Here is a 144,179-nt window from a genome sequence, read left to right on the forward strand (position 1 = left end):
ATATCACTCACAACTTGATTCTCCTCACAAGCACTTGAAGCAGCCTTTCAGTACAGCTCCTCCGAGTTTCAAAATGGGGTCCATAGTGCTGAGTACTGCCGAGTAGTGCTGACTTAAGGTCAGGTGAGTGCAGCTTTTTTTCAACGACTTTTTCAGCCAGCGATCATTTTGGCAAAGTGTGGGCGAAATGCCGAAAGTTGCGGTCGGTGATAATCTGGCCGATAATCGGGCACAAGTTTCCATTTTCAGCATTATTCTCGGCCTTGCACATGGATGACGTCATATGTTTTTTTAAATTAGGCTGGGCAATGCAGCTCATTCAGCAGTGCCGAAAATTGGGCCGGCGATAAATGGGCGATAATCGGGTGCTAGTTTCTACTTTTTAGCAAATATGGCCGATAGACTGCATCTCATCTCTTATATGGGCGCTAAATGGACGTTAAATGGGCGATGATGTGCTGAAAGTCTAGCTCCAAGTTTCCGCTCAAATTAACGTGCATAATCCCCAAAGGTAAAATCGTCCACGAACCAACGCAATTGGACAGCGTAACAGAAGGTTCCTCTTTTTCTCTCTCTGTTAAAAAGTATTCTTTGATGTATTTAAGAATGGTAATCTGGTGCAGTTTTATTAATACAGCTAAAAATGGGTTTATCAGCAAAAATAAGCAATTTTAATAAGGCTGTTCAGTCTTCTACCTGTGAATAACCTGATTAATAATCACTAAAAATGGCTTCAAGAAAACTATACTGAACCATTTAATAGATTCCTTGGTAAACATTAGTCAGTTTTTTCATAAATTAAATATTTTTTGATATGAAAAAACTTTTTAAATGTGCCTATAGAAAATGAACGCAATTTGAAGAGCCTTCCTAAACCAGCACAATCGGTGGAATTTTGAGTGGGGGCATGGCCAATTTTGTGGGCAGGGCCTTATATGGGTGAATTGAACCTTGAACCAGTGTAAAAGATTGCAGAAAACACAAATAAAAGTGACTTTGCGCGTAACTCACATTTGAAATTCCCCAATCTTTTGCATTGGTTCGTACAATTCTACCTAGATTGTGCTGTTTTAACTAATGGAAACTCACCCCAATACTTTAGGAGAGAAGAGAGAGAAAATGAAGAAAATTGAGAAAATACAACCCACACACCTGTAGAAATGTTATTGAGGGCTTAGGGGAAATTATGACGGGGAATTTACAACCTCATGAACTTGATACTTCTGATTTTTATTGTTAATTCAAAACCCATTAGATCACCACATTTGCTAAATTGGTGCACATCTAGTTCCATATTATTGATGGTGTGTAACTTTTATATTAGAAGGATGGAGGCTATGTCAAACATGTTCTATCTCTGACTGCACTTATTCTGAGACAACAACAACTTGTATATAGTGCCTTTAATGTAGTGAAACATCCTAAGGCGCTTCACAGGAGTATTATGAGATCATCTTGAAGGAGGAAAGAGAGGTAGATAGGCGGAGAGGCTTAGGTAGGGAGTTCCATAGCTTGGGGCCTTGGCAACAGAAGGCATGGCTACCAATGGTTGAGAGATTATAATCAGGGATGATCAAGAGGACAGAATTAGAGGAGTGCAGACATCTTGGGGGGTTGTGGGGCTGGAGGAGAGTACAGAGATAGGAAGGGGCGAGGCCATGGAGGAATTTGAAAATAAGGAGGAAAATTTTGAAATCGAGGCGTTGCTTAACCGGGATCCAATGTAGGCCAGCGAGCACAGGGGTGATGGGTGAGCGGACGTGAGCAGCTGAGTTTTGGATCACCTCTAGTTTACGTAGGGTAGATAGAATGTGGGAGGCCAGCCAGCAGTGCATTGGAATAGTCAAGTCTAGAGGTAACAAAGGCATGGATGACAGCTTCAGCAGCGGATGAGCTGAGATAAGGGCGGAGACGGGCGAAGTTACGGAGGTGGAAATAGGCGGTCTTAGTTGTGCAGCGGATTTGTGTTCGACAGCTTCTTTCAGGGTCAAATATGACACCAAGGTTGCGAACAGTCTGGTTCAGCCTCAGACAGAAGTTGGGGAGAGGGAACAGAGTTTGTGGCGCTGCAGATTTTGATTCTGTTTGAAAATGAACACGTGACTTTGGGTTCTCTCACTTTTAGCAACGAGCGTAATGAGTCTCAGGCTCCCAACAAAAACAATGACACTAGTTAAAATAAACAAGGCACATGGCAGTCTCAGGTCTCTATTTAAGCCCTATTGCTGATTCCCTTTACCAAATAGAACAGTGCCTGACATGTTGGGGTGTGTAATCACATTTGTTTATAGCATCAGAGAATCATACAGTATAGAAGGAGGCCATTTGGCCCATCACATCTGTGCCGGCTCTTTGAATTAATCCCATTCCTCAGCACTCTCCCAATAGCCCTGCATTTTTTTCCGCTTCAAGTATTTATCTAATTCTGTTTTGAAAGTTACTATTGAATCTGCTTCCACAGTCCATCAGGCAGTGCATTCCAGATCATAATAACTCTCTGCGTAAAAATAAATTCTCCTCACCTTCCCTCTGGTTCTTTTGTGAATTACCTTAAATCTGTGTCCTCTGGTTATCAACTCTCCTGCCATTGGAAACAATTTCTCCCTACTTACTCTATCAAAACCCCTTAGAATATACTTTTTTTTAACTCGCTAATTATTTACAGGCAAAAACACCTTCTCTGAACTATAGGGAACGAAGGTGCAAGATCTGTCCCACAATCTGTGATAAGTTAGTCAATTTCAGCTACAATTGGCCCAAGCAGCAGAAAACGGTGATGCCACCGGGTCCAATGCCACTCATGGTCGAAGTCGAATAATACTGATGGGTGAGTCATACTAGAGCAAGGAGTAAATGCATTCAGGAGGGGAAGGAAGGCAACTGGCGAGGTGGGGGTGGGGTCATTTTTTACCCATTACTTTTGTAATTACCTATTACCCATTACAAAGCTCTGGAAATCCCTCCCTAAGCCTCTCCGCCTCTCCACCTCTCTTTCCTCCTTTAGGATGTGTAGCAACTGTTACTCAGTGGGTAGCACTCTTGCTTTTGAGTCAGAAAAGTCTCTGGTGAGTTCAAGTCCCACTTTAGAGACTTGAGCACAAAAAATCTAAGCTGACACTCCAGTGTAGTGTTGAGGAAGTGCTGCACTATTGGAGATGCCATCTTTCAGATGAGACATTAAAACTAGGCCCCGTCTGCTCTTTCTCAGGTATATATAAAAGATCCCTTGGCACTATTTCGAAGAAGAGCAGAGTAGTTACCCCCGGTGCCCTGGCCAATATTTATCCCTCAAAAAATAGATGATGTGGTCATTATCACGTTGCTGTTTGTGGGAGCTTGCTGTGTGCAAATTGGCTGCTGTGTTTCCTATTACAACAGTGACTACACTTTACAGAGTACTTCATTGGCTGAAAACACTTTGGGACATCCGGTGGTCCTGAAAGTACTACATAAATACAAACATAGAAACATAGAAAATAGGTGCAGGAGTAAGCCATTCGGCCCTTCGAGCCTGCACTGACATTCAATTAGTTCATGGCTGAACATGCAACTTCAGTACCCCATTTCTGCTTTATCGCCATACCCCTTGATCCCCCTAGTAGTACGAACTACATCTAACTCCTTTTTGAATATATTTAGTGAATTTGCCTCAACAACTTTCTGTGGCAGAGAATTCCACAGGTTCACCACTCTCTGGGTGAAGAGGTTTCTCCTCATCTCGGTCCTAAATGGCTTATCCTTAGACTGTGACCCCTGGTTCTGGACTTCCCCAACATTGGGTACATTTTTCCTGCATCTAACCTGTCCAGTCCCGTCAGAATTTTAAACGTTTCTATGAGATCCTCTCTCATTCTTCTGAACTCCAGTGAATACAAGCCCAGTTGATCCAGTCTTTCTTGATATGTCACTCTCGCCATCCCGGGAATCAGTCTGGTGAACCTTCGCTGCACTCCCTCATAGCAAGAATGTCCTTCCTCAAGTTAGGAGACCAAAACTGTATACAATACTCCAGGTGTGGCCTTACCAGAGCCCTGTACAACTGTAGTAACACCTCCCTGCTCCTGTACTCAAATCCCCTCGCTATGAAGGCCAACATGCCATTTGCTTTCTTAACCGCCTGCTGTACCTGCATGCCAACCTCCAGTGACTGATGTACCATGACACCCAGGTCTCGTTGCACCTCCCCTTTTCCTAATCTGTCACCATTCAGATAATAGTCTGTCTCTCTGTTTTTACAACCAAAGTGGATAACCTCACATTTATCCATATTATACTTCATCTGCCATGCATTTGCCCACTCACCTAACCTATCCAAGTCACTCTGCAGCCTCATAGCATCCTCCTCGCAGCTCACACTGCCACCCAACTTAGTGTCATCCGCAAATTTGGAGATGTTACATTTAATCCCCTCGTCTAAATCATTAATGTACAATGTAAACAGCTGGGGCCCCAGCATAGAACCTTGCGGTACCCCACTAGTCACTGCCTGCCATTCTGGAAAGTACCCATTTACTCCTACTCTTTGCTTCCTGTCTGCCAAAAAGTTCTCTATCCACGTCAGCACCCTACCCCAATCCCATGTGCTTTTAACTTTGCACATTAATCTCTTGTGTGGGACCTTGTCAAAAGCCTTCTGAAAGTCCAAATACACCACATCAACTGGTTGCCCCTTGTCCACTCTACTGGAAACATCCTGAAAACATTCCAGAAGATTTGTCAAGCATGATTTCCCTTTCACAAATCCATGCTGACTTGGACCTATCATGTCACTTCTTTCCAAATGCGCTGCTATGACATCCTTAATAATTGATTCCATCATTTTACCCACTACTGAGGTCAGGCTGACCGGTCTATAATTCCCTGTTTTCTCTCTCCCTCCTTTTTTAAAAAGTGGGGTTACATTGGCTACCCTCCACTCCATGGGAAGTGATCCAGAGTCTATGGAATGTTGGAAAATGACTGACAATGCATCCGCTATTTCCAAGGCCACCTCCGTAAGTACTCTGGGATGAAGACCATCAGGCCCTGGGGACTTATCGGCCTTCAATCCCATCAATTTCCCCAACACAACTCCTCGACTAATAAGGATTTCCCTCAGTTCCTCCTTCTTACTAGACCCTCTGACCCATAGAAACATAGACATAGAAACATAGAAAATAGGTTTAGGAGTAGGCCGTTCGGCCCTTCTAGCCTGCACCGCCATTCAATGAGTTCATGGCTGAACATACAACTTCAGTACCCCATTCCTGCTTTCTCACCATACCCCTTGATCCCCCTAGTAGTAAGCACTTCATCTAACTCCTTTTTGAATATATTTAGTGAATTGGCCTCAACAACTTTCTGTGGTAGAGAATTCCACAGGTTCACCACTCTCTGGGTGAAGAAGTTTCTCCTCATCTCGGTCCTAAATGGCTTACCCCTTATCCTTAGACTGTGACCCCTGGTTCTGGACTTCCCCAACATTGGGAACATTCTTCCTGCATCTAACCTGTCTGAACCCATCAGAATTTTAAACGTTTCTATGAGGTCTCCTCTCATTCTTCTGAACTCCAGTGAATACAAGCCCAGTTGATCCAGTCTTTCTTGATAGGTCAGTCCCGCCATCCCGGGAATCAGTCTGGTGAACCTTTGCTGCACTCCCTCAATAGCAAGAATGTCCTTCCTCAAGTTAGGAGACCAAAACTGTACACAATACTCCAGGTGTGGCCTCACCAAGGCCCTGTACAACTGTAGCAACACCTCCCTGCCCCTGTACTCAAATCCCCTTGATATGAAGGCCAACATGCCATTTGCTTTCTTAACCGCCTGCTGTACCTGCATGCCAATCTTCAATGACTGATGTACCATGACACCCAGGTCTCATTGCACCTCCCCTTTTTCTAATCTGTCACCATTCAGATAATAGTCTGTCTCTCTGTTTTTACCACCAAAGTGGATAACCTCACATTTATCCACATTATACTTCATCTGCCATGCATTTGCCCACTCACCTAACCTATCCAAGTCACTCTGCAGCCTCATAGCATCCTCCTCGCAGCTCACACTGCCACCCAACTTAGTGTCATCCGCAAATTTGGAGATACTACATTTAATCCCCTCGTCTAAATCATTAATGTACAGTGTAAACAGCTGGGGCCCCAGCACAGAACCTTGCGGTACCCCACTAGTCACTGCCTGCCATTCTGAAAAGTACCCATTTACTCCAACTCTTTGCTTCCTGTCTGCCAACCAGTTCTCAATCCACGTCAGCACACTACCCCCAATCCCATGTGCTTTACCTTTGCACATTAATGTCTTGTGTGGGACCTTGTCGAAAGCCTTCTGAAAGTCCAAATATACCACATCAACTGGTTCTCCCTTGTCCACTCTACTGGAAACATCCTCAAAAAATTCCAGAAGATTTGTCAAGCATGATTTCCCTTTCACAAATCCATGCTGACTTGGACCTATCATGTCACCTCTTTCCAAATGCGCTGCTATGACATCCTTAATAATTGATTCCATCATTTTACCCACGACTGAGGTCAGGCTATAATTCCCTGTTTTCTCTCTCCCTCCTTTTTTAAAAAGTGGGGTTACATTGGCTACCCTCCACTCCATAGGAAGTGATCCAGAGTCTATGGAATGTTGGAAAATGACTGTCAATGCATCCGCTATTTCCAAGGCCACCTCCTTAAGTACTCTGGGATGCAGTCCATCAAGCCCTGGGGATTTATCGGCCTTCAATTCCATCAATTTCCCCAACTCAATTTCCCGACTAATAAGGATTTCCCTCAGTTCCTCCTCCTTACTAGATCCTCTGACCCCTTTTCTATCCGGAAGGTTGTTTGTGTCCTCCTTAGTGAATACCGAACCAAAATACTTGTTCAATTGGTCTGCCATTTCTTTGTTCCCCGTTATGACTTCCCCTGATTCTGACTGTAGGGGACCTACGTTTGTCTTTACTAACCTTTTTCCCTTTACATATCTATAGAAACTTTTGCAATCTGTCTTAATGTTCCCTGCAAGCTGCTTCTCGTACTCCATTTTCCCTGCCCTAATCAAACCCCTTTTATATCCAGAATGTTGTTTGTGTCCTCCTTAGTGAATACCGAACCAAAGTATTTGTTCAATTGGTCTGCCATTTCTTTGTTCCCCATTATGACTTCCCCTGATTCTGACTGCAGGGGACCACGTTTGTCTTTACTAACCTTTTTCTCTTTACATATCTATAGAAGCTTTTGCAGTCCATTTTAATGTTCCCTGCAAGCTTCCTCTCGTACTCTATTTTCTCTGCCTTAATCAAATCCTTTGTCCTCCTCTGCCGAGTTCTAAATTTCTCCCAATCCCCGGGTTCGCTGCTATTTCTGGCCAATTTGTATGCCACTTCCTTGGCTTTAATACTATCCCTGATTTCCCTTGATAGCCACGGTTGAGCCACCTTCCCTTTTTTATTTTTATGCCCGACAGGGATGTACAATTGTTGTCGTTCATCCATGCGGTCTCTAAATGTCTGCCATTGCCCATCCACAGTCAACCCCTTAAGTATCATTCGCCAATCTATCCTCGCCAATTCACGCCTCATACCTTCAAAGTTACCCTTCTTTAAGTTCTGGACCATGGTCTCCATCCTAATGTAGAATTCCACCATATTATGGTCACTCTTCCCCAAGGGGCCTCGTACAACGAGAATGCTAATTAATCCTCTCATTACACAACAGCCAGTCTAAGATGGCCTCCCCCCTAGTTGGTTCCTCGACATATTGGTCTGGAAAACCATCCCTTATGCACTCCAGGAAATCCTCCTCCACCGTATTGCTTCCAGTTTGGTTAGCCCAATCTATATGCATATTAAAGTCACCCATGATAACTGCTGCACCTTTATTGCATGTACGTCTTTTTAAAACTACTCTTTGACCAAGCTGTTGGTCATCTGCCCATGTGGCTCTGTGTCAAATTTTGTTTTATAACGCCTTGCGATAATTTACTATATAAATACAAGTTGTTGTTACTTTATCACAATCATGAATTGGGGAATCATGTTACCATCAGTGCTGACAGTCAATTGTGGTATTTTTAAAGAACTAGTCTTTGCATGTTGACGGGATGGGAGAGCAGAGTTGTTGGATGAATAGGGTGAGCGATCGACACAGAAACTACTCGTCAATTGTTGGAGAAGGAACACAAAAGACTTAATAGTTCGGCAAAACATCTCTAAAAAGTAAACAAACAAACTGCTTTGCCGTGTGTGACCCGCAGTCAGCGGGAGTACTTTTGTTGAAGGGGAAAATACTCTTGTTTTTATCTCGCGGACACACACAGAGAAATTATTTTTTTTTCCAATGGCCAGGTGATTAAAAAGATTTCTTCCAGAGTCCAGCACTGGATTCTGGTTTTAAAGTGTATTTCCACATTAAACAGCCGTTAGCTTGTTCCAAGCTATGGAGACTTGTGTAAGCCATGGAGTTAAATTAATAGCAACCGGACAATTCCAGGCTCTCGAACAGACCGGGAACCTCGTTGCAAGTATCTGGGCCCAATAATAACACTGGACAGACTGACCACTCACTTACACACTTAGGTGCAAAAAAAATAACTTGTATTTATATTGCAGAATATATTGCATTTATATAGATCGAAAGAGTTAATGTTTTGCGGGATAAACAGCTAGCAGTAATTTACTAATTCAGAAGGTACTTTGGAAGATACAATGTGTAACCCCCACCCATCATCATTTATCTCGTTGCTTATGTTGTAGGATCAGTAAAGTGTGAGTGTGTGAACGCATTGTCTCCAGAAAGCCACAATAAACTTTCTTGCACTGAAACAGGTATTGTGAGCCATCTGTTGAGAACTATTCATCAGCGCTTACAGACACTTTTCACTCTATCTCGGCGATCAGATCCAATCTATACCACACCCAGGCTTTGTGCTACCTTCCACCGGCTATCATCCCCGATTCTGTTTTCTCTGCCTAATCAGATGAAAGAGGCCAAGAAAAACATTCTTGCATGAGAATAGGTCGCGATTGCGGGCCCGCGATTTCAGAGGAGTGTTATTTCGCGGCTATTTCTTTCATTGTTATTCTTCGGAGCGGTGATCAAGTGAAAATGGTTCCAATCGGACTATTTTCACTGGCATTTCAAATGTAACAAGTTGCTAAACTGGTGGACAAGTCACCTTGTCCTGATGGCGAGTCTATTATTTTGGAGTACTGAAGGCACCTTCCAGCACTTTTTAAGACTGCACGTTCTGCACATACACAGACTCAATTGATGTTAAAGCTTACAAACGAATTTGCATAAAAAATAGTTCATATTTCTCCCCCATCCTTCGACTGAAGCGGCCCAATGCAGGTGTGTTGCCCCAGACACGGGTTACTGGGTATTGGTAGTGTAAGTAAAAGCGGGTTGAGTTATGAGAGCAGGTTTCTGGCCGGCGGTTCAGCCCCCCTCCCCGCTTGACTCCAAATTGTATCAAATACAAACACGGGAAGTTATATAAAAACAGAAAATGCTGGAAATCTCAGCGGGTCAGGCAGCATCGGTGGAGAAAAATACCGAGTTAACGTTTCAGGTCGACGACCCTTCGTCAGAACAGGCCGGGCTCACACCCTCGCACGTTTTTTGGGGGAGTCAAGACGAACATTTATTGCAAGGGAAAAGTGTGTGTGCAGAAATAGCCACGGCATCAGTAGAAGTGATAGCGAATGAATTCAGGCGCCCGCTCAGGTTTTGAAGTTTTCCTATATCAAAAAAAATGGGCGAACTTTCACTTTTTGGAGAGACAAAAAACTTTGAATCGTTCGCCGTACGGAGTGATCTGCTGAAGCAGGGCCGGCAGCTTCCTCCGCAATGCCATTGCTGCGATCAATGTGATTTTTAAAAAACACGGAGCTCGCAGGGTGTTGAGAGCTCGGGAGCTTGAGTTGCGAACGGTGATTATTTCAGAAGGGGCTGGGGATGTAGTGCTGGGGAGTCAACAGCAGGACTTTCAGTTGCTAAATTTGGGGCTGTTTCTTTTCTAGTAGGAATGTCGCTAATAGTCCAAGCGTTGGCTGACAGGTGCTGACACCCGCCCCACCCCCCCGGAGCTGTCTCTTAGCACCTGATTCGGAGCCTCAGCTCAGAGAGTGAAACCCTAGATCAGCCAATCTCCTAACACTTGGCGAAAGGAGATGTGGAGCCAGATCATGAAATATTCAAGACTCTCTCTCTCTCTCTCAGCCTTCCCGAGTGAAGAAGGTGTGCTGGCACACACACCCTGTAATTCACCTCTTGCAGCACAAGAGGAACTGGCCCCTAGACTAATCAATCACACACATTCAGAAAGAAAGTCTTTGAGCCCAGCTCGTCTCCTACCCCACTGCCTGCAATACTCAACACTTTCCAGGTGGGTCCATTCTTATTTAATATCACTTATATCTCGTCACAAACTGGCCTGGCTAATTGAATCCAGATACCTGTCAGTAAATACAAAGAGAGACGCATTCATTTGATTTTTGCTCTCTAAAAAAACCCACTAAAGAATGGTCCTTCTCTTTGTTGTTTCAATCGCTGCTGCGAGACGTGCCAAGTGGCCTCTAATATTGGGAGCGGGTGAAATATTTGTAAGTGCGATGCTGATTTTTTAAAATTATATTTAGAATTTCTTGCTCATTACTCAAGATTTATCAGGGCGCGTAGGTGTAGGAAACTATCTTGCACACTGTTATTTAAAGGAGAAAAACAACCGTCTTTCGAAGAACATTTCGAAACTGAAATGCAGTCGGGCTGGTGGCCAGTTATCGAGTATAAAATACAGGCACTCTTACAGTACGCGAGCGCCGGGTGATTTTATAAGATGGGATCCTTCGGGAACTGAAAGGAGCCTGCATTCCCCAATGATGCGCTCAGATAGCAAAAGTCCAGTCGATGGATCTCTGAGACCCTGGGTCTCCGTGTGAGGAGGACAGACAGGCTTTCCGGGAACTAGGATCGTCTGCTGTGAATTCAGCTGTGAAGGAAGCGCAGTAAACGTGGAGTGGGCGCGCCGTTTGCCCCCGAGAGAGCAGGCGCCGTATCCTCCCCCCCGATTTGTAAGATGAAGTTCCCACACTTTCTGACTTGCGCTGCTGTTGTTTAAATGAGAGACAGTTCGATTCGGGAGCTTGCCTTTAACGACCCATCCCGGGGCTAAAATATCGCAGGCTCTGAAGGACGTTAAAAAAATGTTTCACCTCTTAATGAAACCCTACCAGGGAATTGATAGCGGGGGAATTCAGTAGTTGGTGATGTTTATTATATTGTCACTTTTCTTGTTATAATTGTGTGTGAGAGAGAGGGGGAAATGAAGGATAGGAGAGTTTCCCATGGCACCCTTATTGTCCCGGGTTATTGATGCTTGGATATAATGCGAACCCAGCCGTTACAGGTGTCTCAGTTTCCCAATATCACTCCTTTATATGAGATTTTGCAGATGTCATATTGTGGATTGACTGAAATTTTTTAAAAATCTCAACATCTCCACCAGCTTATTTTTTTGCTTGTATAAGTTTCCTTTTTAAAAATGTAAGTCTTTAGAATAACGAAGACTTTAATGTTAACAGAAATTCCTTAGACCCCGTGTCTCCTGGTTTCTCAATGTCCCTAACGGGCACCGTGCGGAGAATGAAGATATTTACCCCGCTCTGCAGAGCACTGACATTCGGTGTGTGCTTCTGCCCGTTCTTACAGGGCAGTTTTGCTTTGATACTTTGCTCTGTAGTTTAAGCCAGCCGGGATATTGTTTTAAGGGAAGTCAGTGGTCGAGAGGGTGAACGCTGCTCAGAGTAGAAGCAAACTTATCCCGACTGGATTTAATGTCGAGCCTCACTTGCATTACTTCCCATGAATCCCTCCCCAGGAAATTAAAATCCAAATAAAGCATCTCAAGGTGTCCATATGTCGACACCTGCGCTGGGCGAGGATGAAAGTTCCCACTTTAGAAAGTGATTCCGTTTCTAAACTGCTGTGAACACAGACCGTAATGATGGAGCAAAGCAAAACCATTTAGCACCTTCCCGAGGTTTGGCCTCGGACCTTGACCGCTGGTCACTGGACTGGGACAGGAGAGGGGTTAGTAAGTTCACAAACTGTGACTCTCGGGGCCGTCAGTGTGAGCAGGCGGAAAAAAGATGGGGACAAGAAGGTGGATGTAAAAGTTCATTCTCTCTTTTTTGGGGGTGGGGGGGGGGGGTTGAGTTTACGAAAGATGTGGGCGGAAATTGTAGGAGGGTCACGTGTGGCAGGTTAAAAAAAGTTGGCGGGCAGAACTTGCCAGTGATCCTGCCCATATATAAAAAAAAATCATGGCATGAACAGCGGAGAGAACCAAACAAACAAATATTAGCGGCGGCAGCTTCGATCGCGAGTGAACTAGTCGCGGCCATTCGGCCCATCTTTTCCAGAGCCTTGTGGGAGTGGCCGGATCAGAGGAGGTGAAGCAGGGTTTCCACCAGGTAAAGGATTCGACTCCGGTGAAGCAGTCTTCATGCCAGCAAATCGCCCAGTCCTGCTCATACAATACCGACTCTGAAATGTAGGACTGTGTGGAAGAACACGGGTCCGCGCGGGGAGGGGAGGTGACCTTACGGCTTCTTGTTTATTTTCCTAGGTCATGAGATTCCTATTTCATTGCAGTCTTGTACTTCGCAGGTCTGAGTTCCATGGGTCCGAGTCCTGGTGACAGCAGCCGCACTCGGCAGGGTTCACAGAGCTCTCAAACACCGGCCCCCTGAGAGTCCAGGTAGGAAACATGACTGCACGCCGCCCTCCCCAAACCGGCCGCTTCCAACCGCGTTACTTAGCGCAGACTTGTCTGAAAATGGGTCGCGGACGAGACTTGCATTGTAATGCGAAAAGTGGCGAAGGTTACCCGATAGAGAAGTGCAGCCGGTGTAATTTATTTATTATTATCGTCGAATGGTACAGCACAGGAGGTACTCACTGGACCCACTCCCCCTGCCCGTTCCCCACAGCCCTGCAATATCCCCCCTTCAAGTATTCCCAATAATAATGCGTTGGACTGGCTAACTCAAAGAGCCAGCGCAGGTGCGAAGGGCCGAATGTTTTTACCTGAGGAGGTCAATATTTCGCCCAAGAGTTTGATTGTATTCATCCAGGAGCCGAGATTGATTCCGGGAGCAGACATCAAGCTGTGCACCTTGAGTTTCCCACTCCTCTCTGGGGAAGAGGACAGTGGGAAAGGGTTTAAAAAGGAGGGGCATCGACACCTCCTGCTGTGTGTGTGTTTGTGTTTTTTAGAAACTTAAAACAAAATTGTGGATGCAGGTATACAGGTTGCTTTGAGATGACGTCTCCCCTTTATAACTCCCTCGGTGAATACTGACTGCATTCACTTCAAACAGCTCCGCTTGCAGCGGGCGGTTTAAGAAGGGAAAATGCTGGCAATGGGCCGGGGTCCCGTTAACGGAGGGCCTTCACCCCGCGGGTTCACCTTAACCTGTCCCTTCTCCTCCGTGTACTCTCCGTGCATTAACAACGTCCTCTGCTTGTATTTCCGACTTGCCTTTTATTTTAAATCGCTACAGTTTCGCATTGGGCGCGTTTGCAGATCAGTATAAAGAATAGAGAGACATCTATTTATCACAGTGTGGGAGAGCGGGTGGCGATTATTTGGCGATTATTTGGCAAACTGCGCAAAAAAACTATGGACTGGGGAAATAAACCCAATGCCTTTTGATAAAGACCATCGCGGGGCTAAGCAATGATCGTTCGGACTGTCACATTTCTTGGCAAGTATAGCCGAGCCCGCCTGAGACTCGGGCCGAAGTTTCTTTGAGGTGGAGTTATTGAATAGTTCTTTATTTATTTTAAATTCTCACAGCGCCGCACTCGGATCCCTGCCAAGACCGAGGTGGGAGACGCCGGTCAGTACTGGTAAGTGAGGAGCTCCCGTGTTGTCTCTAGGCTGTGTCGCTTTAACCGTGGTTCCTTCGGTCAACCATTTGGAAGTTGGGGGCGAATCTGGATTTCATTTGCTCTCATTAGAGGTCAGTCAGTCAGAGAGAGAGACTGGCACGTTGATTTCCAGATCCCTCTCCACTTGTGCGGCCAAGCACGGAGCACCCTGACCAGGACCGAGAACATCCCATGCGTTTTTATTCCCCATTTTCGAGCCCATTTTCTCAGCCGACGACTCCCCGCTGAGATAAGGTTCTCCAGCAGCACAAAGCCCCCTCCACTACCTGGGCCGAGTGACTTTGTTCACGTCTGAGTAAATTATTCTTCTGCAGGAGCCATCACAGCTCAACCCAATCCTGTCCTCGTCCAATGCCGCACGCAGACACTGCCAGCAGAGGTTGCTGGATGGTGGTCAGGAGTAAGGAAACCTGATCGATGTTACTCCTCCTGAGCCACGGGTGCTGAGGCCAACTGTAAGAGCCCCACTGACGGGGTAACTTAACTCAGCACAGGCCAGGATGGGAACTGGAACTTCCCTGGTCTGTAGAGCTCAGTACCTGCTGGTTAAATGCAGTGAGCATTTGAACCCAGTTAACTTTCCCCCTCTTTGCTAATCTAGATAAAATTGTTGACTGTTTTCTTTGGTAGATCTAGTGTAGCAGTGAAGGAGAGTGATGGCTCACAGCTGTTTTTATGCAGAATGAAGAAAGTGTATGTGTATGTTGAAAACATCCCGATATTTCACCATTTTCTGGTTCCTACTACAATGCACTATTTTGCATTTGCCGAGATTAGAAATGTCTGTTTAAAGAACACATGACACTATGTAGGTGCCCTCTGCATGTGACCGAATGAGTCCTGAGGACAATTTATTAAACATTGTTTTAACATACCCGCTTCGTGTGCAGAAATGGGATTGGCAGAAAGACTAAATGGATATTAATTTCTTTATTTGAATAATAATTTACAGATTGTCAAAGGAAATGTTTTATTTAACATTCAGGATGTATTTCTATGGACAGATGCACATCGTTATGATTCTGCTATGCTGTGACTTCTCTTCAAGATTACATTGTTAATGTGCCCTCTCTAGCAGAGTTACTACTGCATATGCAGGTCTCCATAGACAGTTGTTTTTGTATGCCTCCCAAAGATGGCCAAGTAGATGTCTGCTTTAGTTTCATAGAATCATAGAATGGTTACAGAGGGGAAAATGCCATTCGGCCTGTCGAACCTGTGCTGGCTCTCAGCCAGTCCCACTCCCCCTGCCCTTTCCCTGTAGCCCTGCAATTTATTTTTCTTCAGATACTTATTCAATTCCCTTTTAAAAGATAAAATTGAGTCTGCCTCCATCATCCTTTCACTCAGTGCATTCCAAGTCTTAACCACTCACTGCGAACAAAAGCTTTTTCTTATGTCGCCTTTTGCCAGTCACCTTAAATCTGTGTCCTGTGCTTCTCAAGCCTTCTGACAACGGGAACCGTTATTCTCTATCTACTCTGTTCAGACCCCTTATGATTTGAACACCTCGATCAAATCTCCTCTCAATCTTCTCTGCTCCAAGCAGAACAATCCCAGTTTCTCTAGTCTATCAACATAACTGAAGTCCCTCTTTTCTGGAATCATTCTCGTAAATCTTTTCTGCACCCTCGCAAAGGCCTTCGCATCCTTCCTAAAATGTGGTGCCTAGAATTGAACACAATTATGGCCATTCTGCAAGTTTATTAATGGCCTGCTGTAATTTGTTGCAGGTCTCCTCAGTATTGACTATCCCCCCCAAAATTTGGTGTCATCTGCAAATTAGAAATTGTGTTTTTAGTTCCAAAGTCACTTCTATTCCAAAGTCATCTTCTAGTTACTTTTCAATAGTTCTTGAATTATTCTCTACCAAGTTTTGTACACAGTGCTGGTCTTCATTGAATTATAGCAAGTGGTTCACAGACCATTACAAGACTGTTTCAGATGAAGAAGGCCATTGCAGAAAAGCACCCTCCCCTCCAACCTCCCATTGCTGCATATTCCAGTTTCTTAAAAGAGTCTAGGACCCTGGCCTCAACCATCCTTCCTGGCAACCCATTCAAGTTGTTGATCGCCCTTTATGTAAAGTAATACTTCCGTGCACTTCCTAATCTTGCCCTTTACCACCCAGAACCTGTGCTGCCTTGTCCTGCCTATCGTGGTGTAGCTAATGAATAGTCAGCATGGATTTCCAAAGGGCAAGTCTTGCTTGACTAACCTCACTGAATTTTTTGAAGAGGTAACAGAGAGGTTAGACAAGGGTAATGCAGTAGATGCAATTTATCTAGTTTTTCAAAAGGCCTTCAATAAGGTACCACATAATAGACCAATGAATAAGGTCAGAGAATGCAGAGTCAGAGGACAAGTAGCAGAATAGATAGGCTCCAACACAGAAAGCAGAGCGTAGGGGGTCTTTACAGTGGCAGAAGATAGATAGATGGGTTCCACTAGGATCAGTGTGGGGATCACTGTTGTTCACAAATTATATTAATGATTTAGGCTTTGGAATCAAAAACACAATTTCTAAATTTACAGATGACACCAAATTGGGGGGGGGGGATAATCAATACTGATGATTGCAACAAATTACAGTAGAACATTAATAAACTTGCAGAATGGGCATTAATTGGCAAATGAATTTCAACACAGATAAATGTGAGGTATTACATTATGGTAGGAAGAATAGGGAGGTCACTTATTACTTGGAGTTTGGGTGGAGTAGAGAAGCAAAGATATCTCAAAGTACTAATACACAATTCACTAAAAGTATCAACTCAGGTTAAAAAGGCCGTAAAAAAAATCAAACCCAGCAGATGGGTTTATTTCTAGAGGGATAGAATTGAAAAGTAATGAAGTTATGCTAAACTTGTATCGAACGTTGGTTTGACCACACTTGGAGTACGGTGTACAATTCTGGACGCCATTTTATAGAAAGGATATAGAGGCACTGGAGAGGGTGCAGAGAAGATTTACAAGGATAATACCAGAAATACGAGGGTATATCTATCAGGAAAGGATGAACAGGCTGGGTTTCTTTTCTCTTGAAAAGAGAAGGCTGAGAGGTGACCAAATATAGGTCTTTAAAATTATGAAAGGTTTTGACAGAGTAGACAAAGAGAAAGTGTTTCCACTTGTGGGGAAGATCATAACTAGAGGCCATCAATATAAGATAACTCATCAAGAAATCAAACAGGGAATTCAGAAGAAACTTCTTTACCCAGAGAGCGGTGAGAATGTGGATCTCGCTACCACAGGGAGTGGTTGAAGCGAATAGTATAGATGCATTTAAGGGGAGGCTAGATAAGCATATGAGGGAGAAGGGAATAGAAGGTTATGCCGATAGATTTAGATGAGGAAAGACAGGAAGAGGCTCAAGTGGGGCACAAATGCCAGCATGGACTAGTTGAGCCGAATGGCAAGTTTCTGTGCCAAATAACTTATGTAATCCTATGTAAAAGTATCACTTCAGGTTTATGTTCTCTGTTCTATCAAGTATCTTAAACCATAACCCAGCAATGTGCAGAACAATGCTATCTGAGCATGTACTGCATTTGGCTCTGAGAAATGGGAGCCTCATTCTCACCAATGAAAGAATGGGAGAGACTGTTTATGTTCTAGAGTGATAGGGAATAAAAGGGTTTCCCGCCAACACCCGATGCCAACTTCAAGCATTCCTGAGTTGGCTGTAGCTCTGACTTACATGCAGGAGATGTGCCTAAGCTTTATTTGTTGCAGACAAACCTGACATTACTAAACGTGAATTTATAAACAGTTCCATCATTTCTTTTTCCAAAAATATACTTTATTCATATAAAATTTTCACAATACATTGGAAAATAGCTCAGTATCTTACGGTCAGCAATTTCATACAATTCATTTGGATGCCGACAGCAATTCCATACAATGCACTAGGTTGCATTTCATTTCAAGGTACAGTTTAGTACAATCCATAAATCACGTTACATGTAGTACTGTGCAAATGAGGGTATTACATGGGGCAGATGAGAACAGGTTTACATTAGATTCCAGGATACATTTCAATACCGATCACAAATCACGTTACATGTAGCACTATGCAGATGAATGCAGTACACAGACCGGATGGGGGTACATTTACATTTCTTTACAAGTTACTAAACAGTACAGAGACTTTCATTATACATGGCACAACACAGGTGTTTTTCAGTACATGGTGCTCTATGTATACAAGCAGATTAACAATTACAGCCCAAGGGGGGGTCTGATTCCATCCCCTGGGTTTATCATGGCGGAAGGGCCTTAAATTGTGGCTCTTCCCCATCGTGCCTTTGCGGCGACTGCACCAATCTTTAGTGCGTCCCTCAGCACGGAGTCCTGGACCTTGGATTGTGTCAGTCTGCAACACTCGGCCGTGGTTATCTCCTTGCTCTGGAAGATCAGCAAGTTTCGGGAAGACCAAAGTGCGTCTTTCACCGAGTTAATGGCTCTCCAACAGCAGATGATGTCTGTCTCGGATTGCGTCCCTGGGAACAGTCCGCAGAGCACAGAGTCCTGTGTTACAGAGCTGCTTGGGATGAACCTCGACAGCAACCACTGCATCTCCTTCCAGACCTGCCTTGCAAAGGGGCAGTCCCAAAGGAGATGGATGACTCGTCCGCACCACAGCCAACTCATCTGTGATCCACCCTGTATCCATTCATCATGGCTGTTCCCCTCTCTACACACATAACTCTTTCTCTGAGCTTCACATGCCAACACGTGCATTTCCAGCAGATTTCCACTGGATTAGCCATCAGGAACAGTAACCCTGGCTGATTCTGCCCCCCTACCCAGTGCTACCTGCCATAACAACTAAGTCATCAGGGGAGCTGCTTGATTTATACCAGAGCAGCTTCAGTGCTGCTGTGATCGCATCTCTACCTAAAGACTGCTCCCTGCTGCACCAGTGTAACCCTGCCATTCCCATGCCATCGGTGCTTGTGACCTCTTGGAGTGAGAGTGATCAGGGAGCATCAGCTAGTTACACATTCTCAGCAGTTTCTTTTTCCTTTCTGATTTCCTCTCACTGGGGCTCGATGTAAGACCGAACATGATCCTTGTCACTTGAGAATCACGACTGCTTCCATCATGGAGATTGGATTTGAACCCGGATCCTACAGGATATGGGACGCGTGCCCTCACCCACAATGCCACTCCGTCTTGATGATCCATGTATTCCACGGGCACTCCAGGTTTGACAGCATCACTCTAATTTGTTTGATGTAGGGAAATTATTGGCAATTTATACATTGATTTCCATTGCCACGCCATTTACGCTGAAGCACAAAGAAACTAACAGCTGACATAAAATAACTTGCTGCAACTTTAGTTGCATCAAAAGTGGTTACCATTCGCATCTTTGAGTTGGAGACCTAGGCTATCTCATTTATTAAAATTGATAAGAGTGCAGTTGTGCTAAAACACACAATCAATCCGGACCCCTAGCAATTCGGAGAGCAAACACCGAAATTCTGAGCAGCAGAGATAGCTTTCCATCTGAGCTGTGCGGTTGTACTGAGTTTGTGCAGTTGTATGTATTGTGCGGTTGGACTGAGCTGAGCTGTGCGGTTGTACTGAGTTTGTGCGGTTGTATGAGCTGTGCGGTTGTACTGAGTTTGTGCGGTTTGGCTTGGGAGCGCAACAAAAACTTGTTGCTGGCATTGATCCACCCTTATCACATTCCAGTTGTACGTAATAAATTAATTAGGGTGCAGCTCATAGTGCTAATTGCTTCTAGCTAATGAAGTTACAATCCTATTGGACTTTGTTGCAAGTTGCGTCCGACATGTATTGACAGGCCCTTGACAACTGTTTTTTTTCACAGCGAAATGTATTTTTCTTCATTCATCGGTGGGGTTTTTTTTGGTGGAGGGGAGGCGTGAATTATATAGATCGCTTTATTTTCAGCCCTCTAGGCTTGCCAAGCCAAACACGATGTTAAATATTTATGACCTTTTGTGTTACTGATACCTTTCCCCGTTGTAAAGAAACAGATACGGTTGCTGGCAACTGTTCCTGAGCTGGCATGTCCGCCTCTCTCTCTCACCCCTGCCGGTCGCCCTTGCTGCCGTGTTAAGTTAGATAAACATTTGCCTCAGTAATTATTTACGGCCGAGGCAAGCCCTCCTCGCCATGCTCTGTGCAGCCGGCGGTGGATTACCACACATGCTGTGTCTGACACACGCACAGAGGGAGGGGAGCTTCTTCTGACCGAACAGAAGCGGGCAGGGTCACCGAGGGATATTTTGGGTGAATCCGTTTACATGTCTATATAAGGCGAACGCCCCCCCAAAAAAGAGTAACTTCTTCCTAGTGATCCAGGTGGTTGTAAAGAGGATCAGAGAGACTTAACTTTTTACAGAGCTTCAAATATGCGAGGAATTCTAGTGGTGGTGATCTGTGGCAAGCTCTGAGCTGGTGGTTGTGCGAGTTGTTTTTAGGGCTTTCCTCTCGTTGTCTCGACGGCTTCTCTTCTCTCATGTTCTAATCTTGAGTGGATGTGATATTTTATGAGGCTCTGCATTTTCCTTTGATTGCAATTGTTTTTCAGTCAAACATCGCTCGCACAGTATTACAGTGCAAGTTGCCTAGTTGCACACCGCAGCTCTCAGCATGTCCCAAAGTGCTTCACATCCACTGAATTACTTTTGAGGTGTTGTTAAGTCTACGTAATACAGAGCAATAGAGAGTGAGTCGTAACATGGTGGCTTATGAAGGACACAGGGGGCTAGTTTTAGTGACTGATATTGATATTTCTTTCCATTTAGAGCCTTATTTTTTTCATAAAATGTCCAAGCTAAGCATTTTTCTCTGCCAGCTCCCTCGATGACCAAGTGGGTAAAAGCATTGCTATACAGACCAGAAGGTTTGACTTCCTGTCTGCAGACTTATCTGATAGCCTGGGCAGGAATTCGGGTGCCCTAATTCTTCTCAATGTATCTGGGCTAGCGAGAGGATCAGTCAGCCAGAATTCCCATACCCGTTTACTAACCAGGAACCCCTGTGGGAAAGTGCATGTATGAGGAGAGGATTGGACTCAGCTGTGAAGGCCTGCCTCCACAATCTAATGGCCTGCCAGCACTTGTTGTCGAGGCTCGCATACATAGACTGATCATTTAGCTAAAGTACTGAAGGGCGGAATTGCAACCCAGCCTGAGTCTGCATCTTCAGAAGGAGGTGGGAAGGAAACCTTACTTGTCGAGTTCATGGTTTCTGTCTAATGATAATCCTCGAAATCTGTTGTTCATGCCTCTCCTAAAGTAATTGACACGTGAGGAACTATGTCATCAGATTTCAGCATTTATTTATATAATCTTAGGAGTGTTGCTACATAATATCAGGCTCTGTGATTATGGGTCCTCACTCAATGTAGGAACATAGGAATTGCTAGGTGAAAAAAGACTACGGTCCATGTAGTTCACTTCTACCATCTTGGCAGACACATGGCACAGCAATAATGGAATTGTTGATTAATCATGGCAAGCAATCTTTAACAATTTTGTCAATTAGTCTACAACAGATCCAGACCTGATGCAAGGAAACCCCCCCAGAGCTGGAAAGCTTTGGGAGCTATAGGTCCAAAGTCACCAAAGCCCCAAGCGCGTTACACTGACCATATGTCATGTCTCAAATTACTCACATACTGCATCCCAAAATATAATTTTCTCAAAGAAATCTAACTATGTGTGCATGACCCGAGGTAGTGAATGTTAGCGGTGATTTCTCAGTGCAGTTACTTAGCATTTTTAACATAGATAAATATCCCCTGGTGGAGGAAATGAGGAATGGACCATGAAGCTTTATGGGGCGAATATGAGAGAGCTGACTGGTAGAAGAGATGGGTTTTACTGAAGGGTTGGTAGACGAGATGTGTTTTCAGGTAGCTCTTCCTAAAGTAAAGAGACAGGTAGAGATGCATTTTGTTTGTAGGGAGGCAGTTCCAGACAATGAAGCCAAGGCAACTAGAAGCTTTGCCATCAACAGTGGGGAGAAGGTAGTGGGAATGCACTACACCCAGAGGATTGAAGAGCACAGCAGGGTACACAAGGCTGGAGAAGGTCGCTTTTATAGGAAGGGGGCAAGGCCTTGACAGATTTGCAGATGAGGATTTTAAATTCAATGCACGAGGGAACAGGGAGCTCGATGACTAGTACGTAGGATAGGATGTGCTCGGCAGAGTTTTGGATTAGTTGGAAATTGAGAGATTGTGAGGCTGGAAATTAGGACATTGAAGGACCTGAAGCTGGAGCGTGGTAAGGATTTTAGAGTGGAGTTGAGATAGTCTGAAGGCGGGCTACATTGCAAATGGGAAAGTAAGCAGTTTTTGGCGTTGGATTTTGTGGAGTGAGTGGCAAGTCGGCAGAGCTTTTGTTGGGGTGGTAAACTGTTTCTGCGGGATGGAGTCGAGAACACTCGAGTCAAAGGCAGAGTCTCGATTAAGGAGATCTTCGAAGTGCTCCATCCAGCGGGCCCTGACTGTCTCGGTGTCCTTAATGAGTGTTTCCCCGTTCTTGGCCAGCAGTGGGGTGGAGCCTTGGGTGTTTGGCCCGTAGGTGGCCTTGACTGTGATGAAGAATCCTCACACATCAAAGCCTCCCTGATAAAGTGCGACATCCCCACTGACATCTGGGAGTCCCTGGCCAAAGACGGCCCTAAGTGGAGAAAGTGCGTCCGGGAGGGCACTGAGCACCTCGAGTCTCAACGCCGAGAGTGTGCAGGAATCAAGCACAGGCAGCGGAAAAGTGTGCAGCAAACCAGTCCCACCCACCCCTTCCCTCAACAACTATCTGTCCCACCTGTGACAGTCTGTGGCTCTCGTATTGGATTGTTCAGCCACCAAAGAACTCACTTCAGGAGTGGAAGCAAGTCTTCCTCGATTCCGAGGAAATGCCTATGATGATGAAACTGTTCCTGATATTTGACTGGAGTGAATCCTGGCTCATCATTGCCTGATGTCTGCAGTTTCCAGCAGGAGTCACTGGATAGCATTCGGGAGCAGGAACCCCGGTTGATTTCTGTTCTTTCCATTCTTGAGCCACAGGACACTCATGGCCCTCACATTGCTGTGGCTAAGACCATCTAAATCAGAGACTTTCCTCATCTGTGTGGCTCAGATATATATGTACAGGGCAGGGCTTTTTCTATTGAGTCACCAGGTGAGTGGTGTAAAGGATTTGGTTAACTGCTATGCTTGAAGAGGAAAAATTGCAGGCCAAGGGGAAAGAGCAGGGAAGTTGGAATTGCATAGCTCTTTTTCTGTGCTGTATTATTTTATCAGTAAGACAATGAGACTTTTTGCTTTAGTCTGAGGGTTTCCATTCCTAGTCTGACATCCACATTCAAGTCACTTCTTGTAGCAATTGTTGAGAGTCATTTTTCAAAGTTGAATGGGAGAGGCTCCACAAGACAAGAAAGGAGGGGCTTCATTTATTTTTTTTCAGCTTGTTTGACTACACAGTATGCCCTCTTACTTTTCAAGTGTGGTTAACCAAACATGAGCTGGAGTCCAGCACCCGCTGTAATGAACTGTTAATGTTTTGGTTTGTTTAAGGATCATTGCAGAGACTATCTGCAGCTGGAGGTTGCCCCAATACCAAGTGTTTGTCATGATCTAGAATAATGTCTCCCAATGAGGTAGGAAAGAGTGAGCTGCCCATGACTCACAGATTGTTGCAGTTTCTTTCCTTTTCTTTCAAACTGCGGCTGACAGCCTCATGTTTTTTGAATAACTGACCACATAATGAGCAATCCACCTTGCTTCGCTGGGGAGGGGGAAAAAATCTGCGTATGCTGCTTCTGTGCTGGATTTCTTGGGGTGCCAATACCCTGCTGCGTAGGTCACCCCAAAAGGAACCTGTCGGATTGACAAAAGTTGGCAGCATGTTTTTACTTGGGTCTTCCCAGCCTTACCATGCCCGGCAAGTTTACACGCAGGTCAAGAGTTAGTGGCTTTAGCACTGAAATAGGCCCAGTCTGCGCTAGAAATCAAAATATATCCTGAGTGTGTTTGAAAATGTAAGCTCTTCATAGTCTTTTGTTGGTGGGGGTGGGAAGGTGAGAAAAATCTTACGAGCTTTGGGTCACCACAAATCACATATAATGTAAAGCATTCCAGTCAACATCCTCCCACTGCCCCCCCCCCCCCCCCGCTGAGTAAACGGAAAACATGTTGGCTTGGTTTGCCAATGTTTTGTGTGTATGTGCATTTTTTATTAAATTAATCAAAGTTGTTCTTTATGTAGTCACTCAATTTTTACTGGAACTGATGTAATCATTGAAATCTGCTGACTTTCCAAATTGTTGCTCCATATTTTAGACAATTGTTTACCACAAATGCATTGTCCTGTTCAAATACAGGAAATGATCCTAAATTTAGTCTATGCTTTCTTTCATTTATTTTGCACCACCACATGTCACAATGAAGGGGTATGGGAGAAAATTTGTGAACTTATGGGTCATAGTAATATAGTAACATTAAGAACAGGAGTAGGCCATTCAGCCCCTCAGGCCTACTCCGCCATTCAATCAGATCATGGCTGATCTGCACCGCAACTCCATTTTCCCGCCATTGTTCCATATCCTGTGATACCCATTGGTCACTTAGGATAGGTGAGGGTAAAATTTGACTTGGTTGTTTTATACCCACTAAATTTCTCTCTTTCTTTTTCACCCTGACTATTTGCCAGTTTCCCTCCTGGAGTTTGCCTAAGATGCCATTATGTACATACGAGGCGTGTCAATGAGCATCAGGGCGCTATTCCATCCTGGCCCTTGTAGCGGTTACTGGACTGCTATCAGGAGTGGAAATCCTGGCCTAATATCCCGTCCCTAACCCAGTGCTTCTACTACCATCACGAATGAGACAAGCCAATTCACCTAGGATTGAACATGGTACTTACCTTCCTGCTCTGTGTGTCTCAGCTGCTCGCTGGATGAACCCACTGATCCGTTAAAGGAACCAGTCAGTGTTCATTGAAGAAAAATGTCAGTTTACCCATCTGGCTAGGGAGAGAAATGGGGATGTGTTCATTTATGTTTAAAAAGCACTATCCTGTGTCAGCACCTTGATTACCTCATTTATAATACTGAATGGAGGTCAGATATTGAAACTAAACAAGGCCACCTCTTCTCACTGTACAAACTCGCCGACTGGTTCCAAATGACTGCTAATGTAAATGAGATCTACCTCAGGGACAGTTCTTCGGCTGGTTCCTGATTTGGATAGCAGTGGATGGTTCCTAATATAAGCCAACAGCAGAATCACGATTTGAATGTCCTTAAATGTTAAGGCTTAAATGTCCTGCATAGGCGGCTTTTAAAAAATATAAGCAGAGGGCTCTCCTGATGGCTCTGTGAGCTTATTCAGTGTGTTGCTGACTCTTCTGAAGTAGAAAAGTTCATTTACTGAGTTAGGTGATCTCCGCCAGGCATGACAGGAATGTTACATTTGGCTCTGCCCCTGCCTTAAACAAGGGAGCATTAGCCAGTGTTGATAGAGTGAGATGAAGTAGGTGGAAGGGGATTCAGGTGGAGCATTAAAACTGGCATACAGCTGTTGGGCCGAATGGCCTGTGTCCGTGCTATAAAACACCATGGGGCTAGAAATTCAGCTTTTATTGTCATTGTTGGGAAAAAATAAGAATAAACATTTTTAAGGGAGTAAAATTGGTACAAAAATATGCCTGTCGATAAAAATTGGCATTGCACGAGGATTCGCGGTGGAAATCGCGATCTCGCCAACTTTAGCCCGAGGCCTAACAACGGCAAAAATACAGACCCTGGGAGGGGAGAAAATACACACACAAAAAAAATTGCAAAAATAAAAAAATCAGAAAACATCCATTTAAGTAATGAATTGCTGATAAATAATTTAAAAATAAATGTACCTTTTTTGTAAATCTTCCTACTTACCGATGTTTCTGAGGCTGCATCACCTGCTTTTCTCATGCTTGGCTTTTTCACCCGAGTACGGGTTTGCCGAACAGCCAAATTTAGGTGGTACGATATTTTTTCAGGTTGCACCTTGGCGATCCGCTTTTGGGCGATATTTCAAAACTGCCATTCTTAACTTTTGGGGAATTTTGTGAGATTTCTTTTAACACCAATAAAGCACTTTTAACGCCAAAAAAAAATCACTTTAAAATGTGCTTTAGGCTGGCAAATGTCTAGTCCTATGATCACTGTCCGGTGACTCCTGTTAGAAGTGTATTTGTGTGAATGGTAGGTGAAGGCAAGATTGGGCCTGGTTCTGATGTTCTCCTGTTAATCGAATAGTTTACTGTCACTCACTGGCAAGCCTCAGAAGCATAAAAGCCACTTGGGACAAGGTACTCGAAGGTTCCTGGTGCTGGTTGAACTGTAGTCCAGGAAGGAGTAAATGGCTTCAGGAGTTAGGTCAATAGATATCATTATCTGTTTCCAATTATTTTTATGCGGTTTCACTTTGCTTAGAAAATAGCTCATCAGCAGCCGTAGAAGCTGTTGTAAATGGAATTGAAATTCAGAATCTCCTGAGGTAAGTACAGGTAGCATCTTTTCTTATTCAAAGCAAAGGGGAACAATAGGTGCTGTTTGGTGTGTGTAGCTGACCTTCTAACCTTTGCTGATTCCAAATTGCCTGCAGGTCAGTAAATGTTAAAAATGGTATTTTGTTTCTTGGGAGGGCAAGGGAGCAGTGGGATAAGACTCACCACTGAGGGGGTGGGAGAGAGCTTGTGGACTGGGATAAGACTCACCACTGAGGAGTGGGAAGGAGCTTGTGCCTACAATTAATCTTTAGAATCACCCTCGTAGGTCAGTGGCCCTAACTTGGTTTCAGTAAAATAATGAACATTTCTGTTACTGTACAAGGCTGAAATTTTTTGTGTTGGCCGGCTGTGCTAACTCCCTCACTTCCTTATTTTCTAATTATTTTTGATTCTACAATATTGAGGCAGTTTTCGCAAAGGTACTCTAATGTTAAAAAAAGAAGTTCATAAGAATAGTTGTGTGAAGGAATGTTTTTAATGACTTACTTCACTGAACTAGAATACATTGTGTAATATTCCTGAAACTTTTTTTCTTGTAAGATGCTTAATTTGTGAAGCACTTGAAACTATTCAAGAGTCTATTAGACACAGCTCTGCAATGATACCTCAATATAATTGGCTTACTACATTTTTATTAAAAATCTATTAGAAGTAGTTTTGGAATACAGGGTGGTTAATCATTAACTTGTAACAAAGTAAATCTACAGAATCTGCTTTTTAAAAAAAGGAGAGAGATGGTCTTAACTGTTCTGATGAATTGCTAGATGGTCTTATACCTTCCCTCATCCTGTTTCAGGAGACTAAGATCCATGCGCTGCTCTCCTTTCTCATATAATTGGACAGCGAAACAATTTCTGAAGATGTTACAGCCTCCACTTTAGTACAGAGGCCTACGGAGTGTAGGCACCTGGGGCTGTTTACTGCCTTTCCATCACTAAAACTGTCTGCCTTGTCCTGACAAGAGAATATTACAGACACATTTTCATGGGCCTACATCGTCAATGATCCCTAGATCCAAGACTTGTTTAAACTGTGGAGTGCTGTAACCTATATATCTGCAGCGTTACATTTCTGAAGCGTCAAATCACCTAGTGCATCAATTTTAAAGGTACCTTTCTCTCCTAATTGGGCAGGAAGGATAGAACTTGAATTTAGCTGGCACTTTATCACATCCACAGGATGTCCCAAAGCGCTTCACATTCGATGAATTACTTTTGAAATGTAGTCTCTGTTTGCTATGTAAATAAACTCTGCAGTCAATTTGTGCACAGAAAGATTGCACAAATGGCAAGAACAACTTGCATTTTATATAGCACCTTTTTATATAACACCGTTAAACTAGAAATATGGCCCAAGGTGCTTCACAGAGGAGAGAAGGAGCAAGTCCTGAGCCTTTGCAGGAGGTTTAGCAGAGATGACCAAAGACTCGGTCAAAGATCTGCTCTGCGAAGGCTTTTAAAGGTGGATGGGGAGGGAAGTGGGCTGGGCGATATAGAGAGGCGGAGGAGTTGGCGGAGGAAATGCCAAAGAGTAGGGCAGAGGCAACTGAAGGCTCTGTCACTGAAGATGGACCGGAGGGAGCAGGAATGCAGAGAAGGTCAGAGTAAATGAGATGAATGACCGATTTATTTGTTTTCAGTGGTGTTGGTTGAGGGAGGAATGTTAGCCAGAATATGAGGAGAAGTCGCTGGTCTTCTTTAAAGAGTACCATGGGATCTTTTACATCCACATGGAAAAAGCCGATGGGGACCTCCGTTTAGCATCGCATTCAAAGGGCAGTAATGCACTATTCCCTCAACACTGCACTGAAGTGTCAGCCTAGATGATGTGCCTAAATCCTGAACCCATAACCTTCGGACACCTAGGTGAGAATCCCGCCAAGCTGACACATAATTACACTGCTAGGCCTATGGCAATGCCTTCCCAAAACTCTAAGCCAAGTAGGTATTAACAAAAGTGGGCGAAAGATCAGACTCACTCCTCAGTGAATTTTCCTCACCTTTGTAGAAGTGCCTGATTTCACCCATGGCATCTGCCTCTTGGTGCCATAGTGAGATTGGAAATTGTATGTGGAGGAGGACCGTGTGTGTAATCTCGTATTCTAGCATTCCGAAACAAATTGTGTATTTAAACAGCCATCAGTGTGAATTGCTGCTCCTTTTCTTGCAGTATTGGTGGTGTGCATTTGTGTGCACTCGCCGGAATTTCAGATCAAAGGTTTACTCGGTGTTTCTAAGGTAAATTTCCAAGCAGTGAGAAAGGGAAAGGGGCCCAAGTGGTTTACCCACACTGACCTTTCCACTCCGCTATTGTCAGCAGGTTTTCATTCGAAACACTGTCCCAATAGCTCACTGTAGGTGAGCGTTCCCAAGATACTGCTTCAGCTTGCAAAAAGCATGTGTGCACGTGTTCAGAACTCGCTAGTTTTATGTACTGGTAGATTAACTCTAAACAAGTAACAAACACAATAACTGGTAAATATTGATACTGGCTGCTAATCTTTCATTATGCCAGCTCTGATTTATTGTTTAGGGCTTACAGGCCCATTGTTCGGATGTAACGTTTGTTTCTCGGAGACTGGAGCTGTTAAAAGATGAGGTTCACCAATGCAAAAGTGACCCACAGGGACTGTAACCAGAGTAAACCTCGTTTAAAGGTTGACAAATATTTATTTGGTTTTTGTGTTTTTTGGGGGAGGGGGGCGACGGCGGCAGAATGTGAAAAGCAGTCAACGCGTCTTTAATTCACAACTTTTGACTGCTTTTGAACCTCTTGTGTGGACACAAAATAGTATCAATTTCTTTTCGAGCAGTCAGTGTGTACATAAAAAGGAGAAAGACAGGACAAAGTTGTATAGGTTACTTCATTAATCAAGAGTCCTCTCCTTTTCCTTAAACAACTTTGTTTAGCTTTTGTTTGGTGACAGCGGAGGAAGCAGATGATAAGAGAAGGTGGCACCTGTTAACCCTTTATTTAGTGCAAGCTTTAGCAGCAATTTGATGTTTTTACATGAGACAATTACTGACATTTCTTGTGTTTGGATATTACTCTGTCTATTATTTCCCCTCTTTCTCCTCCTTCCCCCGCCCCCCCCCCCCCCCTGTCTGAGACAGTACCTGAAATGTGTGTCATTTTACAGCTAGCTAGCAATTAAAATGAAGGGAGGACTGGGTGTGGCTTTGAATGACTGCAAAGTGTAGCTTTTAGAAAGAACTAAAATTGTTTCCATTGATACTATTTCTACTGAAGTGTCATTCTCATCACTTATTTCTTTAATCTGGGTTTATGCTGCGGTACCATTATTCAGGCAGGAGATGCCTCTCTTTCATTGCCTTGCCCACGTAGCCACTCTTCATGTGGGAGCTTAAACCATGAAGGGCCAATATAGCTCACGCAGAATCCTGCCCATGAATTTTCTCCGCACACGTCTGAATTCTGGCAGGGCTGCCTGATCCACCATCGGAGCTGCCTCCTCGTGAATATATTTGGCCTGTAAGAGGCAGGCCTCATACGTGAAAAAGGGGAGAACGACGCACTGGTCTAATTGTCACTGCTTTCCTAGGGCCAGGACTGCAGCAAACTGCAATGCAAAAGTGCCAGTTGAAGGTGGCCTTGTTTGTGCCCACTCAGAAGTCAGGGACAATTTGTGAGGCTGGGATTTCTGAAACAATTGCACCACATTCATTCCAAAAAGGTGGTATAATGGGGGGGATGAGTGGCAAGCATCTGTTGAAATAGCTTTCTCTTGAGGCTAGGGTGGAATGGGGCCCAATTATTCTATTTTCATGTGTTAATGAATTTGAATTTAGGAGGTTCATCTTTTCACTCTTGATGGCTGTTTGATTATGCAGCGACTTTTTGTGCCTTGTCTGTCCCTGCATGGATCTGTCTACACTCAAGTGGTGGTCTGAATGGCAGCAGCGGCTAATCCGTCTCAGCCAGCAGGCTTCCGGCTTCAGCCGCCCAGCAGGAGCACCTCTGTCCTGTAATTAACAGAACTATCAAACCTGCTGTTTGGTGCAAGCTCAATCTCTAGCGTACTCCTTCTCTTTGAGAGGGAAGGAAAGATTGGGTTGTTGGCTTCCATCGTTACCTCATTTAGTATTCCAAGCAGATGTCAGCTTTGCATCAACATCTCTGCTGAATCCAATGTCCATTTTATCACACTGAATATCTCATGAACTCTTCACCAACCTCAGAGACCTCGATCAGTTCAGAGCTCTGGAGAGTATACGGGCTCTTGCTGTACTCCTAATACAACACCAGTAACGGCGGCTGTTGTAAAACTGTCACTAAGAAGGGAGAGGTTAGGAGTACTTTTCTTTATATTGAGAGTTGTCGGAACAAGGAGCACTGTGACACAATATGTGGTTGAGGCTGAGACCATTGCTTCTTTTAAAAGAGAATTGGATACGTATAAGAAAAGAAAGACTTGCATTTATATAGTGCCTTTCATGACCACCGGACATCCAATAGCCCTTTACAGCCAAAGAAGTATTTTTTGAAGTGTCGGCACTGTTGTAATGCTTGACTGTTTTTTTGTTCTGTTTATTGAGGGATAAATATTGGTGAGGACACTGATATCTCCCTTGCTCCTCTTCAAAATAGTGCCTGGGGTTCTTTTATGTCCACCTGAGAGAGCAGACATGTCCTTGGTTTAACGTCTCATCCAAAAGACGGCACCTCCGCAGCGCTCCCTCAGCACTGTACGGGAGTCAGCTTAGGTTTTTGTGCTCAAGTCTCTGGAGTGGAACTTGAACCCTCACCTTTATAACATCAACACAGCTAATATAATAGCAACACAGCTAAAAGTGTGGTCCTGGCAAATATTTAGCCCTCAACCAACATCACTGAAATAGATCATATGGTCAATTATCTCATTGCTGTTTGTTGGACTTTGTTGTGGGCAAATTTGCTGCCATATTTGTCTACATTGCAACTATGACTTTTATTCAAAAGTACTTCATCGGCTGTGAAGTGCTTTGGGACATCCTGAGGATGTAAAAGGTGCTATATAAATGCAAATTTTCTCTTTCTGTTTGTTTTTAAAACATTTTAGCTTTGCGTTAATTGCTATAACAGAATGATAGGAACATAGAAACAGGAGTAGGCCATTTAGTCCTTAGAGCCTGTTCTGCCATTCAGTTAGATCATGGTTGATCTCTATCTTAACTCCATGTTGGCCAGGTGAATTCAGTTCTTAATTCCCTTTACGGGGATTTTCAAAGATGATGGTTGTCCATTTCTGGAGAGGTGTAAGAGCTGGCTCAAATAACTAAATGCGAAGGACCCATACATTCTCCACATTTGCAATAGTCCTTGTTCAAATGAGAATGGCTTTACTTTAATTATCCTGAACATTTGTTTGTATGAATTGCATACTTAGTGAGGGAACTGAGGTAAACTGGAATTCTGCACCTTTGCCAACTCACTTGTGACATAAAGATAAGGGAATGCAGGCTGAAGGTTGAGTCATTCAGGTTAATCTTAGTTTTGGCAGGACACCATTGATCGTGTTCCCTATGAGAACCTGGTTGGCGAGCACTGAAGGAAATGAATGTGGTGCATGCACCGTAGTCAGTGTTAGTAATGTTACAGCCCAAAACAGTTCACTTGATAGTCTGTCGTATCCAACAAAGATGTTGTTGTACTAATCATCAATGGCATGTGTCTTCAAGTGGCTGTATAGGCCAATTCTGGATGCACATAGTCTCTTGCACACCGGACAAGGGAAGTTTAGTGTGCCTGATGCTAACAGTACTGCCACCTGATGTCGTCTATCTCTAGTGTCCCGCAGGCGTTGACATCGGCTTTCTTCGAAGGATTGGCAAGCAGTCCTTGTGAGGGTTCGCCACTGGATTTTATTAGCTGCTGTATTCTCGAGGTCCTTTGGTCGGATGCCACAGTACTGGAGGTTAGCCTTAATGCAATCTTTATAGCGCTTGCGGGGGCGCCCCTGGTGCCTTCGGCCTTCACAGAGCTCGCCGTGGAGAAGCTGACAAGGGATCCTTGACTCATCCATGCGGATAACATGACTAGTGAATCACTATTGAGGTTGATGCATTCTTGCTATTCAGTGCAGGTGATGTAGAGAAGATTGTAGACTGATTGCTAGCATCAGAGACCTCAGTCAAGAAAAAACACTGGAGAAACTTGGGCTTCCAAACCTTGAAAGGAGGTAACTTGAGAGGAGCCGTCAAAAGATATATAAGAAAGAAAGACTTGCATTTATATAGCACCTTTCACAACCACCGGACGTCCCAAAGCGCTTTACAGCCAATGAAGTACTTTTTGAAGTGTAGTCACTGTTGTAAACAAGGAAATGTGGAAGCCAATTTGTGCACAGCAAGCAATGTGATAATGACCGGAATGTTGGTTGAGGGTTAAATATTGGCCTGTACACTGGCAATAATTTCCCTGCTCTTCTTCAAAATAGTGCCATGGGATCTTTTACATTTACCTGAGAGAGCAGATGGGGCCTCAGTTTAATATCTCATCTGAAAGACGGTACTAAGATATTAAGTGGCATAGTAAAGCTAAATCTGAAATATTACTGCTGATGAAACTGTGACAGGGCAAGAGAGGATTCAAGTTCAAACTAGTGAAAGATAAATTTAGAAATTAAGGCAAAAAATTGATTTTTGGGTAGAGTAATGGGGGCAAAAACCCTGAAATTGTTCCATGCTGTAATAGGGACAACATGTAAGATGAACTAAAATGGGCTGAATGGCTTTCTTCATCTATTTATTTTGTGAGTTTAGTTTCACTTTGTTTTTAATGACCTTAGGACTTAATTGAATTCAAATGAGCACACCACCATCTGAGGCATGTTAACATTTAATGGAAATAGTATTTCTAGTGCATAAATGGTGTATTTAAATCTGTGCTTCTGTTTGACCTGTTGGTACCCCAGTTGAACCCAACATTATGCACTCGTGTGGCCTTTTTTTTTGGAACTGTTTGTAGCGAGCTTTTATTTTTAGCATTATTGCAGAAGCCCATGGCAGTCCTGCTATCATGACCCACACAACTGTCCCCTCTTTGCCATGATGGATTATATGGCAGAGTGCTGTCCGCTCCTGAGGACTGAAGGTCAGCTGCGGAAGCTTTTTCTTTTCTTTTTTTGGGAAACCCTTCGGGGAAGTTAGTTCTCAGGTCATCTGCAGAGGATTGACTGCTGAGGGCCTCTTAAAACAGGCTGCGGTCTGGACCAAGAGTTGCTAATCCTGGATATCTTGAAGATTTTGAATAGAACCATTTAATATTTCAATAACCAGACATGTAAAGATCCAACGACATTAGCAGTTCCTAATTACTATATAGAAACCCCACAGATTATAACATTTGGAGAATATTAGATGGCCCCAATAACCTATTACTTTGTTCACTTAAACATGTCTGCTGAATTAAGGCCTTTATGGGGAATTTTGTTGCAAATAATTGTATAAGCGAGCAATGTCATGTCAAAAATTATACACCAATATCCCAGATCTCTTTTTTTTCTCTCCCCTACTCCCACAAATAGCCAAATATTTTTCTTATCAAGGCAAAATCCTTTTCTAAAAACAACTCTTTGTCAAACTCTCCGCCCATCCCGAACACTCTGTCTCCTTGCCGTGGTATGGTTGGATGGGCGTGGCTGCCCGCTGCTATCTTATCCAGATGGCTGGTAGTCATGTGCAAGTCTCGAGTGTGGATCAGGATATTTGACCATGGGGAGTATTGCAGCCGAGACCAATCCTGAAATCCACACAGGTTGCACTCCCAGCAGCGATCGGCAGGGCGGGGATCAGAAGTGGAAACTGTGCTGATTTTTGTTTCTCGCCTACCTCACGGGGGTGGGGGGGGGGCGCTCAAGCCAATTAATTGTACTGTCCTTCTTCCTGCCACAGCAGAGATCAGCTGACCGTGCGGAGACCAGGGCCAAACCTCAGCTCCTCTTAGCCTGTACAGCTGCGTGTGGGATAAAACTCACTGAGCTACCGCGAGCAGCAAGTTAAGAGGTATCTTTATAGATGCGATGGTGTGATTCAATCTCTGTGTGCATTCTGAGAGCAGCGCTCCCAAGGAGTCACGTTAAATTGCCACGGTTTTGCTCTGGTCCATGCTCTTGATGTTAAACTAAAGTAAGAAGGAGGTAAATGTGATGAGATCTAATCATTTTAAAATTCAGCGCTTTAAAACTTAGAACTCAATCCATTCTGTCCTTTCAGCGATTTAGCACAGTCTTGAGGAGAAGCTGAGCGATAGAATTAAGTTACCTGATTGATCTTTGAACTCTTTCCAATGTCTTAAATTCACTTCTAAATGCAAGTAAACTGCAAAGGTCCAAAGTGGTCCAAAGGTTCAGTTTGATAAATTGACTGGGGAATATTAGCTTGAAGCTTGTCAGTATAACCATTCTGTACTGATCTTTAAGAGCTGTGTGTAACTTATATCAAATAATGTCGTCCAGCTCTCTGAAATGCTCAGGAATGGCACTGTATAGCATTGCTTCCATTTATCAATGACAAATAAAATCCCGGATTTATTTATGGAACAAACAACTTAGCAAATGGGGGTCAGGTCAGCTGCACAGCTCTGTGACTGGACTAGGCTCTTTACATGAGTTGGTCTCACTGCATTCTCAAAAAGTTGCATCTGTTTCAGACTTTTGTTTTCGCTCAGTGACCAGTCAACTGTCCAGTGACCCCACTGTAAAGTGTGCATGTGTGGGTGTCAGATTTGCCTCTAATATTCTAACCTCCCCCATCACCCCCTCCCCACCACACCCCAGCCCGCCCCGTTCAATTGTGTGTTCTCCGGATTCACGTGTGAAGAATGGCTGCTTGGACCAGGGGACCCGGAAACTCACATATGTCAAGTACCCACATTTCAGAGCCATTGTCCACTTGTTAGTATTTGCTGTCAAAACCTAAAAAGAAAAAGAAAGAATGACTTGCATTGATATAGCGCCTTTCAAAACCTCACGACACCCCAAAGCACTTTACAGCCAATGAAGTACTTTTGAAGTGTAGTCACTGTTGTAATGTGGGAAACGCGACAGCTAATTCGCGCAAAGCAGGCTCTCACAAATAGCAATAATATTATGACCAGATAATCATTTTTTTGTGATGCTGATTGAGGGATAAATGTTGGCTAGTACACTGGAGATAACTCCCCTGCTCTTCTTTGAAATACTGCCATGGGACTTTTATGTCCACCTGGGAGAGCAGACGGGGTCTCGGTTTAAAGTCTCATCTGAAAGATGGCATCTAGAGTGTCAGTCTAGATTTTGTGCTCAAGTCTCTGGAGTGGGATTTGAATCCACAAACCCAATGACTCATGAGTGAGAGTGCTACCCACTGAGCCACGACTGACACTGTTGTTATTTCTTATGTGGTAAAGTTGAAAATGATCTCCACAAAGCTTGCTAAAAACCTTTGGGATTTAAACTTCTTGTGCTACTTGGAGGTTTCCCAATAAGTCACCATGGCAATTACCTTCTGCACATAACCTACTGTGTCCCATGGCTCCCGAACTCATTGGGATAGATTGGAGCCATCCAATATAGGGAGAGAGTTTGAGAAATGAATGCCATTCTAGCATAAACATAAAAGCCACGGGAGGGAGGGAAAATTAGCCGACATGCTAAACGCAACCTCCAAAGCTTAGTCAAAGAAGTAGGTTTTAAAGGGTGTCTTAAAGGAGGAGTGAGATGAAGAGATTTAGGGAGGGGATTTCAGAGCTCTTGGCCTGGACAGCTGAAGGCACAGCCACCGATGGTGGGGGGGGAAGGAGTGGGGGATGAGGTCAACGTGGGAAGAACGTGGAGTTTTTTTTTAATGTATTTTTTTTTAATGAACTTTTAGTGTGTCAGAGAGTAAAAGGGGTAATTTTCAACTTTTCCACCTAGGTGAGAATCTGGCAGTGCAAATCGGCTGTTCATTGTACAACTTGCCCAATTTGCAAGCCACTGAAATCAGCGGAACAAAACTCGCGTGCGATCTGCAATGGACGGGACGATTTGCTCTGCCCAGATGGTAAAGATGAAAATGATCTCCAAAAAGTTTGTTAAAAATACTAAAGGCTTTTATTTTAAGTGAAAAAGGGTGGCAGGTTTCATATTGGAAAGGGTAATGTGTGGTTTCTTCCCCACCCACAGACATTCCAAACAAAATTATTTCAATCCTGCATCTTCTCCTTGCTGATCACTCATACTGGCTGGTAATTATGCTGTTCATCTTTCATCACTTTTTTTCTTGCTGGAAAGAGCTCCATTGAGAAAATTCACACATTCCTCCACTCCCAGCGGGGGAGCCACGCTCAAAGGGAGCGTGGGTCAGGAGTAGGGCTTGCAGCATGTGTAGCTCTGCTGCCACGTGCTCTCTCTGAGCATGGGGTCAGCGAGTTTACCCTGATATGTTCATGACTTGCAAGCGTGTCTTTAATTTAACAACTTCTTTCTGTATCTTCTTCAGGCAGCGAGCCATGGATACCATGTTTCTTGTTTCCTGTTTGACAGCAATGCACTATTTCCTCTTTGATCCAGTTATCCAGCTTGTTTTGTTTGGCTCGCTGCCCCCAGTAATGCTATTAGCTCTGTTTGTACTTTGGTCTAAAATTGGATCACGTCCTAAAAATAAGAGTGAGAGTTGTTTTCTCCGTTGACTTTTTTTCTCTCGCAGCTTTTGTTTTGTGGGTTGGCGTGGTCATCCTGTGTGATTTTTGTTAAAGGCCTGCGTTTGATTTTCTACTGTGTGAGCGTTGAGTCAAGTGATGGCTTTAATTACTCAAGGAAAACAGGCTTTTGAGGCCTACACCTCGCCACTCACTTTTTAGGCGAGGATATGACTAATTTTAAGGCACTCTTGTGTTGGGGGAGTGCAGTCCACTGCACACCTGTGGTGCAGGCACAGTAGGCAGCACTCTTAATATAAAGCCGGGGAAGTCTGTAGAGCTGACCCATCAGATGGTGCTTTTATATTGCTTTAGGTGTTGAGCTAGCGCCGACAGCTTCGAACATGGGTCTCACAGCCGCCCTAAAGTAATCATGTTACATTCATTAAGGCTTTCTACTTAAAATCAGGTCTTACCAGTGGCAATTCTGACAAGTTTCCTTTTGTGATGATGCTGGCTGGACGAGACCTACGTGTACCCTGTGCAATATAAAAGCCGCTGTCCAGGTCTCTGCTTGTAAGTATAGTCGGAGAGGTGGATACCCCATAATGGGAATGGTGGGTGTCTGGTTCCCATATGGAGTGGTGATGTAAATAGGATAGAGCGGCACATCAGAAGGAATGGGTATCTGTTCGAATGCCATTCTTCTGGAAAGTTGGGAACCCACCTAGGCTATGAAAAATGGCTTTCAGTTTGTCCTCCTCAGTGGTGGCTGTGGTCACTCCTCTTGGAGCCCCCAAAGAGCCACGGATACATGTTCAGCTGTTCAGAAACCAAGGCCAGTAAATGAAACAAAAGCCAAATACTGCGGATGCTGGAAATCTGAAATAAAAATTGAAAATGCTGGAAATACTTGGCAGGGCAGGCAGCATCTGTGGACAGAGCACCAGAGTTCATGTTTCAGGTTGGTGACCTTTCATCATAACCAATTAATGGTACTTTCAGCAGGGGCTGAGTACAAAGTCGGATTCCTCAAAGTCAGATTCCTCATAGTTTTTTCTTTGGGTTGTGTCAGGGCGGCAGAAGGTGGGGCGGGGGTGGGGGACGGGGAGATTCAAGGAAACAAAAGCAAAGCAGTGAAGAGATGAGCTGATAAACACAGTAAACAGAAAACTGTACAGGAGTGTGGGAAAACATTCAGAAGAACCACAAGCAGGAAATGCACTGCCCAGTCTAAACAAGTAGTCAATGCAGTGACTGACTTCCAGTCAATGTGAAGTCTATCAATGTACCATCAACATTACCAAACGTGCGTCAGACTTAACATCAGCAAAATCTCCTCCTGCTGCCTCTCTCTGGCTCTATGTAGGAACTAAGCCCACATTAAAATGATTTGTGTTTGTCGATGAATAGCTTGTACATATGCCATGAAGCAGCAGTTCTGGGTTTCCCTGTAACACAACAAGGTTTTATTTGGTCTTTGTTTATAGAAAGGCAAAAAAAAACATTGGGATTGTGCAAACAAAATAGACATTAACAAAAGGAAATGGATAATTGATTCATTTAAGTACCAGTTTAAACTAATTTACTTCAGGTGGCTCTTTGTTTATTTCATTCCAATTATAAGTTGGAAATGTCCATGGGTAGTTTTAATAAATTTAAACGCAAATCTCGGGGATGAGAGTTTGGTTATTCTGGAAAGAGAACCATTAACAAGTTGTAAAGCATAAATAATTCCTTCCAGAGGTATTACCACACAGTTAACTTTCTAGCCGGCCTGCATGATTGATAAACATAGGTGCAAATCTATACCTCCCAGCCCTGTTTTCGAAAGGTCCCAAAGATATGTCTGATAAATACAAAACAGCATGAAGCGTTTAAATTCACATTGTCCAATGTTGTCTATAAAAACTAGTTAACTGATGCTGCCATGATACTACTAGCCTATTGCATCTTACTAAAGAGTCATGATGTGTCTTTTGCTTTTTTTAATATCCTGTTTACTTTGAGATGTATGGACTTATGTTATTCACCTACTACAATTTAAGCAGCTTTGTTGAAACTTGCATTTGTAATCTCTGAGCTTTCATTGCCAGCATAACTAGCGAATTTTAAAAAGCCTGTTCATCAGCTTAGTATCTCCCCCCCCCCCGCCCCCCCGCATGGAAAAACCCAAAATAAAATACATTTAAACAGCACAGTCTGTAAAATCAAAACCATGGTAACAATTTACATAGCTGCAATAACAGACCTCGCAGACAGGGGTCATTGTGGTAGATTTGTGATCGGTATTGACTTGCCAAAAAAGAGATGAATGTATAACACAATGTGAATAAATGAAGTATTCAGACAGTTTTTGGAAAGAAATACTGGAGAAAATGATTGGGGAAGATGACAAGTAACAGAACCAAGGTGGAGCCTGTGCATCCCTTCAAAACTGTAAGAACTTGAAAATCGGCGATAATATAGAATGAACCAGATTCTGCAACGGGAAATTTGAAACAGATTCAAACTGCTTAACACCCCCAACATTTTGCATTTATATAGCACCTTTAAGGTTGACAAATGTTCCAAGGCGCTTCACAGAGGCGTATTCAGACAGAAATGGAGACCGAGTCAGAGGAGGCGATATTAAGCAGGGTTTGGTCACGGGGTTGGGATTCAAGAAAGGCTTAAAGGAGGAGAGAGAGGTGGAGGGGTTTAGGGAGGGAATTCCAGAGGGTGGTCGAAGCCGCTGAAGGCACGGCTGCCAATGGTGGGACGAGGGGTTGGGGAGGATGCCAAGAGGTTAAAGTTGGAGGAATGGAAAGTTCTGAGGGAATTGTAGGGCTAGAGCAGCTTTCAGATAAAGGGAGGGACAAAACCATTTTCGGATTTAAACACCAGTGTTGGAATTTTAACTTGAAAGTGTTGGGGGACCAGGAGCCAATGTAGAAGAGGAAGAACAGAAGTGATGGGTGAGCGGCACTTGATACAGGATTAGTTACAAGCAGCAGAGTTTTGGATGAACTGAAGTTTATGGACTGGACGCTGAGAGGAGAAGATAGGCTAAGGCAGGGGCGGAGAGGGGAGATGTTGCCTCGGTGGAAGTAGGTGGTCTTAGTGATGGAGAGGATATAAGGTCAGAAACTAGTTTGGATTCGAATAGGACACCAAGGTCCAACCTGATAGTTGGGAAGGGGGATGGAATCAGTGGCAAGGGTACGAAGATTGTGGTGGGGGCCGATGACAATAGCTTTGGTCTGCCCGATATTTATCCATGACTTAGCCTGTACTTCAGCTCAGTTTGAACTTTAGGAATCTTGTAGTTTGCCCTCAGGTGCTGAATATTGTGGTTGAAACACATTTTGTTTATGCTTCTCTTTGGGGAGTGAGGGAAATTCATTTAACACTTTCAAATAAGATAACATCGCCTTCTAATGCATTGTCTTCAGTTCAACGTTATCTACAACATGAATCCACAGCCCAAACTTTTTAAAAATAAAAGCTTTACATTTTATATATCAAAATATATTTAAGCAAAATATATTAACCATCTTCTTGTTTTTTTAATACTCCTCCTTTCTTAAAGCCACTGACTCGTGCTAGGGTATGGTTTCATGAGTGCTGACAGCCCTCTAAAACCACACCCAAATAGCCATCCTTCAATGGTGAGCCTCGAGAGTGAATCTAGGCAGACCATTCGGTTGGGGGGGGGGGGCACCACAGTCAAGCATGTCTTTACGCAACACTGAGACCCCATGCATTTTCTCGCAGGTGTCACTGGATAGCATAGGAGCAGAAACCCTGGTCGATTTTCTCCTCCAGTGCCTGCCCCAGGGGAGGGAGGGAGTAGGGATTTGTTTTAAGCACTCCTCTTCCACCCACCGCCCCCTCTCCCCTACCACCCTCAAATGCCAGTCCAGCTGATATTCTGATAGGGTTAGATGAATTAGGGTGGAAAGAGACTTGTGTGGAGCCGAATGTGTTATTAATTCCATGATAGTTCTAGCTTGGCAACAGAGTGATTTAAATAGGTGTGTCATTCATTCATTCATTCATAAGAGGTTCCTCGAAACAAGGATGACTTGTTTCCACGCCAACAAAGGATAAGTTCACAGGAGTTCCAATGAAGGATCTAAAATTCCAGGTCCTGAACTACATCCTGAAGGGTGGAAGATGTCTGTGCGTGGATTTCTTTAACGTGTGGTGACCGTTGCACACCAGCCACCACATGGGTTTGACAGAGCTGTGTCTTGGTCCAGTGGCAAGCATTACCCAAGACGACTGGAGGCCTGCTCTGCTGCACGGACCTCGTGTGCATAGACGTGTATGGCCTCTTCAGTTACCTCCTGCCATTACAGAGTATTGGAGTGGGTGCCTCGAGCCTTGGTCAGTTCTGTAATAGCAGAACCTTGCTTGTGTGTCTGCCCCTATAACGTCATCCGAAAATGTGCTTGAGGGAGATTGCGCTTGATTTATGCGTACCTGTACTGCATGTAGAATACTTTCATGCTGTAACTGACTCATGACTTAATCCGGCTGTTGCTGTTTAGCTACTTAACTGAGTCTGTGTTTAACCTATTTCTCTCTAATGGTCATTAGCAAACATTTTCATTTGCAAAGAGAGGATTGGTGCTGAAATCCTCTCCCTGAATGGCCTGTATGCCAAAGGCATTACCTGAGTCTTTCAGAGATGAATAATTGATTGGGTCAAGAGTGGTAAGGTAGAAACGAATAAGAAGCTAAATGTTTAAAATCCACCTAAATACGCAGATTATTATCTGGCAAAGCTTCCTTATCTCTGACCGTTAGGCTTAAAGGCAACCCATTGTCTTCAGCCTGGAGGTATTAATTTGAAGTGAATCAGGCTATTGGGTCTGATGGGCAGAAAGTGACCCCACACTATTCTCACCCCTCCTGAAATCGCAGCCATTCACAAAGTAGGTTTAGAATTTTAAAATGGAAGGTGCCGGAGTGAGCCCGCTATTTAAATGTCTAATGAAAAGCTTTGTAGAGGCTTGAAAGTATCCTGCTTAAAGATGGCCCGGCAGATTGCACTCTAATTCTGCTTGATAAAGAGGACAGAGGGTGCTGACAGGTAGGTCAAAGCAGAATTGCGCGCTGTCTGTTAGCACCTTAATTACCAATTATTCACATAACAAAGTCTGCTCTTTTTTTTCTGGGTGACCATAAAAGGTGAATGTGTTCAGGAGCACTGAAGCTGAGGGCATTTTTTCAAAAAGTTTTCTGTTCTGTGTCGATGTTCCTTGACTTGCAGCCAGCAAATAAGCTTCTCGGTACTTTCATTATTTGTACCTAGATAGCGGTGAAATCAACCTCTTCCCAGAATCTGAGTGCTTTTAAACCTCACAGCAACAGGTGAAGGAGAAAGGGGTTAACTTTATGTCTTCGTGTTCCCTCCCGCCCCATCTTTTATAAAGCAGTCACTGCACAGTTCGGAAACCAAGCAGATTACACGCTTGCTTAGCTCGCATTATGACTTGTACATCAGGGTGACTTGACTGAGAAAGAAAGAAAGACTTAGATTTATACAGATTTATCAGAAACAGCGGTGTGCAAGTTGACTTTTCATTGAGCGCACACCACTAACTGTTGGTTCAGCCGGATTATTAATGAATGGCCCAGAATTTGCGGTTAGCGGCGAAGCAAAGGCGTTCTCCGCTGGCCCCGAAGATAGTTGCCCACAAAGGTGTCGCGACCTCTGTGGCAAAATGTTTGCCTTTTTCGGCGTGCAATTGATTACATAGAAACATAGAAACATAGATAATAGGTGCAGGAGTAGGCCATTCAGCCCTTCTAGCCTGCACCACCATTCAATGAGTTCATGGCTGAACATGCAACTTCAGTACCCACTTCCTGCTTTCTCGCCATACCCCTTGATCCCCCGAGTAGTAAGGACTTCATCTAACTCCCTTTTGAATATATTTAGTGAATTGGCCTCAACTACTTTCTGTGGTAGAGAATTCCACAGGTTCACCACTCTCTGAGTGAAGAAGTTTCTCCTCATCTCGGTCCTAAATGGCTTACCCCTTATCCTTAGACTGTGACCCCTGGTTCTGGACTTCCCCAACATTGGGAACATTCTGCCTGCATCCAACCTGTCCAAACCCGTCAGAATTTTAAACGTTTCTATGAGGTCCCCTCTCATTCTTCTGAACTCCAGTGAATACAAGCCCAGTTGATCCAGTCTTTCTTGATAGGTCAGTCCCACCATCCCAGGAATCAGTCTGGTGAATCTTCGCTGCACTCCCTCAATAACAAGAATGTCCTTCCTTAAGTTAGGAGACCAAAACTGTACACAATACTCCAGGTGTGGCCTCACCAAGGCCTCTGTACAACTGTAGCAACACCTCCCTGTCCCTGTACTCAAATCCCCTCGCTATGAAGGCCAACATGCCATTTGCTTTCTTAACCGCCTGCTGTACCTGCATGCCAACCTTCAATGACTGATGTACCATGACACCCAGGTCTCGTTGCACCTCCCCTTTTCCTAATCTGTCACCATTCAGATAATAGTCTGCCTCTCTGTTTTTACCACCAAAGTGGATAACCTCACATTTATCCACATTATACTTCATCTGCCATGCATTTGCCCACTCACCTAACCTATCCAAGTCACTCTGCAGCCTTATAGCATCCTCCTCGCAGCTCACACTGCCACCCAACTTAGTGTCATCCGCAAATTTGGAGATACTACATTTAATCCCCTCGTCTAAATCATTAATGTACAGTGTAAACAGCTGGGGCCCCAGCACAGAACCTTGCGGTACCCCACTAGTCACTGCCTGCCATTCTGAAAAGTACCCATTTACTCCTACTCTTTGCTTCCTGTCTGACAACCAGTTCTCAATCCACGTCAGCACACTACCCCCAATCCCATGTGCTTTAAACTGTTTTTTTTTAAAGTGTGCTCTACTGTGACATCAACGAGCTGTCTAAGCAGCTAATCACAATGCAGAATCCTCAGAGACAGGGAACCAGGAAATGAGAAGCGGCTTTTATCCTGACTTTTTAAAAAATGTTATAGAGAGCAAAGCAAAGATTGGGGCTCTCATATGGGGATAAGGTAGAACCTGAAATATCATGTACAGACTTTATTTTAAAGTTAGTTTTATTTTACATTTTCTTAAAAATTGTAATTTTTACCATAATAGAGAAATTTGACACTCCACAAAATTAAAATGAGTTCTGCAGAGCCATAATGTTTGTTTAGCAGTCAACACGCTGTTAAAATCCCAGTTACACCTAATCCAACAAGGCCTAACTTTTAATGGGGTATTTAACAGCGATATTACTGCGGAAAAGTACAAGTATTTGTCAGTTTCAGTGATTACACTGATTGCCGGCTATGGGGAGGGGGTGGGGGGGGGGGCAGGGGGGGGCCACAGAGCAGCCAGTGCAGGAGTAGTGAATGACTGACCGCAACTTCAGGATTTCTGCATTTAGATGTGCATGTGCTACATCCTGAAGTTGCGGTCAGTTTCAAAGGGGTTTTAACAGCGAACACGGTTTGTTCACCATTATTACCCACCTCAAATTCCAGTGAATTGTATTTGCTGCGCTGCCAGTGGCAGCAGGAGAGATAGCAGTAATGATGACATTTCTCTTCAGTGGCTTCAAAATTCAAGACTTGGGTGGATACTTGTGATTCGCCTCGACATGTAAAATGTAGAAGAGGAAGAACACAAAATAATGATTATAAATGGATTATCGTCACTTGCTGCTGCTTCGAGTTGTGAGGACAGGACATGGCTCGTTCATGATCTCTAAAGGCCTCACAACACTTGTCATCGAGACTGACGTGAAGGATGGTCACTTTACTGAGGTGTCAGAGGGTGGGCAGCTCTCAAAAGACTGAGGTTGCAGTTTTCAGGAGAGGAGGGAAAATTATTTTATTTTTAATCTTTATTTCCTCCTAACGGAGGAAGAACATTGGGCATTAACTTTCAAATGCATTCTACAGTTACACAGGAGCTGCATTTATTTAGGCACTTGCTTAGATGGGAATCTGAGAAACCAGTGTCCATGAGCCAGCTTCCCATGTTTACACTAAATTCAGCCTCTTTATCTGTAAACTTGAGTTTATCCAAAACTCTGCCACCCATATCCTAACTCACAACAGGCCCCATTCCCCCATCACCCCTATCAAATTTTGTTTGATAATCGCTCCTGTGAAACACCTTGGGATGCTTTACTATGTTAAAGGTGCTATATAAATGCAAATTGTTATTGCTGTTAAAACTGGATCAACAATTCTGCCACCAGGATAAGGGAGCTGGATTTAGCAGCTTAAACGTGGGAAGCCGGATCAAAGGTAGCAAACAGTTAGCCAGAATCCAACCTAGTGCCTGTTTGTTTTAAGTTTTTAAAAAAGCTTCTAGGAATGAATAAATCTTGCACAACAAATTTAGGATGTGGTTCTCTGCATCAACAACAATCGGTGTTTGCCGAGGGTGGAATATACCATATAAAGGCTTTGTCCACTCCTCTCCTTTTCCCACTTCTGACAAAGTAGCAGCAGTGGATGAGGTGCTAATCTTCAATGCCTGTAATTGGAAGAGATGCACTTGCCATTTCTCTTTCTCTCCCCCTCCCCCCTCACCCACCCCAACTAATCTGAAAGCTCAAAATTGCTGTCAAAATGACTTCCATGTCCAGAGAATTTAATCAAGGAAGTCCTTGTGCAGAGCACAGTTGTGGCAGCGATGCGTAATTCGTCTTGTAATTCTTTGACAGGCCTTGTGCTGCCCGCTCGTGCATTGGGGACTCCTCAGTGGGCGGATAATGAAGGGTCTACCGTGAGCCTGAAGGTCAGCGGCTATCAAACCCTCACTGTGTCGCGCTTCTTCTCCGTGGTCAGTTTTGTTTATCAGCTAGACCTCTCGGCTGCTAATCAAACCCATTCAGAGACGGGCTTATTAAATTAATTAGAATCTGTCAGATCAAACGGATTAGCTTTGACATGCAGGCCTGGGACTGAGAGCTACTGAGGAGGGTGCATTCGCTTTCAGCTGGGAGTAGGATGGTCACCAAGGTGATCAAAGCATTTTCTTATCTGTCTTTCATTACTGATGGGATGGGGGGGGATCTGTTTCCTAATACAGTATTGTTTTTCTGCGAGGGAATAATACCTTGGTCCCATCCACCTTGCAACTTAGGTAGGAGCCAGTGGTGGGGTGTGATTAGAGAGGGAGGAGGGAGCATACTGACCCTGTGGCCCTTTGACAGGTTTGACAGGTGGGATACAGATTAAATATTTCTCATCTCCATGATGAGCCATAGTCCCTTCAGCAAAGACCACAATCAGATTTTTTTTGTTTGCGGGGAGGGGGGGTGCGCGCAGAGAGAGAATGAGACAAAGGGGCAGCCATGTGACTTGCTGGATGATGCTGTTGACTGCAGAGATCTTTGTGTCAACATCTAGGTGGCAAAACTGTGAGTGACCACTGTGCTGGCTTTCCTTTTTGAGGAGAAAAAAAGGCATCCAGAAGCTTTCAAGTGCAGCTACAGACTAAATTGGCCAAGTACGAAGTGGCCCCAAGTACATCAGGGAAGATTGGACACTGAAGGTCAGTAAAAGTGCAAAGGCTATTGTAAAGTCTGGAGCAGTTCAGGCTTCAAGCCGCTGAATTTTCTTTATAGGAATAAATGAGGCGGAATAAACTATTTGTTAACCTCCAGGAAGCTGCCGGATCTTTGTGTGTACCTAAATGAATGGTGTGGGGGGGAGGCGGGGGCGGGGTCATCTTTACCTAATCCACGGGATCGGGTGGAATGCTGGTTTTGCACCCTGCCCAATATTACTCTCCGTTGAATTCGTTGGGGAATAAAATCAGGCAGAGCATAAAAACAGCATTGCACCCGTTCTCGACAGTTTCCTGAAGGGCAGGTTAGGTTAAAATTGCCCCCTCCCCGTCGTACCCTCCATGGTTCCTGCTGACAAGCAGCAATTGGATGTACCTGTTTGGAAATATTTACACAAATTGTGTAGATCCATAAAATGCTGGATGTGCATAAATACAGCTGTGGATCGAACTCTGGCGCAGGTACAATGGGCTGAATGTCCTCCACTTGTGTGGAAATTTCTTTTAAGATTTTTTTGAAATGTCGAGTTCTCTGTGTGGAATGAAGTTCATTTTTTAGAAACAGTGGTAATTTTAAAATTGAGATAAAAGTTTTTTCCCAAAAAAATAAATCATTGACATCAGTCGTCTGCACCTATTGTGGTGTCGAGCTGTGTTCTCAGTATTTTTAGACTGTTTACCATTCTGAAGCCATAGACTTTACTTACAATTTTTTAAAGTTGCAAAACTGCCGATTAAACTTTGGCACTTTCTGAAGTTAGCCTTTCTTTGGCTTTCATAGCTCTTGTCGATTTGTAAATCATTTAAATAGCCAATATTGGTTCAGCTGATAGCAGCAGCAATAAAGCAGGCATTATTCCAACTCACTGTCCTCCGCAGCAAGATCTTCAAAGCCTTACCTTTGGCAAATACCTTGTGAAAATCGGAGCTGTTTGTTGGACTTGTGATAGTTCGGAACAGAGACCAATGTAAGGCGATCTGCGTGGTGATAGATTGTATGGTTTGGTGCCTGATTTAAGGCTGCTTGTGCAGGCGATGTAGGAATTCTCTTATCCTGGGGAAATCTGATTTTGCTTCAGAGTACTTCAGTATTTCGAAACTAAGCTTGTGTACCTGACACGGCTCAGCTCTTTAATTTCCCCCCCACCGCCCCGACCCACTTGCCTACCCCTGAAAGAAAAAATTGTGCAAGATAAATCTATGAAAAGTTGGGAATGCATCAGCAAGTGTACAAGATAAACGTAATCCGATCACCATGGTGTCAGTTAATGGTTAACGTTACTTAAGACGTACCAGTGCCCCTCCACGCTCGGTATTGACACAGAATGGGCTCCGACCACCACTTGTGGCAGGGTGTGAAGCCACGGCTACTTTTAACCGGAGAGTGGAAATAAACAGTGCGGATGTACAGAAAAAAAGGCTTTCACTGGCTGCTGGAGCAAGAAAGTAAGGACTTTTGTTACCTAAGTAGCGGTAGGTGGTGGCTCCCTGGCTTTCAGGGAGGTGACCTGACCCAGTCAGCTGTTGTTTCCTTTATTTTCCTGCCCCTTGTCCCAACAGGTGCTCGAAATACCAGGGACTGCTTAAATATTTAGCATAACGTTCCTTTCTCGCCTTTGGAAAAAAAAATAGCAAAAATAGATTGTGTGTGTCGGGAGGGGGGTGAAGGAGGGAGTCTTATTTGTAAAAATGTGAACAAAAGGTCTCAGCGTTCCTTTCGTTCTAAGGCATGCCTGTCTTGTACCGTTTTCTGTCTTGCAAGCCAAGAATTGTGTGTTTCAAAACTCCCAGTGTGATGGCGTCTTAAGTGTTTATCACCATCCTTGCCAATTCACCTGCGTGTTTTTAACTCTATCTTACCACAAGGCTGCTCTTTAAGTCTGCCCATGCTGAGGATGCAGTCACATGGGTGGCGTTACTCATCATCATAGGCAGTCGCTCGGAATCGAGCAAGATTTGCTTCCACTCTTAGCATGAGTTCTTAGGTGGCTGTACAGTCCAGTACGAGAACCACAGTCCCTGTCATAGGTGGGACAGATAGTCCTTGAGGGAAAGGGTGGGCAGGGAGCCTGGTTTGCCGCACTCTCCTTCCGCTGCCTGCGCTTGATTTCTGCATGCTCTCGGCGACGATACTGAAGGAGCTCGGCGCCCTCCCAGATGCACTTCTTCCACTCAGGGCGGTCTACGGCCAGGGACTCCCAGGTGTCAGTGAGGATGTCGCACTTTATCAGGGAGGCTTTGAGGGTGTCCTTGTAACATTTCCTCTGCCTGCCTTTGGCTCATTGCCGTGGATGAGTTCCGAGTAAAGCACTGGCTTTGGGAGTCTCGTGTCTGGCATGCGGACTATGTGGCCTGCCCAGCGGCGTTACTATGCAAATGGCGTATATGGTTGTCTGCGGATTGTTTGACCCATTGTGTTTCATGATGGCACAGATGTTTCTGTGCAATAGGTGTTGTTTGCAGTTTAATGGGGAAGAAAAAGAAGCAGAAATCAGTTCAAAATGTACAAAAGTCAGAGAATAAGCAACGGGAGCTTGGCAGAGCATTTGAGTTTGTTGCTACATTTTGAAAGAGGTTTCATCCAAACAAACTACTTAATTGCACAGATAAAAGGTCCAGTATTGATTTAACACTGCTTGGCAGAGACCATTATATGACACTTTTATCATTGGCTGATAGGACTAGGCCGGTTGTGCTGGTATTTAAAGCAAATCAGTCTGTCTGCCTTTCTGCAGGAGAGCAGTAAAATAAGGCTCCAGTTCAAAGGTTATTCAATAGATGAACCTGGCTGTAAAGTTGAGAGACCTCGAGTTGGTGAATAATCGCCCTATCTGTGAAACGTTCACGTGAACAGAACCCGCTGACACGCCTTGAGCTAAGAGGAAAGGCGGTATTTGGTGGTCAGTATTGGAATGGAGTTTAAAAAACATTTTTGATCATGTTTTGTTTACAGTAGAAATAATGCAATGTTTACAAAGTTCAAGTGATCAAAATGTATAAAGTCTGTGGGGCCAAAATTGGTGAAGGGCAAGGGCCGCCCAAGTATTGCCCAAAGGACCGCCGAGATACCTGACAGTATTCTAGGCGGGGTTTTTGGCAAAAAGGTCCTTGAAAGGCTGGCCAATGGCAAAAGAGGGACTTACGCCGTCAATCTGGGTGGCAGCAGGCGGGCGCTCTCATTCTCAGCAGCAAAGGCACTTGCTGTCGAGGATGGAGTCGGGCCCACGGAGGGTCGAAGAGCTACAAATAAAAAGCATTAAAAAAAAGACCTTCAGGAGACCCCATCAAGGTAAGTCGCTGTAAAGAAAATGTTTTAACATTGTTTACTAACCTTTTTTTCAGCTCTTTAGACTCACCGTCGGGGATAGACCAGCCTCCTCACAGCGGTCCATCCCCATTCTGGAACCGACTCCTGCCCACACCAATCTGGCATCTCGACGGGCGGGAGGTCGCTTGCGTCACTTGGCCATCCGCTGATGTCAGCGGGCTGCTCCCGGCGGTTCTCCCCTCCCGCCCGCTCCAGCCCAAATCAAAACTGGCACTGGTCGCAACTCAAGGAGGAATGTCGGCGGCAGTGGGTGGTAAGGCCATCAATTTCGGCCCCTGTATTTTGGGGGTATGAGCATGTAAATAGGGGTCTTCCATATAATGGATGTAAGATGGGGCAGTCCATTTTGACTTGTGTATGTCTTGGGTACATGTCAAAATGGTTCAGTTGAATTCAAATAAAGCCCATGGGTGTGGGACAATTCTAAATACTTTATCACTTTCAATTTTGTAAAAGAATACCTGCTGACCTAAAGTGACAAACTCACCCCGCACATTCCTCTAAATGATGACAGCAATCTTGGGCTTTGAAATTGTTGGTTTCTGTTGCTCAATGAGAGAGGTTATGAAACCCACATTGCACAAGACCTCGATTGGTGAGGTGTATGACGTAAGAATTCTTTATTTCCTGTTCTATTTCTCTTGCTCCCAAGATCACTTTTAAATGGTCTGAATAGCCCCAAATTAATCTTCACTGTAGACTGCTGCCGTCTATATTTCTGATCATATAACTAGCGCCATCTGTAGCAGAGAGTCTGCACTCCTGATCCTCTGGGCTCTACAGAAAAGGTGTTTTAAAAAAAACACATGTTTGAAAAACTGCCTGCTGTTGGCCGTCACAGGGGCTGCTGAAGAATCCTGAGCACGGCAGGCAGTCCCAACGTCTGACCTGTTTATCGGGAATATATTTTGAAGAGGGGTCCTTCCTTTACAGCCTTTAGGCCCCTCTGGCATAGCATACCTGCTTTAGGCATCTGGCCTATATATGTAGTTTATTAATAATGTGAATGCAGATCCTCCTGAGTGAGTCGTGGCAATGGCTGGTGTAGCACTAGAGCTGAAGGCTGTAGGTTTGATCCCTGATTGCTCTGTTTTCAGCTAGGGCGGCCCTGTGCTGTGAAAGGAATGTAACAATATCGGAAATATTCCTGTTCCTGATCACTAGCTAATAACACCTGCTGCAAAGTGGACTCGTGTAAAAACTCAGCAGAGACTGGATCAAACTTAGCAATGATGTCTTTCCCAGCGCCCTTTCCTCCAACCCACGAACCGCCCATGAACAAGCATACACCCCCACTATCCAAGCTCATACAGAAATGGGGTGTTTGAACAAGGGCTGTTAACAGCCATGGATCAATACCCCAGAGAGACTTGCCACCTTCAAAAAGGCAAGAGAATCCAAGACTGAGAATTTGCCAGGATTGGGAACAATAAAAATGATATTCAGATGAGCAATGGCTTTCATTTCAGCATGAAATTGATTAAAAATTGGAGTATTTATTTGGGCAGGGGGAAGAGGGGGTGGGGGTGGGGGGTGGGAAGGAGGGCAGCCTGTACACAGGCTTGTACACAGCAAGATGGCAGAGAAGATTTATTGACGTAACCTTGTCTCCAAAGTTGGGCAGTGCGGACTGTGCCGTGGAAAGGCAGTGGAAAAGTGGAGATCACTTTCTGTGTCAGGTCAGTAAAACCGTGGGGAAGGAAGTAGCAGCTGCTGAGAGCAAATGAAGATTGATGGTCCCCTAAAGGAAGGAGGGATGCAGGCAGGAGCAGTGAGGATGGGATGGACGGCAGACTCCTGGCAACCCTCAGCTGTCGCTTTCTTAAAGGACTGCAGTGTTTCAAAGGCCGGTTACACAGGAGGACTTCCTGATTATGGCCATACTACAACTTCAGGTCAGTGTGAGGCCATTGGTAACTAACTCGACACTTTATTCAAAGTGACTTGTGTTGGAAAAAAAACAATAGCTGAGGAAGGAAGGTAGTGTAATTTAATGGGAAATAATTGTGCCAACTCACCTGATAAGCTTAGAGAGTTTTTCTAGTCAGTAGCTGAGCTTGCACAGACCAGAAAATTCTCAGTGTGTGCGGAGTCAGCAGACCTCAGCCAACGAGTGCGACAATGGGGTAGATCTGGACTTTGTGCGATAGTGTAGCACGGACACTAAGAGCCAGCAACCCGGTTTGTACCTCTCCCGAGTTTTATTTCCACCGAAGTCAATTGTAAATGCTAATCGGGAGAGATGCAAAACGGGCCACCGACTCGCTAGCCCGTTTTACAGTGTCACACACAGTCACGATCCACCCCAGTGAGTCTCTGTTCCTGCTCCTGATCACTATCCTGTGAACCCTGCTGGCCGCTGGCAGGCAAGAAAAGGCATTGGGCTCGCCCGTGATGCCCCCCCGCCCCCCCCCCCCCCCTTCTACAGCCAAATAGCCTGCTAACGCTCTCTTGTCAAGGCTGGCACATCAGCAGCGGGTGAAGTACTGGAGGGCACTAGTGCCGCTGTACCCCAGCCAGGAGTCCAACAGCTTCAGAGGGCGGGACAGGTGAAAGTTGGTGAGAGGGAGGAAAAGAAACCTGGAAATGTGGGTCTTTTCGGTTTGCAACAGAGCAACACCATTCTCTCTCAATGGTGGAATAGGAATTGGTGAAGAATCATCTCATCTGGACAATCAGGAGCTGGGGCACCATTAACACACAGCTAGTTAACTTTGGCCTGCTCTCACACAGATTCTAGCACTCCGTTGCAGAGTGGATTCCCAAAAGCCTCTCACTGGAAACGTGGCACAGCTCCCAGGGAACTGATAAGAAAGGGATGGCATGCCCAGTGGCTGGGTGTGGTATTGAACTCCACCTCATGGGTGATGGGAATTGGTCTCGGCACGCCGAACTGAGTGTGCGAGGTCAGGGAGGGGGGAAGGAGCAGAAAAGCAGCCATGGTTCCCATTGCCGAGTGCCCCAAATCTATATGGTGCCCTCTATGTGAGGAGTGAATTAGCAGTGATGCCCCATACAGCCAAATAGCCTGCTGATTGTTGTCTAAACTAATACATGAAAGTGACCATTGGGCAAGATACCAGAGGGTATTGTCACTGTGAGACACTAATCCAGCATAAGCCATCCCCTCAGGGAGGGGAAGAAAATAAGCTCAAAGTGGAAAAATTAGCAACAATGCATTCACAAAATCGATATTCCAGGAAAGGCGTTTAGACAGCAGCCTGTCTACTTGCACAAAGCTGCAGGTTCATATTAAAAGTGGAGCAAGCAATCAGGCAGATTTAACGGTAAATTTGTCGAAGTACTTACCTGAAACATTACTGAGAACCTTGCTTAATTTTCACTAGTTAAAGCTAATTTACCATTTGAAAAATAAATAAGTGCCTGTTATCAACCATAAGAGATCTTTCTGAAAAGGGAATTGAATATATCCATTTAAAGGAATAAAACTGCAGAGCTATGGGCAAAAGAGTGGGACTAATTGGACAGCTCTTTCAAAGAGCCGGCACGGGCATGATGGGCCAAATGGCCTCCTTCTATGCTGTATCATTCTATGTGCATCACCTGTACCAGGTACCTTTCTATTACAAAACAAAACTATCAAGCTCGCTCACATTTGTGCTCACTAGCTATACTCACTACTATTAGCTGAAGTTCTGATTAGCAGTTATCCTCGTAATTGGAAGACCGTGTAATTAAAAGGAGCTGCTTCCCCTCAAACGTCAGGACCAGGTGGTGAAAGTTAAGTGTCGTGTCATTCAGATAATGTCCTGTAAACAATTTTGCTTCGACTTCCATCCTGTCTTTCTACACTCTTCTTTCTGTTACCAAGCTGCGGATAGACACTCTCCAGACTTCATGGCATACTAACTGTGCAAGATAGCAGCTAGCCCCATTCAGTGTCTCTTGTTACTTAAAGTAAACTAGCCGCTTGGACTTTCTGGCTGAACTCTGCGACACAGCCAGTTGATTGGGGATGTGGCAGAGAGCACTGGAAGACGCCTCGGTGTTTGGAATCAGTAAAATGCCCAGCTGCACACTCCAGCAGAAACCTGCTTTGAATTCAAGCCGCTGAAGGAAGTGGGTTTCTAAAATATCCTGAACATGCACAGGCAGCCTAGAGCCAGACTGTTCCCAGTTAAGCGCCCTTGCACATTCATAAAGTGTAGCTTTTAACCCTTCCTCTGCCATTTAGTGGATGAGTGAAGAATCCTGCTCCGTGAACAGGGTCAGCCTCCCCCCAAAGGAATCTTATTTCCCACTGGTGTAAAATGCCAAGGCGACTACTCTGGTTTAAGGTTAATTCGCCCCGCCCCAAGTTAAAGGATTCTCAGTCCAATATTATTATCGCCGCACCATGTTTCATTTTTGTTCCACTTTGAAGGCATTGTGAGAGAGTAAATTCTGGGGCAGTGTTTGGTGGATATTAGAATTCCACCAAGCCCTGGTCCTGTGCTCTCCTGCTGGGGTACAGTTGCATGGGAGCCAGCGGCCACAGGTGTCTCATTGAAGTGGCCATTTTTTATGCGTGAGGTTCGATATTGTATGTCAACGGGCTACTCAAAGTCCGAGGGGATTGTAGATGATACTGATCTTTGTTGTCGACCCCTTTTCATCAAAAGACACTGGATAGCACCCCAGGAAATATCCCATCCCAGGCGCCCTTTGCTGGTGCCAGTTGTAGTGCCCCACCTCAAACCGAGGAGATTCTGGTGTGTGTGCTTTTAGTACAACACCGACTGATATGTATACCTACTGGGCCATCAGGGAGCCTTGCCGTTCCTTTGCAATCTTTAGAAAGTAAAATAACTGCTCCGCTGCAGTGACTGCTGCCCCTCAGTACCTGCTTGGGATATCTTTTGATCTGGCACGTCATTCCTTTCGGCCCACAAGTCAATGGTCATCTGCCAACTGGCCTTTCCTGCTGCACGTCTACTTTAAATTGACGAGCTCTACTTATAGTGGACCCAATCAGGAGATGAGCTGGCACAATATTCCATCAGAAGCGAGGCAGGGCTCCAGGTCATCTGAAACTTGGATGTCAGGTTTTGCTGACATCTAAACTTGCTGGGTGACTTGCAGCCCAGTGAGCAATTTGTTGTGTGTCCTAGGCTTCTAGTGCTTTGAAGAGCCTGATGTTCAGTGGTATACTGTAGATTGTGCCTGTTGGAGGTGGGGGGGGAGAATGAACCTAAATCGATGTGTGGAATGTGGCTCGTGTTTCTGATAGATCTGTACAGCGAGGAGCAGGAGGAGACTGAGGGATAGATCTGTATAAGAGAAGAGGTGGAGAGATCTGTACAGGCAGGAGGAGGAGAATGAGGGATAGATCTGTAGAGAGAGGAGGAGCAGGAATATGAGGGATAGATCTGTACAGAGAGGAGAAGGATAAGGGAAAGAGTTTGCTGTGGTAAAATACAGATTTCTACCTCGAAGAAGGCTAGTGTGATGAACAACAGTGAACAGGAATTGAAAGCAAAATTCTGAACTGTATTGTTAAGTAGGCCTCAATGCTAAACCTAGCACACAATCCAAGCAGCAGAGACACTGGCTAATTTGTTGCTGTTACACACGGATAACCGCATAAGAAATCAAGGCCTAACAAAGCCAGGTCTGAGGTATCGTCTTGCATTTCCTAGGGCAGCCTGAATAAAGCTCAGTTTTGTAACTGGTGTTTAAGGAGCCTGTCCATTCTCTAATCTTAAATAGAAGCTTTGTTTTAGCCCCGCTGCATAAGCCATCTTCAAGCAGCGCTCAACTGTCATATCTGTCATAGGTTTAATTCATCACGGCCGCTGCTCAGAAACTACGTTGATGGTATCGGGGAATCCCTCTTATAAGATTAGTGATCAAAGGAGCTTGCAGGTCAAATTAAGTAAAGGAAAGAAGATAGGAAATGATCAGCAGCCTCATGTTTGCTCCCAATTGCTGACTGGTTGTACTTGGGTTCAAATCTTGGGTTTGCTACTCGGTGAGCATCTCCTTTAGGTGCTTTTGTTGTTTCCATCCTGTCCAGGCAGAGTGCTTTTACAGACTGCCCTTCTTACTTTTAAAGCTGGTTGCTAAAGTTGCCGTATAAATGCAAGTTGTGGGTGCTGGTTGTGTTGGACCCCACTGTGGAATGCCAGAGACTCGACTACCATGTCACTAATGCCACGGCACATTTATAGACCCCACATTCTCGTGGGTCTGCAATACTCTTTGTTCTGCGAATGTGGGGTGGTTTGCCGCAGCGGAAGGAGTCCCGTTCCTATATTACCAAAAAAATCACTTTTTAGTGCTATAGAATCACAGCATCTTACAGCACAGAAGGAGGCCATTTGTCCTGTTGTGCTGACTCTTTGAACGAGCTGTCGAATTTAGTCCCACGCCCCAGCTTTTTCCCCATAACCCTGCAAATTAGTTCTCTTCAAGTACATGTCCGATGGCCTTCTGAAAGTTCCTATGGAATCTGATTCCACTACCCTTTCAAGTTGTGCATTCCAGATCCTAAAAGCCCTGTGTGAAGACAGTTCTCCTCATTTCCCCTCCAGTTCTTTCACCAATTATTTTTAAATCTGTAATATCTAGGGTATTGAACAGGCTGCTTTTACTTGGAGAATTTGCGGTGATAAAATGCAGAACAATAGCTGGCTCAGTTAAGGTGCATGCCAGTGTGGTGCTGAGACAGACAGGACTGGGAGACCCATCGTTCAGTCACTGGGCCTGGCTCAGCTCAGCTCTAGGCAGAGGCAGGGACGCCACTATTGGCCTCAGCTGCACCAGGATGGGAAGGGGGAAGAAAGCAGCCAGGGTTGGAATCCTGATCCATAGCCAATCATTCATTCCAGCAGGAATGCAGAGGCTGCATGTGGGCATTGGGCAAGGACAGAGTCATGCTTGGTTCTGATGCCTCACATGACCGAATAGCCAACTGACACTCACGTTCTGCAGACTCCCACACAAAAAAAGCAAATAACCATTTGCACAAGGTAGCATCACTGTCGCCGTACTGGTGAGAATTGCTACCGTCGGGAGCCAGACATTGGGGCAGCATTTACCATTCGGGGGCCCTGTGCAATGGTTCGGTTTGGGGCCCCTACATTTTACGGGGCATTGACACTAAATACTACCCCCTTACGCTGGGGTTAAATTTGCACACGTATGATGGCAGAAAGGCATGTTCACAACTGGTAATATAACAATCGTTGACACAATGATGAGGGATTAGCTATTGTCATTGCATAGGTGGCCTTTCGCTGGTTCAACTCTGCCCCTGATTGGCTCCAGCCGAGGTCCTAACTCTGCCCCTGATTGGCTCCAGCCGAGGTCCTAACTCTGCCCCTGATTGTCTCCAGCCGAGGTCCTAACTCTGCCCCTGATTGGCTCCAGCCGAAGTCCTAACTCTGCCCCTGATTGGCTCCAGCCGAGGTCCTAACTCTGCCCCTGATTGGCTCCAGCCGAGGTTCTAACTCTGCCCCTGATTGACTGCAGCCGAGGTCCTAACTCTGTCCCTGATTGGCTCCAGCCGAGGTCTGAGCTCTGCCCCTGATTGGTTCCAGCCGAGGTCTGACTGGAGTGGGAAGAGAAAGCAGAGGGTGGAACACCATTTGAATCTCTCGCTCTCACCGTGCACGGCCCCACAGTTCACCTGATTACGAAGCAATGGTGCCCATCCCCCCCTCCCCCGGCATTGCGGCGAGAATTCCCCCTGGTCACCAAAATCAATGTAGCAACATCGCATCTGCGGCTTGTAAGGTTTTCCTTTCTTTGGTATTTCTAGAAAAATCATGAACTTGCCCTTTCAGAATGTGTCTTTGATTTTGCTCGGAATAGCGCAATGAGGAAATCTGCACCAACACAGGTAGAAGGTCACAGCACACAGAGAATGGAGGAATTCACACATAGCATACGTGCATCGGTAGCAAGTTTCTAATATCTAAACTATCGCCACCAGGCTACGGCATGGCTAATTCGTACGCGTTTTATATTGTTGCATTTTAAATTGGGCGAAAACCGAGGCACTTCGAAAGCAGGGTCTCTGTGAGTTTCATTCCACCCTTGTACCAAAGGGAATATCCATTCACCACAGTGCATTGATTCAGCCATCAGAGTTGAACCAGAGCCAGAGTTTTCTTTTCATCCTGAGCAAGGAGGAATGGGAGGCAGCGATAGTTAAATGGTGTGTCTTTAGTTGTTTGGTGCTTGTTTTGCCCGGGCCTGACTAGGGAGAGAGCTGGCTCCTCTGAGCCTGCAGTGACGTGTGCCAAGCACGTGCCAGGTAAATTCCCTAATTCAGTCGATTCTTCCAGCATTCCCTGGCCAGCGGCCAAACTAAACATTTCTACTGGATAAAACCGACAAGTGCTTCACTGCACTCCACCTGTTCAGAAACCTCTCCACACACAGGCTCTTCCTCAGCAGCGAGCCGAAGCTGGCTGTGCGGTCTGGGAGCAGCATTCTTAAAGTCGCGCTTTGTTGTGATTCAAACGGTTCAGTGAACCTTGGAGGAAGAAAGCCGCTCGTGTCGTTTTTGGAAATCCCTTTCTTGGATTTCCTTGGCTGCTTGCCAGGCTGTGTCTGTTGGCTGCTCTCAGACAAACCAATTATAAAGGTTTTAATATTTGAGTAACTGGAGCGCAGGCTCAGCAGCACAGGCTGAACATATGGTGCTGGAGCTGGATCAGAACAATGCCGCGTCCAGTTCAATCTCATGTCTTTGTGGCTGTTAACATCTGGGAGCTACAGGTGCTCCAAGAACAAAAACTAACCTCACATTAACGCAGGCAAATAGATTTTGACATTGGGGCCAGCAGAGAAGATACATGGATGTGTTTGGGCGTGTTTACTTTATTTGTGTGTTGAAATAAGAATGGACAAGAAATACTGGAATAAATGTCCTTTTATTGCTATTTAAGTGAACAGCTCATGTTGATCTTTCTATCTTCTCTCGTTGTTTGTCTCTTGCGCACTCTTGTTTCTCTCACTGACTCTATTGACTGCTTTATCTAATAACTCTCTTATCTGCTTACACCTCCCCCTTTTACCCCTTTTTCGATGTCTCTTCTGCTTGCCCTCACTTCCTTGCTGCCCCCCCCACTATTTTTCTCTCTCCTTCCCTTCCCCCACCTTGTCTCTAACCGGAATGCACAACACTGATGACTAAACAGATGTAAAATGACGTGCAACTTGAAAGAAATTGTTGGGTAATAATATGATGAGACTCATTTGCTCCATTCTCTACTACTTGATTATATAAAGTTCAAAGTGCTTTGTTTACAAAACGTACAATTAATACTTTTGAGCTGCTTTTACACTGGTGATTGGGTGCTGGGAGACCAATAGCCATGTGCCCACTCCCTTTGTTTGCCCTATAAATTGGCTCCCTTAAACCAGCAGCAGAATGGTCAACCCATGGAAACCTGGGCCTATAATTCTGTTGCCAGGTAAAGGAGCCAAATTTGTAGGGTGAGTATGAGGAGTCAGCGTGTGTGTCCTCTGCTCTCCAAGAATCAAAATCAAACAAACACCAGTATAAACTCAGTTATGGAGTTCCAGTCAGCTCACTAAGTTAGATGATGTATTTGGTGTAAAGTGGTTTAATAATAAAAAGAAAAAAGGACATGTATTTAAACAGCGCCTTTCATAAACTCAGTATGTCCCAAATCACTTTGTAGCCAATTAAGCTATTTTGTTCTTTTTTAAGTGTAGTCACTGACGTAATCTACGAAATGCAGCAACCAGTTGGCGGACAGCAAGGTTGCACAAACAGCAATGTGATAATGACCAGATCATCTGGTTTTTTAGATGTTGGTTATGGGGTAATTGTTGGCCAGGACATCAGGTGCCATGGGATCTTTTGCATCTACCTGAGAGGGCAGAGATGGCCTCGGTTTAACGTCTCACCTGAAAGGCGGTACCTCTGACAGTGCAGCTCTCCCTTGGTAGTGTACTGAAATGTCAGCCTAGATTTTCTGCTTAAGCCTCTAGAGTGGGGCTTGAACCCACAACCTTCTGGCTCAGAGGTGAGAGTGCTACCCATTGAGCCCAGGCTGACACCTTAGTAATAGCTGGATCTCAGCATTTAATGACCAGGCTCCTGATCCAGTTGACAATTTGCTGATTAAAAATGATTGATACGGTGTTTCTGCTCCCAATTATTATCCAGTCACCCATGCTATAAAATAAATGCATGTGTGTGGATGGCAGGTGAGTACAGGATTGGGATTCAGGGTTATTAGAAAGGCCAACCAAGGGAATACTGTGGATACAAACAAAAAATTGCTGGAACCATTCAGCAGGTCAGGCAGCATCTGTGGAGAGAGGCACGTAGGTTCATGTTTCAGGTCACTGAAATGCAATAAAATGATGTCATATTTACTAAACATTGCAATCTGTCATTCTATTAGAGTGCAGAAAGGAAAGTGTCGCTTGTCTAAAGTAAAGCAAAAATTAAATGGGTGAAGCGACTAACCATTCCTTGTTTGTTGTTGTTGTAAATATGTGCAAAAGGAAGTAATAGCGGCCAATTGCATAGTTGACTAGGACTAGAAAGAGAAAGAAAAGAAAAACTTGCATTTATGTAGCGCCTTTCACAACCACCGGACGTCTCAATGTACTTTACAGCCAATGAAAGTACTTTTGGAGTGAGACACTGTTGTAATGTGGGAAATGCAGCAGCCAATTTATGCACAGCAAGCTCCCACAAACAGCAATGTGATAATGACCAGATAATCTGTTCTTGTTATATTGGTCTGGACACAAGGGATAACTCCCCTGCTCTTCTTCGAAATAGTGCCATGGGATATTTTATGTTCACCTGGGAGGGCAGAGGGGACCTCGGTTTAACGTCTCATCCGAAAGTCACCACCTCCAACTGTACTGCACTCCCTCAGCACTGCACTGGAGTGGCAGCTTAGATTGATGTGCTCAAGTCCCTGGAGTGGGACTTGAACCCACAACCTTCTGACCCAGAGGCAAGGGTGCTACCCTCTGAGCCACAGCTGACATCCTCATACACCAATTCTCCTGGTCACTGTGGCTGGTTACTGCACACCATCACCTTCCATGGTTCACATCTGCTCATTAAAGTTCACGACGAAGCTTCTAGCCGTGGCCATATTGTGTGGCATGCAGCTTCCTGTTACAATGTTGCTCACTTTTTGTGGCAGCATATTGTACGGAGCTCCTCCTACTGCCTTGTCCTAGCATCTGAGACATTGGGGTCGATTTTAACCTCGAGCGGGTGACGGGGCAGGGCGAGTGCAAAAACGCTCTCGATGGCCTAAATTTGAGGGCCAGTCCAGGCCTCAGCTGCACGCAGGCGGTCAGCAGATCTCCGGTTGGCACGGAGGGAAAGCTCGGCAGCACTCAGCTAAGTCACAGGAAGGGAGCTTCGGGAGTGCCTCACCAGAGGGAGCTGTGGGGGTGGCGATCTAGGGGCAGGGGGGGGCCTTGCCCTTGTCCGGTTCTCCTGCTCCCCTTGGCATTACAAAGAAACGTTTTGCACTCCCCTTCTATCTGCAGGCAGGCTGCAGCGTCTCCATTCAGTTGCCCATTAAAAAGAACTCTGGGTCCCATTGCCGCAACTTGGGATACTTCCCGCCAATGCCGGGAAAGGGTTGAAATTCGTGCGGGTAAGTAATGATCCCTCTTCCGCGCCCCCCCCCCCCCACTCCCATCCACATTCTTGGCCATCAGACAGGTAGGATTAAAATAGACCCCATTGTTTTAGCACTCTGAATGTGTGTTCAGGAGCACCTCAATTTCCCCCTATTGTTTCATTGTATCGGGGTGTGCACATGTGAGGTGTCATCAGCCATGGTTCCACTAAGGAGCACTGATCTTCAAAAAGCCAACCCTTCCTCCCTTCTTTCCTCCCTGCCTCCTTCCCCCCCCCCACCCCCCCCCTCCTATTGCTGTGTGACATTTGCCTCAGAATAGAAGCATTCTGCATCCTCTCCTGGAAGCATCATCATCATCATCCATCTGACATGGGCTATTTTCTGGTTAGGGTCCCATAGAGTTTACATGTAGAATCATCGAATGATAGCACAGAAGGAGGCCATTCGGCCCATCTTTGAAAAAGCTATCCAATTAATTCCACTCCCCAGCTCTGTACCCATAGCCCTGTATATTTTTTCCCTTCAAGTGTTTATCTAATTCCCTTTTGAAAGTTGCTACTGAATCTGCTCCCACCACCCTTTCAGTCAGCGGCATTCAAGATCACAACAACTCGCTGTGTATCAGCTTAAATCTGTGCCTTCTGGTTACCGACCATTCTGCCACTGGTAACAGTTTCTCCTTATTTACTCGATCAAAACCATTCATGATGTTGAACACATCGACCGAATCTCCTCTTAACCTTCGCTGCTCAATGGCCCTTGCTATTTGATATGGCATAGCATTGTTGCCGGGTACACTAATGGCTACAAGCACTGAAGCTGAATCTGTTGCAGTAGATTCACTGCTTGTTCTGTGCGCTTCCAATGCTCCGTGTGTTCCCAGCTCATCTCGTGTACTCTCGCCTACTCTTCCTAGTCCTGCGTTACCCAACAATCAGCACTGAACTGCACCTATACTGTGAGGTTAAAGGCTATTTGCTTCTGCCAATGCTGTGGTGCAATTTTAAAATATTTACCAACTGAGATGAGCTCTTGAGTGTCGGATCAGAACTTCCTCTTCATTCATGGATCTACCCACCCCGAGTTTCTCACAATTGACCTTTAACGTGCACAAAACCTTGGGTTTCCTTTCGCTAATTTTCAGTGAGCCGTTTTAAGACGTAAGCTTCATTCTGAGGTTGAACCTTTGGCAGTCACAGCAGAGCAAAATTGCTTGTGTAGATTAAGCTGCTGCAACCACCAGTGCAGCAGAATCAAAAATCATAGAATGGTTACAGCACGGAAGAAGGCCATTCAGCCCATCGAGCCCGTGCCAACTCTCAGCTAGTCCTACTCCCCTGCCCCTTCCCCGTAGCCATGCAAAGTTTTTTCCTTCAGATACATATCCAACTCTCTTTTGAAAGATAAAACGTGGAGTGTGCCTCCACCAGCCTTTCAGGCAGTACATTCCAGATCTTAACCACTCGTGGCATTGAAAAGTTTTTCCTTACGTCGCCTTTGGTTCTTTTGCCCATCACCTTAAATGAAGATTCTGGATTTGTCTTCTTGCTGGGAAGTTACAACCAAAAACAAATCTCGTGCAGCGGACTTTGCCTTTCATTGTACAGACCCAGACCCTTTCATCCAAACATCCCTGCATAGAATGAAAACTTTCAAATACTTATACGTCTTCATCACTCTATTGATGAATGGAGTTGGGATGGGGCAGAGGGGAGGCAGAGAGAAGATGTTGTTTTAGGTTCTCGCTCGATATGATGAATTAGTACTGTGTCCTTTCACTTCTGGAACATGGGATCAGATCCGGCTCAGACTGGTATGAAAGTCTCCACTTTATAAGCTGTAGGCTTTTACATGAGATCACTTTACGACCATTTCAATCCGGATCCGAGTAGGTAGGAGTGCATGAGGACAGCCCCTGGTTTTAGTGCCAATTTGCAGCAAATTGACACGTCTTCCTCCAAAACAACCTCCAGAATGACTGACCGATGTGGGAAATGAAAGATTTACAGTGGGTGAAGGAAGCCTGTGCTCTACTGAGGTTTTGGACGAGGCACATTGTTGGGACAGCAGAGGGAGCTTTGTTCCACATCTGGCCTATACTATACCTGATCTGAGAGCACCAGACACTGACAGTAGGGTCAAAAGGTGGCAGATAGTCTTTTGCTTTTTTAAATTGTTCTCTTTTCCAATGTGCACTCCTCACTGTCCTGAAGGCATTGGCTGACGTCTGACTGGAGTACAATTGCCCTTCGGAACCTCACCAAAGTGACCATTCTTCATGGGTGAGCCTAGAGAGTGAGGGGTGATGGGTTATTCAACTTTTAGGGCATCACAGTCGAGCTTGATCCCCTCATCGCCCAATGTCTACACCTGCACTTCCAGCAGGGGTTTCTGGACAACAACCCGGAACAAATGTCCCGGCCGTCTATTCTGTTCCCTACCTAACCTGGCCAATGTCTACTATAACATCCTTACTGCCACCCTGGGTGAAATCAGCAGGAAGTGTTTTCCATGACCCGAAAGGTAAGCCTTGTAGCACAGGATTGCAGCACAATGAGCCTTGAAAAGGTTCAGAGGTGGGCTCACTGCCGCAGTTAGCAGCAGGGTGAATTTGTGCCCCCTGCCATGCCATTGTGTTGAGACGTAAATGGAGGGAGACTCGTTTGGTGTGGGACGCTCATGTGCACCATCTAGTGGCCAGTCACTGCTTCAGCGGTAGAGAGCGCGGTGCAGGTCCTGACTTTGTGCGACAATGTAAAACGAGCGACAGCCAGTCGGCGCCCCCTTTTAAACCTCTCCTGATTTTTATTTCTATTGACTTCGCCCCGCTATCGCCCGTTTTACACTATCGCACAAAGTCAAAATCTACCCCCACAGCAAGTTTCCTGGCTGTCCTCTTCCCCTCTTTCCGCCTTTCCTTCCTGTTGCTGAGAAATGTCTTTTTCAAAAAAAGGAAGCACTTTTTTTTTACTGACTTCAAGTACAACAATTTAATGACACTGAAATAAAAGAAAGGGAACTTTGCAGATCTCAGATCATCCTGGGTGCAGAGGATCTCGGTGCAGTTTCGACCCAGCAGGAAACAGAGGTGAGCAGTGACAATCTGGAGTGATCTTTGAACATCTTCTGTTGTGAATGCAGCCAGCAGGAGGAGCTTAATACAGCAGAATGGTGCTATCCCGTAAATACACTGTACCAAATGAGTCACAAATTACAAACACAAAACCATTTTATCCACCTCAATTTTCTTCCCGTCTCATGAAGCCAGTGACTCACAGGCATACCATTCCACAGATGCTGGCAGTGGAATTCATTCTCCATGAGCCCAGACACAGTATGCTGAAGGTATTTGAATAGGATGACTCCCTCACACACGGACTTCCCAGCAAAGGTGACTGGATAACAGTCCGGAGCAAGAACCGCAGCTGATTCTCCTTCCCACACCCCCCTTGGATACAGCCAAGGCTAATTGTGTTCCCCACATGCTACCTGGGCTGAGAACAACTAACTCAGCACAGACCAAAGATCAAACCTGTATGGCTTAGTACCACACCATGCCACAGCATCTTTACCCATTTAATTAATTAACAATGATGAGATGCTTGGGTGGCAAATCTTATGGCGGCAGCAGTATAGAATAGTGTGTGTGATTGTTTATTGTGAAAGATCTGAATTGAGGGCGTGAGAAAAAGAACTCTCCTCAATTGCAGTCGACAGAGTGGTGTCATCGCTCGTGCACCAGAATTTTGGACTCTTGACCAGGTGCTGTTCCTTTCTCCCTCCAAATCAGTCTGCAAGGCGTCTCCTGCAGTGCAACCCCACACTGGTTGAATTTCACCTAATAGTGCGTTTGGTGTGGCGGATGGGGGCATGAATCAGGAAGAGTACAATAATTGTAACCAATAGTTTGGGAGAATGCCATGGGCCATAGTACCTTGAATTCTGACGTGGGGTGGGATGGGGGGAGCTGGGAAGGGACATTTTATAATCCTGTCGATTGAAAATAGGGTGGAGATAAGTTATTTTCCACTTGAAATCTGTGAAACACTGCTCCCTTCTCTCCGAGTGCTAGTGAGGATAATTGGTTGCACTTTCTCAGCTGAAACCCAACCCCATCCTTTGATCAGCAGCGAGGTCTTCTATTGAGCTGGTCCAACTTCGATTGAGCGGGGGAAGGAGAAGGACAAACCACAAGGCTTGAATTTCTGCTCGCTCCTAAAAATGCACAGTTTCACAAATGTTTTACATTCTCCTCTCCTGAATTCACTGCCTTGTGCTGGAGTGCAGTTCCTCAGACACTGTACTCCAGTACCTCAACCAATTGGGCGTTCTTTTTAAGAACTTAGATTCCTAGGCACTGAGTGCTGGCAGGTGATTCAACCATGGGGTATCTGTACATTCAATATCACCATCCTGTTCTCAACAGTCATCCACGCACAATTTTCACTAGTTAGCAATCAAGAACAGAGAGTCTGCATGATTTTTGTTTTGTTCTCACTCTCCAACTTAGGCAAATTGTAGTCACTACTGCTGCCCTTGCTGACAGCTAACTGAGCACAGACTGACTGACTGGAGTCCCCCCTGGCTCAATTACCCACTCGGGGAGTGCATTTGGAGACTGAGCCACCAGTGGGCCTGTGATCCTATATGTTTTGCAGTAGCTGCAATACTCACAACTCCAGAATAGGCAGCCTGTGAAAAAAGATGTCTCTTGGAGTTGCACATTCAGTCTGTTTATCAGGCTGCAAGGACTAACCATTGAGAGGAGATAAGAATAAGTTAGCTGTTAGATTTAGGAAAAGTTACGGGCTCAGAGTTTGATTTGTTTATTGCTTCTATTTGAAATCAAACACTAATGTTGGAGAGAAGGGAAGAGAAAAGAAGGTGTCTGTAAGTTTAACATCCTTAGCATTTGCTCTGGAGCTGGTTCCAGCTCCTTCCCTCGATAATAATCCATCATTAGGAATGATCAAAACAACAGTCGTTCAAGGTTGATTTATTTTGGCGGGGAAGGGGTGAAGTTGATTTCCTTCTCTTTGGGCTGTGGGTTAAAATGAGCAACCACACAGGGATATTCTTTGGTTTTAATTTTGAATAATTCACTTCAAATTCCTTTTGAACATTATATGAAGGCTGGGCATGTGTGAATACTTAATGGAAAATAATTGGAGTTTAACTGTGTTGATTGACAAGGGATGATACAGTTTCCAACACACTATTACAAGGCCAAAGGCTTGTTTAATGATGGTTTTTGGGAAGGGAATTAGGGGCTTGTGACACGGACCCACTCGCAAACAAAGCCTCCAATTTCCATGGAGCAGTTTTTCTCATCACTAATGCATGAAAAGGACCATTTTAAAATGTTAAAATAGATTTTACTGGTAGATTTTAATGGTGGGTATAGTGTCTGCGAATATCCAATATGCACTCCCATTATTGGGAAAGGCTGCATCTAACACTTGTAAACTCAGCCCTAAGTCTTGTGTTTGGTACTGAAATATGTGGGAGAAAAAAAAGTAAGGAAAAATCAAAACCAAGACAAAGGTCAACGAAGTGATGTATGAATATGAATTTAAATTCATTCCATGTCTATAATTGGATGGATTCTATGAACATATTTTTAAATTCTTGAGCATGTTGAATTTATGGTTGAAGTTTGACAGCCAGTCAGTCCTGTGCTGTGATCTGTTAGGCCAAGTGATAGAGTAGATACAGAGAGAGTGTTTCCACGTGTAGGGAAGAGCATACCTAGAGGTCATCAATATAAGATAGTCACCAAGAAATCAAATAGGGAATTCAGAAGAAACTTCTTTACCCAAAGAGCAGTGAAAATGTAGAACTCGCTACCACAGGGCATGGTTGAGGCAAATAGTATAGATGCATTTAAAGGGAGGCTAGACAAGCATATGAGGGAGAAGGGAATAGAGGGTTATGCTGATAGGGATAGATGAGGAAAGACAGGAGGAGGTTTGAGTGGAACAAAAACACCGGCATGGACTGGTTGGGCCGAATGCCCTGTTTCTGTGCCGTATATCCTATGTAAACTGGACAGCTCCTCGCTCTGACATGATGCCTGCTGGCCCCTGTGTGAGGGGGAGAATTGTTAGGAATACAGGGTCAGGATTAGGCCATTCAGCCCCTCGAGCCTGTTCCACCATTCAAGTAGATAATGGCTGCCCAAGTTTTCTCTCTTTAATAAGACAAGTGCCGTCTCCCAGCACTCTTCCTTCCCCACCAAGCTGTGAGCTGCTATCCGTGGGCCATTGATTTAGTGGCCCTGGCCTGTTATACTTATTCCTTAGTGAAAAGCACAATTTAATCACCAGTGTGCTAAACTAGGCGCGATTAGCTCTTCCTACAGATTAGGGTCCTGTATGTGGAATCTATTGATCCGAGTCACTCCCTGCCTCTAGTACTTGTACAGATGGCATTATAACTCGGCCAAAGACTTCATAGGAAGTAGGTCATAAAAACTGGGAGATTAGTGGCAAGACTCATCCCTGTTCTGCAGGAGGGATACTTTCAAGGAGACATGCGTGCAGTCATTTGGAATCAGAGACAGAAGCACTTGTTCAAACTGTATCTGCTGGGATGTTCTGCTGTTCTTCCCAGCATAGCAACTTCTGGTGATGCTGACTGGCACTGGGATACAGTACCAGCAGAAGTCGCTCGACTGTATATGCTCCACGTCTTCCCCAAGCTGGGGGGTGGGGGGATTGCTGAGGCCACTTGTCGCATCCCATCTGCTGTCCTGATTGAGACCCGCTAGCTCCATCTGGTCAAACCTGGTCTGAATGGCTTTGCTCCACACCCGGCAGCACATTGACCAACTGAGCCATTCGGGGCCTATATGGTAAATTTGACACAATGTTCACAGCAAATGCATATCAAGTGATTCATTCAGATTAATAGGTTGTATTATTCTCTAGAATTTAGACAGTTAAGGCCTTTATTGCAAAGGGGATGGAGTATAAAAGCAGGGCAGTCTTGCTACAGTTATTAAAGGTATTGGTGAGGCCACACCTGGAATACTGCGTGCAGTTTTGGTTTCCATATTTACGAAAGGATATACAGGCAACTCTCCTTTATCCGGATACGGATCTAACGGAAAACCCGTTGTAACGGAATTTAAAATAACTGTCACACACATGAATATCTCGCTCACTTTAACTATCAATTACACATAAATTGACAGAGGCATGGACTTCTTTCTCGCATTTCAACTGTCACATGCATTGAAAGTAGTTCAAGCAGTTGGGTGTACAATGTAAAATGTCTTGTGGCACTAAAAGGAAACAAAAAGTATTGAGCATTCAGCAGAAATTAGAAATTAGAAAGAAGCCTGAAGCTGGCAGAAGTGTGCGTACCTTGATGGACGAATATGAAGTTGGATCATCAACAATTTACGATATCAAGAAGCAAAAGAAAGATTTAGAAAGTTTCACCGATGTTTCTGAATCTCCCGCGAAGGCAATGTCTCGCAAGAATTTGCAAAAGCCGAAGCTTAACAAACTAGACCAAAGAATGGTTTTCTTTGAAACGGTCTGAAGGTGTGGCAATTTCAGGGCCAATGATTACAGCAAAGGCCAAGGACTTCAAGATGAAAATTAAGCTAGCTGAAGAGTGCATTTTCTCAGAGGGCTGGCTCACACGTTTTAAGCAGCGCCACAGCAATAGCCAGCTGGATGTGTCGGGCGAGAAAAAATCAGCAGACAATGAGGCCGCACAGAATTATTCAAGAACATTTGCTGAAATGGTGCAGGAAATGAAATTGACCTTAGATCAAATATATAACACCGATGAGACTGGCTTACTATGGAGGTGTTTGCCAACTGCTATGTTGGCTGCAGCAGGGGAGAAGGAAGCTGCAGGCTTTAAAATGAATAAGGAGAGGTTAACAATCTTGAATTGTGCCTATGCCTCTGGAGAACATAGACTTCCACTTTTAGTGATTGTCAAATCAAGACAATTTTCATGTATTTTATTACGTTCACGTTAAGATAACAGAAACTAAATCTTCGTGAGTGGGTCTATCAACTTCAAATATCAGCTTTAAAATGTAAACTCGCCCTAACGGAAGATTCGTTTACCGGAAATGCCGACTCCCTGAGTAATCCGGATAAACAAGAGTTTACTGTACTTGCTTTGGAGGCAGTTCAGAGAAGGTTCACTAGGTTGATTCCGGGGATGAGGGGGTTGACTTATGAGGAAAGGTTGAGTAGGTTGGGCCTCTACTCATTGGAATTCAGAAGAATGAGAGGTGATCTTATCAAAACGTATAAGATTATGAGTGGGCTTGACAAGGTGGATGCAGAGCGGATGTTTCTACTGTTGGGGGAGACTAGAACTAGAGGGCATGATCTTAGAATAAGGGGCCATCCATTTAAAACAGAGATGAGGAGAAATTTCTTCTCTCGGAGGGTTGTACATCTGAGGAATTTGCTGCCCCAGAGAGCTGTGGAGTCTGGGTCATTGAATATATTTAAGGCAGAGATAGACAGATTTTTGAGTGATAAGGGAATAAAGGATTATGGGGAGCGGGCAGGGGCGTGGAACTGAGTCCATGATCAGATCAGCCACGATCTTATTAAATGGTGGAGCAGGCTCGAGGGGTTAAATGGCCTATTCCTACTCCTATTTCTTGTATTCTTGTGAAATTAGGAATCACTTCTACACACAAAGGGTGGCAGAAGTTTGAAATTCTCTGCTGCAAACAGCAATTGATGTTAGATCAATTGTTAATTTTAAATCGGTGATTGATAGATTTCTGTTCAGGTATTAAGGGATATGGACCAAAGGCCGGGTATGTGGAATTAAGTCGCAGATCAGCCATAATCTCATTGAATAGCAGGACAGGCTCAAGGGGCTGAATGGCCTACTCCTGTTCCTGTGTTTCTAGCTGCTTCTATAGCCCTGATTACTTTCATAGCTTCCAGCTATTGGTTTTACGGAGGAGCATATTCATCTGCATTGCAACAGTGACTACACTGCCAAAGAATTTCATTGGCTGTGAAGCATTCTGGGACATCCTGATGTTGTGAAAGGTGCTATACCAATGCAGGTTCTTTCTTTCAATATAGCACCTTTAATATAGTAAAACGCCCCGTGGTGCTTCGTGGGATCGTCAGCAGAAGATATTTCCCTACATTATCCATGCTCTTTTGCATTTTGAAGCTTTTGTTTAACCTCTTTCCCAACCACCCCAGTATGCTCCACCCACGCACTCCATCCAAAAGGTTGCCATTTTGGCTGTCTTTAGAAACCACCCCCCACCTCCCCCCAGTGGCTGGGAGGGTAAATCCACTGCCAGGTTCGAATGCTTCCCCAGACTGGATCCTCGGCCTGTGCTGAGTTCGTTGGAACGCAGCTCCAAGGGATGGAACCGAATGAGATCAGCCCAGGTTCCTGCTTCTGGTTGCTATCTTATCACCTCTGCTGGATAGTGCATGGGCGCAGGCATCAGCTGAGGATAGCATTCCCCGGGGACCCACCCCGGCCCCAGTGGACAAACACATTGCCTGTTCTCACCACTTAGCCTCTCAGATAAAGGATAGCCAGTTGGGCGAGGTACCCAAATAAGGGCTGGCACCTGTGAACCGACCTTAATATGAAGCAGCAGTTCAGCCTCTCGAATGGTTGCGGAATTAAAGGACGGGTCTGTCGGAACTTCCCTAAAGTAGTAAGGGATCACCGCGGGTACTTGATTTTTAAGAAGTGTGGAGCTAAGCTGCTTTTTTTGAAACTGAAACTCAAATCTTTGACGCATGTGAAAGATTTCTAATGAAGTCTCCTCACAAGTGTTGACCTTTCCCCAAGTGTTTTGAAAGAGGTGGATTTTTGAGAATTGAAGGGCAGAAAGGGCTAACCCTTAACCCTCCCTTTATCTATACCCCAAACTATTGTGCCTGTTTTTTTAAAGTTTTCTCTCCAAAGCCAGGGTTCTGAGCGGTTGTATTTGAGAGAATTTCCCTCGCTGTTTGATCTGAGCCCTGTTGAAACCGCGTGTGGTTTTTAAGCAGAATCTTGTTTTATTGGGGCCGGGCTGTCAGCAATAATAACAAAAAAAAAACATCAGCAAATGTTGGCAATGTTAAGTCATCATTTACTGTCGAGCCGGCCCGATTTCCAGGAAGTGACTAGCGGAGATGTTGTGAATGATGTTGTAGGGCTGTGTGTGTGTGTACACATGTGTGAGAAATGCAAGTCTAGAAAGGGAGTCCCTCCCCCTGTCTTTTTAAATACTCTTTCCTGCACACACATGATCTCTCTCAGAGAAAGTTGAAAGCCAGCGAGCGCTTCGGCAGCTGAAGCCTGTGTGACATCTGTCAGTCGGGGAACGGCAGCGATAACCAGCACAGGACTGGCTGGGGCATTTCTCCAGATAACTGTGGCCATGCAGCGATCCCTAAAGCTCGGTATAACTGAAATAATAATCGTGTCCTTGAGAGCTGCGGATTGGTGAAGCTAACTGAGGTTTACATTCGAGATGTGGATGGGTTAAGGGGAGCAGAGAGAGAGAGAGAGAGAGAGTCTGTTTCAACACTGGCTGACTGACGTATTGGATCTTTCTGTCCACATATGGGAGGGGTGTGTTATCAGTGCTGCTGTTGGGGAGTACAGGGATGGTGAAGGAAGTGAAGTGTCTGGTTTGTTTTGTAAGGAGAAGCAGGAATGTAGGTCCACATTCCCAATAGTAAACAAATGGGGCATTGTGTCCCTTCATCACAGGATGTCCTTCCTACAGCCCAATGACAGAGGCAGATAGGAGGCAGAGATTGACATGGGGCTCCAGCAGTGAGTAAAATCACTTCCAACTCTTCACGTCCCACGGGGGGCCATCTCTGCAGTGAGCTGTTCATCTTTCCAGGTTAGCACGCTTACCATTTCTTCTCCACCACCCTCCCCGTTTTTGTTTTCCCTTCTTATGGAACAAGTACTTTATAATTAAATTTCCTTAAATAGTATGTATTTTGTTTGTGTGTTGCAATAACTTCTTGTTAACCCATTTTAGTCAGGAGGCCAGCCTGAGCCAGAGCTCTGTGTGTGTTTTAATAGCTAGGTGATCCAGGACTATTTACAAGGCTAAGTTGTGTTTGTGTGTGTGTGTGGGGGGGGGGGGGGAATTTCAAAAGATCATAATTTTCTTCCTATTTCCAAATCATTGCTGGCAATTCTAACCAGACACATCTGTTGAGTGTGTGCTGGCACCGATAGAGTTAAGACCAGGAAATTGATCAGAAGGAAAGGGAGTTGCGGGAGTTTACTTCGGCTGTTGTGTGTGTCCCTCGGTTCAATTGAGGGAACTTATCATGTGCCTGGTTGGTGTGTTAAAGGGGCATTGCACCTGCAAAAGCAGCCTGTTCTGTTTGATTTGCCTGACTTTTGTCTTTTCAAACACACCTCAAAGTGTTGAGGAAAGGTGCTTTTTAGGTTAACTTGCTATTATAGGTTGCTGTGTGTCCAGGTACAGATCCCGCCCACAGCTGGCGGGCCTCGGCCGTCAGCTCTTGGCGAGTGAATCATCAGATTAAGTTATTAATAGGAAACTTGAAAGAGGGAGGAGAAAGGAAGAGTCTCTTTGGTTTGTACTTACTGAAAGTTTCACTGCAACAATCAGCCCTTCAGTATTCGCAAGAGGCATGAGCACAGCACCTGTTCAAGGAGCAGTGCAGTCTGATATGTGCCAGTGTGTTTGTCTCCCAGCACAAAGCTGACAGGACCAGTGAGTATTCATGGTAAACAACTGCTAATATTGTCTGTGTGTGTGTAACTTCAGAGTGTTCTTTTTGGTTTTTATACTTTTCTTTTTCCCTTTTTCTCTCTGTCTCTTATCTGCATCTCTATTTCTGCATCTGTCTTATCTGTCTGTCTCTCACTATGTATGTGAGTGTACACCTGCATATTTTTCTGTCCTGTTTTCCCCCTCTCTGCCTCTTATTTATTTGAAATATTTATTTTACTACCTTTCTCAAATGTCCATAATTTGAATTCCCCCTCGGTGGTACATTAGCAACTTTGGGGAATTTTACACCAGAATGTTGTAGTAAAATATTTAAAATTTAGCTTGGCAAAAGGAAAGGCATTTTAAATCTGATCATTTCAGTGCATCGTTTACCCCTTGACATTTTGAGGCAGTAGCCTTATTTCTCTTTTTAAGTCGTAAGTCGGTGCGTTGTACTTTTGTTTAAAATCCGGGTTATTGGCATTGCCCGGCGCTTGGTTGTTGCGGCAATTGGGATGAGTTCAGCTGCTGTGCTGCTGCTGCCAAGACCCAGACTCCTGTCTACCCCAGAGGACGAGGAGACGTCACGGCAGGTTGTTTTGGGGATATTGTTTGCTCCTCTGGATTGTGCTGGGAAAGTTCAAGCTTCCCCATTTGGAAAGAGCAGCAGGTTCCGCTCCTGCCACACACTGATCCATATTTAACTCGCCGACGCAGACAACAGCTCCTTCCTCTTCCTCTGCTTGTTTGTGACACTTTCTGAAGCAGCTTTTCCACAGCCCCCGGCCCTCCCGGGTGCTTGGCCATGAACTAACGTGCACTAGGAATTGAGGAGAAAAACTTCCTGTGATACAGACTGCATACTTGTTTTTAAAAGTGGGGGCGGGGGTTGGAGATAGAGAGGAGACAGGGAGCTACTCACGTACTGATTTTATATTTGAAGTTTTCCCACCCTCCCAACTTTACGATCAATATTGCTTTAGTGGCTTTGTTCCAGACTAAATTGCAGTATGTGAGACTACCAAACATGTTGGTTATAGACTGCTTTGATGACTACTCAAGTACTTTCAACAACTAGACCTATGGCAAAAGTCTGCTCTATTAGTCACACACTGTCTCAGAGGAAACCACAGAATGTGGACAATCGAAATTAAAATACAGTTTTTTTTCTCTTTCTCCCCCCCACCCCCCCCCTCCTCCCCCAATCTAGGCTTTCACAGAAAGTAGTTTGGATTGTCGCATCTGAAGCCGGAGAAAAGAAGCGAGAGAGAGAGAGAGAGAGAGAGAGTGTGTGTGTGTGTGTGGGGGAAGAGATGAAAATGGACGTGGAGGATGTGGACATGACCCAGTGGACGGAGGCCGAGTTTGAAGAGAACTGTACGTACATTGTAAATGACCAATCCTGGGACCCCACCACCGACAGTGCCCTAACGCACGCTCAAACATCCCTGCCTCGAAACCTGAAGTTCAAGTATGCACTTGACTCAAATGAGGTAAGGGTGATGTTTTTCTTCACGTGTTTCAAACCTTCTCCTAACAGCAACTGCAGATCGTGATTCAATGCTGGTGTGTTTCTAATCCCCGCTCTGACCAAAAGTGCTTGTTGATTTTCAGATTCAATTGCTTCCAATTCTAATTATTAGCCTGAAATCAAAGTTGAAGAAAATAGTCTTAAGTATTTCAGTGGAAAGCACTGTCAGAAATGGCAGGAAATTCACAAGTCCATCTAGCAAAATGGGTATTTTTGTACTTAACTGTAAGATGAGGAAACCAAACCACACTTGAGAAGTTTTCAACTTTTAGAAGGTGCCAGCTCCCTTCTGCTAAAATATCTCATTAATTTAAAGCGTCACTGTGTTAATTTATTGATATGTTAACAATGCATTTTTTAAACAGCGCACTCCAGTAGGTTGTGGGTGGTCAGTAAGTGCTTTGTCCCATTAATCTATGACAGGCAGCTAATGTGTTATAATAAACATATATGTATAATTAATTGAGCAAGTTTAAAAATATTTTGTGTGTGTATGTGTGAGTTTGAAAGCAGGTCCCATGGCTGCAAGTAGGTTATTGTAGATTTTGTTCTTTACCTCCGCTTTATAGCATTTTACAACAGATAAAGTCTGTGTGCGCATGTGTGTATAACGGCACATAATGCTGGCTAACAGTAGGCAGTTCTGTGTGTGTTTGTATGTATAACAGTAGATAATGCTCAGCAATTGTAATATTGGATAACGCTGTGTATGTATGTTTGACAATCCTCTGTGTGTAAAACGGTAAATAAAGCTGTGTGTATGTTTAAATGCAGAACAGTAGGTGATGTGAGTGTGTGTGTGAAATAGTAGATAATGCAGTATGTATGTTTAACAGTAAGCAAAGTTGTATGAGTAACAGGTAATGTATCTGTTTCTATCCATAACAGAACATAAAACTCTGTAAAAGCAGGGATGAGACACTATAATTATGAGGAGAAATTGGAGATACTGGACAATATCCACTGAAACAGGGAAGGCTGGGGAGATGTTTTTTTTAATTATAAAGGGCTTTGATTGGGTGAAGAGGAAAAGGCTATTTCCTCTGGTTGGGAAGTGAGGGCGACAAGGGACCATCAGTTTAAAATAGTCACTGAGAGTGAGGGGAGGGGTTAGGAGAAAGGCAGAGAGCTGTTGGAACACAGAATACTTTGCCTCAGTGAGTAGTTGAGGCAATGACTGTTGCACCTTTTAAGGAAAGAGTCGATAACATTTTAAGCAGAGGAAATTCAGGGCTATGGGAAGAGATCAGGGCAGTGAGATTAGTTATAGATTGCTCTAGCAAAGAGCTGGCATAGACACAATGGGCTGAATGGCCTCCTTCTGTTCCGTAAGCTTCTATGGTTCAAGCAGTAAGTAAGACGTGTGTGTAACAGTCGGTAACGTTCTGTGTGTATCTAGAATCCAGGGAGATATTATCGCTACTATTAATGGCACGTTTCCCAGTTGGTCATAAAAGGCTGAACAACATCCTCGATTCTCACAGTTTACTTGAAGTGCTGTTCAGCTCTTTCAGCACTTGCAGGAAACGTAAAGACAGCTGAGACATTTAACTGTAGTGATTTATCAGAGAAAGCAATGGGTCAGAGCTGCAGTGTGCTCTCTGACCAGCTTTCTTATCAGGTTCACAAATTTACACTCAAAACAGCCGGGGATCACTGCTGAAGTGGGTGTGTGCATGTTGTGGGTTCAGCTCAAACTTACTTGACTAATTTTTGATTTTTTTTTCGAATACTACATGCAAAACAGTTCATTTGAAATGGGATTTAGCTGATCCTCTGTTTAATATTTGATTGTTGCTTACAGTTACAGATTTATTTTCTGGCATTGTTTCTGGTTCTATTAAGGAAACCTCAGTGTTTTAGTCCTTTTTTTTTAAATCAGAATGACTTATCCAGTTACTGTGTCTAAAGGACATTGCTACTTGTAACGGGACTGACCGACTTTTAGTGCACTGCCACATGCATTTCAGACATGGCAAAATGAGAACGGTGCGATGATCTCTGCTAACTTCAGATAGGCCTTGTGGATTTAGAGCAAGCTCCTGCTTTATTCTGTGCCCGTGTTTATTATTCTGCAAACATTTTGGCAGGCTTGAGGAGCCGAATGGCCAAGTCCTGCTCCTATTCTTCTGTTTGGAATCTTGCCAGTAGGATGTGTACGTCTGGAGAGGAAAATCCATCCTTTTCAATGTGCGTGTTTTACGATCCTGTGCGTGTCTCTTTTTCTCTCTCTCTCTCTCTCTCTCTCTCGCTCTCTCCGCTACTCAATCTGCACTGTGAATCTGAGCGAAAGAAAAAGAGGCAGCTGAATGAAAGTTGAAGTGAATAGAGCCGCCTTTGTAAACTTCCCTCCAGATGCGATTTTGGGAAAAGGAGGTGCGTTTTCTTTTCCCTAGCCCTCGCATGAGGGCATATGGATGTCGTTCCTTGTAGAGGATAGTGACTTCCACTTACTTGCTGCCTCTAACCAGCACACCTGAAGTAAAACAAGTGTCTTGAGGTACACTGTTGTAGCAAGGCTTTCTCATGTAGCCATCTAGTAAAATAAACTCTACCGTTTTTAACTGTCACAGTCTGGTCTTTTTAGAAGAGGATGTGAGTGTGGTGTTATCTGGGGAGGGGGCAGGGCAGAAATAATATGTGGTTTCACTGGGTGAGGGGAGGGTGGGATGAGGAATAAGGTGGTTACCGTGTTGGTTGGAGTTATCTGGGGCGGGGGTGGGGCAGGGCAGAAACAATGTGCGGTTTCACTGGGCGAGGGGAGGGTGAGATGAGGGACAAAGTGGTTACCCTGTTGGTTTACAGGGAAAAGAAAACCCAGTGAAGGGTTGTTTATCCCAGGCCTGTCCTTTCACACTATCTTGCAGTTACAAAAATAGGCATTGTAACTGACATTTTCTAGCAAGTCATAGGGAGAATTTCTACTCCTTCCTTTCTCTCCCCTCCCACCCCGCCTCAGCTCTCAAAAGCGTGGGCGGGGTTCTGCTCCTTTTTTTTTAAAAGAGAATAAAAATGCATTGAGGTTTCTGATCTCTGAATAACACCAGTGTAATTTAAAAGAGCCCTTTCAAACAGTCTGCAATTTTTAAGAAAATGTACCTACATATCACTAACTTGTACACTGTAATCACCATTTACTTTGCAGACATTTAATTAATAACTTGGAAGTTGTGCCCTATGTAAATAATTAAAGTAAATTGAGTTAATGAAGACTTGGCGGAGCTGTTTTTTGTCTGGGAGACAGACATAGGCAGGATGTCTTCGCTGACCTACCCCACTGACAGAGATAGATGCTCCGCGCCGGTAGAGGGGTCAGGGTTACCATAAACCACCGAGAGAAATGGCTTCTGCAGGGGGAGGGATATGAAGCATGAAAGTGTCGAAGCTTTCTACCTGTTATCCATGGCGTGTTTATACTTGGCAGACACCAGCCCTGGCTTGCCGTGATTCACTGTGGTCAGCAGCACTGGACCGCTGTTAGAACAGGTCTAATGTGGAGCTGAAAGCTTTGTGCAGTTGATTTTAAGCAGCCACATTTTAGTGTTGTCCTTCAACCGTTCTTCTGTATTGATGTTTGGCAAATGAAGGAGGGCAAATCTGCAGTCCAAGTGGGAGGGGCAAGAAGAACATGTTCTAGGTTCAATTGGTGTATCTACTGACATAGAAACATAGAAAATAGGTGCAGGAGTAGGCCATTCGGCCCTTCTAGCCTGCACCGCCATTCAATGAGTTCATGGCTGAACATGCAACTTCAGTACCCCATTCCTGCTTTCTCACCATACCCCTTGATTCCCCTAGTAGTAAGGACTTCATCTAACTCCTTTTTGAATATATTTAGTGAATTGGCCTCAACAACTGACTGACCAGCTTCAGTGGTTAATGGCGATGAGCTTGGCCAATTTTATATTAGAAAAGGAATTTGAAATCATCCTTCTGGCTCACTGCATAAATGGACAGCCTGGTATGTAACTGAATCACAACAGTCATGAAGATCCCAGGTATCATCCTGGTTTATGTTAAGCTAGTTGACTTTAGCTAGAAGCCAATGTGTTACTACAGTTAGGCTCAATGTTCTTTCCATCCTATTCCGATAGAGCAGGAAAACATTAAATGAGATTCCCCACTTCCAGTGATTGCTGGTCAGTGGCATCTGCTGGAAAGGAGATGGTCTCATTCAGCCGTGATACCCCTCATGTTCAAATAGCCAGCTGGCACGCGCCATCTAGATTCATTCATGAAAAACAGACATCTGGGTAGTGTGTCGGAGGGCTGCTGGGGCCCATGGAGTGGCTCCATGCGAGGAAACGCATTCCTCTGAGAGGAGGGGCAAAGTTAGGGAACTTTCCAAGTTCTTTTTCCAAGCCCAAGCACAGCTGCACATACAGAGAGAGAGCGAGAGAGAGGCTTGTGCCTGTTTTGCTGTGAAACAAGTTGTCACTGTGGCAGAGCCAGGGAACACTTCTTTTTCTTTTTTTTAATAACCAAAATTACATAAGTATGTTGCGCAAAAATTGATCTCGATCGGTCAAAATTGAGTTTACCTCTACGTGACCCGTTCCGAGCAGTTGGTTTCAGGCTCTGTTTCTGAAGTGATTTTTAGAATCTGTCTTTCTCACAACTATCTCTTGCATGTACAGGTGTCAACAACCAAAAAAGAGTAACACACATATGTGGCAAGAAGTAAAAGACACTAGTAAACTTTGTTTAAAAGACATTAGTATTTTTCATATTGGTTTTCCAAAGGGGGGAAATATAATAGTTGCTGTCTCATCTGTTTTCATGACATTCTCAATCTGTGTTTTTGCAAAGAAGGAAGATTGACTAAGCATTTTGGGCAGAATTAAGGAAAGAGTTTGCGTCAGGATGAGTTGTGATGATGATGATGCACAGATGTACAGGCGAGAACCCACAATGTGGAAGTAAAACTTCAGCTGGCTGGCTAATTTCAGTAACGCTTAACACTTAAGAAATGGGCTGGGTTGTGTCACAAGCTTTTTGTGTTTGAAACGAAAGTGCACAGCAATAAGCAATAATATAAAAGCTCTCGAGGTGAGTAGAGGCAAGTGGCAGAACTGCAGGTGTGTGTCCTCTGCACACAGGGGGCATGGTGTTACGACCCTGAGCAAGTGCCCTTGTTTACACTGGCAATTGGAGGTCAGAGTGGCCCAGTTTCTGCTTAAATTTAATCAGCAAGTGTAAATGCAAAAAAAAAAATGTGCCTGGAGCGGAGGAGAGCCCATCTCTCCCCGGCTCCTCCAGCCATTCGATTTAGGTGTCACACTTTGTGCAAGTAGCAAAAAAATGTTTTTTTACTAATTAGCCTCCAGGAGAGGGCAAGGGTCAGGACCAGTCACTTGTGGTAAAACGTGCACACTTTGAGAACAGGTGCATGTGTATTCAGCGTAAGAGTGTACACATGCGTTTCCACTCCCCAGTTTTCCTTCCTACCTCTCCTGAAGGCGCCAACTCATGCCAACTCAGTCCCATGATTGCTTGACAACCTCCTGGTGCTCACTCAAATGGCCATTTCTCTCACTGGAACACCAAGGAATTTAGATCTTGTGTAAATGGGGGCACTAGCACTCAGTTTCACATTGGATTCTGAGCTCCGCAGAGCAACACACGTCCAGCATGCCGATCTGACCGCGGTGTTTTTCACACTGGTCTAGAAATACTGTAGCAGGGTTGGTACTGCAATAACTCTCACTGCAGTCCGGCATGCTTTTTGAAATTCTTGGGGTGTGGGCGTCACTGGCAAGGATAACGTTTATTGCCCATCCCTACCTGCCCGGAGAAGTGGGGATGAGCCGCCATCTTGAACCGCCCTAAAACATTGTGGGTTTTTTTTCTGATTCTGGCCATTTCAGATCACCTAAGGGCAGTGCATGTTTGGAAAATGAGTGCAGAGGAGCTCATGACTGTAAGGGAGCCAGCTCGATTAATTTTTTTGGCATACATTTGGCAGCTTTCGTCACGACTGAGCACTCTGTGCTCACAGCTTTCCTCGCATGCGCTGGCCCCAGGTGAACCAATACGCCCAGATGCAGGAACAGAAAAATGGACCCAAGTAACTTACTCTTTCTATCTCTGCACGGTGTAAGCAAGCACTGCTTTAGGCCATAGTACCATCCCTTTAATTGTTTAGATGAATAACTGGTTTCCTGACACATCACTCACAAAACATGCAGTGAGTAAATGAAGAAAAGAATTTGATCAAAACAAATTGAATCTATTCAATGTTTTCTGTTTTGCTGGGTTTGTTTCTTCCTACCCCCGCACCATTTCCCAACACACAATTCACTTAGTTGAAATCGCTGTGCTGTCTAACTCAATATTGTTTCATTTGCCGTAAAAATCTGAGGTGGGCCCAGTATCGTCAACCGTACATCATACATTCCTGATTAGATCATCAGCTTTCAGATCTCTGGGCTTTCGCTCTGGAGAAACAGGTTTCACTGATCTTGCTGGGTGTGCTCAGGAAAGAAGTTAGAGTTTGAAGGGGAGGGGGCGACAAATCGAAATGTTATTGTTGCGAGTTTAGTTTCACTTAAATTAACGGGTTGCTAAGTTATCTGGTGACGAGGATTGTGCTGTGCTGGTACTGGGTGCTGGTTGGCACGCTGCCGGTGCTGTGAATCGGGTGATGCAGTTCCATGCATTAGGCTGTGCACTGGATCACGACTGTCAGTTGGCGCTCCAATATAAATAAATGTCTCATATCTGACATGAGTCCACATTTTGATCTATCTTCGGGGTGCTCATATAGCAACTTGCAGTCTGCATGTCGTAACAATTAGAAAAGCTTGCGGGGCAACAGTAAGACTGCAAACACCAGGGCACCCTCGAGCAGACGGTGCCAATTTGCTCAGCCTAATTGTGGTCTCGTATCACTTTTGCTGGTAACTCCATTTAGAGACTGCAAGCAGAGAAGTCCATGCTACAACTGTACAAAGTATTGGTGAGGCCACACCTAGAGTACTGTGTACAGTTTTGGTCTCCTTATTTAAGGAAGGATATACTTGCACTGGAGGCACTTCAGAGAAGGCTCACTAGGTGATTCCTAAGATGAGGGGGTTAACTTATGAGGAAAGGTTGAGCAGGTTGGGCCTATACTCATTTGAGTTTAGAAGAACGAGATGTGATCTTATTGAAGGGGGCTCGACAAGGCAGATGCAGAGAGAATGTTTCCACATGAGAGGTAATCTGGAACTAGGGGGCTTAGATTAAGAATAAGGGTTTGCCCATTTAGAACTGAAATGCGGAGGAATTTCTTCTCTGAGGGTTGTAAATCTGTGGAATTCTCTGCCCCAGAGAGCTGTAGAGACTGGGTCATTGGATATATTTAAGGTGGAGATAGACAGATTTTTGAACGATAGGGAGTGAAGGATTATGGGGAGCGGACAGAGAAGTGGAGCTCAGCCCAAGATCAGATCAGCCATGATGTTATTGAATGGCAGAGCAGGCTCGATGGACCAAATGGCCCACTCCTGCTCCTATTATGTTCTTATTTGTGTGGCGGAACAGGCTCGAGGGGCTGAGTGGCCTACTGCTGTTCTTCGCCCCCCTCTCCTGTCATTCTTTCACTTGTAACAACATTAGTATTGTGGAGCTCTTTCACACATAAGAAAATATATATAATGGCAAGATTTAGTTAATGTCTTTTAAAATAAAAATGTATATGTTACTGTGGTACAATATGGAACGCATGTTGCGATAATCTGTGAGGAGACCTGATTCCAAAATGGTAGATGTGCTATTATTGGGAGGGTGTCAGATTTAATCTTTAAGAAAAAAAAATCAGTACCAAATAAACTAAAGCATTGTTTATTTTAATTAAGAGGTGAAATGTTTGAGCCAGTGTCCTCTCACTCATTGAGTTATGGCATTGTGTCCACAGGTGCTTGGAGTTATGAGCGCGGAGTACATCCCCAAAGGGACCCGATTCGGACCACTTGTGGGCGAAATCTACACCAATGACACTGTCCCAAAGAATGCAAACAGAAAATACTTTTGGAGGGTAAGTCGGGAAAAAAAAATTGTTGATGCAATTGTAAGGTCACTAAATGAATACTGCTGAAAAAGTTTGTCACTTCCTGTTTTACATCTGTGCCTGTGTCTCTGTGTATGTGTGCAGCAAAGAAGTTCCTATGAAACACCATATATGCACCAAGTAGGAGTTAACATAGTAAATTAGCTGAGTAAGTGTCTGGGGCTCAGAGGTTAGGAATGCTGAGGGTGAAATCTTGTTAGTAATGAACCGATTTCAATTATTCTTGGCCATATTCTTGGAACATAGAATTTCTTATGGAAAAGGAAACGATTCAGCTCTTGCTTGGAGGCAAATCAAATTTGCATTTTGACTGAGAACTAATTAGAACCAGTTGATGCAAAAATGCTGTTTTTTTTTTTCTCTTTTACTCACTTTTCCCTCCCTCTCAACTATCAGTAAGGAAGGGTGACAAGTCAACAAGGACCTGAACTGTGTCCAGTTCCTCCTCAGTCTTTTGTGTGTGTAATCCTTTGTATACTGTAACATCTTTTTCACTGAGCGACTGGAGAGAGTATTTCTAGAGTGCTGATTTTACCATTCTGCTAGCAGCAGTCCATGCAGCTCCTCTGGGTCCAGCGGCCGTGGGCATCTCTTGAGGCATCAGCACAGACCATGGGCGCATTCGCTCACCTGTATATAACCCTCCACACAAAGTAAGAAAGTATGGTAGCCAGTTTTGTAGCAATGAATCCAGACATTAAAAAAAAGAAACCTGTGCTGTTAGTGTTGTACTCCAGCTGCCGGGGAAACCGGCCCACGGTATGCGCGGTGTAATCTCTACAGCACCTGTATTTCAAAATTGTTTGCTTTTGTCCTTCTGTAACATAAATGTGCCATCAGAAATATAAGTGATTTCAGTTACTGTCCTCTTCCACTTTCCTTATCTTGCCTCGAATGGCCCTATTCTGTTCAGTAGTGCCCTGATCATTCTTTATATTTGGCATCTGTCGTTGGCACTTAGAAATAAGGTGTCAAACCCAATTTTCTTGCATATATGCCATGTAGTGAAAACCTCAACAAAAACCCCAATAATTGTATGTTCTCTGTTTCATTTGCTCCCCTTACATTAGTCTAGACTTCAGGAGGCCGAAATTCAGCCTCCCGATAAGGCCCATTACCGCTGGAAAGTGGTGGCCATGCAGCGGTGTCCAATGGCCGCCGATTTTTTTTTTTTGATGAATGGCCTCCGCTCGCGAAATTCACCCATGTGGTTTTTCCGGCGGCCCCCACTTCCGCCCCGTTGCTGCCGAAGCCTCCTAAGTGCATCATCAAAGTGCGCACCGCCGATCTCCCACCCCGAAGCAAACATTACCTGGAAAAATGTGGCTCGCCATTCGGTGCCCGCGACAGTTTTTTCTGTCGGTGCACTGTGCTTGCAGTGTCTGCAAAATGGCGGTGCGGCCACCATTTAAAGGGGAGGGCGCACTGCCATGGTTGCCATCTTATTTTTTTTTTGTGGGCCAACTGCCAGGTTGGGCCGACAATTATGCCCCCGGGTTCGAAACCCTCCCTGGTGACCCAGTGGATCTAACTAAACTAATTGCAGAGCTCGCAGCGGCTCTCCCCTTTTAAGTGAAGGGGAGAGATGCGGTGATGCGCCTGCGTGATGATGTCATCGACGCGCTACGCTGATGACTTGACAGCGGCAGACACTTTGCTCACCCCCACTTCCGCTCCCAGTTTGATGGGCACTCCGTTCTCGCCTCCACTTCTGCCCCCATTATGACCGACTTCTGCCCTGCTGGGCAAAAAAAGACAAAGAGCTGAATTTCGCGCAAGAGGCCACCACGTCCATTGCTGAGACACTAAGTGTGCCCCTTTTCCGCCGGGGTGAATTTTGCGCCCCCTCCCCCGCTGTCTGGTCACTGACTGGGATGTCCATCATTGCAGTTGCAAACCTGAGATTAATTATAGTGATGTTATCACAAACTGGTACACCATGAACATTTCTTCCAATTGGTGTGATGTATTGTGACCATCAGCAGTAATGATCGGTAAAACCAATGCGACAACAAACAGAATTCTTTCTGTCATTTTTTAGTTCCATAAGTGTTTGTGGAACTTGCTGCGGTTGTAGCCAGTTTATATGTTTTATTGTTGGGCTTGGGAGTCATCACTGCTGCAGCTCACGTCATTCACTGTTGTGGGAGCCACGACTGACAAAAGGAAAAGGCAGATTCTACGCCAAAACTTCCAAGTTTTGTTTAATTCCTCTTCTCTCCCCCCCCCCCCCCCCCCCCCCCCATCCAAGAAACACCCGCAGTCTGTTATAAAATTCTTCACATATTCTACAGGGCAAACTAAATGGGCATAGCTGAATCTAGGACTTGGCTTGCAGTGAGTACTGTTTAATGATGGAGCACCTTTTTAATATGTTCAGTACACCCCAGACACAAGATGGAATGGTTCCACAGCAAGAGGTATGGATTATACAAGTTGAGATGTAATGGTCATGGAATGCATTACCAGAGTTAGTAACTGGATCAAACAGTCTGTTTCCCTGTTGTAATACCGCATAAGAAAGTGGGGGCGGGCTAGCACATAGTTTGCCAGGTTTTACTAATGAGCTTTCATCTGCAATATACCATCTTGTCATAGAATAGTACAACACAGAAGGAGGCCATTCAGCCCATCGTCTGTGCCGGCTCTTTGAAAGAGCAATCCAGTTCATCCCACTCCCACGCTCTTTCCCCATATCCCTGCAATTTTTTCTCCTTCCAGTATTTATCCAATTCCCTTTTGAAGGCTACTATTGAATCTATATCCACCACCCTATCAGGCAGTGCATTCCAAATCCTAACCCCACATTAATGATATCATTATAATAATATTTAAATCAAATCCTGGAGTGAGGCTTGAACCCAGACCACCTGATTCAGGGACAAGAACAATACTGACGGACCCAAGCCACACAATTGGCCTCGGTGTCAGCCATGCCTCCGTAGTGACGCAAATTGGCTACATCGCAACAGTGACTACTCTTCGGACGGCCCAATGAAATAGTCTTGGAGGTCGTGATAGCTGCTATATAAATGCAAGTGTGTTTGTGCGTGTAAATGGAGAAAGTTGATAGTGCACACAAGCTAAAGCCAAGATTGCACAACAAGCAGATATAAAATAACTATTTACCCATAGGGCTATTAAGGTTTTCATTTCTGTTGTTTGATGTCAGTATTTGCATACTCTGCTAACAGTCATTGTCTAGGCTGACGCATTAAAGGCAGCTTTGGAAGAAAGGCAGAGAGCTCCAGGTTACACTAAACTCCACAGACTCACATTGTACAACAGTAGCTGATGAAAATGGTTATCACAGAGCTTAGTTGTTCTTTTTGAAGAAATAAAATGCAGTTATTTATGAAGTATTGTAGTACTCTCTAAATGAAACCAATTAAATATAATTGATCTTCATTCAAGCCGTTTATAACCCATGTTCAGATATAAATTTTTATATTTAGTCATTTGGGTCTTGGGGTTTGGCCTTAATTCTAAAATTGCGATGTGCATAACTGCAGGTTGGCCAGGATTGCAAAATACATTACTAATTACCAGAAATAGGTTCAGCCAAAAGATGTAAATGTTACTTTATTTTTTGTTCTCTTCTTCCTGTGTCATCACGCTATGGAAATAAGATTTGAATTAGGCTGCACTGATGACATCGGAGACTATGTCTCAGTTATATTTCTGAAAAGTGTACAGTAAATGATACCATGGAAAATCAATCGGAAGTTAATCAAGATTTCAACACACATACACAAAGTGCCTCGTAATGGAAGCAGCAGAGTCATTCATTCCTGGAAGTTTGAAAAAGTTCTTCACACTAAACAAAAACCTGAAAACATACTCGTTCACGCAGCACTCCGCAGCCCATCTGCTGTTCCAGTTTCTCATAACCAACACACCACAAGATATAAAGCAGGTCACTTTGAAGAACCCACGTGTGGTTCTGCTGTCTCTCCCCCCCACCCCCCCACCACTCCCCATCGATTTTACAGGAAGTACCATATGTTTATATTTAAACAAGATAAATATGAAAAAAGAAACAACCGGTATTTCAAAAGACGGCAAGCAAAAATCTGCAGCAGCAAAGTGCAGGGTAATTGTCGTGGCTCAAACCCAGGGCCTTGATCTGCTTCCAAACAGCTGCCTGTCCTGTTGTGGCAGGTGATCCCTGCACAGGTCCCCTCCCCAGATCATCTGCAGGAGCTCAGCTTTAGAAGTAAATGTCTTCGAAACAAAACCCAAAGAGTTGTGCATCGCCGGAGCACTCGGGGGAGGGGGCGGCAGGAAAATGGAGGCTACAGAATCAGTTTGAGTAGCCTTTGACGTCAGGGCTTCAGGTGACTCAGTACAGTGTGTGTACATATAAGCACAGTCAGAACGGGAGCACTGATGATAGCATCCACCTGTCGCTCGAGGTTATCTGCACAGGAGACTGCGCGGGATCACGCAGCAGCACAGGACTTGTTGTCAGGTTGACGGCAGAATACACCATTTAAATGTTTTTTTTTAAATAGAGATATAAAACAAAACATAGTGCAAACAAATGAAGAAGGTAACAGTTAAAGTATCCCTGTTTACAATGAAACATAGAAAATAGGTGCAGGAGTAGGCCATTCGGCCCTTCTAGCCTGCACCGCCATTCAATGAGTTCATGGCTGAACATTCAACTTCAGTACCCCATTCCTGAAGGCTAGATTGAAATCCATTCATACTTTTTCTTTATATATCGAGAGCTTGAAAGATTATCAATCATTTGCTCCACTTCAACTGGTTAAATATGTCCAGGGATGGGACAGTTTTGAAGTTGTATATTTAATTTTATTTTCTCTATATCCATTTTAGGTGTACTCAAATGGTGATTTGCATAATTTTATTGACGGGTTCGATGAGAGCAAAAGTAACTGGATGCGCTATGTGAACCCCACCCGTTCGAAGCAAGAGCAGTGCCTGGCAGCTTGTCAGAATGGGATGGACATCTACTTCTACACCGTGAAGCCCATCCCGGCTAACGAGGAGTTACTGGTCTGGTACAGCAGTGAGTTTGCAGAACGCCTCCACTACCCAGCCTCAGGTGATCTTATGATGATTAAGCTAAGTAAGTCTCTCAAATTGAATGCTGCATTGATCATCTTTTCATCCTGAGCATACTCACTTATCAAAATATCATGGATGTATTTGTATGATACACTGGCGGAATATTTTGAGTGTAGTTTCCTTTTGCCCGCACGTGTCAAGAGTATAGAATTTTATCATAACATCAGCGGCACATGCCAATGCAAGCAAGGTTAACGGCAGAGTCTGTGGAAGCCAGGTAGTGTGTGTGCGGTAGCACAAGATTGTCTGCTTGATTGCTTCATCCCATCAAGCAGCAGAAGGTGTCGCATGAAGCCACACAAGTGGCCAGATTTGGAGGTGTGCGGAGATCTCGGAGGATTCTAGGGCTGGAGGAGGGTACAGAGATGGAGACGGGTGAGATCGTGGTGGGAATTGAACACTAGGATGAGAATAACGTTGTCGGATCGGGAGCCAATGTGGGTCAGTGAGCTCGGGTGAACAGAATTTGGTGCGAGTTAGTATACAGGCAGCAAAGATTTGGATGAGCTGAAGTTTATGGAGGGTGGAAGGTGGGAGGCTGGCCGGGGAGCATTGGAATGGAATGGAATGGAGGTAACAAAGGCACGGATGAATTCGGAGTCGGGGTCGAATGGTTTTATTACCATCATGCTACGTTTGGGAGCTTATATAAGGAGGGTAGAATTTTTAAATGTCAGCAGCAAGCTTTTTATTAATTACTTTTTTAAAAGGATATCATGAGGTACATTATCCGGGTCCATGCTGAACGCAAGCAACCGTGTCCATCGCCAGCACTTATCGAAAGATGGCGGTGGTGTTGTGCTGTTATTACGGCAGCCTAGTTTAGCAACTCTAAGATTGAGAGTTCAGGTCCCACAGGGCAAGTTGTGAATTATTTTTCTTTTAAAACTGATAATTTGTGAAGGAGCACCAGGAAAATTTAAAAAAAGGACCACGAAAGCTGCAGGTTGTTACTAATGTCCCTCAGGGAAGGGAAACTACGTTAGGCTGCCAGCACATATTTGGAAAGTGTAGGATTATGTTCTGTTGTAACGTGTTAATAGCTGTGTATGTGAGTGGACACTCTCTCTCTATATAGAGAGAGAGAGCTTTAAAAGTGCTGGCACGGCTTGTGGCTGAAGGAATATGCTGTTGCGGTTGGATTTTTTTTAAACTCCCAGGTTTTTCATTTCTCTTTTAAAGCAATGTCTTTTGCTGGGGTTATGGCCCCACACATTCTGACAACCTTCCGACACTTTGCCCTGGTAGCCATGCTTTGTGCGTAAACCTCGACATTCTAAGTGCCGGTAGGCTTATCCCGCTGCGGAGGGCATCACGTCTAAGCCGGCAGCTATCCAAACCAAGGACTAAAGTTTCCAGTCCCTCAGTAGTGATCAGAAATGTTCTCCTCCCCTGATCCGCCCACCCCAATTCAATTCTGAAAGCCGGCCCTTGCTGAGTATCGTCTCGCTCCGCACAGGCCTGGAGTCAAGTCAGCTAGATTTCAGCCACAAACAGCGCAATGCTTCGTGATGTGTATACCCACTGAATCAACAGGGGATACTGACCCTCTACAAGTTTCACCAGCATAAAGCATCCAATTGGATGAAAGAGCCCCCGTAAGGATAGCGACTTAATGGCACGGTGCTTTTCAATGTTGTGGCAGCAATCGGTGCCCGGGTCAGTTACACACAATACATACAAGGGGCACTTCCCACCTGTTTGTCCAAACTTCATCCAGTCAAATAAGTCACTGTCTATAAGAGAGTTCTTTTCTAACTTAATTCCATTCACTCTCTCTTATTTTTTATTTTGAGTTAAGAAATGATGATTCAACAAATATGCAAATACAACATAAATGTGACGTAGGAGTTGTAAGAAGGTTTTTCAGTTATTGCATGAATGTGTTCCATCCAAATGGAGGTAGTTTCAAAGTGAAAGTACTCCACGAAGAAGTGTGCAAAAAAAGAATCAAATACATGGTATATAAAAAAAGAATTCTCGAATGAGTTCGCGATTTTGCACATTTGTCTTTTGCTTTTGTTTGAAGGTTTTTAAAATTTGCTGAGGTAGGCGGGTGGCCTGTTTCCTCGGGCCTGTCTGATGCTGCTCTACGACAGGCCTGTGGGAGGTGAGCGGGAGTTTCATGGCGTGGCTTTCAGTTTCCCCCCCCCCCCCCCCCCCCCCCACCATTCTTATTACATCGAAGCAGCTAAGCCAATTCTTGTGCTGACACGGCTGGCCAGGAATTCACAGCCACAGAGTGTTGGGGTGTTTGCTAATTGCTTTGGGGTTACTTTACACAATTTGTTTTTATCTTGCAAGGACCTAGCAGTAGCTTGTCTGCTGCTCAGTGTGCTGGATCTGGTTTCTATAGCAACATCTCAACCAGAGGGATCCATGCTGGGTTGGAGGGGGCGAAATCAGGCTAAATTTATCAATTACTAATGTATGACGGGGAACTTAGCTTTACCTTTTGTAAGGACTGAAATACAATATATTGCAGTAAATATTTATTTTTCCTAAGATTTACTTCAAATCTTTTTTTATTCCCAACCTCCAGAGTGCATCAGCCTGCCTAGAGGTGAAGAACTGCAGGGAAAATGGCAGCACAGATCAGGAGGCCAGCCTGATGGTAAGGAAAAGTTATACATGGTTTGGAGGAAGGAAAATGATAGTCCGGTTAGAAAAATATATTAAAAATACTTCAGCATAAGCTCATTGAAGAAGCTTCTCTTACAGTATTCCATTACTGAGTACACAATCTTGGAGGGGAGTGAAGGTAATTTTAATGAATACCTAGTTTTACTAGTTTGTATGGAGACCTATTCTGTTAAAATGTTTAATAATTTTTAACTGTACTATATACTTCCATTCTCACTATTGTTAATCTGTATCAGCATATATATCATGCCCAAGGCTCTTAAAGGAGGTGTAAATTACCCTAAATGCCAATATATGAAATTGGATTGTTTCCTCATTTTTTTTAATCCAGCAGCACCCTTCCGATCACTCTAGATTGCTAAGTAATTATCATTGGTGGACATTTAGTTATAACACTTAACAGGAATGTGGTGTGTTTGTATTTTAAGAACATTGTCGGATTTTATTCTTTTGGTTCAGTACGCATTTTAGTTGAAGCTGGCTGTGGTTACAGATTGATCAGTGAGAGTTCATAAGTTTCCTTTTGAGCAGGAAAAAAAAAATTCACAATCTTTTTGAACAAACTGAGTTAAGATGGCAATTTTTTTTAAATGCTTGAAACATTTTTAAAGCAACATTCGAACTCTCTAGTGATTACCAGGTATTATCACGGAGGTACAGTCTTCATGGTAATCTCCCGATGGCAGAACAGATACATGCCAATAAATTGGAAATATCTCCAGCTACTCAGAATTTATCTTTCGGTCCGGTTGCACTGAGAGTTTCTGTATTTGTGTTAACCCTATCTATGTAGCCATTGCCAAGCAGCTAATTTAATGTGATTCTGGTTTTACTGACCAATTCTTTGAATGTTGCAATGCACTGGCAGCGTGCAGCGGAATTGCAGTTTGTCCGCTGGGAGTGCAGAAATTATCAATAAAATTCTGGGAAAAAGCTATTGTTGGGAGATTATTCAACCAAACGCCTGCTTATTGGCAGCCGTTTCAAGTTGCACTTTAGCGGTTAGTTTCCGATTTGCCAGATGATTTCGTTGTTTTCTACCCCCTCTGTTTTCTGGCGTTGTATTTACATCACCGAACAATGTATGGGATTGGTCAAGATTCTCAGACCGAACCTAGATGACAAAATAAGATGACTTTGGTTTTTATGTAAATGGAACATTGGAAACTTTTATTTGTTGCCTCTTTTAGGTGTAAAAGAACCAAATGTACAATAATTGCACTCTGATTGTAACTTTAGGAGTAGCTGGAAGGGGAGGGGGCATCTACTTGAGGTGTAAAACCCTTGAGAAAGCTGGTGTTTAACTGCAGATAACAGGATTGCAGCTGTCCTATTTGCTATTTACTTGTACTTTTTATTACTGTTCCATTCAGTGCTTGTTTGTCAAACAAGGTGAAGTAATCTGCGAGGCTGGCGTCTAATCTCCTGAGGCTGTTCTTGTTCTGAATATTTGCTTTTTTATTTTGCTCTTCAGAACTGTGTGGGGCCCACCCTGGCATTCCTTAATTTAGTATCAAAATTGATTCAGCAGAATGAAAGACTTGGTGCGATGTGTGAAGTAGTCATACTTCCGTGTCAGAGGCATTCCCCACCCACAGGCGCTGTGCCTTTTGCTAGAATTGTAGTTTTAACCCTTTGCATACTGGATTTCTCTTGCACTGCAGCCTTCGATTTCCCCTAAAGCTCACCAAACGACAAATGACATAATCGTCTGAAGAGAGAAGTAGGGATATGGTAGAATAGTGGCTAAGTTGTAATCCATAGCTGTGAGTTCAAATCCCACCGCAGTAGCTGGGGAATTTAACTGTACAGTAGAGGACACTAACAATATCCCAACAGTGGATAGTCAAGGGGCTATAGGGGGGAGGAACTTAACACAATCACAATCACAAAGGAGGTGGTACTCAGTAAGATAATGGGACTAAAGGCAGATAAATCCCCTGGACCTGATGACTTGTATCCGAGGGTCTTAAGAGAAGTAATGGCAGGGATAGTGGATGAATTGGTTGTAATTTACCAAAATTCCCTGGATTCTGGGAAGGTCCCAGCAGATCGGAAAACTGCAAATATAACACCCCTATTTAAAAATGGAGGCAGACAAAAAGCAGCAAACTATAGACCAGTTAGCCTAACATCTGTGGTTGGGAAAATATTGGAGTTCATTATTAAAGAAGCAGTAGCAGGAAATTTGGAAAAACAAAATTCAGTTAGGCAGAGTCAGCATGGGTTTATGTTTGACAAATTTGATGGAATTCTTTGAGGATGTAACGAACAGTGTGGATACGAACATGAGAAATAGGAACAGGAGTAGGCCATACAGCCCCTCGAGCCTGCTCCGCCATTCAATAAGATCATGGCTGATCTGATCATGGACTCCGCTCCACTTCCCTGCCCGCTCCCCATAATCCCTTATCCCCTAAAAAAAACTGTCTATTTCTGTCTTAAATTTATTCAATGTCCCAGCTTCCACAGCTCTCTGTAGCAGCGAATTCCACAGATTTACAACCCTCAGAGAGAATAAATTTCTCCTCATCTAAGTTTTAAATGGGCGACCCCTTATTCTAAGATCATTCCCTCTAGTTCTAGTCTCCCCTATCAGCGGAAACATCCTCTCTGCATCCACCTTGTCAAGCCCCCTCATAATCTTATACGTTTTGATAAGATCACCTCTCATTCTTCTGAATTCCAATAAGTAGAGGCCCAACCTACTCAACCTTTCCTCATAAGTTATCTCCCTCATCTCCAGAATCAACTTAGTGAACCTTCTCTCAACTGCCTCCAAAGCAAGTATATCCTTTCATAAATATGGAAACCAAAACTGCATGCAGTATTCCAGGTGTGGCTTCACCAATGCCCTGTATAACTATAGCAGGACTTCCCTGCTTTTATACTCCATCCCCTTTGCAATAAAGACCAAGATACCATTGGCCTTCCTGATCACTTGCTGTACCTGCATACTATCCTTTTGTGTTTCATGCACAAGTACCCCCAGGTCCCGCTGTACTGCGGCACTTTTCAATCTTTTTCCTTTTAAATAATAACTTGCTCTTTGATTTTTTTCTGCCAAAGTGCATGAAATGAGCCAGACGTGGTATCGAAGAACAGCAATTATCTAGAACAGATGCTGTGTTTGAAATGAGGAGCACTCTAAAAGGCGACGCTGACCATTCAAAATGTCTGTTTCACAGGGAATGTGCAAGGGGGAGATTGGCTAAGAATATTCCCAACCTCTTCTGCGTGACTTTGTATTTAGATGCAGTAGGTTGTCGTGAAAACTGACGGCCCAGAGACCCCAGCGTTTATTTTTCTTCTCCAATTTGTTCTGGTTTTCCTCCTCTTTAAAGAATGGAAACTGCTGAAGAGTTTTAATTTTTCACGCCATTTATCGTGATTTTGTTTTTACACCTGATTTCTCCAACAAGGTTGTGCCTTTAAGGGCAGTTGCAGAAAACCTCCAACTTGCAGGCGTGGTATTTTAGGTGAAGGAGCTGACAAAAAGCACACCATGATCCCCCTGCCCTCTTACTCCAGCTTGCCACAGAGAGCCCATTTTTTCACTGCCCTCTTTCCCCCGCCCCCCCCTTCCTTCAGCTGAGTTGCTCGCTGTGGGGTTCACTGACAGTTTATTTCCCGGTTTCAGTGACTGAGGAAAGTTCACTGACTACTTGAACTTCCTGCCTGCCAAGCCCTATTTGAGAGATAGGTATCTCCCTGATAACCTTCTATTTATTTTTGTCTAGTGGCCCAAGGAAGCCAGATCGTGCTATCTGTGCTTGCTATCAGCACCTTGCCTATAGTGTCCACTCACTCCTGTTTGTTTAGCACTGCCAGTGCAGAGAGGCATTGATTGCTATAGCACAGCAGTCGTCCATCATTATGCCTGAAATTTAAGCACACTCATCCCTGGCTTCCAAAAGCACTTTGTCTGACAGCTCCGGGATGTCAAGTTAAATGGCAGCTGGGACATGCGCCCTTACTTAAACAGGTGACTGTGACAGGTTTGGTATTGATGGAAGTGGACTGCAAGGACTGTAAACACTATACAGAAAGAAAACACCAAGGAAATTAGCTGCTTTTTTTCTATCCCGATGTAGGAATTTATCCAACAAAAAAAAAATTGATCGTGTAAGGCTAATCTAGTCAAACTGGTTAGTGAAGGCACATTAATGGTGTGGTCATGGGTGCAATGGACCTGTCCAGCAATATTAAGACCTCGTGTATGGATTGCACATCTTGGCTGCTGCAGTTGCCTACATAACAGTGACTGCACTTCAAAACATGAATCCATTAGTTGTCATCATAGGTAGAGCACTGTGAGATGTCTTGAGGGTGTAGCGAGGCAGTAAATGAATCTTTCTATCTTTTCTTCCTTCCTTTTTCTGAATTGCTGAGTTACTCATTGCATAAATTCGCTGAGTTATCGGGAGAGCTCCCCCCCCTCCCCCCAGGAATGATGGCTTTATCAGACACCAGAACAGCCCTGAACACTTTTTGGTTTATGATAAAGAGGCAGACTTGTTGGACCTAATGGCCTGCGATAGTGCTGCCGCTTTGAGCCAGGGGCCATGCTTTCAAAAATCCCCACTCAAGGGTTTAAGCACATAATCTAGGTTTATCGCTTCAGTGAGGTACTGAAGGCGTGCTGCATTGTTAAAGGTGCTGTCTTTTGGATGAGGCCCACCTGTCTCTTCGGGTGGGTCAGCTGGGGATTAAAAATCTCATGACTATATTTAAGGAAAAGCAGGGAATTCTCTCCAAACCAACACCACCAACAACAGATTAAGTCATCATTCTCTCCAGTTATATTTGTATGATCTTGCATGTAAAACAGCTGCTGCTTTTGCAAAAATTACTGACAGCATGTCAAAAGAGTTCATTGCTTAGAGTCGCAGAAGAAGGCCATTAAGCTTATCACACCCGTGCCAGCCATATTTATTTGACTGGAGTTATCTGCTCCAATCCTATATCATTGTATCATTTTATATTCATCCGTTTTCATATACTTATCCAAGTCCTTTTTAAATGATCAGTCTCTGCTTCAATAGTTATGGACTATTCTAATAACATTTGTGTATAAAAGAAAAAATGTTTTAATTTCCCCCTTAATTCTTCTGGTGATAATCGTCACTCTGCAATCCCCTTATTACCAATTTCCCAACTAGTGGAAATAAGCATTCACTATTTACCCTGTCAAAACCTTTCATAATTTTAAAAGTCTCTGTTCGATCTCCCTGTTCCAGTGAAAAGACCTAGTTTATCAAGCCTTTCTTAATACTTACTATCTTTCACTCCTGGTATCATTTTAATGAATCTTTGCGATGTATTTTCCATGTTTACATAAGAACATAAGAATTAGGAGCAAGAGTAGACCATTGGGCCCCTGGAGCCTGCTCTGCCATTCAATAAGATCATGGCCAATCTTTTACCTCAACTCCACTTTCCTGCACTATCCCCATATCCCTTGATTCCCTTAATATTCAAAAATCTATCAATCTCCATCATTAAATATTCAAAGACTGAGCCTCCACAACTCTCTGGGGTAGAGAATTCCAAAGTTTCTCCTCATCTCAGTCCTAAATGGCTGACCCCTTATTCTGAGACTGTGACCCTTGGTTCTAGACTCCCCAGCCAGAGGAAACATCCTCCCTGCATCTATCCTGTCCAGCACTGTAAGAATGTCATATGTTTCAATGAGATCACCTCTCATTCTTCTAAACTCTAGGGAATATAGGCCTACTCAATCTCTCCTCATAGGACAATCCTCCCATTCCAGGAATTAGTCTGGTGAACCTTTGTTGCACTCCCTCTATGGCAAGTATACCCTTTCTTAGGTAAGACGACCAAAACTGTACACTATATTCCAGGTGTGGTCTCGCCAGGGCCCTATATAATTGCAAGATCTCTTTACTCTTGTACTCAAATCCTCTTGTAATAAAGGCCAACATACCATTTGCTTTCTTAATTGCTTGCTGTACCTGCATGTTCGTGTACAAGGATATCCAGGTCCCTCTGAGCACCAACATTTCCCAATCTATCACCATTTAAAAAATACTCTGCTTTTCTATTTTTCCTACCAAAGTGGATAACTTCACATTTCTCCATATTACATTCTACTTGCCATGTTCTTGCCCATTTACTTAGCTTGTCTACATCCTCTTGAAGCTTATTTGCATCCTCCTCAAAAATTACATTCCCACCTAGCTTTGTATCATCAACAAACTTGGATATATTACATTTGGTCCCCTCATCCAAATCATTGATATAGATTGTGAATAGCTGGGGCCCAAGCACCGATCCTTGCGGCACCCCACTCTAATCACTTTCCTATAATAAGGTACACAACATTGCATGCAATACTCCCAATAGCCTCACCAATGTTTTATATAAATTCAATATTTGGTCCTTGCTTTTATATACAATGTCACTGTGTATAAAACCCGCATTCCCCATCTAGAAAGATCTTTATATCTGCATCCCTGGACCTCTTTGTTCCTCCACTGTGTCAATGAACTTACCATTTAGAGTAGTAGAAATGCACTGGGTGTTTTTACAGTATTATACTCATCTACATAGTGCCAGTTCATCAGTGTCGGTCTATACGCGTGGCTTTACACTTTGGCAGACAATTTGCCTTGTGAGTTAGAGTAACAAAAAGTCTAGTTATTTAAAGGCAGAGGAGTAGGAGGGAATAAAATGTTTAAATTCTGAGAATGGCCTCTGTTATAAACATTACCTCCTCCCCAGTGGTGCGCTTTAAAATGAGCTTATTGGAATCTATTGTGTCCAAATTATATTGCAATAGTGCTGGAGTAAAGGGGTAGCATTCATCAGTTCTTCAGTACGCAAGTCGTTGTATATCAACAGGGTAAAGTATTCTGGCTATTGATCTGGTACCAGGCAACAGTACTTTTATTAAAAATACCCTGGAGTAACATGAAGGCTGCAATGCAATCTCAGAGCTCAGGGGATGGCTGTAGACTAGCTGGGCTTTGCTGTAGCAGCTTGGTGTTATCTGAACTTGTCGATTTAGATTAGTGCTAGTGACCTGTCCTTGTACCACTTAAACAGTCGTCAGTCTTCGGAAAGTGGCTCAGCCCCCACCCCACTGCAAAATCAGCTGACTCTTGTGGTTTGGCACGGGTTGCCCCATCATGATGATGCCTTTAAAGTTAGTACATGGTTGAGGGCAGGGCTTTGCATTTGTCTCCGGCATCTAGGAGAGTGAAAGTGCGGCAGTGATGATGTTGCACAACATCAGTCAGAAGCACCACCACTTCCTGATCGTGCAGCTTGCCAAGTCAGAGTGCTGCTCAAATCCCGATTTTTTATGATCTTCCCTTTTATGTAAATGCAGTGAAACAAACATGATGAGGAAATGCTGAGCAATGTTGCTTTTAAACGATGCACCTCCTGATGTTTTTTTTTCCTCTTGCCCTCCTCCATCTACAGAACAAAGACTGAAGGAAAAAAGATACGTGACTGAACTGGACGGCAAAGTGAAGAATGACGATATGACGCACGGTAATCATGGCAGTGAGGAAAATGTGATGAAGGAAAAGCACCAAATACGGACAATCCAATCATTGATGGTTCCAGGAAAGGAAATGGAGGACATCAGCAAAAAGCACAGTCTAGAACGAACCTTCTTCCCTCGTGTGGTGTACCCAGTCAGACCAGATCCACACCTGAAGCCCAGTCCTGGTTACGGGATTGATAGGCACAGTTACATCAAACACTCTCCAATCCAGCCTTCGGTCACCTCCAGTCCGTCTTCTAGAAGCAGTCCAGACCAAAGCTTGAAAAGCTTAACGCCGCACAGCAGCCCAGAATCCCATATTTCCCCTTTGACGCCTTCAACTCAGGAACACAAACAAGCTTTTCCTTACTTGAGTGGACCCTACAACCGAGAAGGATTGAGCTCTCTCCCAGCCTATCCACCTCCAAGTCACTTGCCTCCAGCCTTCTTGCATTCCTACAACCCAGCTAATACCCAGTATTCCAGGTTCTTGCTACCTCATTACTCAGTTGGCTGCAATGGCTTGAATAACTTCACTGGCCTCAGTGGCATAAACGGCATGAGCAACTTCAGCCTGCTTCCCAAAATGTACCCGTTTTATAGCAGCCTTCTGGGAAATGGTGGCCTCTCCCAGCACATGTTCAACCAGACAGTTCTGCCCAATGCGTTGCCTCCCGAAGGAACCCGAAGGCTTCTGCTCTCCGAGCAGCAGAAAGATTTTCTCATTCCAGCGCGGAACAGTGCCTTCTCCATCGCAGGCTCTGCCGCCAGTCTTAAAGACAGGCCTTCAAGCCCCGGCAATGGTTCCCCGACAGCCGGCACAGCCGCCTCCTATTCTGAATATTTAATGCAACCCAAACCTACCTCGGCTGGCCTGGTCAGCAGCAGCGAAGAAGCCATGAATCTCATCAAACCAAAGCGAAATCTTACCGGTTACAAAACGCTGCCGTATCCGCTAAAGAAGCAGAATGGGAAGATCAAGTACGAGTGCAACGTCTGCTACAAGACCTTTGGACAATTATCAAATCTTAAGGTATGTTACTTTTTTAAAAAAGATTACTCAGCCAACAAAATATTTGAGAAAAGAGTAATGAGCTGGTTTCTATCTCGAAAGTAAAAAGGCATACTATGGTGCCCAGGCCAATATTTATCCCTGGATCAACATAATTAAAAACAGATTATTTGCTCATTATCTCACTGCTGTTTGTGGGAGCTGGGTGTGCACAAATTGGCTGCCACATTTCCTACCTCACAACAGCAACTTCAAAAGTACTTAATTGGCTATGAAGCACTTTGGGATGTCCTGAGATTGAGTGAACTTTTTTTTTTTCTCTGAAATAATTATGTTGGGGCGCAGTCCAATGGTACAGTTTTAATGTTTCCTTGAATGATTTCTACTAAACCACACCTTTACTAAAGATCTTTTTTTAAATCTGGGATCGCTAAAATGCTAAATGAGTATTGTGATATCAAATGGTGAAAGGAGCTGTAAACAGAAGATGTGTCCTTTCTTTCCAGGTCCACTTGAGAGTACACAGCGGGGAAAGACCCTTTAAGTGTCAGACCTGCAATAAAGGCTTCACACAGCTGGCACACCTACAGAAGCACTATTTAGTTCATACTGGAGAAAAGCCACATGAATGTCAGGTAAGGAAAGGGCTTTATTAATGGACTTTTAAATAACTTTTTAAAAGTCCAAAATATTCATTTTGCTGAAATGTTTAGGATTATTGTGCAGTAAATCGATGCCCATCTTTCCAGAACTCTTACTAATTTGATTCAGTGCACATAGCGCAAAAATGCAACATTAGGAAGTTGCTGAAGTTTATTTTCAGTTCACACCACGGGTAGGTCATTGATGTGTCAGAAGTGATGGGGTCTTAGTTGCACTTCACACTTTTTGAATACTGTTTAATCTGTTGCCTTGCACTTTCAGTCGCTTTCGTAATGCACTGAGGTTGTTGCGATTCGCACTATTCTTGGCAATAAGATCTGTAATTCTTTAAGGGCACTAAAGGGTCATCCCACTCTCTCTTGGTTGCGCTCCTGTTCTTAGTAATAATTAGATTGTAAGTCACCCACAGAAAGTCATTTGATGGGAACAGGCACAGACTTCAGCTGCTAACAGCTGAACAGCAAATAAAACTGAAGGCTTGTAACAGTACAGGATTGAATCATTGTACTCGATGGTTTTTGTTTTTGATCCACTTTGTGTCTCATCTTTCCTCTGACCAAGATGTGATTGAGCAATAATGGACAAACCGTAAGTAGCAGTCGACTGTGCCTGTGGGGAAGCAGCACGATTGAATAAGAACAGTACAGTTTTTCAACTAAGCCAATATTCTGATGTATAGCAGGGCTGCTGGTCTTGGGCAGAAATGAGTCTTCTGTATGAACATGAATTTTGTTTTAAAGAAATACTGTTTGTGGGGTACTGTTACACAGGAGTGAGAAAGCCTAGTTGGTGAGAGTCAGCAGGCTGATTGATTATGGGAGACGATGCACACATGCACACATACTACATACATACATATATATATATGACAGGGTGACGTCCTCAAGGTCCAGGTCGGTGATTGGAGCGTGGGCAGATACAGCAGGAGTAGCAATAGACTGTGGAGGGATGTGATCAGAGCCCAAGAAAGGCATGAGTTCGGGAGCCAAGGTCCCAGAGGCAGCAATATGTGTGCGTATAGGTCCATGTAGCAGAGCAGGTCTCCGGTCGTCTTGGATAACCCTTGCCACTGGACCAAGACCTAGCTCTGCCAAACCTGTGTGGTGGCTGGTGTGCAACGGCCACCACACGTTAAAAAAAATCCACGCACAGGCATCTTCCACCTTTCAGGATGTAGTTCAGGACGTGGAATTTTAGGTCCTTCATTGAAACACCTGTGAAGTCAACCTTTTTTGGCGTGGAAGCAAGTCATCCTTGTTTTGAGGGACTGTCTTTGATGACGATATAATATATTCGCGTGCACACACACACACACACACACACACTTTCCAGAGAGGATAACTGGATAGGAATCTGGAGTAGGAACCCTGGCTGCCCACACCAGGGAACCATAGACCAATTGCTTCTACTGCCACTCCCAACTGTGAACTACTACCTCAGGACAGGTTGGGAATTGAACCTGGGGACCTTCCTGTTCTGTATGGCTCAGCAAACCAGGAAGTGACTTGCGTCGCAATTATATATGCCACGGCCACGATGCAGTGTTCCCACTAATTTTTTTTGGGGGTGCGCAGCCCATTCAAATTATCGCACATGTGCAGTATTTGCCCTTTAAAAACCGGCAAGCTGCTTGTGCAGGAACTCCAGCCCGTTGTGCAGCTGCTCAGCTTACCGGGAACATGGCCCCTGTGATAAAACAATCATCCCTGCACAGCGAGCTTAATAAGAACATAAATAGGAGCAGGAGTAGGCCATACGGCCCCTCGAGCATGCTCTGCCATTTAATATGATCATGGCTGATCCGATCATGGTCTCGGGTCCCCTTCCCTGCCCTCTCCCCATAGCCCCTTGTCCTCTTTTTGGTTAAGAAACTGACTATTTCTGTCTTAAATTTATTCAATGTTCAACAGCTCTCTGAGGCAGCGAATTCCACAGATTTGCAACCCTCAGAGAAGAAATTTCTCCTCATCCAGGGCATCTGTAAAGTGACTGTCCATAGACTGAAAGCAGGCAGATAATCATGTTTAATAAGGAACCTGCGTTTTATTTGTTTAGAGGAAATGACTCTGACTTGCCTCCTAAGTTTTTATTTCTTATTTTTCTTCTCCCTGCTGCACAGGTTTGCCACAAGCGATTCAGCAGCACAAGCAACCTGAAGACCCACCTACGGTTACACTCGGGCGAGAAACCCTACCAGTGCAAGCTGTGCCCGGCGAAGTTCACCCAGTTTGTCCATCTCAAGCTGCACAAGCGCCTGCACACCAGGGAGCGCCCTCACAAATGCCTCCAGTGCCACAAGACCTACATTCACCACTGCAGCCTGAAGGCACACCTCAAAGGAAACTGTCCTGTCGCTCCTGGGGCCGGCCGCTCCCTGGAGGACCTGCATCGCTTCAACGAGGAAATCAATAAGTTTGACATCAGTGACAGTGCGGACAAGCTCGACGACATGGGACACAGCGACGAGGTTGAGTCGGTCGTTGAGAAGCAGATCTTCAGCATGCTGAGGAGGGAGGTGGAAGAGGTCAGCTTGAAGAACACTTTTCAAAGGAACCTGGGGAACAGCCTCCTCTCCTCTGGGTGCAATCTGTACGAGAACTTGGAGACTCAAGTCCTGAAAATGTCTCGTGGTAGCCCACTACCTCTCGTGCCCATAAAAGTCAAGCAAGAAACACTTGAACCCATTGACCCTTGAGACTAGATGTGATATGTTTATGACTCAGGGAGCCGAGGTACCTGTAGCATTCGAATGTACATAGATTTCGGCAGTGCTGCAGGGTGGACTGGCTGACCTCCCATCAGAGCTGCGCCCCCCATGGCAGGGCACCTCAACATTCAACTCAGGGCATGTTTAAAAAAAGAAAGTATTTGGCAGAACTATGACAAGCCTAAGAAAAGCTTAAAGACAATCATTTTAAGCAGAATTATTTTTCCAAGAATAGTCAATAATTTATTATGCAATTTACTTTGTTAAGCAATATCTGAAAATGATGTTTACAATGACCAAGTTAATCATTGTAATCGAATATGGAAATGTTTTATTTTTATCTTCTCTGTTGCCATTCTTTGTAGATACTTTAAACTGCATTTGTTTTTTAAAAAGTTAACGAAATTCTAATAGGGGGAAAAAAACAGACTTGTCATTCAAATTGGAACATTATAAAATGGTTTTGCAAAATACTGTTGCAATATGGTGTATTGCCAAAGCAGGAAGTTTTTAAAATTGTTAAATCATTTGTCCTATTGCAATCTTTTCTCTTGCTTGCCCTCACATTCTCCCTTTCACTTCATTCCCTCCTTCTACTGTTTCTTCTCTCTCTCTCTCTCTCTCTCTTTCTCCTCTCTCTCTTTCTCTCTCTCTCTCTCTCTCTCTCTCTCTCTCTCCCCCCCCTTCTCTCACTCTCTTTCCCTCCCCCACCCCCCCCTCCCCCGTCTCTGTCTCTGCCCTCCTCGTCTCTCTCTCTCTCTCTCTCTCTTTAAATATGCCCTGTTTCACGGTATTTCTGGTTTTACTGAATTGTGAATGAGATTGTAAAGCTGAACAACAGCTACCTCATTGTGTGTCCAGTGGTGCAGGGAGCAAAAAGAAAGTAAACTGGATCGATTTGTTATTTCTTGCTTACTGGTAATGTAGCAGCAATATTTGTGTATTTTTTTAATTAAAAAAAAAAACTCTAAATTATGGACAATGAGTATAAACCAAAGGTGGACTTGTCATTTTTTAAACAGGAGGTTCTGACCAGAGAATCCCTGCAGCTGTAACCAGCACAGTTTGGGCGAGGTTTAAGGAACCGGACTTGACTTAGTTTTTTTTTGTTTTTGACTGGTTTAATGTAAACCGAAGCATCACTACTCTATCACTGGATACACTTTATTCCTTTTTTAACTGTAATGCTTCTGTGTTGTGTTTGGTTTTGTTTTTTTTTAAACGGAGAACTCCGTGATACAGTTGCACAGCACCTCGTGTCAACTGGACTCTGCTGAGGACTTCCGTTCCAGTGAATGTAGCAGAAACCTGTCTGCAAACTTTGCTGACAGTGGGATTGATTTTTTTTTTTAATTTTGTTTGTATTTTATATTATTAATTTAAATTTCCTCTTTGACCAAAGCGACCAGGTATTTTGGAGCCTTTGGGCTTTTGCTTATTTCTATTAGAAAATCTTCATCTTATGTTTACATTCTGGTTTATAATGTTATTTATGTGCAACATGTCAAAGTGTAAATTAAAATATAAATGCTCACTTAACTCAAGTGGCGTTTCTATCTTGCTTTTTAAAAGAATATTTGTATGTGTAACTATGGGGGATGTTGGGAGATTCTGAGGTAATTTTGTGTTAGTGGTTTCTGGTTAACTCCTTAACTTTATGGTGCCCCTTCCCCCGCCCACAAACAATACTCTGCCCATCGTAAATCAGTGAACTTCATTGTAATTCATCGTAAAAGACTCTCGGAGAGACACAATTAGTTGCTATATAGAATCAGGTCTCTTTTCCTCACGATGCTGGCTTATGCCTGGGTATGCTCCTCTGCCTCCACTAGAAGATCTCGTATTTGGTCCCAAATCAGCCCCACCCTGCCTTTAACCATCCTTTTACTCTTTTTGTGTTCATAAAAGACCTTAGATGTAATCATTTTTGTTACCTGCTAATTTTTTCTCGTGCACTCTCTTTGCCCCTCTTATTTCCATCTTCAGTCCTCCTGCACTTTCTATATTTTGAACCTGATGATTATCATACGCCTCCATCTCCTTCCCACTATGGCCACCTCCTGTGCTATATGATTCTAAAGCTCCATCGCCCTTTGATAGCTAGTCCAGATGGATTCTTCTTGTCTTGAGCTTGGTAGTGCAGGTTCGCAGGTGGTTCTACAATGGGGGATGGGCCAAAGTCCACATGGATGTAGGCCCCTGCCAGGTTCTCCTGCTCCTCTTCTCTGTCTCCCTGCCCGATCACAGGATTGCTATTGGCTGAGATCAGGTAACTTTAGCCCAGAGTAGGGCAGCACAGAAGGAGACCATTCGGCCTGTGCCACCTCTTTGTAAGAGCAATCAAATTAAACTTGGAAACTTCCTGGTTCTTGTGCTTCAGTAAGACACAAGGCAACGCCTTCACCCACAAAGCCATTGGGGGAATTTATATCCTCTTTATTTAGCAATAATATGTTCATTAAATCATAATGAATGGGCGGAAGCTATCAGTGGGTAATTACTCCCAGCTGTATATTGCATGAGGTAAATTCCAGTGTGATGCGGGGTTCCACTTCCATCTTTACTCCTGGGCTGTGTGGAAATCCATCCTGTTTATTCTGACTCACTGCTTCGAGTTGTCTTCGATGTTCCATTGGGGTTGAGATCACCAGCTCACAAGGTTTCCTATTTTGTGACATACCTGTAGGTAGGTGAGGCACTCGTTTTAAACACTTGTTATCTGGCTCTGCTGTCTATTTCCCGGGGCCCCCATCTGCCCTCTTGGTTGGATGTAAAAGATCCCAGGGTACTATTCAAAGAAGAGCAGAGGAGTTCTCCCTGGTATCCTTCACTAAAAAAATCTGGTTATGACTTGGGGGTGCAGGGTACAAATTTGAAATTTGCAGATGACATGAAACTTGAAAGTATAGTAAACAGTGATGACAATAGTAATAGACTTCAAGAGAACAGGTTGGTGGAATGGACAGACACATGGTAGATGAAATTTAATGCAGAAAAGTGTAAGGCGATAGATTTTGGTCGGAAGAATGAGGAGAGACCATACACACTAAATGGTACCATTTTAAAGGAGTTATATAAATAGAGAGACCTGGAGGTGCTTGTGCATAAATCTTTGAAAGTGGCAGGACCAGGTTAAAAAGCAGTTAATAAAGAATATGGGATCCTGGGCTTTATGAATAGAGGCATAGAGTACATAAGCCAGAAAGTTATGCTAAACCTATATGTAACACTAGTTCGTCCACAGCTGAAGTATTGTGTCCAATTCCAGGCACCACACTTTTGGAAGGACATGACGGCTTTGGAAAGGGCACTAGAATGGTTCCAGTGATGAGGGATTACAGTTACGTGGATAGCCTGGAGAAACTGGGGTTGTTCCCCTTAGAGCAGAGAAGGCCAAGAGGAGATTTGATAGAGGGCTTTAAAATAATGAAATGTTTAAAGTAAATAAAAGGAAACTAACTGCAATGGCTGAAGGGTCAATAACCAGAGGGCACAAATTTAAGGTGATTGGCAAAAGAACCAGAGACGACATGAGGAAAAGCATTTTTTATGCTACGAGTGATTAGGATTTGGAATGCACTGCATGATAGGATGGCAGATACAGATTCGATAGTAGCCATCAAAAGGGAATTGGATAAATACTTGAAGGAGAAACAATTGCAGGGATATGGGGAAAGAGCCGGGGGGTGGAACTAACTGGATTGCTCTTCGAAAGAGCCCACGCAGACGCGACAGGCCGAATGGCGGCCTCCTGTACTGTACTATTCTATGATTCTATGATTATCTCTGATGTTTGCGGAAGCTTGCTGTGCGTAAATTGGATGTTGCATTTCCCTACATTACAACAGTGACTGCACTTCAAAAAAGTACCTCATTGGCTGTAGAGCACTTTGTGATGTCCTGAGGTCCATAAAGTTGCAATATAAATGCAAATTTTTCTTTTAGGCTTAATGCCCTTAGTTCATTTTTTGCAGTGCCAGTGCAGTGGCCAGTAAACAGCTACAAACTACAAAGGTTGCTGAAAAATTGTTGCCATGCATGTGTGTGCATGTCTGCACGTGTGTGCATATGTGTCAGAATGATCCACTAGTGAGAAATAAGGGATTGGTTTTCCAATTAGCTGATACATTATTTGTACTTCTCAGTAGCTTAACACCTCAATGGAGATTTATGAGCTCATTAGTGTGGCAATTTTCCAGCTCCTCCCACCCCTGCCCGACCTAACAACTGCAGATTTGCTTTAGTCAGCCTGTGGAGTAAGCTGTTGTAAACATACAGTGAGCCAAGAGTTTTAAGTAACGAATCTCTAAGCTTGATGCAGCTTAATTTTTTGTGGCAGAAATGACAAGGATTTGCACTACACCTTTTTAATGCCAGCTGGGTGTACATTCCTTGGTTTCCAGTCGCCTTGAAGGGATAGAGTTACCTGGACACTGCGATCCAGGAACTAGTCACACCAATTAAAGTAATTAATTCAAATTCGATCCGTGGTCAGGGACAGGAGGGTGTGACTACGAGTGAGGAAGGTATGGGGACTCGGGAGGTTGTGACGGAGGTGCCTCAGCCCTTGCTCTTGACCAACAGGTTCGAGGCTCTTACTCCCTGTGTGGACGAGAGCAGGGACTGCAGGGAGGATGAGCAAATTGACCACAGCACCATGGTACAGGGGGCCATTCAAGTGGGGGGAGTAAAAAGAAACATTTTAGTGGTAGGGGACAGTATGATTAAGGGGATCGATACGGTGCTCTGCAGCCGAGAGCATGGGTCCCGAAGGCTGTGTTGCCTGCCTAGTGTCAGGGTTAAGGACATCTCCTCAGGGCTGGAGAGGAACATGGAGTGGGAGGGGGAAGATCCAGTTGTCATGACCCACGTGGGTACCAATGACAGGACAAAGAAAGAGGTTCTGCTGAGAGAGTATGATCAGCTAGGGGCCGAATTAAAAAGCAGAACCACATGGGTAATAATCTCTGGATTACTACCCGACCCACGAGCAAATTTACATTAGGTAAATAAGATCACAAGAGTTAAACACGTGGCTCAAATAGGTTTTAGTTCATGGGACACTGGCACCACTATTGAGGTAAGAGGGAGCTGTTCCATTGGGACGGGCTCCACTTAGACCGTGCTGGGACTGGGGTCCTGGCGAATCAAATAACTAGGGCTGTAGAGAGGGCTTTAAACTAATTAGTGGGGGGGGGGAGGATTCACATGAGTGAAAAATTAAAAACTCAAAGAATAAGGAGAAGACAGTAGATCAGGGTAGCACTGGGGGGAAATGAAAACCAGAGCGTGCCAGGAAGGGATAGAATGTATAAACATAAAAGTGAATCAGAAAGTGGGGTCAAAGCAGGAAAAAAGTTTTTTAAAAATTTTAAAGTTCTTTATCTGAATGCATGTAGCATTCGTAATAAAATAGATGAGTTGACGGCACAAAAAGATACAAATGGGTATGATCTGATGGCCATTACAGAGACATGGTTGCAAGGTAACCAGGACTGGGAACTAAATATTCAGGGGTATTTGACAATTCAGAAGGAGGTGGGGTATCACTGTTAATAAAGGATGAGATCAATACGTTAGTGAGAAAAGATATTGGCTCAGAGGATCAAGATGTTGAATCAATTTGGGTGGGGATAAGGAATAATAAAGGGAAAAAGTCATTGGTCGGCATTGTCTATAGGTCCCCTAACAATAGCTACACTGTTGGATGGAGTATAAATCAAGAAATAATGGAGGTTTGTAAAAAAGGAACTGCAATAATCATGGACGATTTTAACCTTCATATCGATGGGACCAAGCAAATTGGCCAGGGTAGCCTTGAGGAAGGGTTCATAGAGTGTATCCGGGATAGTTTCCTTGAACAATATGTTGCGGAACCAACCAGGGAACAGGCTATCTTAAATCTGGTATTGTGTAATGAGACAGGATTAATAAATGATCTTGTAGTAAAAGATCCTCCAGGAATGAGTGACCGTAATATGGTTGAATTTCAAATTCAGTTGGAGAGTGAGAAAGTTGGATCTCAAACCAGTGTCCTAAGCTTAAATAAAGGAGACTACAAAGGTATGAGGGCAGAGTTGGCTAAAATGGACTGGGAAAATAGATTAAGGTATGGGACAGTTGATGAGCAATGGCAGATATTAAAGGAGATATTTCATAACTTGCAACAAAAATATATCCCAAAGAGAAAGAAAGACTGTAAGAGAAGGGAAAAAACATCCGTGGCTAACTAAGGAAATAAGGGATGGTATCAAACTGAAAACAAGGGCATGTAATGTGGCCAAGACTAGTGGGAGGCCAGAGGATTGGGAAACTTTTAAAAGCCAACAAAGAACGATTAAAAATATGATAGAGAGGGAAGATAGATTATGAAAGTAAACTAACACGAAATATAAAAACAGATAGTAAGAGTTTCTACAGGTACATAAAAAGGAAAAGAGTGGCCAAAGTAAATATTGGTCCCCTAGAGGATGAGACTGGGGAATTAATAATGGAGAACAGGAAAATGGCAGCGACGTTTAACAAATACTTTGTATCGGTCTTCATGGAAGAAGACATTAAAAACATCCCAATAGTGGATAATCAAGGGGCTATAGGGAGGGAGGAACTTAATACAATCACTATCACTAATAAAGTAGTACTCGGTAAAATAATGGGACTAAAGGCAGACAATACCCTTGGACCTGATGGCTTACATCCAAGTGCCTTAAAAGAGATGGCTGCAGAGATAGTAGATGCATTGGTTGTAATTTATCAAAATCCCCTAGATTCTGGGGCGGTCCCAGTGGATTGGAAAACAGCAAATGTAACATCCCTGTTTAAAAAAGGTGGCAGACAAAAAGCAGGAAATTATAGACCAGTAGCCTAACATCTGTCGTTGGGAAAATGCTGGAGTCCATTATTAAGGAAGCAGTAGCGGGACATTTGGAAAAGCATTATTCAATCAAGCAGGGTCAGCATGGTTTTATAAAAGGGAAATCATGTTTGACAAATTTGCTGAAATTCTTTGAGGATGTAATGAGCAGGGTGGATAAGGGAACCAGTGGATGTGCATTTGGATTTCCAGAAGGCACTCGATAAGGTGCCACATAAAAGGTTACTGCACAAGATAAAAGTTCACGAGGTTTGGGGTAATATATTAGCATGGATAGAGGATTGACTAACTAACAGAAAACAGAGAGTTGGGATAAATGGGCGTTTTCCGGTTGGCAAACAGTGACTAGTGGGGTGCCGCAAGGATCGGTGCTGGGTCCTCAACTATTTACAATCTATATTAATGACTTGGATGAAGGGACTGAGTGTAATGTAGCCAAGTTTGCTGATGATACAAAGATGGGTGGAAAAGCAAATTGTGAGGAGGACACAAAAAATGTGCAAAGGGATATAGTTAGGCTAAGTGAGTGGGCAAAAATTTGGCAGATAGAGTATAATGTGGGAAAATGTGAGGTTATCCACTTTGGCAGAAAAAATAGAAAAGCAAATTATAATTTAAATGGAGAAAAATTGCAAAGTGTTGCAGTACAGTGGGGTCCTTGTGCATGAAACACAAAAAGTTAGTATGGGTACTGCAAGTAATCAGGAAGGCAAATGGAATTTTGGCCTTTATTGCAATGGGGATAGAGTATAAAAGCAGAGAAGTCCTGCCAAAACTGTACAGCGTATTGGTAATGTCACACCTCGAGTACTGCGTACAGTTTTGGTGTCCATATTTAAGGAAGGAACGTCATAATCATAGGCAGTCCCTTGAACGAGGATGACTTGCTTCCACGAGCTCACAGGTATTTTGATGAAGGACCCGATGTTCCAGTCCTGAACTCCAATTGAGGGAGTGGAAGATGCCTGTGCGTGAATTTTTTAACGTATGGTGACCATTGTACATCAGCCACCACATGGGCTTGACAGAGCTAGGGTTTTATCCAGTGGCAAGGATTAACCAAGACGACTGGAGACCTGCTCTGCTGCACGGACCTAATGCGCACACATATCGCAATGTGGGCTGGCCCGTGCTGCCCCTGGGCCCTCAGCTCTTCTGTGCCCCGTACCCTCATCTGTCGCACCTCCGCCACGATCTCTCACCGCTCCTCCGCCATAAACATTCACCGCATCTCGCCACAAACACTCGCCGGTCATCCGCCCCAACCTTCCCACTCTTCTGTACCTGGGCCCTGCCAATGTTCCTGCCCACGCTCCAAAACAGCGACCAGAGTTTTCATGACGTCTCCCAAGGAAGGATATACTTGCATTGGAGGTTGTTCAGAGAAGGTTCACTAGGTTGATTCCAGAGATGAGGGGGTTGACTTATGAAGATAGGTTGAGTAGGTTGGACTTACACACATTGGATTTCAGAAGAATGAGAGGTGATCTTATTGAAACATATAAGATAATGAGGAGGCTCGACAAGGTGGATGCAGAGAGGATATTTCCACTCACAGGGGAAACTAAAACTAGGGGACATAGTCAAGAAACATAGAAACATAGAAAATAGGTGCAGGAGTAGGCCATTCGCCCCTTCGAGCCTGCACCGCCATTCAATGAGTTCATAGCTGAACATTCAACTTCAGTACCTCATTCCTGCTTTCTCGCCATACCCCTTGATCCCCCTAGTAGTAAGGACCTCATCTAACTCCTTTTTGAATATATTTAGTGAATTGGCCTCAACAACTTGCTGTGGTAGAGAATTCCACAGGTTCACCACTCTCTGGGTGAAGAAGTTCCTCCGCATCTCGGTCCTAAATGGCTTACCCCTTATCCTTAGACTGTGACCTCTGGTTCTGGACTTCAGGCCCCTAGTCTCAGAATAAGGGGCCGCCCATTTAAAACTGAGATGAGGAGGAATTTCTTCTCTCAGAGGGTTGTAAATCTATGGAATTCTCTGCCCCAGAGAGCTGTGGAGGCTGGTCATTGAATATATTTAAGGCGGAGATAGACACATTTTTGAGCGATAAGGGAATAAAGAGTTATGGGGAGCGGGCAGGGAAGTAGAGCTGAGTCCATGATCAGATCAGCCATGATCTTATTGAATGGCAGAGCAGGCTCGATGGGCCAAATAGCTACTCCTGCTCCTATTTCTTATGTTCTTATCTCTATCACCAGATGCCACTTTCCTTTGCTTCACGCACTGGATGCCGGCGAGCACTACCATATTATGTAGAGGGAGCTGAGCACACATTATGGTGCAAGTTCAGCTCATAGTGGGCACAGGCACAGGTAGCAACCCCCAAAAAGCAGTGCTGGTGTTGCCACAATGCTGGGAACCTAGAGTTATTGGAGAACATCAGTTTGCGGAAAGTGGATAAGATTTTGTGAGGGAAGTGTGATATTTCTCATATCAACGTCATCACCAAGACTGCCTACGTCCACCTCAATAACATCACCTGACTCTGCCCCTGTCATAGCTCATCTGCTGCTGAAACCCTCATTCTTGGCTTTGTTACCTTTAGACTTAACTATTCCAATGTTCTCCTGGCCGGCCTCCCATCTTCCATAAACTTAAGCTCATCCAAAACCTGGCTGCCCGTGTTCTAACTCTCTCCATGTCGCGTTCACCCCTCACCCCTGTGCGCGCTGATCTACATTGGCTCCCAGCCCAGCAGCACCTCAATTCTAAAATTCTCATTCTTGTTTTCAAATCCCTCCAGGGTATCACCCCTCCCTATCTCTGTTACTTTCTCCAGCCCTAAAAACCTCCAAGATCTCTGCGCTCCTCCAATTTGGCCTCTTGCACATCCCTGATTTTAATTGGTCAACCTTCAGTGGCCGTGCCTTCAGCTGCCTGGGCCCTAAGCTCTGGAACTCCCACCCTAAACCTCTCTGCCTCTCTACCTCTTTCCTCCTTTAAGAGGCTCCTTAAAATCTACCTCTTTGACCAAGCTTTTGGCCATCTATCCTAATATTTTCTAATGTGCCACGTTGTCAAAATGTATTTGATAATGCTTCTGTGAAGTGCCTCGGGATGTTTTGTTATGTTAAAGGCGCTATTTAAATGCAAGTTATTATTGTTGAGGTGAGTGTTTCAGAGTGAGGCCCAGCCTCACGTGATGTGACTCTTCTTAGGTAATGTAGTGAGGGTGACAGCAGGACAGACAATCTAAACAGCAAATAAGATGGTACTTTGCCACTGGGGAGTTGAGCTGTGTGTGCCAATATGTTCTGCAGATACACATTCAGTGCCTTAGGTGACAGGAATGGACAACATAAGAGTCTTGGGCCCAATCCAGGCCTGCTCAGCTGTTTCTGGCTTTTGATCCATCTTTCATTCCCACCGAGCTACTTGAAGCTATTAATAGGTATCTCACCCTTTAATAATTGTTTTCGTGTAATTTCATCCAAATATTTTTACATCTGTTGTAGAAGTCATTACAAAATTCATGATCATTATTTGCGGCCTTGAAGTAGATTAGTGTAATTTTTATCAATATCGCTTTCTCCAGAAGTGGAACACAATCACAGTAATCCTCATTTTACAGCACATTTCATTTAAAAAAGACATCCATAACTGCACTAAATGAGGATTTACAGCATTTTCAAAATTTATTTTCTGTAATTTATTATATTGCCTTCCCCCGAAATGCCTGTCCCACTTCATCTTCAAGCAAAAGCACCATAATAAATAACTGCTGCTTTATTGCTCCTCCTTCCCTTACTCCAACCTCTCCAGGAGGTAGTGGGCCGTGCTGAGATGTATAAGAATTAGGAGCAGGAGTAGGCCATATGGCCCCTCGAGCCTGCTCCGCCATTCAATAAGATTATGGCTGATCTTTGACCTCAACTCCACTTTCCCGCCCGATCGCCATATTCCTCAAGTCCCCTAGAGTCCAAATATCTATTTAGATCAGCCTTGAACAAACTCACCGACTCAGTATCCACAGCCCTTTCAGGTAGAGAATTTCAAAGATTCACAACCCTATGAGTGAAGACATTCTTCCTCATCGCAATCTTAAATGGTCGACCCCTTATCCTGAGACACTGCCCCCTAGTTCTAGACTCTCCAGCCAGAGGAAACAATCTCTCAGTATCTACCTGGTCAATCCCCCTCTCATTCACCCCTCATTCTTCTAAACTCCAGAGTGTAAAGGCTCAATCTCTCCTCATAGGACAACCCTCTCATCCCAGGGATCAATCTAGTTGTTATATATGTATACTTATATTTACTCTGTACAGCCACCAGAGGGCTCATCCCCTGGAGTCCCAAGGGATCCCATAATCCCTTGGGAGCACAAGTATTTAAGGAGGCTTCACAGATTGGAGAGGCACTCTGGAGACCTGCAATAAAAGACTAAGGTCACAGTTTACTTTGAGCTCACAGTGTTCAGTTTAACTCTACCACCATACACAACAACTGGCGATGAGATACAGATAGTGAACCCAAAGATGCAGAGAACATTGGGCATCCTGGAGAAATTCTTGGAGGGAAATGACTGGGAAACTTTTGTGGAGCGACTCCATCAATACTTCATGGCCAACGAGCTAGATGGGGAAGAGAACGCTGCCAAAAGAAGGGCGATCCTCCTCACCGTCTGTGGGGTACCAATGTATGGCCTCCTGAAGAATCTGCTCACTCCAACGAAACCCACAGAGAAATCGTACGACAATTTGTGCACGCTGGTCCGAGAGCATTTGAACCCGAAGGAAATCGTTCTGATGGTGAGTTATCGGTTCTACACCTACAGAAGGTCTGAAGGCCAGGAAGTGGCGAGTTATGTCGCTGAGCTAAGGCGCCTTGCAGGACATTGCGAATTTGAAAGACATTTGGAGCACATGCTCAGAGACTTTTTCGTACTTGGCATTGGTCACAAAACCATACTTCGCAAACTTTTGATTGTAGAGACCCTAACCTTGAGTAAGGCTATAGCGATAGCCCAGGCATTCATTGGCACCAGTGGCAATACTAAGCAAATCTCTCAGCACACAAGTGCTGCTACAAGTACTGTAAACAAAGTGATATTGTTTTCGAATCATAATGTACAGGGCAGGCCACACATACCTGCAGGTACACGTTCGCAGATGACTCAGAGTCCACCATCAAGGGTGATGAATGCAAGGCCATTAACACCTTGTTGGCGCTGCGGGGGTGATTAACATTTCCATTCATGCCGATTCAAAGAGTACATTTGCAAGGGCTGTGGAACAATGGGACACCTCCAACGAGTGTGCAGGTGAGCTGCAAAGCCTGTAAACCTGCAAACCACTATGTTGCAGAGGAGGAAAGATCCACGGAGAATCACGATGAACCAGAGCCTCAGATTGAGGATGCAGAGGTACATGGGGTGCACGCGAATTGCCCCCTGATAATGCTGAATGTTGAACTAAATGGACTCCCGGTGTCAATGGAGCTGGACACGGGCGGAGCCAGTCCATCATGGGCAAAGAGACTTTCAAAAGGTTGTGGTGCAACAAGCCCTCAAGGCCAGTCTCAACTCCAGTTCGGACGAAACTAAGAACTTACACAAAAGAACTGATTCCTGTAATCGGCAGTGCTACCGTAAAGGTCTCCTACGATGGAGCGGTGCACAAGCTACCACTCTGGGTGGTACCAGGCGATGGTACCACGCTGCTCGGCAGGAGCTGGCTGGGAAAGATACGCTGGATCTGGGACGACGTTCGAGTGCTATCGCCTGCTGACGACACTTCATGTGCCCAGGCCTTAAACAAATTTCCTTCACTGTTCGAACCAGGCATTGGGAAATTCCAAGCAGCAGAAGTGCAGATCCACCTAATTCCGGGGACGCGAACCATCCATCACAAGGCGAGAGCAGTACCGTACATGATGAGAGAAAGGGTAGAGATCAAGCTAGACCTGCTGCAAAGAGAGGGCATCATTTCCCCGATCGAGTTCAATGAGCAGGCCAGTCCTGTCATCCCAGTCCTCAAGAGAGACGGCACCTTCAGAATCTGTGGCAATTACAAAGTAACTATCAATTGTTTCCCCCTGCAGGACCAATACCTACTACCAAAGACGGACGGTCTCTTTGCACTGCTGGCGGGAAGAAAGACGTTCATGAAGCTGGATCTGACTTCAGCCTACATGACGCAGGAACTGGAGGAATCATCGAAGGCCCTCACCTGCATCAACACACACAAAGGTCTTTTTGTTTATAACAGATAGCCGTTTAGAATTCGATCGCGACGACGATATTCCAGAGAAACATGCAAAGCTTACTGAAGTCAGTCCCGCACACTGTGGTCTTCCAGGATGACATCTTGGTCACAGGTCGAGCAGTTGAGCATCTGCAGAACCTGGAGGAGGTTCTTAGTCGACTCAACCACGTGGGGCTCAGGTTAAAACGCTCGAAGTGCATTTTCCTTGCACCTGAAATGGAGTTCCTGGGAAGGAGGATTCCGGTGGACGGCATCAGGCCCACTAATGCGAAGACGGAGGCAATCGAGAACGCACCGAGTCCACAGAACGTGACAGAGCTGCGGTCGTTTCTGGGACTCCTGAACTACTTTGGTAACTTCTTACCAGGTCTCAGCACACTGTTAGAACCACTGCATGTCTTACTACGAAAAGGGGATGAATGGGTTTGGGGCAAAAGCCAAGAAAATGCCTTTGTAAAAGCGAGAAAATTGTTATGCTCAAACAAATTACCTGTGTTGTATGATCCATATAAGCGTTTAGTACTAGCATGTGATGCGTCGTTATATGGCTTCGGGTGTGTATTGCAACAAGCTAATGATTTCGGGAAATTGCAACCAGTTGCTTATGCATCCAGGAGTCTGTCTAAGGCTGAGAGAGCCTACAGCATGATTGAGAAAGAAGCATTAGCGTGTGTCTATAGGGTAAAGAAAATGCATCAATACCTGTTTGGGCTAAAATTAGAATTGGAAACTGACCATAAGCCACTTATATCCCTGTTCTCCGAGAGTAAAGGGATAAATACCAATACATCGGCCTGCATCCAGAGATGGGCACTCACGTTGTCCGCATACAACTATTCCATCCGCCACAGGCCAGGCACAGAAAACTGCGCCGATGCTCTCAGTAGGCTGCCATTGCCCACCACAGGTTGGAAATGGCGCAGCCCGCAGATCTAGCCATGCTTATGGAAGCATTTGAGAGTGAACAATCATTCGTCACTGCCCGGCAGATCAAAACCTGGACAAGCCAGGACCCCTTATTATCTCTTGTCAAAAGCTGTGTGCTTCACAGGAGCTGGTCCAATGTCCCAGTGGAAATGCAGTAAGAGATAAAGCCGTTCCTGCGACGCAAAGATGAAATATCTATACAGGCAGACTGCCTCCTGTGGGGCAATCGAGTAGTGGTCCCCAAGAAGGGCAGAGACACCTTCATCAATGACCTCCACAGTACCCACTCAGGCATCGTAATGATGAAAGCGATAGCCAGATCCCACGTGTGGTGGCCCAGTATCAATGCGGACTTAAAGTCCTGCATTCACAGATGTAATACATGCTCGCAGTTAAGCAATGTACCAAAAGAGGCGCTGCTAAGTTTATGGTTTTGGCCATCCACACCGTGGTCGAGGGTACACATCGACTATGCAGGCCCGTTCTTGGATAAAATGTTCCTTGTGGTTGTAGACGCGTACTCCAAGTGGATTGAATGTGAGATAATGTCGGTTAGCACGTCCGCTGCCACTACTGAAAGCCTGCGGGCCACGTTTGCCACACATGGCCTACCCGATGTCCTGGTGAGCGACAATGGGCCATGCTTTATCAGTGCTGAGTTCAAAGAATTCATGACCCGTAATGGGATCAAACATGTCACATATGCCCTGTTTAAACCAGTGTCCAATGGTCAGGCAGAGAGAGCAGTGCAAACCATCAAGCAAGGCTTGAAGAGGGTAACTGAAGGCTCACTACAGACTCGTCTATCCCGAGTTCTGCTTAGCTACCGCACGAGACCCCACTCACTCACTGGGATCCCACCTGCTGAATTGCTCATGAAAAGAGCACTTAAGACAAGGCTCTCGTTAGTTCACCCTGATCTACATGAACAGGTAGAGAGCAGGCAGCTTCAACAAAGTGAATACCATGATAGCGCAAATGTGTCATGTGAGATTGAAATCAATGATCCTGTATTTGTATTAAATTATGGACAAGGTCCCAAGTGGCTTCCCGGCACTGTCATGGCCAAAGAGGGGAACAGGGTGTTTCGGGTCAAACTTTCAAATGGACTCATTCACCGGAAACACTTGGACCAAATCAAACTCAGATTCACGGACTATCCTGAGCAACCCACCTTGGACCCTATCTTTTTTGATCCCCCAACATACACACCAGTGGCAACCGGCACCACGGTTGACCACGAAGCAGAACCCATCATCCACAGCAGCCCAGCAGGGCCCAACACACCAGGCAGCCCAGCAAGGCCAGCTGCACAGCAGCCCAGCGAGGGCCCAACAAATGATTCAACAACACCAGCTCTTACACCGAGACGATCAATCAGGGCAAGAAGGGCCCCAGATCGACTCACCTTGTAAATCGTTACACTATTGACTTTGGGGGGGGGGGAGTACAGGGGCAGGGAGGTGTTGCTACAGTTGTACAGGGCATTGGTGAGGCCACACCTGGAGTATTGTGTACAGTTTTGGTCTCCTAACCTGAGGAAGGACATTCTTGCTATTGAGGGAGTGCAGCGAAGGTTCACCAGACTGATTCCCGGGATGGCGGGACTGACCTATCAAGAAAGACTGGATCAACTGGGCTTGTATTCACTGGAGTTCAGAAGAATGAGAGGGGACCTCATAGAAACGTTTAAAATTCTGACGGGGTTAGACAGGTTAGATGCAGGAAGAATGTTCCCAATGTTGGGGAAGTCCAGAACCAGAGGTCACAGTCTAAGGATAAGGGGTAAGCCATTTAGGACCGAGATGCGGAGGAACTTCTTCACCCAGAGAGTGGTGAACCTGTGGAATTCTCTACCACAGAAAGTTGTTGAGGCCAATTCACTAAATATATTCAAAAAGGAGTTAGATGAGGTCCTTACTACTAGGGGGATCAAGGGGTATGGCGAGAAAGCAGGAATGGGGTACTGAAGTTGAATGTTCAGCCATGAACTCATTGAATGGCGGTGCAGGCTAGAAGGGCCGAATGGCCTACTCCTGCACCTATTTTCTATGTTTCTATGTTTCTATATATGTATACTTGTATTTACTCTGTTCAGCCACCAGAGGGCTCATCCTCTGGAGTCCCAAGGGATCCCATAATCCCTTGGGAGCACAGGTATTTAAGGAGGCTTCACAGGTTGGAGAGACACTCTGGAGACCTGCAATAAAAGACTAAGGTCACACTTTACTTTGAGCTCACAGTGTTCAGTCTGACTCTTCCTCCATACACAACACCAGTGAATCTTCGTTGCACTGTCTCTAAAGACATGAATGTCCTTTCTCAGATAAGGAGACCAAAACTGTGCACAGCCAGTTACTTTTGTACTCCAGCCCCTTTGCAATAAAGACCAACATGTCGATTACCTTCCTGATGGCTTGCTGTACCTGCATGCTAACTTTCTGTGTTTCCTGTATGAGGACGCCAAAATCTCTCTGAACACAAATATTTAATAGTTTCTCACCATTTAAAGAACATTCTGTTTTTTCTATTCTTCCTACCAAAGTCAATAACCTCACATTTTCCCACATTATAATTCATCTGCAAGCTTATTGTACACTCACCTAACCTGTCTATAACCCTTTGGAGGGTCTTTGTGTCCTCTTCGCAGCTTACTTTCCCATCTAGCTTTGTATCATCATCAAACGTGGGTACATTGCACTTGGTCGCTTCATCTAAGTCGCTAATGTAGATTGTGAATAGCTGAGGCCCAAGCACCAAATCCTTGCGGCACCCCACTAGTTACAGCCTGCCAACTGGAAAATGACCCGTTTATCCCTACTTTCTGTTTTCTGTCAGTTAACCAATCCTCTATCCATTCTAATATATTAGCTCAACCCCATGAGCCTTTATCTTGCGTAACAACATTTTATGTGGCACCTTATCAAATGCCTTTTAGACATCCAAAATATACTGCATCAACTGATTCCCTTTTAGCTACGTTGCTAGTTTTTTTATTCATTCATGGGATGTGGGCCTCGCTGGCAAAGCCAACATGTATTGCCCTTGAGAAGGTGGTGGTGAATCCTTGCAGCCCATGTGTTGAAGGTACTGCCACAGTGCTGTTAAGGAGGGTGTTCCAAGATCTTGACTCAGAAGGATTGGCAATATATTTCCAAGTCAGGATGGTGTGTGACTTGGAGGGGAATTTGGAGGTGATGGTGTTTCCGTGCACCTACTGCCCTTGTCCTTCTAGGTGGTAGAGATCCCGACTTTCGGAGTTACTGTTGAAGAAGCCTTGGTGAGTTGCTGCAATGCCATCATCATAGGCAGTCCCTCGAAGTCGCGAAGGCTTGCTTCCACTTCAAAAGTAAGTTCTCAGGTGACTGTACAGTCCAATATGGGAATCACAGTCTCTGCCACAGGTGGGGGAGACAGTCGTTGAAACATAGAAACATAGAAACATAGAAAATAGGTGCAGGAGTAGACCATTCGGACCTTTGAGCCTGCACCGCCATTCAATGAGTTCATGGCTGAACATGCAACTTCAATACCCCATTCCTGCTTTCTCGCCATACCCCTTGATCCCCCTAGTAGTAAGGACTACATCTAACTCCTTTTTGAATATATTTAGTGAATTGGCCTCAATAACTTTCTGTGGTAGAGAATTCCACAGGTTCACCACTCTCTGGGTGAAGAAGTTTCTCCTCATCTCGGTCCTAAATGGCTTACCCCTTATCCTTAGACTGTGACCCCTGGTTCTGGACTTCCTCAACATTGGGAACATTCTTCCTGCATCTAACCTGTCTAAACCCGTCAGAATTTTAAATGTTTCTATGAGATCCCCTCTCATTCTTCTGAACTCCAGTGAATACAAGCCCAGTTGATCCAGTCTTTCTTGATATGTCAGTCCCGCCATCCCAGGAATCAGTCTGGTGAACCTTCGCTGCACTCCCTCAATAGCAAGAAGGAAACATAGAAACATAGAAAATAGGTGCAGGAGTAGGCCATTCGGCCCTTCGAGCCTGCACCACCATTCAATATGATCATGGCTGATCATACAACTTCAGTACCCCATTCCTGCTTTCTCTCCATACCCCTTGATCCCTTTAGCCGTAAGGGCCACATCTAACTCCCTTTTGAATTTATCTAACGAACTGGCCTCAACAACTTTCTGTGATAGAGAATTCCACAGGTTCACAATTCTCTGAGTGAAGAAGTTTCTCCTCATCTCAGTCCTAAATGGCCTACCCCTTATCCTTATACTGTGACCCCTCATTCTGGACTTCCCCAACATCGAGAACATTCTTCCTGCATCTAACCTGTCCAGTCCCGTCAAAATTTTATATGTTTCTATGAGATCCCCTTTCATTCTTCTAAATGCCAGTGAATATAAGGCTAGTCGACCCAGTCTTTCTTCATATGTCAGTCCTGCCATCCCGGGAATCAGTCTGGTGAACCTTCGCTGCACTTCCTCAGATTAGGAGACCAAAACTGTACATAATATTCAAGGTGTGGCCTCACCAAGGCCCTGTACAACTGCAATCAGACCTCCCTGCTCCTATACTCAAATCCTCTCGCTAAGAAGGCCAACATGCCATTTGCCTTATTCACCGCCTGCTGTAATTGCATGCCAAATTTCAATGGCTGATGTACCATGACATCCAGGTCTCATTGCACCTCCCCTTTTCCTAATCTGTCGCCATTCAGATAATATTCTGCCTCCCTGTTTTTGCCACCAAAGTGAGTTGCTGCAATGCCATCATCATAGGCAGTCCCTCGAAGTCGAGAAGGCTTGCTTCCACTCCAAAAGTAAGTTCTCTTGTATCTACATTTATCTACATTATACTGCATCTGCCATGCATTTGTCCACTCACCTAACGTTCCAAGTCACCCTACAGCCTCTTAGCATACTCCTCACAGCTCACGCTGCCACCCAGCTTAGTGTCATCTGCAAACTTGGAGATGTTACATTCAATTCCTTTGTCTAAATCATTAATGTATATTGTAAGTAGCTGAGGTCCCAGCACTGAGCCCCGCGGCACCACACTAGTCACTGCCTGCTATTCTGAAAATAACCCGTTTATTCCTACTCTTTGCTTCCTGTCTGCCAACCAGTTCTCTATCCACATCAATACATTACCCCCAATACCATGTGCTTTAACTTTGCACACTAATCTCTTGCGTGGGACCTTGTCAAAAGCCTTTTGAAAGTCCAAATACACCACATCCACTTGTTCTCCCTTGTCCATTCTACTAGTTACATCCTCAAAAAATTCGAGAAGATTTGTCAAGCATGATTTCCCTTTCATAAATCCATGCTGACTTGGACTGATCCTGTCACTGCTTTCCAAATGCACTGCTATTACATCTTTAATAATTGATTCCAACATTTTCCCCACTACCGATGTCAGGCTAACCGGTCTATAAATCCCTGTTTGCTCTCTCCCTCCTTTTTTAAAAAGTGGGGTTACATTAGCTACCCTCCAATCCATAGGAACTGATTCAGAGTCTATAGAATGTTGGAAAATGACCACTAATGCATCCACTATTTCAAGGGCCACTTCCTTAAGTACTCTGGGATGCAGACTATAAAGCCCTGGGGATTTATCGGGCTTCAATCCCATTAATTTCCCAAACACTATTTCCTGACTAATAAGTATTTCCTTTAGTTCCTCCTTCTCACTAGACCCTCGGTCCCCTAGTATTTCTGGAAGGTTATCTGTTTCTTCCTTAGTGAAGACAGAACCAAAGTATTTGTTCAATTAGTCTGCCATTTCTTTGTTCCCCATTATAAATTCACCTGATTCTGACTGCAAGGGACCTACATTTGTCTTCACTGATCTTTTTCTCTTCATATATATCTATAGAAGCTTTTGCAGTCAGTTTTTATGTTCCCTTCAAGCTTATTCTCATACTCTATTTTCCCCCTCCTAATTAAACCCTTTGTCCTCCTCCGCTGAATTCTAAATTTCTCCCAGTCCTCAGGTTTGCTGCTTTTTCTAGCCAATTTATATGCCTCTTCCTTGGATTTAACACTATCCCTAATTTCCCTTGTTGGCCATGGTTGAGCCACCTTCCCTGTTTTATTTTTACTCCAGACAGGGATGTACAATTGTTGAAGTTCATCCATGTGATCTTTAAATGTCTGCCATTGCCTATCCACTGTCAACCCTTTAAGTATCATTCGCCAGTCTATCTTAGCCAATTCACGTCTCATACCATTGAAGTTACCGTTCTTTGAGTTCAGGACCCTAGTCTCTGAATTAACTGTGTCACTATCCATCTTAATGAAGAATTCTACCATATTATGGTCACTCTTCCCCAAAGGGCCTCGCACAACAAGATTGCTAATTAATCCTGTCTCATTACACAACACCCAGTCTCGGATGGCCAGCTCTCTAGTTGGTCCCTCGACATATTGGTCTAGAAAACCATCTCTTATACACTCCAGGAGATCCTCCCCCACCGTATTGCTACCAGTTTTGTTAGCCCAATCAATATGTAGATTAAAGTCACCCATGATAACTGCTGTACCTTTATTGCACACATCCCTAATTTCCTGTTTGATGCCATCCCCAACCTCACTACTACTGTTTGGTGGTCTGTACACAACTCCCACTAGCGTTTTCTGCCCTTTGGTGTTCTGCAGCTCTACCCATACAGATTCCACATCATCCAAGCTAATGTCCTTCCATACTATTGCGTTAATCTCCTCTTGACCCCACCTCCTTTTCCTTTCTGCCTATCCTTCCTGAATATTGAATACCCCTGGATGTTGAGTTCCCAGCCTTGGTCACACTGGAGCCATGTCTCCGTAATCCCAATTACATCATATCCGTTAACAGCTATCTGCGCAGTTAATTCATCCACCTTATTACGAATGCTCCTCGCCTTGAGACACAGAGCCTTGAGGCTTTTTTTTTAACTCATCCTTTTAGAATTATGTTGTAATTTGGCCCTTTTTGATTTTTGCCTTTGATTTCTCTGCCCTCCACTTTTCCTTATCTCCTTTCTACCTTTTGCTTCTGCCCCCATTTTACTTCCCTCTGTCTTCCTGCATAGATTCCCATCCCCCTACCATATTAGTTTAAACCCTCCCCAACAGCACTAGCAAACACTCCCCCTAGGACATCAGTTCCAGTCCTGCCCAGATGCAGACCATCCGATTTGTACTGGCCCCACCTCCCCGAGAACTGGTTCCAATGTCCCAGGATGGTCCTGGATGGTGTCGAGCTTCTTGAGTGTTGTTGGAGCTGCACTCATCCAGGCAAGTGGAGAGTATTCTATCACACTCCTGACTTGTGCCTTGTGGTTGGTGGAATAGCTTTGAGGAGTCAGGAGGTGAGACACTCGCCACAGAATACCGAGCCTCTGAACTGCTCTTGTTGCTATAGTATTTTTGTGGCTGGATTAGTTAAGTTTCTGGTCAATGGTGATGCCCAGGATGTTGATGGTGGGGAATTCGGTGATGCCAATGCTGTTGAATGTCATGGGGCGGTGGTTAGACTCTCTCTTGTTGGAGATAGTCATTGCCTGGCACTTGTGTGGCGCAAATGTTACTTGCCACTTATCAGCCCAATCCTGAATGTCGTCCAGGTTTTGCTGCATGTGGGCACGGGTTGCTTCTTTTTCTGAGGAGTTGCGAATGGCACTGAACACTGTACAATCATCAGCAAACATGCCCACTTCTGACCTTATGGAGGAGGGAAGGTCATTGATGAAGCAACTGAAGATGGTTGGGCCTAGGATACATCCTCAAAAAAACTCTATTAAATTTGTTACACACAATTTCCCTGTCATAAAACTAAGTTGACTCTGCATAATCATATTAAGATTTTCCAAGTACCCTGTTACCACTTCCTTAATAATGGATTCCAGAACTTCCTAATACCTGATATCAGGGTAACTGGCTTATAGTTCTCTGTTTACTCTCTCCCTCCTTTCTTGAATAGCTGGGTTACATTTGCTACCTTCCAATCCACTGAGACCATTTTAGAATCTAGGGAATTTTGGAAGATCACAGCCAATGCATTCACTCTCTCTGCAGTCACCTCTTTTAGAACCCTAGGATGTAGGCCATCAGGTCCAGGGGATTTGTTGGCTTTAGTCCCATTAGTTTCTCAAGTACTTTTTCTGTACTGATGTAAATTACTTTAAGTTCCTCACTCTTATTAGCCCCTCGGTTCCCCAATATTGTTTTGGTATGCTTGGAACGTCAAGACCCTCATGGACAACTTCAACAGCAACAGGCCGGAACACCACACCGCCATAGTTGCCCGGGAACTTAGACATTTTGACATCGACATCGCTGCCCTAAGCGAGACCCGGCGGGCAGGGGAATACCAGTTCAAGGAACACGGTGGAGGTTACACCTTTTTCTGGAAAGGAAAACCAGAGGAAGAACGCCGCCTTCATGGAGTCGGCTTCGGCGTCAAAAATGAATTGGTCGACCGCCTCAGAGACTCCCCCTGTGGGGTTAACAAATGCCTCATAACACTTCGTCTCACCCTATCCCGGAACCAATGCACCACAGTCATCAGTGCGTATATCAATGCAACGGATGAGCCTAAAGAGGGTTTTTATTCCAACCTCGAGACATCCCTGTCCCACGTCCCCACGGGCGACAAATTGATCCTCCTAGCTGACTTTAATGCCAGGGTCAGCAAAAACACAGCCCTCTGGGGAGGCGTGATTGGCAGAGAGGGGGTAGGGAAAGCCAACTCCAGCGGTACCCTACTCCTGACAAAATGTCTAGAACATGAACTTCTCATCACCAACACCCTGTTCCACCAGAGGGACAAATACAAGGCATCGTGGCAACACCCTCGCTCCAAACACTGGCACCTGCTCGACTATGTCATCGTCCGAGCCAGGGATCGCGAGGATGTGGCATCACCCGCGCCATGACAGGAGCTGACGACTGCTGGACGGACCATCGCCTAATCCGATCCATCATCAACATTAACATAGCCCCAAAGTGGAGGGGGCAGCAGAAGCAGTGCCGCAAAAAAGTCAATGCCGGGATACTTAAAGACCCAGCAAAGAGAGCCCTATACAGCCAGCGCCTCACAGCTAACCTGGCGTGCCTCGATGACCCTGAGGTGCTGAATGCCCACAGCACTTGATCTGCCCTCCAGGTCTCTATAACCAGTGCCTGTGAAGAGACACTTGGTCACTCAACCAGAAAACACCAGGACTGGTTTGATGAAAATGATCAGGAGATCCAAGAACTAATAGATCACAAGCGCACAGCATTTCTGAGCCTCAAGCAACAACCCAACTCGGGAGCAGCAAAGCAACATTACAGACGGCTCAAGGCTAAGGTCCAACAAAAAACCCGGGACCTAAAGAACAGGTGGTGGATGGAGAAAGCGCAGGAGATACAGCAGCTGGCCGACAGCCATAATGTGCGAGGATTCTTCATCGCAGTCAAGGCCAAACACCCAAGGCCCCACCCCACTCCTGGCCAAGAATGGGGAAACACTCATCAAGGACACCGAGGCTGTCAGGGCCCGCTGGAAGGAGCACTTCGAAGATCTCCTCAATCGAGACTCTGCCTTTGACTCGAGTGTTCTCGACTCCATCCCGCAGCATGCGACCCGCCACCACCTCAGTGAAACCCCAACGCTGCACAAGATAGGCAAAGCCATAAAACAGTTTAAGAATAACAAGGCTACGGGTGTAGATGGAATCCCAGCTGAGGTGCTAAATAAAGTATGGCGGAGAGGCACTGTTGGCGCGGATACATGATCTCATCTCTCTCATCTGGAGGGAGGAGAGCATGCCGGGAGATCTCAGAGATGCAGTGATCGTGACCATCTTTAAAAACGGGACAAGTCCGACTGCGGTAACTACAGAGGAATCTCCCTGCTATCAGCCACTGGGAAAGTTGTCGCTAGAGTTCTCCTCAACCGCCTTCTCCTTGTGGCCGAGGAGCTCCTCCCGGAATCACAGTGCGGATTTCGTCCCCTATGGGGCACAACTGACATGATCTTTGCAGCGTGACAAGCACCAGCCGTTATATATGGCCTTTTTTGATCTTACAAACGCCTTTGACACTGTCAACCGTGAGGGTCTATGGAGCGTCCTCCTCCGTTTTGGATGCCCTCAAAAGTTTGTCAACATCCTTCACCTGCTCCACGACGACATGCAGGCCGTGATCCTTAACAACGGATCCATTTCAGACCCAATCCACATCCGGACCGCGGTCAAACAGGGCTGCATCATCGCTCCAACCCTCTTCTCAATCTTCCTAGCTGCCATGCTCCACCTCACAGTCAACAAGTTCCCCGCTGGAGTGGAACTAAACTACAGAACCAGAAGCTGTTCCAGTGCACCAGTGCAGCCTTCGGCCGCCTGAGGAAAAGAGTGTTCGAAGACCAGGCCCTCAAATCTACCACCAAGCTCATGGTCTACAGGGCTGTAGGAATGCCCACCCTCCTGTATGGCTCAGAGGCATGGACCATGTACAGAAGACACCTCAAGTCGCTGGAGATATATCAACAACGATGTCTCCACAAGATGCTGCAAGGAGGGCAGGCGTACAAACATTAGTGTCCTCATTGGGCAGGCCATATAGTTCACATGCCAGACACGAGACTCCCTAAGCAAATGCTCTATGCGGAGCTCCTTCACGGCAAATGAGCCAAAGGTGGGCAGTGGAAACGTTACAAGGACACCCTTAAAGCCTCCCTAGTAAAGTGCGACATCACCACTGACACCTGGGAATCCCTGGCTGAAGACCGCCTTAGGTGGAGAAAATGCATCCGGGAGGGCGTTGAGCTCTTCGAATCTCAACGCCGAAAGCGTGAAGAGGTCAAGCACAGGAAGCGGAAAGAGAATGCGGCAAACCAGTCCCACCCAACCCTTCCCTCGGTGAATGTCTGTCCCACCTGTGACAGAGTCTGTTGCTCTCGTATTGGACTGTGCAGCCACCAAAGAACTCACTTCGGGAGTGGAAGCAAGTCTTCCTCGATTCCAAGGGACTGCCTATGATGATGGATGGTGTCTTCTACTGTGAAGACAGATACAAAATAGTTGTTAAAGTCTCCGCCATTTTCTTATTCCCCATTATAATTTCTCCTGTCTCAACCTCTAAGGGACCAATGCTTACTTTTGCTACTCTCTTCCCTTTTACATACTTGTAGAAGCTCTTACAATCTGTTTTCATATTTCTTGCTAATTTACTCTGATATTCTATTTTCTTCCTTTTAATCGATTTTTTGGTCATCCCTTGCTGGTTTCTAAAGCTCTCCCAATCCTCAGCCTCACTACTATTCTTTGCAACATTATAAGCCGCTTCATTTAATCTAATGCTTTCCTTAACTTCTTTAGTTATCCACGGATGGATCATTTTTCCCATGGAGTTTTTATTTCTCAGTGAAATGTATAGGTCATGGCTCTCCCTTTACCAAGGCCAAGAAGCAATTGGCGTTTGATCCTGGATAGCAAGTGTCAATGTGCTGTCTGAGCTGACAACCACACACAATGGGGTAGATCTCAGCTTTGTCTGATAGTGTAAAACGGGCGATAGTGATTTGGCAGCATGTTTTACATCGAAACTGGCACTAGCCAAACATATCTCGGCATATAAGTTTGAACCCCCAAAGGGCGGCAGAAAAAGTCAATGAAGGAATACAGTCAAGCGCATGAGAGTGATAGCAAGTGAAGATGTAAGGATAGAAGCAGATATAAGTTGCGTGCCATATAAAACAGCATAATAACTTTGATGCAGATTTGTAGCCAGTATTGTTTGTTTAAAAACAAATTCAGGGAATTATGTCCCAACAAAAAAGCATTATCTCACAAGAGAAGCCATTCCTTTGCCTCCAAAACGCTTGCAATCCAACAGTGGCTAGGGGCTTTGCCCCGGACATGACAGGGTCCACGGACAGATCCCCCTGAGGCCCCGTTGAGTGGGGGAGGGGCTGTCTCACTGATTTCAAAACTTGAAGATTGACATCCATGGGCTGGCTGAGAGCTACTAGCAAAGCAGAGGCGGAACCTGGAACCTTCTCAATTTGTATGACTCAGTTCCACACCATGTTATGCATTTCAGCCACGCTGTAACTTACAGCTGGGACGTGCAGACAAGCAGCTTGGGATGACTCTCCTCCTGTTTACTTTTCCTGTCCGGAAGCACCTGACCGCCACTCTGTGACGTTCAAGATCAGGAAGCAGCAAGCACAAGTTGACATCCTACCATTCCGTCATGTTGTGTGTTGAAGTTCCATTGCATTGACATGCTCACGTTAGTTCAATAAGTGGAGGTAGAAATCAACTGGTATTGTTGGGTCACTGTATGAGCAGAATGTCACTGCTTCACAGTTGGTGATATCTGACATACTGGCTCGGATTTTGCGATAGTAATAACGGTGAGGCTATCAGCGCTCACCATCATTAGAGAATAAATCGGACATACACAATTAAATGCAGAAATCAGGAAGTTGTTCGAGTTACCCTGCTCCTCCAAAAGCTGCACTATAACAGTACCTTGCTGATAGTCTCAGCAGTGAAACACATGAAGGGCATGAAGTCTGCAAAATTGTGCCATGGCATCTTTTACATCCAACTGACAGGGCAGACATTTGTCTAAAAGATGGCACCTCTGACAGTGCTGCGTTCCCTCAGTACTGCACTGGAGTGTCAGCCTAGATTTTTGTGCTCATATCTCTGGAGTGGGACTTGAACTCACAACCTTCTGATTTGAGCACTTTTAATCTCCAGTCTCATTTAACTGCTAGCAGCCAGGGTGGCAGTAGGGGTTACTATAACTGACCTCTGTTCCCCAGAATAGCGAGGTGAAGCAAATCAGTCAGGGTTGGCACACCCAATCGCTGTCCAGCAAGAAACTGGGCAGGATCTGGCCCAACTGCGATGCTCCTATGGTCAAATAGAATCACACACGGAGAATGAGCATTCGGACACTCATAGAGCTGTACTCCAGCAGATGATCCTGACTGTTGGCTTAAAACCATCAGTCCAGGAAGAGGATTGTGCAGCACAGTGGGATCGAATACTCTCCTTCCACCTCTGGCCTCTGTGTTGAAATCGAGCCAGACCCATGAGATAAAGTTCAGCTCTTCCTGATGGCTATTAGGAGCATCTCTGAAATAAATTGGTAGATTTGGGTAGAGAGCTAAGTATGGTCGGTGTAGATCTTGAAAAAATGACCACAGATGAATTAAGCTCTTCTGAGGCAGGGACTGAGATACATCTTTAAGACAGAGTACAGAGAGCTTTCAACTGTCTGGCCATTCACTCGGGATGGTTGAGGTTGGGACTTTATGCTCAAGCCTGAAAACTGTTCTGTTCCTTCACATTGATATTGTCCACCAGGAGAAGGACAATAATTTCACCCAAAAATATAAATTGGAAGAAAAGGTGGGTTCTCTGATGGCTCAGTGGTTAAATGCACAGCATTGTGAGGTAGAAATGTCACAGTCCCAGAAGGTCCTCGACCTGATCCTTGACTTGTGCTTGCTCTTGTTGCTATCCAGTGACTGCCTGCAGGAAAGTGCACATTTGTGTGGTTATCAGGTGAGGGCAGGCTCCGCCTTGGTTGTTGGGTCCTGGACAGAAATCCATTTTCTCTCGGATTATAGTCGATTACTCCGCTGGTCCCTGGACTTTATAGTAACTTTCACTGTCACTGCCACTTTCTACAGATACAGTATTCTCTTCCAGGTTGTCACTATCCTAGTACCTGGTCTGCTCCTGCGACCTCGGTTTTCTCTTCCTATGCTGGGAATTTTTCACTCTAGCTGAGCTATCCCAGATCTTTATTCCTGGTTCCCATCCTGCCCCATTGTTGCTGACTGACTGACCTTTGCTTTGTTGCATTCCATTTGCTTCCAGTGGCTGCAGACCCCTTTGTCCCCTTTCGCAAGACAGGGTTGGATCGCTCTTCGAGCTCCAGTTGTGCTCCTGACCTCCCTCATCTGCGTTGACCCTGTGGATTTACCATTCACCATTCCCCGGCTCCTGGGCTTTACTGCTCTCACTACATGGGTTTCAGTTGCATTGCCCCTCACAGGGGTGGTGTTAAGGCTGCGGGGTCCTGAGCGGAACCATTCCCCGTAACAGGCCACCGCTGGCAGCTTTGGTTCATCGAGACAGGCTGAGGTCTCAGCCAAACCTAACCCATTGCTGCACGACTGGTCCAAACATAAGAACATAAGAAAAAGGAGCAGGAGTCGGCCATTTGGCCCCTCGAGCCTGCTCTGAATTCAATAAGGTTATGGCTGATCTGATCATGGACTCAGCTCCACTTCCCTGCCCGCTCTCCATAACCTTTTATTCCCTTATCGCTCAAAAATCTGTCTATCTCCGCCTTAAATATATTCAATGACCCAGCCTCCACAGCTCTCTGGAGCATAGAATTCCACAGATTTACAATCCTCTGAGAGAAGGAATTTCTCCTCATCTCAGTTTTAAATGGACGGCCCCTTATTCTAAGGCTATGTCCCTAGTTTTAGTTTCCACGATGAATGGAAATATCCTCTCTGCATTTATATTGTGGAGCCCCCTCATTATCTTATAAGTTTCTACATAAACCCTCCCCATTATCACAAAGTCAGGGGCCGTGGAACCTGTGCAAATGTACAGTCAGCATCCCTGAACAGTTCCAATCCCCAGACCGAACCTTTGCATGTGGCCCCCACAAAACAAATGCCACCGCTGGCTCCTCGCTCTTCTGCTGGTATACTGGGTCTGGATCTCTGTTTGGCCTCCTCCTCTTCCTCCCCTTCCTCCTCCTCACCTACACGTTGCCCCTTAGTGACATCTTCCGTAGACATGGGGTCAGGTTCCACACTTGCACTGCCGACACTCAGCTGTACCTCTCCACTGACTCTCTCGATCCTTCCATTGAATCGGTGTTGTCTTACTGCTTGACCAACATCCAATATTGGATGAGCCGTTATTTCTATTGTGTTCCTCACACAAACGAGACTGCACACAGGGAGGTTAAAGTAACAGTGACCTTAGTCTTTATTAAGACACCAGAGTGAGGAACAGGCCTTAGGGGCCGGTTTTTATCCAGTGCTCCCAAGGGATGCTGGGATCCCTTGGGACTTCAGGGGATGCACTCCCTGGTGGCGGAACATGGGAGTGCATGCTTTATAGATACACACCGTCACTCCCCCCCCACAAAGTCAAAGTGAAAATTATTTACAAGGTGAGGCTGGTTTAAACGGGGCCGAGGTGACATGTTTGATCCCATTGCGGGTCATGAATTCTTTAAGTATGTCAGGCAGGCCGTGGGTGGCAAACATGGCCCTCAGGCTTTCAATGGTGGCGGTGGCAGTACTTCCCGACATTATTTCACATTCAATCCATTTTGAAAAAGCATCCACCACCACCAGGAACATTTTACCAAGAAACGGGCCAGTATAGTCATCATGGATCCTCGACCATGGTCTGGAGGGCCAGGACCACAAACTTAGTGGTGCCTCTCTGGGCACGTTGCTCAACTGAGCACACACGCTGCTTTGCCGTACACAGGACTCTAAGTCAGAGTCGATACCGAGCCACCACACGTGGGATCTGGCTATCGCTTTCATCATTACTATACCCCGGTGTGTGCTGTGGAGATCCGAGATAACGTCTCCCTGTCCTTTTTGGGTAGCACTACGTGTTTACCCCACAACAGGCAGTCTGCCTGAATGGACAGCTCATCCTTTCGCCGCTGGAACGGCTTGATTAGCTCTTGCATTTCAACGGGGATGCTAGCCCAGCTCCCATGCAGTGCACCGTTTTTTACTAGGAACAGCAGAGGATCTTGGCTGGTCCAAGTCCTAATCTGGCGGTCCGTGACAGGTGATTTATCCTTTTCAAACGCTTCTATGACCATCAACAAGTCTGCGGGCTGTGCCACCATCAGCAAGTTTGCAGGCTGCGCCATTTCCACCCCCGTGGTGGGCAATGGTAGCCGACTGAGAGCATCCGCACAGTTCTCGTTGCCTGGCCTGTGGCGGATGGTATAGTTATACGCTGATAGCGCGAGTGCCCACCTTTGTATGTGGGCTGAGGCATTTGTATTTATCCCCTTGTTTTCAGCAAACAGGGATATGAGGGCCTTGTGATCGGTTTCCAGCTCAAATTTGAGGCCAAACAGGTACTGATGCATTTTCTTTACCCCGAACACACACGCTAATGCCTCTTTCTCAATTATGCTGTAGGCCCTCTCGGCCTTAGACAAGCTCCTGGACGCATAGGCGACAGGTTGCAACTTCCCCGCAACGTTAGCTTGTTGTAATACACACCCGACTCCGTACAACGACGCGTCACATACTAGCACAAGTCTTTTACACGGGTTATACAATACAAGCAGCTTGTTGGAGCATAAAACTTTTCTGGCTTTCTCAAAAGCAATTACTTGGTTTTTTCCCCATACCCAGTTCTCACCTTTATGCAATAACACATGTAGGGGCTCTAAGAGGGTGTTTAACCCCGGTAGGAAGTTACCAAAATAGTTGAGGAGTCCCAGGAACGACCGCAGCTCCGTGACGTTCTGTGGCCTGGGCGCGTCCCTGATAGCCTCTGTCTTGGTGTCTGTGGGCCGAATGCCGTCCGTCGCGATCTTTCTCCCCAAAAACGCCATTTCTGTTGCCATGAAGACACATTTCGACCGCTTCAGCCGTAGCCCTACGTGATCCAGTCGCTGGAGGACCTCCTCTAGGTTTTGTAGGTGCTCGACAGTGTCCCGACCCGTGACAAATATGTCGTCCTGAAAAACCACCGTGTGTGGTACCGACTTGAGTAGGCTCTCCATGTTTCTCTGGAAGATCGCTGCAGCCGACCGAATTCCAAACAAGCATCTGTTGTAGATGAACAGTCCCTTGTGCGTGTTGATGCAGGTGAGGCCCTTCGAAGACTCCTCCAGCTCCTGCGTCATGTAGGCCGAAATCAAGTCGAGCTTGGTGAATGTCTTGCCTCCTGCCAGCGTCGCAAATATGCCGCCTGCCTTAGGTAGCGGGTATTGGTCCTGTAGCGAGAAACGATTAATAGTTACTGTATAATCGCCGCAAATCCTGACCGTGCCATCCCTTTTGAGTACTGGAACAATCGGGCTGGCCCACTGGCTGAATTCCACTGGGGAGATGATGCCCTCTTGTTGCAGCCTGTCCAGCTCGGTTTCCACTCTCTCCCTCATCATGGAGGTACCGCTCGCGCCTTGTGGTGAATGGATCGTGCCTCTGGGATCAAGTGGATCCGAACCTTCGCCCCGGAAAAGTTTCCAATGCCTGGCTCAAAAAGGGAAGGAAATTTGTTAAGAACCTGGGTACATGAGGCCTCATCGACATGTGATAGCGCTCGGATGTCATTCCAGTTCCAGTGGATTTTGCCCAGCCAGCTCCTTCCAAGCAATGTGGGGCCATTGCCCGGGACAATCCAGAGTGGCAGTTCATGCACCGTGCCCTCGTAGGTGACCATGACCATGGCGCTGCCCAGGACAGTGATAAGCTCTTTGGTGTACGTTCTCAGTTTCGTGTGGATGGGGCTCAGGGCTGGTCTGAGTGCCTTGTTGCACCACAGTCTCTCAAACATCTTTTTACTCATGATGGATTGGCTAGCGCCACTGTCCAGTTCCATGGCTATGGGTAAGCCATTCAATTTTACGTTTAGCATTATAGGTGGACATTTCGTCAAAAATGTGCGCACCCCGTGTGCTTCAGCATCTGCCTTCTCTCTCTGAGGCTCGAAATTGCTTTGATCTACCATGGACCGATCTTCCTCTGCCACGTGGTGGTTAGCAGGTTTTGCAGAGCTCGCCCCAAATGTTCCACAGCTCTTGCAAACATACCCTTTGAAGCGGCATGAATAGGCTGAATGGAAGCCTCCACAGCACCAACAAGGTGTGAATTGCCTTGCATTCATCCTTTCTTGCAGATTCTGAGTCATCTGGGTCACCTGAGGCCTTCTGGCAGTTGCAGACTCGTGGTTTCTGCCCTGTACATTTCTGCTCACAAACACAGTTCCAGTTAATTTATGAACATTGCTATCAGTTGTGTGCTGAGAGATTTGTTTGGTGTTATCACTGGTGGACATAAACGCCTGTGCTATCGCAATGGCCTTACTGAGGGTCGGTGTCTCTACAGTCAAAAGTTTTTGTAGGATGGTCTCATGGCCAATGCCCAGTACAAAAAAGTCTCTGAGCATTTGCTCCAGGTAGCCATCAAACTCACATTGTCCTGCAAGTCACCTTAGCTCGGCGACGTAGCTCACCACTTCCTGACCTTCAGATCGCTGGCACGTGTAGAACCGATACCTCGCCATCAGCACGCTCTCCCTCGGGTTAAGATGCTCCCGAACCAGTGTACACAGCTCCTCATATGATTTATCTGTGGGTTTCACCGGAGCCAGAAGATTCTTCATGAGGCTGTAGGTCAGTGCCCCGCAGACCATGAGGAGGACTGCTCTCCTTTTTGCAGTGCTTCCTTCTCCGTCCAGTTCGTTGGCTACAAAGTACTGGTCTAGCCATTCGACATAGGCTTCCCAGTCCTCACCCTCTGAGAACTTCTCCAGGATGCCCACAGTTTGCTGCATCTTTGCGTTGATTCGTATACTCGTCGCCAGTTATTGTGTTCCTAACACAGATGAGACTGCACACAGGGAGGTTAAAGTAACAGTGACCTCAGTCTTTATTAAGACACTGCAGAGTGAGGAACAGGCCTTAGGGACCGGCTTATATACCGTGCTCCCAAGGGATGCTGGGATCCCTTGGGATTTCAGGGGATGCTATCCCTGGTGGCGGAACATGGGAGTGCATGCTTTACAGATACACAACAATTTCCTCCAGTTAAACATCGGGAAGATGGAAGCGGCCAATGTCTTTGGCTTCTGCCAAAACTCCATACCCTCCTCACCAATTCCCCCGGCCATTGTCTCGGGTTGAACCATTCGCATCCTCTGCATCCTATTTGACCTGAGCTGAGTAATCATTCATAGGTCCATGAAAATCAAGTTGGGATCCTACAACAGGGATAGGGCCATGATTTAAATATTTAAATAAGGCTCCTGCCTGTTTCGGGCAGGTTGGCCGGATGCCCATTTTGAGACCTGACTGGAAGATCTCATTGGGTAGGCCTCTCACGCGATGAGTCCAATGATTTTTGTGCCATTCCCACCCTGTTCTTGCCAGGAAATGGGGAGAATGGCAGACAAACTCATCCCCCAAGCTTTGTGTCACACCTCTTAATATATCCTCCTTTGGTTGGCTGTTGATTATTGTCTGGTTATGTTTCAGTGCAGCGCCTCAAAACGCTTTTCTACATTAATGGCACCATATAAGACAAGTTGCCATTTTTGTCACTTCTATAGGTCTTTATGTTCATTCACACCCTTCAGTGATATACTCCCATTCCTTGTTTTTCTCTCCCAAAATGCATGACTTCATAAAGAGTGAAAAAAATAAATAAAAGAGAGTTAGGAGACAAAGAGAAACATACGTGAGTTTAAGAATTAGAGGCAAACCATCATTGGAGAGTTTAAGGCGTTAGGCATACATGGCCTTTGGCAGAAATTCATTGTTGGTGATGTTATTGCGTGAATACACAGGTGTGAAGCAATAATACTGACTGCAGCCAAATCAGAGGACATCAAAGCTCACTGGTTAAAATGAACACTTTGCATCTTGTGTTTGATATAATTATCCTTGTTTGCATAGAAGCATTTGGTTGCTAAAGGTCCCCTGTCAAAAACTGTGCCAGCAATTATTAATAAACATTCTTTCTGGTAGTTAAAAGGTGCAAACCAAACGAGTTTCAATTCCAAATTTAGCTACCTTTCTTAATTAACGTGCAGTGTGACACTTTTGACATAAGTATCCCCGAGCACTTCAGAAGTTATCAGTCTTTTGTTCAGATCAGAAATATTCAGCTTGAATGTGAGGATTACATTGCATTCAAAAATGTTTGGATCAGTTTTGCGGGTTACCACTCTCATAGCATTTTACAAAATAATAGAAATTAGCTTGTTGATGAACACAATCTACGTTCATATTAACCAGCTACTAGGTTGAAATACATTTACTATGACAGGTACAACCTCTGAAATCCATAAACCTCGGGACCGAGACCATTCCGGTTTTCGGGGTTTTCCGGATTTCGTAACAGAAATCTGATGTCCCGAATCCAGAAACACCTGGGCCGAGTTTCGGGTATTTCCGGATTTTGGAGACAGGGACACCGGCTGTGGGTGATTCAGGCCCCAAATCGACAAGGACAGATGTTAGAAACATAGAAACAGAAAAATAGGTGCAGGAGTAGGCCATTCGGCCCTTCGAGCATGCACCACCATTCAATAAGATCATGGCTGATCATTCCTTCAGTACCCCTTTCCTGCTTTCTCTCCATACCCCTTGATCCCCTTAACCGTAAGAGCCATATCTAACTCCCTCTTGAATATATCCAGTGAACTGGCATCAACAACCCTCTGCGGCAGGGAATTCCACAGGTTAACACCTCTCTGAGTGAAGAAGTTTCTCCTCATCTCAGTCCTAAATGGCCTACCCCTTATCCTAAGGCTATGTCTCCTGGTTCTGGACTTCCCCAACATCGGGAACATTCTTCCCGCATCTAACCTGTCCAGTCCTGTCAGAATCTTATATGTTTCTATGAGATCCCCTCTCATCCTTCTAAACTCCAGTGAATAAAGGCCCAGTTGATACAGTTTCTCCTCATATGACAGTCCAGCCATCCCTGGAATCAGTCTGGTGAACCTTCGCTGCACTCCTTCAATAACAAGAACGTCCTTCCTCAGACTAGGAGACCAAAACTGAACCCAATATTCCAGGTGAGGCCTCACTAAGGCCCTGTACAACTGCAATAAGACCTCCCTGCTTCTATATTCAAATCCCCTGGCTATGAAGGCCAACATATCATTTGCCTTCTTTACCGCCTGCTGCACCTTCGTGCCCACTTTCAGTGACTGATGAACCATGACATCCAGGTCTCGTTGCACCTCCCCTTTTCCTAATCTACCGCCATGCAGATAATATTTGTGTTTTTGCCCCCAAAATGGATAACCTCACATTTATCCACATTATACTGCATCTGCCATGCATTTGCCCACTCACCAAACCTGTCCAAGTCACCCTGCAGCCTCTTAGCGTCCTCCTCACAGCTCACACCACCACCACCCAGTTTAGTGTCATCTGCAAACTTGGAGATATTACACTCTATTCCTTCATCCAAATCGTTCATATATATTGTAAAGAGCTGGGGTCCCAGCACTGAGCCCTGCGGCACTCCACTAGTCACTGCCTGCCATTCTGAAAAGGACCCATTTATCCCGACTCTCTGCTTCCTGTCTGCCAACCAGTTCCCTATCCACGTCAATATATTGCCCCCAATACCATGTGCTTTGATTTTGCATAACAATCTCTTGTGCGGGACCTAGTCAAAAGCCTTCTGAAAGTCCAAATACACCACATCCACTGGTTCTCCCCTGTCCACTCTACTAGTTACATCCTCAAAAAATTCCAGAAGATTTGTCAAGCATGATTTCCCTTTCCTAAATCCATGCTGAATTGATCCGATCCTGACATCGCTTTCAAATGCGCTGCTATTTCGTCCTTCATGATCGATTCCAACATTTTCCCCACTACTGATGTCAAGCTAACAGGTCTATAATTACCTGTTTTCTCTCTCCCTCCTTTTTTAAAAAAGTGCTGCTCCATTAGCTACCCTCCAGTCCATGGGAACTGATCCAGAGTCGATAGACTGTTGGAAACTGATCGCCAATGCATCCACTATTTCTAGGGCCACTTCCTTGAGCACTTTGGGATGCAAACTATCAGGCCCCGGGGATTTATCGGCCTTCATTCCCATCAATTTCCCAAACACAATTTTCCGCCTAATAAGGATAGCCTTCAGTTCCTCCTTCTCACTAGATCCACTGTCCCCTAGTACCTTCGGAAGGTTATCTGTATCTTCCTTCGTGAAGACAGAACTGAAGTATTGGTTCAATTCGTCTGCCATTTCTTTGTTCCCCAGTATAATTTCACCTGAATCCGACTGCAAGGGACCTACGTTTGTCTTTACTAATCTTTTTCTCTTCACATATTTATAGAAGCTTTTGCAGTCAGTTTTTATATTCCCTGCAAGCTTCCTTCCTCTGTTGAATTCTAAATTTCTCCCAGTCCTCAGGTTTGTTGCTTTTTCTAGCCAATTTATGTGCCTCGTCCTTGGCTTTAACACTATCCTTAATTTCCTTTGTTAGCCATGGTGGAGCCACCTTCCCAGTTTTATTTTTACTCCAGGCAGGGATGTGATTGGGATTACAGAGACGTGGCTCCAGGATGATCAGGGCTGGGAACTCAACATCCATGGGTATTCAACATTCAGAAAGGATAGAATAAAAGGAAAAGGAGGTGGGGTAGCATTGCTGGTTAAAGAGGAGATTAATGCAATAGTTAGGAAGGACATCAAACAGGAAATTTGGGGTGCATGCAATAAAGGTGCAGCAGTTATCATGGGTGACTTTAATATGCATATAGATTGGGCTAACCAAACTGGAAGCAATACGGTGGAGGAGGATTTCCTGGAGTGCATAAGGGATGGTTTTCTAGACCAATATATCGAGGAACCAACTAGGGGGGAGGCCATCTTAGACTGGGTGTTGTGTAATGAGAGAGGATTAATTAGCAATCTCGTTGTGCGAGGCCCCTTGGGAAAGAGTGACCATAATATGGTGAAATTCTACATTAGGATGGAGAATGAAGCAGTTAATTCAGAGACCATGGTCCAGAACTTAAAGAAGGGTAACTTTGAAGGTATGAGGCGTGAATTGGCTAGGATAGATTGGCGAATAATACTTAAGGGGTTGACTGTGGATGGGCAATTGCAGACATTTAGAGACCGCATGGATGAACTACAACAATTGTACATCCCTGTCTGGCGTAAAAATAAAAAAGGGAAGGTGGCTCAACCGTGGCTATCAAGGGAAATCAGGGATAGTATTAAAGCCAAGGAAGTGGTATACAAATTGGTCAGAAATAGCAGTGAACCCAGGGACTGGGAGAAATTTAGAACTCAGCAGAGGAGGACAAAGGGTTTGATTAGGGCAGGGAAAATAGAATACGAGAGGAAGCTTGCAGGGAACATTAAGACAGACTGCAAAAGTTTCTATAGATATGTAAAGAGAAAAAGGTTAGTAAAGACAAATGTAGGTCCTCTGCAGTCAGTATCAGGGGAAGTCATAACAGGGAACAAAGAAATGGCAGACCAATTGAACAAGTACTTTGGTTCGGTATTCACTAAGGAGGACACAAGCAACCTTCCGGATATAAAAGGGGTCAGAGGGTCTAGTAAGGAGGAGGAACTGAGGGAAATCCTTATTAGTCGGAAAATTGTGTTGGGGAAATTGATGGGATTGAAGGCCGATAAATCCCCAGGGCCTGATGGACTGCATCCCAGAGTACTTAAGGAGGTGGCCTTGGAAATAGCGGATGCATTGACATTCATTTTTCAACATTCCATAGACTCTGGATCAGCTCCTATAGAGTGGAGGGTAGCCAATGTAACCCCACTTTTTAAAAAAGGAGGGAGAGAGAAAACAGGGAATTACAGACCGGTCAGCCTGACATCGGTAGTGGGTAAAATGATTAAATCAATTATTAAGGATGTCATAGCAGCGCATTTGGAAAGAGGTGACATGATAGGTCCAAGTCAGCATGGATTTGTGAAAGGAAAATCATGCTTGACAAATCTTCTGGAATTTTTTGAGGATATTTCCAGTAGAGTGGACAAGGAAGAACCAGTTGATGTGGTGTATTTGGACTTTCAGAAGGCTTTCGGCAAGGTCCCACACAAGAGATTAATGTGCAAAGTTAAAGCACATGGGATTGGGGGTAGTGTGCTGATGTGGATTGAGAACTGGTTGGCAGACAGGAAGCAAAGAGTAGGAGTAAATGGGTACTTTTCAGAATGGCAGGCAGTGACTAGTGGGGTACCGCAAGGTTCTGTGCTGGGGCCCCAGCTGTTTACATTGTACATTAATGATGTAGACGAGGAGATTAAATGTAGTATCTCCAAATTTGCGGATGACACTAAGTTGGGTGGCAGTGTGAGCTGCGAGGAGGATGCTATGAGGCTGCAGAGTGACTTGGATAGGTTAGGTGAGTGGGCAAATGCATGGCAGATGAAGTATAATGTGGTTATCCACTTTGGTGGTAAAAACAGAGAGACAGACTATTATCTGAATGGTGACAAATTAGGAAAAGGGGAGGTGCAACGAGACCTGGGTGTCATGGTACATCAGTCATTGAAGGTTGGCATGCAGGTACAGTAGGCGGTTAAGAAAGCAAATGGCATGTTGGCCTTTATAGCGAGGGGATTTGAGTACAGGGACAGTGAGGTGTTACTACAGGGCCTTGGTGAGGCCACATCTGGAGTATTGTGTACAGTTTTGGTCTCCTAACTTGAGGAAGGACATTCTTGCTATTGAGGGAGTGCAGCGAAGGTTCACCAGAGTGATTCCCAGGATGGCGGGACTGACATATCAAGAAAGACTGGATCAACTGGGCTTGTATTCACTGGAGTTCAGAAGAATGAGAGGGGATCTCATGAAAACATTTAAAATTCTGATGGGTTTAGACAGGTTAGATGCAGGAAGAATATTCCCAATGTTGGGGAAGTCCAGAACCAGGGGTCACAGTCTAAGGATAAGCTATTTAGGACCGAGATGAGGAGAAACTTCTTCACCCAGAGAGTGGTGAACCTGTGGAATTCTCTACCACAGAAAGTTGTTGAAGCCAATTCACTAAATATATTCAAAAGAGTTCGATGTAGTCCTTACTACTAGGCGGATCAAGGGGTATGGTGAGAAAGCAGGAATGGGGTACTGAAGTTGCATGTTCAGCCATGAACTCATTGAATGGCGGTGCAGGCTCGAAGGACCGAATGGCTTACTCCTGCACCTATTTTCTATGTTTCTATGTTTCTATATACATTTGCTGAAGTTCATCCATGTGATCTTTAAATGTTTGCCATTGCTTATCTGTACCCTCTTAGTATCGTTTGCCAGTCTATTCTAGCCAATTGACGCCTCATACCGTCGAAGTTACCTTTCCTTAAGTTCAGGACCCTAGTTTCCGAATTAACTTTGTCACTCTCCATCTTAATAAGGAATTCTACCATGTTATGGTCACTTTCCCCAAGGGGCCTCGCACCACAAGATTGCTAATTAGTCCCTTCTCATTACACAATACCCAGTCTAGGATGGCCAGCTCCCTGGTTGGTTCCTCGACATATTGGTCTAGAAAACCATCCCTAATACACTCCAGGAAATCCTCCTCCACCGCATTGCTACCAGTTAGGTTAGCCTAATCAATGTGTAGATTAAAGTCGTCCATGATTACTGCTGTACCTTTATTGCACATATCCCTTATTTCTTGTTTGATGCTGTCCCCAACCTCACTACTACTATTTGGTGGTCTATATACAACACCCACTAGCGTTTTCTGCCCTTTGGAATTCCGCAGCTCCGCCCATACCGATTCCACATCATCCAGGCTAATGTCCTTCCTTACTATTGCATTAATTTCATCTTTAACCAGCAACGCCACCCCACCTCCTTTTCCTTTCTGTCTATCCTTCCTAAATGCTGAATACCCTTGGATGTTGAGTTCCCAGCCTTGGTCACCCTGGAGCCAAGTCTCCGTGATGCCAATCACATCGTATCCGTTAATTGCTATCTGCGCAGTTAATTCATCCACCTTATTCCGAATACTCCTCACATTGAGGCACAGAGCCTTCAGGCTTGTTTTTTTAACACACTTTGCCCCTTTAGAATTTTGCTGTAATGTGGCCCTTTTTGTTTTTTGCCTTGGGTTTCTCTGCCCTCCACTTTTACTATTCTCCTTTCTATATTTTGCTTCTGCCTCCTTTTTATTTCCCTCTGTCTCCCTGCATAGGTTCCCACCCCCCTGCCATATTAGCTTAACTCCTCCCCAACAGCACTAGCAAACACTCCCCCTAGGATATTGGTTCTGGTCCTGCCCAGGTGCAGACCGTCCGGTTTGTACTGGTCCCAGCTCCCCCAGAACCGGTTCCAATATCCCAGGAATTTGAATCCCTCCCTTCTGCACCACTCCTCAAGCCACGTATTCATCTGAGCTATCCTGCGATTCCTACTCTGACTAGCACGTGGCACTGGTAGCAATCCCAAGATTACTACTTTTGAGGTCCTACTTTTTAATTTAGCTCCTAGCTCCCTAAATTCGCCTCGTAAGACCTCATCCCATTTTTTACCAATGTCATTGGTAGCTATATGCACGACAACAACTGGCTGTTCACCCTCCCTTTTCAGAATGCCCTGCACCTGCTCCGGACATCCTTGACCCTTGCACCAAGGAGGCAACATACCATCCTGGAGTCTCGGTTGCAGCCGCAGAAACGCCTATCTATTCCCCTTACAATTGAATCCCCTATCACTATCGCTCTCCCATTCTTTTTCCTGCCCTCCTGTGCAGCAGAGCCAGCCACGGTGCCATGAACTTGGCTGCTGCTCCCTCCTGATGAGTCATCCCCCTCAACAGTACTCAAAGCGGTGTATCTGTTTTGCAGCGGGATGATCGCAGGGGATCCCTGCACTACCTTCCTTGCACTGCTCTTCCTGTTGGTCTTCCATTCCCTATCTAGCTGTGTATCCTTTACCTGCGGTAAGACCAACTCACTAAACGTGTTATTCACGTCATTCTCAGCATCATGCATGCTCCAGAGTGAATCCATCCGCAGCTCCAGTTCCGCAACACGGTTCGTCAGGAGCTGGAGGCGGATACACTTCCCGCAAACGTAGTCGTCAGGGACACCGGAGACGTCCCTGATTTCCCACATAGTACAGGAGGAGCATAACACGTGTCTGAGCTCTCCTGCCATGACTTAACCCTTAGATACAGTTAAATTGACAACAACAATGCTAAATGTTACTGACTGATATAGAAAAGAGAAAAGAAAAACTACTTACCAATCACGAGCCAATCACTTACCCCCATGGCTGTGATGTCACCTTTCTATTTCTTTCTACTTCTTTTTTGCCTTCTCCCTGTAGCTGCACAAGTTGGGCCTTTATAGGCCTCTCGCCGACCCCGGACTCACGCCTCAGCGACGCACCTCCCGACTGCTGAACTCGTGGCCTTTATAGGCCTCTCACCGACCCCGGACTCACGCCTCAGCGACGCACCTCCCGACTGCTGAACTCGTGGCCTTTATAGGCCTCTCGCCGACCCCGGACTCACGCCTCAGCGACGCACCTCCCGACTGCTGAACTCGCGTCCTTTATAGGCCTTTCGCCAACCCCGGACTCACGCCTCAGTGATGCGGGTGAATCGGGCCCCGTATCGCCAAGGACAGATGCTGCGGGTGAATCGGGCCCCGAATCGCCAAGGACAGATGCTGCGGGTGAATCGGGCCCCGTATCGCCAAGGACAGATGCTGCGGGTGAATCGGGCCCCGTATCGCCAAGGACAGATGCTGCGGGTGAATCGGGCCCCGTATCGCCAAGGACAGATGCTGCGGGTGAATCGGGCCCCGTATCGCCAAGGACAGATGCTGCGGGTGAATCGGGCCCCGAATCGCCAAGGACAGATGCTGCGGGTGAATCGGGCCCCGTATCGCCAAGGACAGATG

General features: G+C 44.9%; 1 protein-coding gene across 6 annotated transcripts; it reads left to right on the top strand.

Moving 5' to 3' along the window:
- Positions 1-10,316: 10,316 nt before the first annotated feature.
- On the top strand, positions 10,317-104,023 carry prdm1a (PR domain containing 1a, with ZNF domain). Of its 6 annotated transcripts, none has more exons than XM_070885618.1 (8): positions 10,317-10,371; positions 74,535-74,817; positions 82,753-82,872; positions 87,748-88,000; positions 90,542-90,613; positions 98,092-99,191; positions 99,677-99,805; positions 101,953-104,023. In XM_070885618.1, exons 2-8 carry the CDS (start codon positions 74,638-74,640, stop codon positions 102,526-102,528), a joined length of 2,430 nt encoding a protein of 809 aa, XP_070741719.1. In that variant the 5' UTR covers positions 10,317-10,371; positions 74,535-74,637; the 3' UTR covers positions 102,529-104,023. The 6 variants fall into 6 exon arrangements, with proteins under 6 accessions (XP_070741719.1, XP_070741715.1, XP_070741713.1 ...); XM_070885614.1 differs by lacking the exon at positions 10,317-10,371 and adding an exon at positions 71,223-71,281; XM_070885612.1 differs by lacking the exon at positions 10,317-10,371 and adding an exon at positions 71,947-72,469.
- The last annotated feature ends 40,156 nt before the right edge of the window (positions 104,024-144,179 follow it).

The sequence above is a fragment of the Pristiophorus japonicus genome, chromosome 7 (assembly GCF_044704955.1).
Source record: "Pristiophorus japonicus isolate sPriJap1 chromosome 7, sPriJap1.hap1, whole genome shotgun sequence".
Taxonomy (NCBI): Eukaryota; Metazoa; Chordata; class Chondrichthyes; family Pristiophoridae; genus Pristiophorus; species Pristiophorus japonicus.

Excerpts from the sequence above, each read along its gene's own strand:
- prdm1a (XM_070885618.1), top strand. The coding sequence starts at position 74,638 with ATGAAAATGGACGTGGAGGATGTGGACATGACCCAGTGGACGGAGGCC. Across the intron at positions 82,873-87,747 it reads ACAGAAAATACTTTTGGAGG|GTGTACTCAAATGGTGATTT; the intron begins GTAAGTCGGGAA and ends TATCCATTTTAG. Across the intron at positions 99,806-101,952 it reads AAAAGCCACATGAATGTCAG|GTTTGCCACAAGCGATTCAG; the intron begins GTAAGGAAAGGG and ends CCTGCTGCACAG.